The sequence below is a fragment of the Corvus cornix genome, chromosome 6 (genome assembly GCF_000738735.6).
Source record: "Corvus cornix cornix isolate S_Up_H32 chromosome 6, ASM73873v5, whole genome shotgun sequence".
Taxonomy (NCBI): Eukaryota; Metazoa; Chordata; class Aves; order Passeriformes; family Corvidae; genus Corvus; species Corvus cornix.
Genome location: NC_046336.1, coordinates 23,279,941 through 23,388,864, shown reverse-complemented (window position 1 = coordinate 23,388,864; position 108,924 = coordinate 23,279,941). Strand labels below are relative to the sequence as shown.

Genomic DNA, 108,924 nt, shown 5'->3' with positions numbered 1-108,924 from the left:
CAGAATTTTTCTGACAGCCAAGACATGCCATTTGCAAGAAAAATTAGTGTTGGAGACTCAGATATGATAAAAAGGTAGAAACTGCATTGCCAGAAAGAAAGAAACCTGGTACATCAGGGATTTACCTGCTACCTTGGCACTACCTGAGAAGGGCAACAAGCAATGTGGATCTGCAGGCAAAAGGTGGGGCAGGCAATGCACCATGAGAAGATGAATGTTTTAGTTTGAAGAGAAGGCAAAGGACTAAGACAAACTTCTGGGAAAGGCAGGAGTAAGAAGTATCCAGAGCAAACACCTGCCAAGGTACAGTTCCCTCTAGATTTTGAAATGAGACTCAAGATAGCCACATTATGCCCTGCTTGAGCGATGCCATTCCTGTGTTACTGCAACCCCTGGTGAAAGGTGCGCTTCAGTGCCCAATCAGGCAGAGAACAGAAACCAAGATTGTCTTTATTACTTCAAGTAGCAGAGAACTGCTGCATCGACCTGAAGTATGGCTCTTAAGATAATGCCTCGTAATGAAATTTGATGGCATGTTTCCTTTCCTTTACAGGTAACTATTTAAGTAAATACACAATAAAATAATGTTGTTAAAGGAGATTAGTTGACATTAGAAAGTCTTAAAAAAAGGACGTATTTGAATAATTTGTGCAATCTTTGTTCAGTCTTCCTGTGCATGTGCCTTCCAAAAGCTTTCCATTGCACGATGTCCTGTGGCAGGCACAAAGGGACCTGTCTTGGCACTGGCTGGGGGAGGTCTGCGTGAGTGGGTGACACCAGGCAGCTTTCACTTCTTACCGGTGCTGTGAAGCCAACAATTAATGCACACTGGTGTTAACTAGTACTTAGGGAATGTACAATTACTTTACTGGGTAAACTGCCCAACTTACTAGAGAGATATAGACAGATTTTCTGGTAAATTCAAATAGACTAGAACTAACGTCGTTTGCAGGCATTTGTAACAGTAGTCATTAGACAACAAAGGTAATCTCTGTGTATTTTGTATAGCAAAGAAAGTTGTTAGAAAACCATGGATGCAAAATTAGAAGAAATTAGTCTACAAAGGCATTAAATAACAATGAATTGACCAAACATGAAAATACTTGTTTCAAAATTACCCCATAGTTTCAAGTATTGTTGTAAATAATGACTTAAGAAAAATCCCTAAGACCTCTTATTCTCTATCTGCCTTCACCAGAAGTAGAATCCACAGCACAATTATGCACGTAACCCAAGGCGTTTTCACATGAGAGAAATCATCATCTACTGAGCTACATAAAGTGGCTTGAGATCAGTTCAGCACCTGAATTCTCCCAATCGGTGTGTTAACAGGAAATTGTAGGGAACAAAGGCTTCCCCTTGTACCTCACTGAGTCCAGGTCTCTGGATACTAAATAAGACACGTGGTTGGTTGGACCGGAGACTGTCAGATAATTGCGGTTCTTTCTTGATGTCATGGGGTTAACACCACTACCAGTAAAGCCCTTTCAGAGTAATTGAAACGTATGAAATGTGGATTTTTGATGATAACTGCTTGTGGTCATTTTGCAGTCTGTTTGCCTCGCTGTTTGCAAATTACGGTAATATTTGGTGCAAGTGATGTTGGCAGCCCATTTAATTTCAGACAGAAAAGTTGTTACTCTCCTATTTCTTTGCTAAACAATTGCATCCTCCTGCTACGCCTGAGTACGGACACATCTGTTCTCTATTTGTAAATTACCTGGTCTCTGGTCATTCATGAAATGCTGATGAAATTTACAGGGAAGACGAGCCAGCAGCTATTACTAGTGTTTAGATCTCTTGTCTGGAAACTTTTGTTTTTACAAATTCTAATGGACAAAGCCCCTATCCAGTCTGCTATTATTTTGATGTTTAGCTTCTCCAGGCTTGGGAAGAAATAAACCTTGATGCCAGAAGCTGCCGCCCGGTGCAGACTCCGGCTCCGCCGCTGCACGGCCGGCAGCCTCAACAGGCGGCCGCTCCCGCCTCCGGGAGAGGGCACGGCCCGCCCGGCCCCGGCCCCAGCGCGGCAGCGCCGCCTTTGTCTCGCCGCCCAGACACCCGGGCTGGACACCCCGTCCTGTCCCGGCGGAGCCCCGGCGGGAGGAGCGGCTGAACCTCCCGCAGGCCGCGCCGCGGGTCCTTCCCCGGGCCCGCCCTGCTCCGCGCCACACGGGGGCCGACGGGCGCCCCTGACTGACGGCCGGGGGGCGGGCGGCGGCCGGGCCGGGCCAGACCGGGCCGGGGGAGCGACGGCCGCTGCGTCGGGCGGCGCGGCGCGGAGCGGAGCGGGGCGGGCGATGCGCTGCCGCAGCCCCGTCTCGGCGCAGGCGGCAGCTTTGTGTAGCCAATATGGCTGCGTGCGCCCGCCGATGAAAGCAGGCGCCTGGAGCTGAGCCCGTCTCCCCGCACCCCCTCCCGGCCGTGTGGCTGCGGCGAGCGGCGGAGAGAAGTTATCCTGACTGCCCCGCGGGGGTGCGGGGTGCCGGGAAGCGGCGGCGCTCCCCGCAGCTCCTGCTCCCGGCGGTCCCCTCCCGCGGGCAGGCGGGAGGAGGAGAAGTTGTTTCGCCGCCCGGGGGGGCGGAAAGGAGGCGAGCGGGGCGCCAGACGGAGAAGGAAGAGGAGCAGCAGCCCCTGACGGCGGCTCGCCCCCCGCCTGCTGGAGGAGGGGGAGGAAGAGGCGAAGGCAAAGCCGCCCTCGGCCCAGGTCCTGTCCCAGCTCCGCTCCTCCTCTCCGGACGAAGTTTCGCCGGGGGCCGTTGCGGGGGCGCCGGGTGCCGGAGGAGGGTGGCCGGCGGCACCCGCCCCGCCTCGGCCCGCGCCTCCCCGGGGGCGGCGGTGGCGGAGCGGCGGGGCCGGGGGCGGGCGAAGTTTGGCCGGCGGCGGCCCTGCAGCAGCCATGGAGCCGAAGCACAAGGAGCTGCTCGCTCAGTGCCGGCAGAGCCTGGCACAGGCCATGACCGAGGTGGACAAGGTGGTGGAGCTGCTGGAGGCCGCCGGCGCCCTCGGCCCCCGCGACCTGCGCGACCTGGAGGCGGCGGGCGGCGGGAAGGCCGAGCTGCTCATCGCTCTGCTGCTGGGCAAGGAACGGGACCACTTCCAGGACCTGCGGGTGGCCCTGGAGAAGACGCAGCCCCACCTGCTCTCCATCCTCTACCTGAACGGCGTGGCGGGGGCGCCGGCTGCGGCCGAGACGGCCGGTGAGTGGGGCCCGGGGCGCGGGGCGGCAGCAGGAGGAGGGCAGCGCGGGCCCCTCGGGGCCCCCCGCCCGAAGGTGGGAAGGGAGCGGGCGGGGGTCCTCCTTTTCCGGTGGAGAATAGAAGTCCCGTGTTTGCGCTTGGGGTCTCGATGCTTGTTTTATGTTTCCGACCCTTTCGCTTTCTTTCCTGGCGGGAGCGCTGGTACTGGTCCCCGAGAGGTGCCGCGGATGCTGCGCCCTCCCTTTGGAGAGGCCAGCCCAGCCTGGTTCTTGCGGCTGCTCCCGTCCCCCGTAGCCGGGTGTCGACTGAGGGCTCGGGAAAACCGAACGCGAAGGGGCTTTTCTCCCTTGAGCACCAACGCCGGTGGTGTTACACAGCCGCCTCTTGACCGGGCAAAACTGAAACTCCCCCCTGCAGCCACTCTGCCGGAGTTGGCTGGCTGGCAGGACTCCAGCAGATGTGCCTTTGAGTAAATACTGTAACTTTTTCTCCGGACAACCATCTGTTTGTTTGAGGTTATATTGTTGTAACTCTTCTTGGTGGTTAGAACAGGGAAACCATTAGTTTAACTGCAAATCCAGACGAGAAGAATTTGAGTGTAAAACACGTCCTTAAGTAAGTTGGGCTTTGATCCACAGGTCTTTCCCTAGTCTCCTCCTTCCAAAACAAGTCACAGCCTACTTTTAAGTGCACAAACCAAAACTTTAAAATAATGATAGGTGACAGTATATAAGGCTTTGCAAGTGCAGCTTTGTTTCTAAATGAAAAATTGGAGTAAATGGTAATTCTGTATTATAGTGATGTGTAGGTATTCTTATCTAGTGTGAGCAAGTTGGCTGATTCAGAAATGCAGAGTCTCTCTTTGGTGTTGTTATTGGATTTGAGATTTACAGTGTCACTACCTATTTACATAAGGAAATGCATTGGGAGGGCTTCTTGACTCTTATAAATGATACCATTTCTTTAAGAAAATAAAGCCATTTAAGAGCTACTTCTGTCAGGAAAATAGTCCTTGCATGTGTGGTTGCGCTGTGTACTCTGCCCTTATTTGAATTATGCTGTGGATGGTAGGAGTTCAGTAAACACAAATGCTTGGGGGTCATAGGTTTTGTTTTATTTCAGTGTAGTGTAGTGTATGGCCTTTTCTAATGAATATATGGCAGGACCTCACAAGATGGGGGAAAAATGGACTGAACAATAGACCTCAATACTTGAAACATTATGTGGTCTGACATCAATGGGAGATGAGGGCACTCACTGCCTTCCAGAATGGGACCCATGATGGCTTTGTATGGTTAGAGCAATGCCCATTCTTGCCTTGTTGTGAAGATGGATTAATGGTACTGGGCTACTAGCACTCCCCAGCCTTAAAATCAAAGGTGTAAAACACAAATGGTAGAAAAAAATGAAGTAGATGTTGGACTTAGTAATAGTCTTCGTTTTTAAAATGCAGGTTGGAATTGAAGAATGTCTCACAACACTGAGTTCTCAAGGGAAAAGTAGTTTGATTGGCAAAGTGACCTATATCCTCTTTGACTGACTGTGTTCAGGAGGCTAATCTGAGTTAAATTAACGTCTGTGTGGGGAAGGATGTTTCTCTTATGTGATGTGTTTTAAAGTGTTATTGCTTTCATTTATCAGTGGTAATAAAGAGCTAGCTTTGAGAGTTACGGGTTTGTTTTCCTTATGATAAACATGTTTAAAAATTAGTTCACAGGAGATTGCTGATAGCGAGCTTATTTAAGAATAAACCATAGAAAGGTAATGTACCTGAGCCTTCAAATACTGTTGTATATATTCCAGCATTACTCCCCTAAGGAGGTGTTATGGTAATTAGTCATGAGGCTGCTTGTGTGCCCACTGAAAGCCTCTGGTAATTCCTGGTCTTTGTGTGAGTTTGTCCTCTATGTGGTATACAAAGAGTTAATGTTTGAGGGTAACTGTGGAAGAAAGGTTCTTGTTTGAACATGTATTCAGCTATTTTATTTTAATCAGTTTTATTCTAATATCTCCCTGTAGGAAGTTTGACCACCCCTCTGCTCTTCTTGGGCCATTTGGGAGTTTTAGTCTTTTCACTGGAGATATTGTAGGTGGATGTGTCAAGTCACTTTTTGGTTTTTGGGTGTAGTAGTAAGTGGGACAGTGAGAAGTGTTGGATTCTGTATTTAAAATACCAAAGTGAAATAGTCCATGTTATGTAAAATGCCTTTATTCTTAAAAGCAAAAAATATATATCTTAAATACCCCTTTGACTGACCCTATAGAGTTGAATAAGTTTTTTATATTGCCCATTAGCATTTGTAAAAATGATAGTTTACAGTGGTAAAGTATCATTTTTAGTATTCTTTAGAAGAGGAGGCTAATAAAATGCACATCCCCTAAATGCTTATTGGAGATGAAAATTATTTATAATCAAAATGTCTTGTAGTGATGTTTGCTAATTTTTTTCCAGTGTGCTGCTGTTGTGAGGGAAGTGAGAAGGTAATTTAGCAGCATAGTTTTGTTCAAAGTTTCAGAAATCAGCATACAGACCACTCACTACAGTAGACTGCTTCTTCATCCATTTTAATGCGTGACACTATAATGTGCAACATGTACCATTGCTTTGTGTTTTCTTCCTTCTCAGTTTAAATATTGCCTCCTTTTGTACTTTAAAGGCGATGTGTGAACTCTGATGGAAGCTCAGGTTGTTATTTATACCAGCAGTTCTTGTGACTGGCTGGACAATGTAGAGCTGACACTTTTATAAGTATTTATCTGTGCCACACAGAGGGAAGTAAACAGCTGGTCAGACTGCTCAAGAGAAATAAGTGGGGTCCTGGAGGCTGCTGAAAGACTTTCTCACTCTGTCTCTACAAAGAGCTTTTTTATCTTTATAGAGTTTCCCCTTGTTCAGTCACCATTTAAATACGTTTGTCTTCTATAGGGGCTTCTAATTGCTGATTTTAAATCTAAAACTGTGTAGTTTGTCCACTAAAATGTATGTTTTTTAACAAATGTTAAAATGTTTTCTCAAATTAGAAACAAAGCGTAGTATGCCCAACAGTGTTGGTTAAAACTGAGTGCAAAATCAAACAGGAAATTACCTTCTGTAAAGCAGAAGCTAAACCAAGTGGGATTTTCTGTTTCATTTAATTGTGTTTGGAGACTTTAGTTCTTCCTTGAGTAAAACCTTTGATTATTGCATTGCACTTCTTTGTAAACCTTTGTGAGAAAATTGGCTCTGTCCATGTGAGAGTGGTTGCTTGGCTGGTTTAAAATCTCCTAGTATTTTGCACATGGATGAATTCTATAAGCAGTGTGCTAAGTATTTTTGTTTATTTACTTGGGAGTGAACTGATAGATTACCATTGAATATTTGATTTGTCAAATACCTCCATCATGCTTCTGAGAAATCCTTATCCTGATGGAATTACATATCCTTTCTAATGTGAAAATAAAGTATTTCTGAGCATTCAGTTGTCTGTTAGATATCTTGATAACCAGAAAATGTTTCATTCTTACTGTTGCTTTAATGTGAATTTTGTGTCATAAAAAGTGTCCATAACAATAATGCAATGGAAGATAGTTCATTGTGACAAATGCTATTAAGATGTATTTTCTTTAAATGTAATTAAAAGGTGAGAATGGAAATCTGAGGAAACTGTGTAGTCTTCTGATTGCTTCAGATAACGAGCTTTGTATTTACATTTTTGTGATACTGAAAAGGTGGGAAAAAGGCAGGTTTGGTTGTTGAGCTTGGAATTTGTTTTCGAGATAAACTTGTGGGGCTACAGAAGTGCGCTTTGTCTTGAAACTGAGTAGATTGCTGAACACAAGAGCTTCATTACAGCTTGCACAGTTAATAAAATTTTAGATTCACAGTTTCCTTTTGTATTAGCAATTGGTCTTCTGTACCTCTCCAGTTGCAGTCACTGAGCATGTGTTAGGCTTTAGAGGTGCTTTCTTTAACAGTTTCAAGATGGGAATTTAGGTTTTAGAACTCAAAATTGATTGCATATTTAAAAAGATCTTTAAAGGGGCAGGAAGGAAAGAGGATGGTTGTAGATTGACTTGGAAAAATTTTTCTTCTGTTATTTATTAAGACTATTTTTCTAACTGTGTTTGGTCAGACATCAAGTGTTAATTTTCGGTCAAAAAGTAAATGTGGGCATGTTTAAGAGTAGGAAAAGAGTTCCGGCTTTCTCCTCTTTTTAGAGGGATTATCTCAACTTCCTCTCTCTGCTTTCTATATAAAACAGACAATATGGGATTTGAAGTCACAAAGTATACTTTTAAATATTTCAAAATCTTTCAGCATATTTAAGATGAAACACAAAAGGCGAGCTCTGTAAGTATGAGTTTAGGAGTTGGACAGCTGGGACCCACTTCTCTGGCAGCATTACGGGAGACCCACAGGAAATGCAGTAATTCCAGGGTTGACCTTGAAGAGCTGGGAAGCATGACTGCTTGGACCTGGTGCTGGAACCTCCACATTTTGTCTCTTCTTTCCCATCCCTCAGAAATTCTTGCCTGATCCCCACAAAATGTTGGCTGATGACTGGTGAAAGGAGCAGGAATGAAAATTTGTGCTTGTGAGGAGCTCAGAGATTGTCTGGAGGAAGGTTGTGACGTGGGGAGGTGGGATGTGCTCTCCTGTAGGAGCAAGGCAGAAGAAAGGGCAGCTCAGGAGGCTCTGGGGTGAGGAAAAGGGAGAAGACAGTACAAATACTTGGAGATGATAATTAGTGCTGTAACTGTGCATTCCCTGGGAAAGGAGAGAGGGGAGAATAAGGAGAAATTGTAAAAGCATGATTTACTGACTCAAGGACTGAACTGACAATTTTGCAATTAAGTACAATTTACACTCCCTTCTGTCACTGGAAATTGAAGAGTGGGAGAAGTAGAGCAGTATGTCTGGGTTTTTCTAGACCTGTTGTTAGTTCCCAGGGTAGCTACGCAAGCCTTGTCGCAGGATTTCCTAAATCGTGCTGATGAAAAAGCAGGCCGTGTTCAGAAGTCACCTTTGGATAAATGCAGCTCTTCAGCAGTGCTGAGCAGTAATTAAAGTCAATAAAATACCCAGCAGTAGTTTAGCAGTACCTGTGTCTTCTGATGATCTCAGATTCTTGGTATCTCATGGAATTGCCAGGCAGAAAAAATGCAGCAAGATTCTGGCAAGTGTCCGGATGGGTATTCCCAATGAAATGTCTAATAGTGGTAAGTTCATGGAAGTAGGCTCTCAATTCCAAAGAAGGAAATGCATGTTTTAGTAGTTCATAAATCCCAAGGGTGGTAGTTCTCAATTACATTTTTGCTGTGCTCAGGGAGGGGGTGGAAGGAAAGCTGGCCACAGTAAACTCCCGGGGACATTGTTTTCATCAGAGTAAAGGGAATAATAACTATTTGTGTAGTATTGGTGCATCCAGCTATCAAGTTGCTTTGGACACATGCAGGACTTGGTGTCTTACAAAATTAGACATGATCACTAAGGAAAGCAAACAGCTTTCTGTAACTTGCTCCTTACTTACTTGTTAAAGCTTAAAGCTTGCCTGTCTCAGAGGTTTCAGATCTTTAACTTGTTTTAACTACCATTCTCAGTCTCACTGTTCTCTTGCAGCTGTAACCAGTCCTGGTTTGTCTGATTTTTTTTGGGCCCCTTGTCTAGCTAGTGAAAACCAAGCCACCGCATGGATAGTGACTTTGGGCTTTCCAGTTCTCTCAGCAAATCCAGTAATTTGAACTAAGTTTTTTGGGATTTGGGGTTTTTTTCCCCCCATTTTCTGCTTGCTTTTGCCACTTTCTGGGGTTTTTTAACCTTTATTTCTTTATTTTTGTTTTTTAGTTTTCCTTGCTCCTGTTAATTGTTACCTTAATTATTATTCTCTAGCATTGACATTCTTTTTCAAAACTCCAGTCATTAGAAAGATGTCAGTAAGTCTTGATAAATTGCTTGTAACAGTTCCTTATGCTGTAAAATCCTGAGGACAGAGGTTTCACCTTTCAGAGCTGTTCAGTGCTGTCCTTGTTTTGGCTGGGGTTAAAGCATGATAAGTCACCAGCACGTTTTGGGTATTAGTGTGGACCTGTTGTGGGTTCTTTTCATAAGAAGAATCTTAAAATGCTGTACATATAGGAATGTTAAAACATTTCTTTATGTAAACTGTTCATAGTATTGATGGAGACAGAAAAATATGTTAGTGCATATAACTTCTTGTGAAAAGAGCTGTAGTAATGAAGTTGAGACATCTAGGCTACTGAATTATATTGAGTGGTCCATGGTAAAACATTATTTGTGACCTTCAAGATGCAAGTCATTGGCTGCTTTTTTGTGAACGGTGGCAATTTAGAACTGAATCATTCTGGTGTAGGAGCGGGTAGGGTCGCAGTGGCTGAACTTTGGCTTGAGGCCAAAAATGCTTTATTAGAAAATAGAAGCTTTATAGAAGCATACAAGAAGGATGCTGTCCTTTCAAGAGACCAGTTTTGAATATTGGAGCCTGGCTCTTCCAAAAGGGCCATTTTTTGGAGTTCTCAGTGATACCCTGGTATATTCATTCTTGTCAGTGGAAGACAGAATTACTAAAATATTGAAGGAGAACCATAGTGCTATTACTTAGAAACCAATTCAAAACAGCCAGTGCACAATGTGTGATGTGTAGTAGGTATATTCATATGTTTGTCACAGGTTGTGGTGCACTAGCAGCTGTGTTGATGATGATGGGGTAATACCAGCATCCACTCCTGTTGCAGCTAACAAATAAGGTTAGCTCTGGGAACTCCTGTTGTCAGCTGTTGTGTAAGAGAGTCTGATGTTCACAGGGCACCCTTTCCAGGCTTCAGAAGCTGATGATAGTGAGAATTGATGGCCCTTGAAGCTGACAGAAGCACTTGGCCACTTGGGGTGAACATTGAAGGATATTTTTCTTGCGGAGCAGTCCAGAATAACGTACTACAACTGGAAGGCCCTTCTTACCCAAACTGGTGTCAGAAGAATTTAAGGGCAGCCTATTTTATATATATAACACCACCTTCTTCTTCGTCACAGCTTCCAAAACCTCTAATTTCACAGTTCAAGGGTTGAGGTGCTCAGCAGTTTGCTTGTTCACAGTGTTAATATGTTTGTTCTGGAGAGCTGCTCTTTGTATTTTAGAAAATAATAATTTTTTCTTTGAGTTCTCTGATGGAGGCATTGTATTTTAAGTAGGCTGTATCACTGTGATTAAGATTTCCAGACATGCAACTGACCTGCAGCTGGAGACAGAAAGTGAGAATGTAAAACCATTAAGTATTTCAGCTGGGGAGTTGAGGGGTTGGTTTTTGCAGACTTTTTATATAGTTGAAAATTTATTATGTATTGGATGATAAACCAAAAAACTCTTCTTCCCCACCTCTAAACCCTCAAAGCCAATGTTCTGTAAACTTACTTCTGAATTAGCTTTCCTAAAAATCCAGTTGGGAGCATTCACACTTAGTATTATTAATGCCTTGTGACAACTTTGTTGCCTCTTGTGCCTCATCTCCTTTTGCTTTGGCTTTTATTCTACCTGCACGTAATTGCTGATTCACGAACATGTTTATTATTCATGTACTTACCTTCCAGCATGTGAGTAATCCCCGTTTATATGTATCAGGTTGGGCATGTGCAAATGTTGGCAGAATCCAGGGGTTGCATACTAAGCTCTCTGGGTTGAACAGTGTCATCAGCAAAGTACCTCTTGTACCTCAGAAAGTGAGGCTGATGCTTGTTTGCTGCTCAGTAGTGCTCAAAATGGAGTTTGTGTGGGAAAAGATAGCAGTGGTGTAGAAAGAAAGGTATTTTCCTTGAGGATGCATGTAAAATGTAGTCGGAATTGTGAACACACCTGGCAGAAGTGAACTATCTTCTTTAGATATTGGTGCACCAAAATCCCTTTTCAAGTATATTCTCTTTTTCTGAGACAGGCCAGCTGACAAGTATAAATATGGTTTTCTGTAGAAGAATCAGAACTTTTGGGTTGGGGAAATAAAGTTGGTGTAGAAAATATCCTCATCAAAATTGCCAAGCACTGCTGCCTAAATTGTTACATAGACGTTCATGGGGTTTTTTAATAAGCATAAGACTATATTTATCTTCTTTATTGTTTCTGTTTCTTGTTTGTATTTGGTTTTCTTGTGGATAGCTTTCTTCTGTTGCATGCTTTTGTGGAAAAATCATTGTAGGGGGAATTTTGAGACTCGGGTAACTGTGTGATCTTGCTCTTTTTGGAGCACTTATATAATCTGAGTTTGCCATCCACAGTTACGATCCTCTTGCAGAAGGAGGGATTGATTGAGTTGTTGGGAGTTCTTCAACTAGAAGTTGACAGATGATTGACAGATGTTGTTTTAATGACTTCTTTCAGGAAGTCTTGTTATTCAATTTTAAAGTTCTCTTAAACGCTTCATGCATAATTTCATGAACACTTGCAGTAATTTTTAAGAAGGTTAATTCGCATTTAGGTCATGATGATGTGTTTTTCAGGTGGTGAGCAAGTGCGTGTTTAATGGTGGTGAAATCAGGTTATCTAAAGGTTTTATTTGAAGCTAAATGCATCAGCACAACAAAAAAACTCAGTTATTATTTTCACTTCTCAATATTTAAAGTAGTCATGAATTTGCAGTCTGGTTTTTCCTTTCTGAACACTTTTATGAGAGAGAGAGATGTTATTTGAGAGCTTGCTTAAGGTTTAATTGAATGTAGGGCATGTTTTTGCTCTTTCAGTTTGACTTAAGTAGGTGTGGTTAAAAATAATATAAAATGCTAAGGTCTTCAAGAAAAACAAAACAAACAAAAAACCCCAACAAACAAAAAGTATTAACAGGCTTTCCTCCGTAATTGATCAACTGATTTGTTATTGCCATCAGTTGCTCTATCATATGTACTTCTGGTGCAGGGTTAGACTCTGAACAAACTCTGTAGGCGTACCTGAATTTTAGAATAATAAAATCACAAAAAGTGGTACTAAACCCTCTCAAGATCAAAAAAGAGGTATTCTCAAGAGGGCATTCACTTTCAATTATATTATTTTCACCTTGAGGTAGTGGTATTTTTTCCCCTCATTTAATAGGAGGGTGTATTAAAAATCTAACCTACTTGTTCAGTCCCTTTTCTGCTTTCTGTGGCAATGAACCTTAGGATGCTCATGCTGCCTATTTTCACCTCTCTATTTAGATATGCTACCACAGCTTTCCTTTGCTGCTCTGACAGTGCACAAGCAGTCTTTCCTTTTTTCGCTGGAGAAGTTTAAGGTTTTGAGGCTTCTAGTTACCTTTAGGGCATAGTAGGAAAGGACACTTTCGATAAGATGCATTGACTACTTTTGGTTAAGGGTCTGATTAGTTTGCCTTAATGGGTTAACCCTGCCTCCCTCCCTATTGAGTAACCCCACAGCTGATTTAGATATAGACTGCAGATATTAACTTTGAGAGATATGTAGTGAGATACTTTTCTAAATTGCTGGTAGGCCAGCACTTTAAGGTATGCTATATTTCAGATATATTAATTTGTTATCCTGGTTCATGAACCTTTCCTATTTTCCTGGCACCTTTGAGGTAATCGGGAGTATTTTGAGGGCTGCATTGCTGCAAGTGTCAGAGCAGTGTTTTGGCTGAACAGAAAGTTCCTTGATAACACTGAGAAGTAGTTTCAGATATGAAGGTCAGAGATACTTTCTGTCTCGGGATTTTAGGACGTGGTAGGACGTCAGGAGTATTGGTATTAGTATGAAAATCAGTAAAAACATACAAGAAAAACTTGTCTGTCAAGGCTGGTGGCAGTCCTGTTCTGTACAACACTGCCTGAAACCTGTGTGTAGTGTGTGCTGGACTGGAAGAAAACACAATGTGTAAATGCTGAGCTGTTTTTCTATCTCTGGCTGAGTTGATCTTCAGTGATATGCTGTGCATACATGACTTGCATAAAATTTCATTTGTCAGGGAGTATCTCATTATATTGTCTAGAATGTCAAATCTCAATTTAAATTTAGAGCCAACTCTAGCAAGTTTCTTAACGTGCTGCAAAATGCCAGGTTGTTAGTATGGTATTGATACTGAGCTTGTCTTTTGGGGCCCATGATTTTCTCCATACCAGTGATAAGCAGAAGGCGAAGGCAGACTGGTGCAACTGGAAGGATTGCAGTGTAGCTATTGCCTGGTTACAGTGATGAGCACTTTGCTACACTGTGCTCTCTTGTAAGGAGTTTCAGGGTGCTACACTGCATGTTTCTCAGCATCTCTGGAAAGTTTTTATTCTTCTTCAAGTAGTCTGCATTGCAACAATACAGTGTGGAGTTTATTGGTTTTGCCCTGTATCTGTTTGGCTTTCTCATGGGCACATGAGCCAGATCCTATCTAAGGTTGTAGTAGCTTATGGAGGAAATCCACATAAAAAAGTTCTGTGAATTCATCTCGTCAAATGCATTGTATGTGTACATTTGTGCATGGAAATTTTTAATACTTGCTTCTTTTGTAATGAGAAATAATTAAAAAAATATATATATTGAAAGTAGATAAGACTTTTAAAGACCAGCTTTCTCTTATCAAAATATTTTGGCTTGTTCCTACAGTGCACCCCAAAATTAAAGCTTTGTCAAAGTTGCACAGATTTTTGTTACCGTGTGAGATGCAAATGCACAGTAATAGCTAAAACCATTTTATTTGACATTGTGGCTTTTGAGAGATAATAAATGTTTAGAATAATTCCCTGGTCTTACAACAGTTAGAGGAGGTGAATTTGGATCACTGAGGCTGTAGGATTTCTGATCTTACGGATTAGATCATGAAGCCTTGGCCTTTGATTTAATTCTCAGTAGTGTCTCATATAGATAGTATCTGCATGTTATGTGATCTGTTTCAGAAAATAACTAAAAGTGTACTTCATTTTCTTAATTTCAACAGAACACTGTTAGCTTATGGAGTGGAGTCTCATTTGGGTGGCTAATCTCTGTTCTCCATTTTCTGCTGTCCTCGTGCTTTTCAGTTCACATGTGTATTGTGAAGACAGGCTTCTCGGCTTTCTCACTGAGTACTCTGTGTCTATTCATGATGGTTGTGGTAGGGGACCTGTTATATCTATGTTATCTCTATGCTTTGTGGAAGATAAACATATAAGAAAGAGCTTAACAGGACAAATAACTGTATTACCTTAAGAGAGATCCTTACGCTAAGCACAGCTTTTTCAGTGAGATTCGAAAGTTATAATTTTCTGTAAATTACATAAGTTTTGATTTGAAGAAATTACAGAAAACATAAAATTCTGATGTTCATGTTGTAAGCTTATTTTGGTTAACGAAGTTGTTCTGAACATTTATAAATAAAGGTAGTAAATGCTGTGACATATTGGGAAGGGGAAATGAATCGTCTGTATCTCATGATTGGATTGCAGGGTACACCAGTGGCTAGGCATTTCCTGAAAGGTTTTTTGAAAGTCCTTGAAGAAATGAAATTTTTCTTGAGTTCTCTTGTTAGGCTGGACAGAAGTGAATTATGGAAGTTAGTCTTTCTGCTCCAACAGTTTTTTGATATTGTGTGGGTGTTTTAATAAGCACATCTTAAATATGTATATCTGCAGCATTCTGAATGTAAAATTTGGCTTTACCAAAATGTTTATTCCTGTAACAGATCTTGCTGAATTTTTTCCTTCTTTTTAAAATACTTCAAAGAAAATGCTTTGTGGCGCTTTTTTGTCTTAATTTTATATCAGCCTCGAGAAATTTACAGACTTCTTCCTAAACAGGAATTACCCGAAGACTAGTTTTCATTCAGCATAGACTAATTATCATAATGAAAACAATGAAATATATATAATTCTTCCTGTAATTTTTTTTCAGAACAAGATTAGGATTTAAATAAAGTAATGTGGAAGTCTTAGAAAATTTCATTCTGTACACACTACAAGGTATAGTGTTTATCTGCAGTTTTGTCTGGAAGTGGCATCATGGGGAAAAGGTGCCATTCTGAGTCTTCCAAACAGCTCTAGGTCATTAAGAGCTTCCTTAAGAGTGAACCTGCTAATGCTTAAGCTAAAAATGCTCATTTCATCTTTGTATAAAAACCAATTTTAGCTTCAAATAATGCTCTTTAGAAATGTCACTTCAGAGAGAAGCTTTCTTTGCCAGCTGCCTTCTGATGATTTTATTTCAGCCATTTTGTGGATGTCTAAGCTGAACATCCAGCATTACTGATGGTAATTGCTCTGTGCTAGTTTCCTAGTGCAAAAGTAAGGATTAAACATCATGGAGGTAAGTGTAGAATGTTGTTAGTGGAATGATCACCTCTAAAGGACTTGGGGACTTCTACCATGGAGAAGAGAGAAAGGATGTGTATTCAGAGCAGGATGTGAATAATGCATTGTTACTGAAGTATGAGGCAACTGATTGCAGGGACTGCTTTCGTGATGAAAATCAGGTGGAGTTCTCTAAGGGGGAAAAAATATATAATGGGCAATTATATGTGCTTGCTTAAGCCCTGAGTTTGTTGGCAGACCTAAGTGACTTTTCATGGGCTCCGGATGGGGTGGGATTTAAGTGTTTTCAACTTGCCTTGCAAATCAGGTGTTCTGTGAGCGCGGGGTCAGAGGAGACCACATCAGCCAGCCTGGGCTCGGGGTCTCTCATCTTTGTGGCATGGGTGGAGTGATGAGGAGCTTTCTAGAGATTTAGGGCTGAGATGTGGAGAGGGTGGCTGAGAGAAGTAAGAGCAAACTTGTTGAACTTCCTCTGCCAGGGTGACTGTGAGCTTTTCCTGGTTGCTTTTATACAAAGTCACTTAAGATGGCTGAGATTGTCCTCGCTAAAAGTTAGAGTTTGCACAAAGAATTCCCTGCCACACATAATAAATGTTTAAAAAAGCTTTTTACTTAGCAGTGCTGTTACAGCTCCCACTTCAGTAAAGTACATGTGGTTTTGGCATATCATTTTGAACATCAAGGCCAGGATGTTTGTTGTCCAGGTCTTCGGCGTGGTCAGATATGCAGTGATCCATAATTAAAAATGTGCATGAATACCCTTGTGTTCTTAAATTTGTCAGTTCATGACCCTAGAGTTAAGAGTCTGGGTCTGAACGTTTTACCATTACATCCATCTATTTTGTGATTCCTTTTTCAACTCCTGTGTAAAACTCGTGAAGAATGCCCTTTGCAGTGCATGGGAAGTATAGCTGATTTCCCCAGCTTGGGTGGGATAACTGTGGTAAAATGGTTAATGCAAATTTAATCTTTGCTGCTGCTTTCAGATAAGCAAATGGCTCATGTGTGATGGTGGGATGTGAATTGACTGCATTATATGAAGATAAAATATTCTTTTTTTGCTATGCTTAAGTGCTACTTGCAGATCTTAAATAGGAACATAAAAACATTTGAAATGTGCAATCTTAGTACTGTTTTCAGACACTAAGCAGAAACTGTTCATAGGTTTCTGGTTAGTAGAAAATGCCAAACTGCATGTGTTATGCCTTGCTATTGGATATTTCTCTTCAATATTCTTACTGTAAGAAATTATAGAAGTATAGTTGAGTTCTAGTTGCTATAGCATGTTTAGATGTAGGATTACCAAATTCACGTGAAAGGTTGATTCTTAGGTGGATCACAATAAGATCACAATATTATTGTCTCATCTCAAAATTGACAAAAGTTGTGAATTTCCATGAATGCATGATTTTTAGTGACATTGATGAGTTGAAGACTTGAGAGGATTTCCATCATTTGGAGGAAACTAAGATGTGCATGCAAACACCATGGCAGAGCAGAACATGTATTACAAAACCAGAAATGATGTGCCACGGCACAACTTTTTTTTTTTTTCTTTTTTTGAGAATTTAGGTTCAAAATGATGTTTTTTCAACAGTTAATCTCACTTTACATGTTCAGAACGGTGGTAGAATAAAGCTTTACAGTTGGAGAGGTGAGGTCTGAAGCAGAGAAGGGAGGAGTTGATCCTGAAGGACAGAAATGAAGCTGGGAATGCCATACCTACTCCAGCACTCTGTGAGACAGTGCAGCCTGCAGAAATAAGAATGCAGTTGTAATTTTTTTCAAAATTAGTGCTTTATAGTATACGATGCAAGCTCAAGCTAATATAAAAGTACTGTGACTATATCACAGTAGCTGTGTCTTCCTGGTATATTTTGACAAAAATAGCCTACCGCCCTGTACAAAGTAGAAATACAGGAAAGCCTGCAACCTCTCCCAGTGGCTTACTGCTGATGGACTTTGTAATTACATCTGTCTATCTCCATCTGCACCCCGCTCGGCTAGAGGCTGGATTTAAGGTTAATTGTATGATGGAGGATCCTGGCTTACAGCTATATCTTAATTAGAATTCACAATCCTCTTTACATAAAAATATCTGAAAACTCTTTTAGAAAAGACCACTGATTATAGGGCAAATGAAAAGATTTTGATATTTCTTTTTTCATAATTTGTGAATAACTTAAGTATATATAAATATATTCCCATCTGGTTTGTTTCTCTCTTCATGTTACTCTTGGCTTCTGTCATCTTGCTTATTGCTCTTTGGCTTTTTAATTAGAAGGAAAAAGCAGTAGAAATTACTTTTGTGATCACAGTAACATTTCAAAGGTTATTGAATGCTATGAAAAATAGTGCTGTTCTATGTTTTGAGATTTTCTGCTTTTGAACATAGCTCTGACATGAATGTACTAAATCCCTTTGAGTTGGGTCTGTAATATTCTAATTAGTGTAATTAATCAAATTTTATTCTGTAAAATAGAATGTTTTTCAGAAATATATAGTTCAGTTCTTGAACTACCATATGGAGTTTGAACTATCCATGGTAAGGTTGTTACATTTAACTCCTATGTTCTGGTGATGTCCTGACTGAAATAGATCTGTTCCTAAAAGTTGTGGTTTGGGAGTATTTAATTAAATGTTCAAGAGTTAAGAATTATGATGTTCTGGGAACTCTCAGGATGCATTTTGGTGAAAACTGGTAGAGAAATTTTGTCTGTTCCAATGAGTTGTGTAAGAAGAGAAGAAGCAGGAAAATGTTTCATTTTGATTAATTTCATGTCAAGTGCTACAGTGTAACTTTGGTGTTGGATTTGTTTGTTTGCTTGCTTTGTTTTTTTAAACCTGTAAAAACAGTAGTTTGATCCCAAGAGATTTTTCTTCAGATGAAGTGAGTTTCATTAAGATAACCTCTTAGGTCTTAGAAAAAAAGAGGGGGAAGAAAAAAAAAAGGAAATTCTAAAGAGCTTCCTCAAACAGCATCACTTGAAAGATTCAGTTCAATTTAACAAGGTGCATAAGCATATGCTCGTCTTTAGCAAGAGAACACTTTGTCTCTTGGGTTGTATTCAGATATTGCTGCTTCCATGAGTTGGGATGATTAAGTGTGACCCTAATGTTGTTAAACCAGTGCCTGAGTTCCTGATATGATAATTGGCAAACAAAATTTGCTTTCTCATAGTGTCAGTTGCATTCCAGTTCGGCAGCATTTGGAAGTTAAATGCCCTCTCTTGGCGCTTCCTTGCTGCTGTTGAATATCCTACAGGGGAATCATCTTAAATGTGAAATAAGGTGCTGGACTGAAGCAAAGGCATGAAGATATTTTTCAAACCTCAGGATTTCAGTGTTTTTATTTGAAACTTCTGTTAAGCACCTGAATCATGGGATAATAGTTTTTAAGATCCTTTAAAAATCAGGAAAATTAAGTTATTTTTTACTCCAGACATAATGTATTTTGAAAATTCAAAAATATACAGATTTGCGTACCAGTTGTAGTCACTGTGAATCCCCAAGTACAGGATTGCATGAAGGTCTGCCACAAGGATGTGTAACTGTTCAGAGTACCTGACTCGAGCTAATTTGATTAGCAAGTGTTCTTTAGCCTTACTGCTGGAGCCATACTAAGAGTGAAGAAGAAAGAAATCTGTTCTGATATTTTAATTACTGCATAATCTAAGAACTTCTTGTCTTTATGTGATTAAATGACTGGTATGGTATAGAGGTGTTGTGATCTTGGCCCAGTTTTTTCTGCTTCAGATCTGTCTTTATTAGTTTGGCATGCACATTTGGAACTGGTGGTTAAATGAGGAGAGTTGTGTCTTGGGGAGCAGCAGAAGTAAGAGAGGAAATAGTCCTGTGACAGCACCTTGGGATTGAGGTGGTGAGAAGGGCAGTGCTGTGTGGTGGGATAGATGGTGTTGATGCTGGTGGTGTCTTCAACGGAGGGCAAAGAACAACGGGGCTTCTTTGTAAGGAGGTATCTCTTGAATTTATGTTTACACCATATGTATAGAACTTACAAGCCTTACTTAGTGCTGGAGTGTTGTACCTTATTGCTGCAGCTTGAGTGTCTGGCAATAGGGTGTGATTGTTGTCCTTGCTAATTACTCTACAGCTGTTCCCTCCTTTCCTCATCAGTGTCTTGGTTAACTTGGTTACATGGTTCTGTAAGAGAAGATAACACAGTATCTATCCTTTGCAAACTAAATTTGTTGTATATATGTTTAAGCTACTTAGCTCATCTCAGGAATTGCGCTTTAATTTTGCAGTAAACTTTATACAGAAAAAAAGTAAAGTAGCGTTGCAGTCACTTCCCTAGATCTGGGATCAGCCCGAAGGCTGGTTGCGCAAAGCCAGTAATACTGCTTTATAAAGGGGTTGTACTGCAGTGCTAAAATTCATCCGTGAGTGACCTCTTGGAACTCTGTAACTCTACACCCACGCATCCTAATTGTCTGCTTAGGTCACAGCCAGCCTTTGATGTCCCACAGACACGGTAGGGTACTGGGCCAGCTGGTTCAGCTGCCGCCTGCTGCTGCCGCGGAACAACAGCCCTTTGTTGTGCCCGGGCTGTCGCGCTGCTTAAGGACCGCCAGAGCCGCCGGCTGCCCCGCGCGGCGCTAGAGCCGGCGCTCCGGGTTACCTCTCCACTGCTAGCACTGAGTCCAGGCCATATTTGCAGGGGGTTCTGTTTGGTTTTGGCTGGGAAGGTGTCTGCTCCGTGCTCTGTGCACAGTTTGTAGTGCCTGAAATATGGCAATAGTTTTTGGGTGAGTTAGCAGACTTAGGCTTTTCAGCCTGTGTTATTGCAGGAAATCTGCTTATGTTTTAGTTTGTACCAGTGATGTTTCTTGTAAAGCTTACTAGAAACTAGTTCGGGTTTGCTTGGTTAGTTAGTTGGGGTGGGGTTTTTGTAGTTTGTTTCTTTCTTCGGGGGTTTTGTGGGGATTTTGTTTGTTTGTTTTTGGGGGGTTTTTTGTGTTGTTTTGGGGGTTTATTTACTGCTTCTCTTCAGTCACCCTTGGACAAAAGCTTCTACTCATAGTTAAAACTAACACTGGAATGTGTTCTCCAGACCTCTGTTGATAAATGTTCTGTTATTGAGAATAAAATTTTAAACAGAAAAATGTTGATATATGCACACTGCCTTATGATTCCAACTATTTGGAAAACCGAAAATCTGTGTGGTTACAGAGATATTGCTTTAGAAGAATATTGCCATGCCAGGAAGCACATGAAATATTTTGAACCTGTATCTAAACTGATTGGCATGCAAGACATGAATTTGTGTTTCATTTATTCAGACACTGCTCTTAGGATTGTTAGTGCTGATTTTATAACTTCTTGCCACTTATTAGTGTAAGTTCCTTCTGCAGCTTGACTAGTAGCGTTCCAGTAATACTTGGTTGTTGAGCATACAGAACTATAATTTCTTTAGCCCCCCACACCACAGCATTATATTAGCTTATATTTTTAAATCACAGGGACTGAGCTCAATTGTCTGATCATAGTCATAGAATATATGTTGGTACATGCACAGTAATATGGGCAAAAGTAATAATATGGTTGCTTGTAATAACATTTCCTGTGTGCTTTCTCTGATAGTTTCTTATTCTTTTTGTTTTCAAGCTTGCATTAACTTAAGCTTAAAGGTTACTTCGTTTTATGAGTACTTGCTTGCTGATCTCATTCATCCCAAAAGCAATACTGAAGAGGGCAACAAATAGAATTACAGGTATAACGTAGAAATAAGGAAAATGAAGTGTTATGCAGGCAGCATCTGAAACCAGGTGATAATGACTATGGTTATGAAGCAAACGTGTCTGTCTTTAATCAGACACCTGTTTGTGGAACACGGACTTGATGAGGAAGACAATAACATCATGATAATGACAAAGCTTAGCTGGGTTGGGAGGATTTGGGAACAGCATATATGAGATACTGTCTGTACAATCAACCTGTAATCTTTGGAGTTGAGAAGGAAGATGAGTTGGAAGAGAGCAGAAGCAGAAATGCATTACTGTAAAGCTTCACTGAAAGGTATTGGAAAGTTGAATGGTTACATTGGTGTTGAGTATCTTTATGGGCTCTTTGTTGGTATTCCTTTGGCTTTCTGCTTGGTTTTGGAAAGGAAATGGTTAAAGGTTGTGAAAAATTTTGAGTAGTGCTTCTTTTTTCCTTTTGTAATTCCTTTATGTTACTTCTCACCTTTTCTGAGGGATTCAATTTTTGATAGCATTGATCTGTGGTTAGATGAACAGTGGATAGATTTATTTCAGCCATTCTTTGCAGTAAGTTGGCTGTAAAATACAGCAAATTGCTGTTTACAAGCAGAAACAAATTGAAATAAATTGCCAAAACTCCTTTAAAGAAGGAAAAACATTTTGACTAGCAAATCAAAGTCAAATGTTCAATCCAGCCATTATTTTATAAGGTTCATGCTAAGAGTTGTGCAGCATGAAGAAGTGAAACATTCTGAGGCCAAAATCATAGTTTTCTTGTGGTTTGATTGTGGTAGTGTCATAACCTACTTCCCTCTTTCAGTGTTCAGCAGCATGGGAAGCTCTTAACTGACGTCCCAACAACCTGGCTTCCAGTGTTTGTGTGGAGACTGATTAAAAGCAAAACATGGGGGAAGAGAATTCTTTTTTTCCTTCCAAAACAAGTATTTGTGTCTGTGTTCATCTCATCCCCAGCCCAGGATATATGTTCTACAGCCACATACGTGCTGTGAAGTAATTTCTCTTTGAACCACATTACCTTTTTAGTTGTGTATAGAACCTGTACCAGTTGGATAGCTTCTCAGGTCTTATGTTGGTTCCTAGGCAGTCAGCTTTTCTAGAGACAAACTGCTAAGTGATTTCTGGTAACAGGTTGCCAATAGCTAAAATGGCATGTCAAAAAAATTTCAAGCATGTCATTGGTCTGCATATGTGTCATATAGAATGTGATAGAAAGGAAAGGTCCTTCTAAGTGGGATGTTGAAGTCCTGCGTGTGCAAGTGTGATGTGTCAATTTATACCTTCCTCCATTTATAATCATGTATAGAAGATAGTCTTGTTAGTAGCAGAGGCTGAAAAATGAAAGCATTGCAAACCTGGCTCTGACATCAGGGCCTTCTGCAAGTGACTTGTATGTAAACAGAGGTCTGGCGAGTCACTGTCCTCAGACATGGTGTTTTTATTTCTGTATCATCATTCCCATACCCTCGATTATTTTATTCTTTGTTTTGAAATCTCGTGGAACTTTTCCTGGAAATCTCATGGGAGAGTTTTGGCAGTGCACGTAAGGAAGTCTTGAGTTTGCACCTGCAGAATCAGGTGGAAGTTGCTGTGTTTTGAACATGCTACAGCCTATCTTTTGGATGAAGTGAGTGGCATAGCTTTTGCTATGGAAGTTAATTTATTGGCACAATGTTGGTTCTGCACAGTGTGTGTCAAATGGGGCATGGCTGAAAGCCTCAATTCTGAAGCTTGCCAGGCTTTTCTAGAAGACCTGGTATATTGAAGGCAGAAGTGGGGCTGCAGTGCAGAGCTGTTTTTTTTTTATGAAGCTGTTATTCATAATCAAACTTACTTTAAAAAAATACTTTTAATGAGGAAAGTGAGATGTGTAGTTGATGTTGAAAACATTTTCCAGAGTTTTTTGTACCTATATATACACACACACAGGTTCCTAGACACATCTGTAATGTACACCACTGTGAGACATTCAGATGAAGGAGATCATGCTTTTACTGGATGTATGAAGCTGAAATAATACCAGTTTTCAGTTCTTTAACTGGTGCAATAATCAGTGTAGTATTTCAGTAGTGAGAACAGATTTCAAAATGAGCAAATTGCAATAAATTAACCGGGTTCAAAGTTTTGGAAACATGAATAGCATCCGGCATATTAGCTTCTTATTCCACACCAAAAAAAAAGTCACCAAGGATGAAAATAAACATTAGATGGTGCACAGCAGTTGTCTTCTGCTGGTGCTGTGCTGAGGCTCACCTTTTGAGGAGGCTATGCCTCCTGCAAGTTATAAAGAGCTCTTCTGTCTGTTTTGATGAAAAATAAACAGAATGGGGATCTCTGTCACCTTGGTGTGAAGACTAAGATTTGAACAGTCAGCAGCTTTTTCAGTCTGCAGGAAAACACAGGGACAGGGATAATATGCCTTTACTGTTTGCTTCACTGACATAGAAATTTATGTGAGACATATAACTTATGTGGGAAGTAAATACTACTTTTGCTATGTTTCACATTACAGCATTTGTTGTCTGAGTAGACACAGGAATATCGAGACAAATGAAATTGGCTCCAGTTGTAGATCAGCTTTCTTCAGGTTCTCAATTTCATCCCTTTGTCCAGCAATTTAAAAGCACTCTTAAATCTCCTTAGAAAATTTTTACAACATTCCTCTGTAGTACTTCTATTCAGACAATAAGAAGAATTTTATAGGCCTGCCTTTCTAACAACCACAATACTGCCGTACTGGAGCTTCTGTCTTGGTAAGAAGAGTGGGTTTTGTCATTCCAGTTTTCTTTGTGTGTAGAAGCCATGCTGACAGATTTTTCTGCCATTCTTGTAAACACAGAGGCAACAGGACTTTTTAAAACAAAAGTTGTGGTTTGTTCTTTAGGGCTTCTGGGTCATGAATCTTACTCCTCTTAAAACACGCTGTTAGAGCTTTAATGTTGCTTGACTAGACCCATGGAGAGCATATCCATGCTACATTGAAACTCTATCCAGGATATTTTTTTGCTTTGAGTTTGCTGAAAGTTTTGTAGTAGAAAAAAGTCAATGTGCTAACAATTTTTTGATTTCAAATTGGTGTTTTACTGTCTAGGTTTTAACATAATTTAGCTTAATACCAAACTACATGGAAAAGGTCTGAACCATTTAAAGGTTTATCATGCCTTCATGACTCTGATTTGGTTTCTGGATTTTTCTTATGCTATACCTGCTTCTTGTTATGGGTGTGTGAAGTTGGGAGCTGTGTTTCAGGCTGAGCTGTCACAGTGAGATCAGTGGTCACAGTGGCAGGAGAGCTCTTGTGCCCTGACACCGTTCAGAAAGCAGTCAAGAAAACTTCCCTACTTATCCCTTCTGCCCTTGTTCTTTGCATTATTTTCACTTCATGCGATCTGTGCTCTGACCTTCTAGTCACAGGGATGCAGGAGGTTCCTTCAAGTGCCCTGGAAGTTCGGCATAGGGAGCAAAACACTAAGGAATGTGTTAATGTTGCTGTTACTCCTCAACAGGTGAACATTTCCTTTCACACCACAGCGTTTTCTCCAGACCTATTCCTGCTGTTAATTAGCATGTAGTATTGCAAATAGCCTATTCCCCATTCTTTTTTATCCTCTTTGTATATGCCTGTGTCACTCTCTAAAATGCAGTTTTTTATGGATAGCCACTGGAAAACAGACTGAGCTACTATGAGTGATTCTGTTTCTCAGAAAGCTTTCTGCTTCCCATTAATTTAGCGAAAAAGACCCAGTAATTTAACAGTTGTTAAGGTTGATTTCTATTCTTTTCATGTTGAATATTGCTGGCTAAAACTTCTGGCTGTCAAAACCCATCTGTTACCTTTCTTCTTTATTGTCGTTGTTTGTGGGAGGAACAATGTATGTATAGTCTATGGACATGTGTGTTTTAACAAATTTTAATCTGAAATTTTAAAACCAATAATAATGCTTTCAGTCATCACTAGATCCATATTCATGCTCTTATAAATGTAGGCTACAGCACCTGGCGTAAGATAATGTTGATCTTGACCTCAAGTATAGAGGTTGGAATTTTTTTTAACACTTCATAGTTTTGAGAAGGTAAACATAATCTTGCTTCTGTGTATCAACAGTGACAATTATTTTTAAAATTTATTTTTAAAGAAATTAATCAAGCCACCTTACTGTTCTGTGCCAAGACTTGCAACAGAAAACCATTGTCATTTGTTCCAAGTGACATCTGTTTGTTTAACTCATAACACAGAAATACCACCTTGGTAAATTGAATTAAATATGCAATCAACCTTTGTGCTGCCTCTTGTTGCCAGTTAAGACTTAAATTTTTCCACTCAATGAACATGCATCCTTCAGATAACAGTATTCTATTAAAAAAAAAAAAAAACGAACCAAAACCAAAAGTGTGCAAGTGTTTTCCTTACCTCATTTCTTGAAAAGTAAAAGATATAGGCATGATTTCTAGTTTTGAAAATAGGGTACTAGATTTCTGGGAAGGAAACAGGAATACTGATGAGATGATGGGTATTTTTAAAGATTATTGTATGTGTATTTGGAGCCAAGGCCATGGCAGGGTGTTTTTGGTCCTATAAAAGTTGGTCTGTTTGCTTTCAGAATACAGCTTTTCTTTCTCTTCTCCAAAAATACTAATCATAAGAGCTCCCACACACACACAGAGTAATGAAAATTCTTGCCTTTTTCTTGCTAAGACAAACAAAAATTTAAAAGTAGGAAAATTATGGAGGTTGGTTTCAGTGTCTCAGAAAGCTGTGAAAGATAATGATGAAGAGCTAGTAGCAGATCTGTTTCTGCAGTGGGATGTAAGGAGGAGACAGGATACATCTTCAGACGGATGAGAATAGTACAGGGGTCAGCAGGTTCCTTAGGGCTCTGATTTCTACTAGTAGGGGGAACATGGAGTGTGGTTGTTGCTTTCCATTGTCTCAATGAACCAAGAATAACTTTGCTGGTGCCAGTGTGGATTTCCTTATCCTGTTTCTACTAGTTCTAGTAGTTGATTTTTTCCCCATTCAAGAGAAAGGGAATGTTTTGGAAGATCCACTTTTGAAAACGCAAAGCAAATTCCAGTGCCTCACTAGATGTGGCAGTAAAACATAATGGCCTGGTTGTTTTGTGTATAGTCTTCCAGTTTGAATGTTTATCTTTGCAATTTCTTTGAATCATTTTGAGTCTTATGTTCCCTTTAGCTGTCCATTATCACTGCTACTTATGTGCTGGTTATGCTGGATATTGCTTTTATTTGCATCCGCTCTTAATTCATGTAGGTGATAAATGTGCAGTTGTGTTTCTGTGTGTGACAAAGCATCCCAGTTGCCAATCTACCAACACTTTGTTTGTGATGAATTCTGGCCAGAGTGCACTACTTGCCGTGCAGGCATGAATCAGTGAGTGATCATTTAACCTGTGCAAATGCTTGTCCTTTTTGCTTGAGCTGAGGAACCAGGGAGGTGACATTTTAAGAACACTTTGTGACTAGAATCATCCTGCCTTGAAAACCAGATGATAATGCTGATCTACTGTGCCCAAATACCAAGTGAGTAATAGTGGTTAGTATTTGCACTTCTAGGAATAATTACAGGGGTTCAGCCTAAAAACAGCATGAGGGAGGTAAATTCTATAACCAGGTAGGGCTTGTTCTGACTTGTTTAAAACAACATATTTCCCTAATACAGGTTTTTAGTAAAGGGGTGTATCTCATCTCTTCAAAGGGTCATGGTAGCTCAGATGCTTGGTTTAATTTTTCAAAACTTTCCTGATGGCTTCTCTTTACATGTCATAATTGCTATCTGATGGCATCACCAAAAAGCACTCAAAGTTGTGCTTTTTGATGGGGAAACTTCTTGATGTAGAATGAACGGGTTCCAGATGTTCTTGTGTGCAAACTGAGCTTGGTTTTGAATTGTAAAGCTTTTCTTGTATGCCTGGGAGGGTGCTTCTGCTCAGTTTCTCTTGGATAGTTGCAAATACTGATCAGCTCCTGCGTTTTATGTATGTGGAGCTGGTGGCAAGTCACCAGCTTTAGTTTTTTTTCCTATTAGCCTGCCTGAAGGTAACAACTTTGTTGTATTGCTTATTGTATCATAGGACTCTGATGCTTGGACTTGCTAATAGTGCAGGGGACTGAGATAGGAGCTCTGGGTAGGCGAAGAGGGTTTGTGTGGGGTTTTGTTTGTTTGTTTTCGCAAGTGTTAATGTGCATTTGTCCATTGAGACCCTTCCCGCTGATTATCTGTCTAGAGAATGGAGAAAAGCATGCTTTATGAAGCTGAAAGATAAATAAATATGACCAACCTCAAACTCTCACCTGTCAGGATACATAACTGGATACATACAGAGAGCATGCCAAAAAATAAGAGTGCTCATGGGATTAAATCTTTCTGGTTCATCCTGTTGTCATACTGAAGATAGTAGCAGGTAGGTAATCTTTTGCTCTTGATCAAAAAAGTCTGGACCTCTGTGAAAGTCTATGAAGTCATAAATGTTTCCTCTGGCTGGAAACAAGTTGTTGGGTGTTTGGGGTTTTTTTTTTGGTTTTTTTTTGTTTTTTTTTTTACTTTAAGGATCTTTGCAGTAGCTTGGATTTCTTTTCCCTCATTTATTTCAATTATCTTAATTCTGTGCATTTAATTTTTTTCTAAAGTACTGATTTATTAAGTGTTTCTGGAAGGATCTCTGCATTTTAAATAAAACAGAATCAGCACAAGCATCTCTAATTAAAAAGCAAATTTAGACCTTTAAGTGCAAAGTTGCAAGATTTGTTTTCCCATCAGGAAAAAGGGTAGCACAGGAAGGGAAAGCAACGATTTAGAGAGCTACATGCTATCAATCCTCTTTACAGTTGAGGAATTTAAATTTTCTTTGAAGTTTTCCTGTGATGTTATTTGTGAAAGAAAAGAGACGGTTATATGCTTTTGTACAAATTAAAACGCTTTTGGGATTTGTTGCATTGTGGATTTTGAAATGTGAACTACTTTCTAATGGATCCAAACTAATATTCACGGTTGTTTTTAACATATCTTCTAATGTACTCAAAATGTCGATTTTTGGAAGATATTATCCAAGCAGAGAGAAGATGTAGTATTTCCCATGAGGGATTTGTGGTTTATAGCACTATTAGAAAAGATGGAACCGTTGATCTGAACTCCAGTCATCTGTTTGCTTTTACATACTTCTGTTTACACAATTACGTTTCCTTTTTATTTTTTCTACACTGTATTCTTAACATTAAAATCATGCAGCAACATAAGTGGATGTGGAAAAACTGTGATTGAATGTAACCTAGTTTTTTGTAATTTAAATATCTGGAATATTCTTGACTTATCTAATGGCAATGTAGAATAAGAATACCTGTAACAACAGCAGATGATGCAGTACTATGTGAGAATAAAGAAAAAAGTGGTGAAACTGTCCTGTAGAGAAGAGTTGCAGTATCAAAGATGGCTGTAATTCATGTCAGGGGAGATTTTAGTCCTGTGGTAAACAGTGATCCTTCTCAACCCGTGTCTTCATTATCATTTCCTAAACAGTTTTTCATGTTACAGAGTAGTAGAATTCGGTCTTCGTTGTAATGTCTTTCAAATATTTGGTGGTAATAGGTGCTGTAGCATTGTAATTCATCTCACTTCAGGTTTTTGGTGGGTTTTGTTTAGGGGGAAACCTTTTCTTAGTTTATATCAGTTGCATGGTTTTGATTGTTTAGTCATAACTGTATGTCAGTGTTTCATGCTGAAAACCGTGTGTATGTGAGGAAAACAATGGATGCAATGAATGTTTACCTTTTTTTTTTTAAACCCTTTCTCCTCATGTGTTTTGTGTCCTCTGCACACCCTTGACCTCGCTATTCTCATAGCTATTGTTGAAATGGAAATCAAAATGGAACACTTGATCCTGATGGCAGCTGGTTTTATTGACACCATCTCCTTCAGGGAAAATCCCCAATATCTACAGAACATGATCAAGGAAAAAGATGTAAAGAAGGCCAGTATTCTGAAGGCTTAAGGAAGAGGGGAGGAGTCAAAGCCTGCCATGAAGCCTGCACAGCAAAGCCTGTTCAAGGCTACCTTTGGAGGCACAATATTTACTGCCTCTTCTGTTGTTGATGTGGAATCATTGAAATGTGGATGTTTATATGGTTAAATGAAGAGGTTGCAAAGTCTTGCAGTGTGCTATGCCTGACCACCTGGCATGTTTATTTAGGGCACCTTTGTGCTGCCATCAGTAGGTGAATATGAATGTTAAAACTGTCCCCACTGAATCTTCGTGACTCACAAGTGGTGCTGGTGGGGAGGCAGCATCTTCATTTGCTCCTCTGCTCCAAAATATAGATGAGAGATGGTGTCAGAGACTGAAATATTATATTTTATGACTTAAACATTTTCTTAAAGGACTTTTAAAACTGTATTACAAAAGCTGAAGAGAAGACTACCACACCCTGAACAGGGCCCTGACTGAGGCCTTATGCTGCTCGCTGATGAAGATAAGATAAAGTAACAACTCAGGGCTGGGGACATTCACTGAGCACAGGCTTAACACCTCCAAGGTGGAGACCACAGCCCCAGGGCTATCAGCTGCCAGGCTCAAACAGACCCTCGAACCAAGGGGTGGAGGGAGGAGAGGTTTGGGTATCTGGGAAAAGCCTCTGGTCAGAGGCGCAGTGACTGCCCGTCCTCCACTGTGCAGGGGAGCCCAGCTGAGGGGTCCTCACCAGGGGGGAAGAAGCTTATCCACAGCAGAAGGGGGTGACATGGCCCATCACAGGGGCCCCCCAATGGGTCCCCAGACCCTGCACCAGAGCACCAGAGATGATGCAACAGAGCCTCAGTGCTGCAAGGGACAGTGTGTCAAGCCAGCCCCTGCAAGAGAGGCACGTGGGCGTTCCCACCTGGCCCACAGTGTATATTAATCCACGGGATTCTGCCCTCTTTGGCGTGTGGCGGCGTGTGGTGTGGCAGCATGTAGCGGCGTGGCCACGGCGGCGACGGGGGACCCTCACCACCAGCAGCAAGACCAGATGGAGGGGAGCAATGTGAGACATCGTTGGGACCCTCAGATGGGTGATCTGCTTCCACCTAACCCCTGTCACCTCTCCCTGTTCCCCCACCCCCCACGCACACTTATTTTTCTTTCTCTCTTTCTTTTCTCTTCCCTTCTCTTTGCCTCTTATACTATTAAATAAAATACATCAATTTTTTGGCAACAACATCTAACCTCGTTTGGTTTTAATCTCATTTCTGGGGATATTTTGAACCTTCTAAGTTCTTTTTGGTTTATGCTCAGAGACTTAGTTTGCTTTGCTTTTCTGGGTTTAAACCAGATTGTAACAGATGGTTAAGGAGAAACCAGACCTCTCTGACAGGCAGGTTACTTCCCAGTCAGAACAAGTCTTGACTTACTGTCTTAGTCACCTCTCTTGGGTGGGAGGCCACTCTTTCTCTGCTCAACAGCTCTCAGTTCTGCTGTCCAAGATGCCATGTTCTGCTTCTTCTGTGGTGTAGTCCTGTTTTCTTTCTTTATTTCTTCTTCTCTCCTGTCACTGCCTTAGTGGACTCGGGCATTATATTTGTGTTTGGAGTAGCATGCTGGACATCAAGTGCATTTGCTGAATTTTTGGCCTGTGTCTCTTCCACAGACTCTGAGGAAGTCAGCTGCATTCCATTAAGCTCAGTGTGTGCTGTCATGTAATGCTAATGCTACTGCTTCCTGTCAGAGTATGATTTCAGGCTTTTGTCAGTACACTGTCAGTGCAGTAAGCTTTAGAGCTTTTCCCAGAATTGATAGAGCCATCTGTCAATTTTCCATCAATTGATAGAGCATTTAGCTATCTGTCTTGCAGGCATTGCCCCCCTTTCCCCCCCTCTACCCTTACAGTTGCTCTTAGGGTGAAAATTTGGGTTCTAAAAGTCCTCTGCTTAGTAAAATCTGCCTGCCTGTCGCTAGGACCTCAAGTTCCCATCTATACCTTGTAAGCTTACTGCAACTGCTTGCTTGGTAACCCAGACCTGTTGGTTTAAAAGGCCCTAAGCAAGTCATTAGCCACTAGGTGACTTGTTAGACTCGCAGCAGTTACAGTTGCTTTCTCCCAAAATAATTGCAAAAAAGCTAAAAGTCCCGTCTAGCCTGTTGATACACTTGCTATGTAGGAAGAATCCTCTCTAGATACTCAAATGGATTTAGTCTCCACACAGGGCCTTGTCATTTAGAAGCCAGAAGAAGAAGCCACTAGGAATATCTATGTTTAAGCAAAGAAACTCCTTCAGCATTGCAAAGCACCGCGTGGTTGCCTCCCGCCTCTGTTGAGCCACAGCAGAGGCTGAGAACACTGTCTCCTCCTTGTCCTGCCGTGACTGAGAGAGAAGGAAAAGTAGCAGCACTCATGTCCTGCAGAGAAGAGGCAAAAAGCAGGAATTCGTGCCATAATGGCTTCCAGATGAGTTCCTTTTTTCCCAGCATTCTTAACTCCCAGGTAGAGAGAGCATTTGCATGAGCACTCTGGTACTTGGGGGAAGATGGTTTTTTGTTCGATTTAGTTACATGTGTTACTTTTACCTTTAGGAAGCTTAAGCAGTGTTTTTTTGTGTATTTCCCTGTGTGTGTAGGGGAGAGGTCTGCTCACACCCAACCTGTTGGTGCCTGTGCCAGTGAAGGAGGTTATCAGGTTGTTACTGCCTCGTCACAGCCAAAGGTTATCTCTGGTGAGGGATGAAAAGTTCTTGTGGGCGGCGCAGCTGTAACCAGAAGAGGCATGAAGTTCCCACCTGGGGATTTCTGCACCAAACTATTTTTGTAAATAGTTCATAGGTAATAGACTCCTGTAACAATCACTCAGTACAGCTGAGTACTTAAGGACATAGTTAATTGTGTTGTTTGAATGAGAGCGTAGGTGCAGTTTCTTTTTTATATCTGTGTGTTTGTCTTCTGGAAAAGTACAGTCTATGGATCAAATATATTCTTAACTGATATTGTTACTTTCTCTGCCCCATCTTCTGAGGTCATAGCAGTGCTTGGAGTTGTCTGGTTATGCTATTACCTTGAAACTGATACATTTCTGGAAAGATCCTGTAGAGATGCACACAGAATGATTGCTCCAGTCTGTCTGGGTTTAGAGAAGGGTCTCCGTCACTTTGCCACAGATTCGACATTTCCTTTGTCTGTGGTACTTGGTATGTGCAAGTAACACTCACACAGTTCTGATGGCCTTCCTGTAACTGCGGATGTCCTGAAAAGGACTTGGGCCTGAAGTCTATAGGTAGCAGGGACTTACGTCTCTTACTGAGCAGAGTCTTGTACTCTCTGCCTACAGAATAAATATATGTGTATTTAATATGGAATTACTGCTGGCAGTAGGATTTCCTGATCTACAGCACTAGGAGGGAAAAACCTGTATTTTTTGTTCTTCTTTACTTTTGCTATCTTGAATGAAGTAGAATGCTGGGGAAGAAAATTAACTGGCCACGGTGACAAGAAGATTTAAATTAAATTTTCTAGCTTAGCTTTATCTTTTCTCTTAGCATTTTAAGTAACAATTGCTCTAAACAGAAACAGAAAAAGCTTGGATGCTTTTCTGTATGAAAGTGTGTATAGTTTTTTCCATTGTAACAACACAACAAAGTTGAGTTTAAATCCCTTCTGTAACATAGCTTAATGAAACCATCTTGGGACATTTCTTTCCCAATGTTTTTTTCTGAGTGAGGGTTGAATATTGAAGCCTGCTATGAAGAGCAATATAAGGAGAGTTCATTTTTTTGGGGCTTAGTTGGGGGAGTATGTCTCTCCTTTCAAGGTTGCAAGGAAGTTTCTTGAGCATTATGCTCGGTTTCATACCAAGTAACATGAACCACTTTTTCAAGAGATTCATGATTTGGAAAAGTCATATCTCCCAACATGACTAATTTCAAAGGAGGCATGTTCAATAGTGACTCCTACATAGACCTTGTGTTGATACTTCTCTTGCAGTCCTGAGAGCAGTAGATGTGAGCTGATTTGCAAGTTGTAGCAAAATGGGGATTCCAGATTAGACCCGGCAGGCTCATATGAGGAGGTATTGTGTAAGTAACTTCTTCAATCAGTTGCTGGTTTGGTGCTTCAATAGTAATGGACTGCTTTCTGAGAAAAGTGTTCCAACTACTTTGTTCTGTTTCTTGTTAGAAAAAGAAGTTTGGCCCATGTCAGTTTCCTAGGGTTGTAGAAAAGAGGATATTCAGAGAAGATAGCTTTATAAGATTAAATTGTACTCAGGTGAGTTTAGAAAAAGTAGATAGTATTAGGAGAGAATAAAAAAGCCTTTGGACTTTGATACATTACTCCTCTGCTTGGAATCACAAAGGACTGGCCCTTCTCTTTCCACGATCCGTAAAAAGCACAAGGCTTTGGTGTGATTGTGGTTATGTTTGCGTTTAGGTGCCTTCCTCCTTGTGTGTCTAATTCTCACGCTGCACAGGAGTGAGCTAGAATTATGTTAAATCCCTTTGTCCTTCTTTCAGAGTCTCTGCAGAGCAGAAAAGCTTTGTGACTTTAACTGTACCATTATCATTGAAGTAGATCAGTTCTTAAATTTAGACTACTGTGCCGGTTTGAAGTCACCCCAGCACAACAACATTCATGGATAGGTGTAGGTACCTGTTTGTTCTGATGACTTGTCCTAAAAAATCCAGTTTGAACCACAATGCTTATTTATCATGGACAAATCTGAATTGTTAGCAAAATGCTCAGGTTAGGCATGTGATGGACGCTCTTGTCACCTGCAGTTCCAGGTGTGCCCCCAGCTGCTTTTGCAGAGGAAATACCCAGTTGCAAGATACAGTAAATTAATGAAAGGACTGGATGGGATAAGAGGCTAATCTTGAGGATTTAATGCTTGCTTCCCTTGTTATCTGGTAGGTTTTGAGTCTTTTGAATGACTGTCCCAGTCAGTTTTTCATTTTGGTTTTTTTGTTTTTTTTTTAATGGCATGACCTATTTACAAACATAATTATTCATAACATAATTGATTCATTTCCAAAAATTAAAGTTTAAATATAGCACTTACTCGTAGAGTTAATAATGCTACTTCTTAAATTTTATTTTGCCATTCATATTACCTGACTGTACAATTATTTGATGAAATACATATAATTTAATGAATAATCTAGATTAAGGAGATAACCTAAAGAGAAATAGGGTTTGAGACTGTAGGAAGCTTGTGCAAAAAGGGAACTATTATTATGTTTTATAATTTTTTTCTTATTTTTTGTCTTTGGCTTATCATATACAATCAAGGAAGCAACTGTAATATTCCTGATAGCTAGAAGGAAGAAAAAAAGGGGTATTTTGGCTTTTTACCAGTGAAGTGAAATGGGTTCCCTGCAATGCATTAATGGGAATTGTTAAAGCATCTGTGTTAAAAATAATTCATAAAAATATCTATAGTTGTTTGATAAGCTAGTCAGCTGTAATGCCACATGATGTTTTAGAAGAGAAGACAGCACTGCTGCGTTGATAATAACCTGTGTAACCTATGTAATCCACATGAGCTGAAATGTGGGACAATTTGTTTCACCTACCTGCACTGCATTTTTACTAAGATTTTATTTTAAATGCAAATTTTTCCCATCTGTACTAAATGCTGGGTTTGAAGAATCCATAATCAGTTATTCTTTTCTCTGCCTTTGTTCGTGTGAGCCTATAAAAATAAGTTTTTCTCTTGCTCAGATGTTGCTAAGAAAACAGGAATTTTCTGGGTATTTGTCTGGTGTTGTTTTTAAGATCAGCTGAAGATCAGATGCTGTACTGACTGACAACTAGGAACTGAATTCAGATCTTCTTTACTGATGTCTCTGGCCTCTGGCAGGTTACTTAATTTTTTTGAATCTAAATCTTAACAGAAATTGTCATATTAGATCATAATTAGAACTTAAGTCTGACTTTAGGTTCATTCCTACTAAATGTTTCAGAGAAAGGTGCCCCAGTCCTTTTTCATGTGTGAAGTGTTCTGTCCTTAATGAGAGTGTGTTTTTCATCACTTAGAATTCAAGATTGACTTAAGCAATAAAGCATCTATATTTTCCCAAACTGCATTTTTAATGTTAATATCCATATATTTCATTCATAGCTTGTTATGAAAAGCTTTTTCTATTGAAAAGGAAAATAAACTCTTTGACCCTCACCATTTCTGTGAAACTGTTATAGACTGAGCTATTTGGGAAATAAAAAAAATGTGATTTTTTTTGTCTGCTTGATTATTTAAAATGCCATTTCATGTTCATTTAGTTTTCATGGTGTCCCAAAAAGAGATATACAGAATCTTTATAATATCTTTATAATAATCTTTATAATAGCAAGTTACAAAGCCATGTTTAAAAGCAGACAGGGAAGAAAGAGCAAACTTTTGGCAAGATATTTGACCTTTACTGCTAAGTTTGTACCTTTGTTCTTGGAATTGCTCATATCCTTAAAGCTAAATGACTGTGAAACATCTGGAATAAGTTTGACATGGATGGAAGCAAATACCCAGTCAAAGGTTTTGTATGAGATCAGAATTTAGTGTCTGAATGTCAAACAACTTGCAAGCAATGACCATGTCTTGTGCTTTGTGACAAACCTGGCTGTACAGGCTGCCCAGGAAAGAATAGCTTTAGAGACAGAGCATGGCAGATCCATGTGGCCTTGAGCTCCTTGGGCAGCTTTGTTGTAAAGGCAAAGGGAACATTGAATTCAGGGCCATATCCAGTTGTAATCAAACAACTGCTCCCCTGTAGCAAGCAGGAGCCCTGCCAAAGTCAGTTTGGTTTGGTGCATGGAGATGTGGATAAAGCAATGTTTGTCGTGCGGCCCTCTCATCCAGTGCTTTGGATTTCCATCAGAAAAATCATTTGCTGACAGTCAGTTGAATCAGCTGGCAGTCACTGTGCTGCAAAGGGAGGTGGGAGGAAGAGGAGAGTTTAATTAACAATGGAAATTTGCAGCTGGGGGTTTTTTTAACATGATCCTTAAACACAGACAAGTGGCAAAAGAAATTTGCACAGGCAAAGGCTTCTTTCAGTCTGGGTTCTACAATAAGCTAAGTGTTCCTAGTTAGAAAACATACTTAATTTAGGAGTCTGCCATACTGCAGATCTAAATGCAGTCCTTAAAGATGGGTGACCTACCAAGAGCTGTGCAGCCAAGATCAGAGCAATCTCCAAGTTGTGGGATAAAACACCTCATGCTCCTTGAATAAACCCCTTGTTCTTCACACGCTGAAGCAGGTTCAGTATACCTGTCTCTTTGTGCCTGTGCTGAGGGTGTTTATCTGAGGAACTAACTACTCCTATACAGTTCAGATCATATAATGAAGTTTGGAAGATAAAATAGCCTTCTTTGAGTTGGATTATAGATAAGAGGGGGGGAAAAAAGAGTTAGGGGATTGAAAGCATATGTGCAGTGAATTTTGTAAAGGTGAATACCTATATCTCGTTTTGCCACTCCAGTCCCCTTGGATACACTGTGCTTTACAGCTATGAGCAGAGCCTGCATGTATTTGTATGGAGGAGGGTGAGAAGTTTCTATGTAGTACTGACAATTGACAGCTTATCTCTCTTAATGTGAACACTGTATTTTTACTCACAAGTTGTTCAATAATGTCCTAGAAGATATCATACTTGATCCTTTGTACTGCTTTCTTACAGAAGTGCAAGCTTGTTTTGGAGGCTTTATTTGGAGATTAGCTGACTTGGCTTTTTTTAGTTTCTCCTTGAAGAACAGGTGATGTCCAGTGTTACATGGTGTTTCACAATTCAAAAGTTAGAAAGACAGAAGGGAGAAATGTTCTGTTTTAATTTTGTGTGACTAGTTTAATTCCATTAATCTTGATTTGGTATTGCTGATGAGGATATTGCTGATTTAGACAGTTGCTGTCTTCTTAGGATGTGTAACTCTTCTCTGTATTTTTTCTTTCTGATTTTTTTTCCTCTTTCTTCCATCATTGTCTTTCTTAGCAAGGAAAAATACGTGTCACTCTTTCTGTGTGGCTGTGGCTGTTGCTGTTGCGTGAAAGATGAAGGCAAACTGGAACACAGTTCTCTGTTGTCCCTGGAGGTGGCTTCCACACTTAAGCAACAAGTTCTTTTCCTGAATTTGCGAGTTCTTAAGTGGCCTTCCTGTAATGTGATTAATAAAGACAGTAATAACTTAAAGAAATCTTACTTGATCTAGTTGTTGAAAATAGAAGGAAATGAGATTCTTAAGGTTCTCAAGCATATACTGTAGCAGTTTCTAAATCCTTGTGCTCTGTCAAAGCTGTTTAATACAGCCAGGAACTGATCCAAAGCTTATGTCTGGATGAGTAAAAAAGAAAGCAAGTCTGCCATGTAAAGACAGGACGGTTATATATTTTCCCTCTCTGTATGAATGTGTATCTGTAAAAGACATGCTTGGTTTTTTGTTTACTTGTGATTTTGGGATTTTTTGTGGTTAATTTGGGTTTTTTGTTGATGTAGTTGTTGGTTTGGGTTTTTTTTATTATTATTTTTAAGTGTGTATAGGTTCTACTGTGTTTCTCAGAATCCTGTCATTGCAAGTTTTAATTCTGAACTTTAGGAATATGTCAACAATTGTTATAAATTGGTGAATTGAAATAAAATGTAGTAAGCTTTACCACTGGGAGATTTCAGTATGTAAGGTGAATAGTAGCAGAAAAATATTAAAGTCAACTATTTGTAAAAGCGTGATGAAGGGCATGCGAACTCCTAGATGTGAAGCACTTTCAACATTTATCTAAGAAAGTATTTATGGCTTCTCGTTCTGTTTAGTGTTCTGATCTGATTATTTTGTGCAATTTGACAAGATGGACAGTTAGAAAATGTTAAGAGTAGGAAATCAAGTGGAAAATTCTTTTGGGGGAGGGTGATTTTGCAACAAATTTATTGGAATACCATGGCTATGTAGCTCAGAAATAAACAGGGTGTTCTAGTGCCTTTGGCTGTAGAAACTACCCTGTGCCTTTTTCTTCTTTTTATTTTTTTAACTGTATATGGATTGCCGTTGGGATGATTTTGAGTTTTCTCATTTATGTGAAGAGGCACCCTATAGAGTGGGGAAACATTTCTTGGAGCATTTGCAGGTACCAATGATGTATTGCTAGTTTGGTCAAGCAGAATATGCCAAGCACAATGCCACTTTAGCCTGGATTTAATTCAAGGCTGTGTGTCAGCACAGTACCTAAAGATGAATTCTAATATTGTGACAGCTGTGTAGAGACCTCTGGTTGTTGTTTCTGATGTGTACTAATACTGCTTCTGATGACAAAGCTGGCACTTGTTACAGATAATGAACTTGTACCCTGTGTAGTTTAAAAACAAACCAAAACCAGGCAAGTGTTACTATGTTGTTCTAAGTGAGGAATTATGAATGGGTTAAATGATTCTTCCCTCTTCACAATTGTAGGTTTTCTTGATAACATGCCATGCATACCAGATCTTGCATTCACAAATATGAGCTAATGTTTTAGGAACATTGCTTTGGAGAGTCATATTTCTCCATTGATTAAGTCAGTTTCATAAAACCTTTCTGTCCGTTCCAGAGAGCAGAATTTAACTCATTTTAAGATCTGTCTCTGGCTTGTAATTCAGGACAAGAAGACAGAGAGGATCAGTGTGTCTTGAAGATAAATAAAATGAAGATCAGTTAAGATTATGAGATTTTGAGTCTTTTCTTTCTTCACTCTTAAAAGCAAAAGCAGCTAATAATCACTACAAGTTCCTTCAGGTGTGGAAATCCTATGAAATCTTTTAGAGGAACTGGGCAATTTTGCCTTAAATTGCTGAGCATAATTAAGTGTCATTTCATGGCACAAGATTTTGTTGTGCATGAGTCCCACGCAGTTTTGATACAATCTCAGTACACACTGTCTGTCATAAAGATGTCTTACTCTGTTTAATATATTGATTTGTTTTTTTCAACTTAGGCTGATTAGAATCATAAGGAAAGTCCAGACTGTGAGAAACACTGCAAGTCATATGAGTTTAGAATATGCAAGGAGGTTGACTATAACTAATGCAGAAATTATTTTGCTTTCAACAAGCTTTAATTAAATAGGAATACAGATTAAATTATTATTTGAAAATATTTGAAATGGAAACAAAAATGTGCAGCAGATTTTTTTCTGAAGCGAGGCAGTGTGTCAGTGACATGCTCGTTGTATGTTTTGTTTGAAAATCTGAACAAAATAATTGACAAATCTCTATGAAAAATGATTTTAAATATACTGGTTACAAATAATTCTATTTGTTGGGGATGTAAGTTGTTTAAACAGTCTGCTTCAAGATGCAATTCTTTTTGTTTCTTTTCAAGTCTTTCTTTTTCTTTTTTTTTGATTGATTTTTCTGTTATTGCCTGTGTTACTAGAATTACTTTATCCCATCTTGCCTTTCATTCATCTAGCACCATAGTAGTTACAGATGTTATGCTTTTCTCTAGTAAGAAGCAAAGGAGATGAACAAAAACCAATTTCTTTATTTTCTAGCCTATCCTTCCTTCAGTCTATTCCATGCAGTTACTCATGCTGCTTCTCAGCTTTTATTTCTTGGTTTCAAAGAAACTGGAAGAAGGAAATATTGAAATATAAGAAAGAGGGACTATGGGAAATTGAGCTCCTGAAAGTATTGAAACTGTCTTAGAGCTTGGCTGTTGTGAGCACAGGTCTTGCATCCTGGTGAGTGCTGAAAATAGACCAGATTTCTAATGGCTTTTGTACATAGTCATTCCCTGTCTTTACTATGGTGTGTTTATCCTGACTCTGAGGGATGGTGGAGCTGTTTAGTTAATGTTTTGAAATAGGACCTGTTCTTCCAGTTCTTCTGGTAAATAAAATCTGGCATACTTCTAAAATAGCTAAAATGAAAGGCTTCACTCTCTATTGATCTATTAATAGATGAGAAAACTTGTTGCTTTGTAGGTCCTTGCTTTTAAGACCAGATACTAGAAGTTGCAAATGGATGTAAGCTAATTTTATTTACAAATTAAATGAAATTTTTAAGTCTGAATGAAGTTTGAGGATAAGAATACAAATCAGTTACACAATGAATTATGAGTTGGTACATGTAAAGACATAAGAAACTGAGATTGTCACTATTGCCACAAGTATCACTCTTCCTCTTCTTATTATAGACATGAAACTCTGTATTTTCAGTCTGTCTGAAAAAACCAATGTATGTAATATTTTGCTGAACTCATTTTTACCATGTCATCCAGAATGATTTTCTACCCACTGCACCGTGCAATGCTCATTTGCAAATTATACTTTGCCTGTTAGATTTTTATGTTTCAGTGATGTGTGTTCTCTCTAATTTAGTAATTGGAATAATTTTAGTAATTTTAGTAAATTTATTTGGCATCTCCAGTATCAAGGAAATGAATCATAACTTTGTTTGGAGAGAGGAAAGGGGGGAGGAAAAATAATACTGTCTTTATTTTCCCGATTCTAGGGTCTACTTACAGTGTGCTGTCCATAATGCCTTCTGACTCTGAAAGCAGCAGTTCCCTGAGCAGCATTGGTGAGTGAAGTATTAATATAAGAACTTGATGAGTGTGTTTTTTGGGAACTGGGAGAACAAGTTTTTATGATTGCCTCTGCGAAGGGTAAAGGGATCCTGGTCATAAAACCAAGGAAGTTGAACTGTAAGATGTAACCATCCATCTTCAAGAGAAACAAGTGTACTTTTGTGCAGTGCAAGCTAAGCCTTTTTCGTGGCTGGCTGCAGTTGTAGCCAGTAAAATCTGTTACATTTGGGTATGTGAAATGATGTAACTATGCTTTGAGTTACTTAGTAAAATGATACAAGAATGGCAACGTTGTGTTTACACAAGTCTGTGCACATGAAAATAAGATATAAGCAGGTGTATACGTGTATGTATATATTTATGTAGATGTGAAAATTGTGGTCAGAGTCAAAAGCGTCATGGAAGTTGTAAAGAATGTTAGCCAAGGCCATTGCCTTCTAAACTTTTGACAGTTGCTGCAAGCTTTAGCATTTTTTTCCCTGTGTTCAATTAATTGCTTCATTTTCTCTGTTTTGAAAGTCATAGGGAAAGACAAAATACTCAGAAAAAAACCCTGGAGGTATAAGAAATGTTATTAGAGGTATTTTGTCTGCAAGATGATCTTGCAGCAGCTCTATTAGCTGCCAGTTTTCCTTGTCTTAACTTATACCAATACCTTCTACTGTGAAATCCATGTAAAAGTCATTTGCCCTGGATAGGGAATGCAGGCTCTTGCATATTTAAAGTTCCAGTATTTTGTCAGGCACCTGCAGACTTCCCTGACAGCACCAGGCAAGTCAGTTGTCTTTTTAAGGATGTGGGTAGACATCTGTTGCAGTCATTGAGTTGAACTTTTAACTCCAGCAAGCAGGAACAAGATTTTAGGCCTGAATGAACTATTTACTGAAAATACTGGAAGCTGTGACATGTTAGTTTGATTTTGATCAAGACCACACTTGTATGCTACTACCTGAAGGAAGGATAGATTTAATTTGCTACAAATAAACTGGGACTGGAAGTAGAAAGAAAAAAGATCCTAAATTTTTAGGACAACCAGACTCAGAAAGGTGCATTCTAAAGAAGGTAGTTATTCTAAAATGAAATCCAGTAAGTTTGTGGGATAATTGGAGGAAGTGATGACTGAGGTCGGAGAAATGTAGGCGGTCCGGTCTAGTTCCATGTTCCTCATTTTAAAAAGGAGTGGCACGCTTAAATCTTAATTTTGCTTAACTTTTTTTTATGTTTCTTCCCACAAACTATGTTTTGTTTGTATTTTAAGATCATGAAGTTCATTTTTAATTTGGATCTGTGCACTTGACATAAAAGGCTGTCCTCAGAACTGATTTATATCTTTGGAGCATGCAGTGATCAAAGTTATTTTATAACCTGAAAATTAAGTGCTCTGCCATTAAAACATAAATTGTGATCTACTATTCTCTGTAATTTTGTTTTATTCAAATGGTTCATATGAGCTTGGTATTTAATATTTAATAGATTAACAGCCAGGGGAATTCTTTGTTTGAAGCTGGCATGTTTATTTTATGGCGTGATTATAGACTTGTTATTGAGTATGATTTTTGCTCCAACCGTTTTCTTACCCTAACATCTTGTTCTGCAAGAAACAATATCTTTTGTGATCCAAAATCAGTAGAAAAATTGCTTAATAACTGACATATACTAATAGACATCTTTGCAAGTCACTTTAAAGATTATTTTAATACTGACTGATTTACTGAATGACAAACCATCATAGCTAAAACTGCCTGCATGCCAGCTCCCCTAAAGCTTCATATGACTTGTGTGAATGGAATCCCAGTAAATACTGAGGTGCTGTAGCATTTGAGGAACTTCACATGCATCTTCCCCCCACTCTGTCTCATCTCAATGAAATAATTTTTGCAAGGGTAATTCTGTGTGGTGAAATGGTAAGTTTAACCTATGAAATGAATGCTTCAGTAAAAAAGGGCAAGTAGGTCATGGTTTGGAGACAATGTAAGCTTTTGAATATGTTCATTTCTACATTGATAGTTATATGTGCACACACGTATATAAAGGAGTATTTTCAGTTCCCCACTCACATAAACCTTCCTCACAGGAAAGATAAGGGATCTATTTTATTATACCTGTGTTCAAAATGCTGGTTTACAATTAATACCTTGATTCTGTTTGTTGAGCAGCTCAGAAACAGATTGGCACATTTGATTTTTCAGGGGAAATGCAAAAGGTATTGGGGCCACGAATTACGCCCAGATAAATCTTGAGATCGTTAATCTTAGCATCATCTAATTTGGAGAGACAATACAATCTTTCATATGTAGTCTTTAGACTCCATAGTTCCTAAATGCAACTAGTGACTCCTATGTCCATGTGCTTCATATTTTCTTCCCAACCCTTAATTACCCTAGCTATTGTTAGAGATGGTTTCTGCTGCCAGCATTTTTAATTAAATGATCTTTTTCTGAAACACTTCCAAGTAAGTCAGGAAGTTCTGAAATGGAGATGCTGCTATACATTTTACAGCTGTCCTGGGTTTGAATTAATTTATGAAGTTAAGGTATATAACAATGGGCTTATTTTCTAGAAAAAGACTCTGATCTAAGAATTAATCTTAAATAGAACTAAGATAAAAGATAGTTCTGAGAAAACATGGGCTCAGTCTCAGTCCAATGAATAAAGCATGGTGTTAGGATTTTGAAAGGAAGAGAGAAAGATGAGACAACATCATTTAATCACTGTATAAATCCATGGTGTACCCAAGTCTTGGGTGTATTTGCAGTTCTGATTCTCTCATTGAAAGCCAAGAGTGCAACAAGCATGGAGAGCAGCAGCACAGATGAATGAACACTTATCCAGCAGCTTCTGTATGGGTAACAAATGGTTATTCTGGGATTGTCCCAGTCTTCGATAATGTCAATATAAGGGCAGAGCAAGGAGTGATGCAATTTGCATAATGTGACTCAGAGATGAGCTTAGGGCGAGTCTATTCCAAGTACTGTGCTGTCATCCAAGCTTTTTTCTCTTTCCCTGTCTAAATGGGGCTTGCAGGGCATGAGGGATGCAAGAAGAATGAACTTCCATCCTCATGTGCATATGATAGCATACACAGTTGAGTGGAACCCAGTTTTCCCCCCTGTGTAACGGCAGGTTAGCAGCCTTGGAGAAGAAACTCTGCCCTTTTTTCCATTTGTATCTGTACGTAAATAAAAATGCAGAGTGACAGCAGGTTTTTCTTGTGTATTTTCCTCATTATCCAAAATTAATTTAGATGGCAATATTTTCTTTTTTTCTCTTTTGCTTGCCTCCTTTTCTTTCTGTTGTCTTAATAAAGTTCATGCCGTGCATGTTAAACAGGTAGTTTTGATGGTATAGAGAGCAAATATTCACAACTTATTTCCAAAAGAGGTACAATATAAACAGCTGTAATGATGTAATACCACCACTGTCTGTCAGCCCCAGCTTTGTCACCTCAAAGGAACAAGTCCTCATTAAATTGTCATGGTCTCCCTCTGTATTTCTTTTCTTTCTGATCTTGGCCAATGACAAAGATTTTTGTGTGTAAATAAAAGCACCCTTCATCTGCCCACTCCCTGCACCCAGCAAACTCTCTGAACGAACTACAGTCCTGTGTCTCTGATATCAGAATAATTATTTATGGAGATTCAGTGCCTGTTGTGCCAAGCACAGAACAACAGTGTCACTTAGGAATTGGATAGAAACCAATAACGCAGCTATATGTGACAGTCCTGGCTAGTCTCCCACTTGACCAGTCATGATAATGGAGAGCAATAGAACACAGAATCAAGACCCCTTTTTTAAAAATTATTTAAAAAAATGTGTCAGTTTGTATAGCACACTTAATAATATGACATTTAATGCCATGACAGGACTATGGTTGCCAGAATCAAGCCATTTTTTTACTTATCCTAGTACCATAATGAAGCTTGAGAGTTTTCCTGTAGTGCTTTAAAAATGTTTTTTCCTCCCCTCCTCAATGCACAGATGTTTGGGGTTTGGTTTGGTTTGGTTGTTTTTAGGAAATGTTTTTTAATGGAACGCAGCAGCTTGCATGCAGGCAACAGGCTGTGGCTCTGAGAAGATTCTCCATAATAGTTTTTATGAGTTTTTAACAGAAAGGCATTGCATACTCTTCCATTCTATTTGAAGTCCACTGAGTTCCTAATTAGATGAATTTTGTAATGGAAAAGACCTTCCATCTTTTCACATGTATAAATTTCTTCTTTCCACAGCCAGACCTCTTTGCACTGTTTTGATTACAGCTGCTAATCTTGTAGCCTCTTCCTTCCACATTGCATATTATCACCTTTCTCTTTTAACAGACTATTATTTTTCCAGCTGTTCAGTTCTTTGCAAATAGTGTCACTTTTTCATCAAAAGTGTTTTTTCTTACTCTTCTCTGTTTGTATCACTGTGCTACATTTTGCTGTGGGAGCTTACATAGAATCACAGAATGGTTTGGGTTGGAAGGGACATTAAAGATCATCTAGTTTGGACCCCCATGCCATGGACATAGCAGTCTGTAATGAACACCACCGCTGGCTCTACAGTTTTATGCCTTTCCTTGCAGCTGTCAGTTGATCATATATCTGTCTCCACCAAGTTGTCCAACTTTGACTTCAACTGCCAGTATTTCCTTACTTAACACTTTTTTAGCTTATCAGCCTGACAGGCTATTTACAGATAGTTTTTTGCTAATTGCATTTTAAGTTTGTTAATCTGAGAGCCTTAGTTACTCCAAAGCAAACATTCCCCCTTTCCCATCCGATTCCTTCCCAACAATGTTAGTCTTTCACTCCTCATTTTCATATTGGCCATTTTGACAAGTGTCCTTCCATGTTGTTGTGATTTCAGTTTATTGCTTCATACTTTCTGCAGCTGTATGTAACAAAGTAATTGTTTTCACTATTCACAGGAACTGTTCAGTTGCAGGTGTGGCTTTTGACAAACACTGTCCTTGTCTGAAACAGTTATTTATTTCCCCCCACAGCCTATAGTAATCTCTCATTGTATTTCTTGCCTGGTTTACACAAAGTTTATATTTGCTAAAGACACCTCAACAGTTAACACCAAGGAACAAGTGACAATATTACACTTGCTGAAAAGCCATGAATGAATAAGAGAAGGTACTAGGAACACTACCAGTACATCACATTGGAATCCTTATCTGCACTGCAGGAATTGCCTTTGATGTTCCACCTCTTCACCAATCAGTCTTTCTATTCAGAAATCGTTTTCCCTTAAAATTTGGTCTCAATAATTGAATTAAAACTCTTCATATAGTTTTATTTCGTATGTAGTAAGCTACCTATTTAGTTTGCTGGAAACTTTTGGAAATAAGCACTCTTCCACACACTTAAAGTAAACTTCACACTCTGATTTTACTCTTTGAATCATGTAACTATCTCTAGGATTGATCCTTAATCTCTAAGTGATTTTCAGTGTACTTGTTAATAAACATCTCCTCTTAAGTAATAAGCATTCTGAATTGCTTCAGTGTGTTATTGCTGTCTTCTTTGATGTCCATTTTCAGGCAGCTATGGTTCGACATTAGTGATGCACAGGGTTCTCACAACTTCTTTCTCTTCAAAGGTACTTGAGTTTACTCCATGGACGTCATGCCCTGTTTCAGAAAATAGGAACATAACAATAAAGAAGTCACCTTTGCTCATTTATCCTGATGCAGTCTTGGAGAAGGGACAGTGGGGTTTCTGTGGTGAGAGAACCACTAATGAAGAGCTGACCACTCCATGGTATTTTGCTTGTTATAGTATCTTCTTAACATTTGGCAGCTCCATGTAGGAATTTCTGAAGATTTGGTTGGTCTGCAATGATTTGAATGGAAATAGTGTATGTGAATACCCATCTCCTGCACTCCAGACAGCACCTCTGGATCCCAGTGTCTTTCACTGCTCCCTGAGACCCTTTATCAGTCTGTGCACTTAGGAAATCCTTTTGGTGAAGGTGGTTTTCTTTTGGAGCTGTGAAGTTGATGTGGTGAGTCAGTGCTCACAACTCTTACAGGAGAAGATGTGAAGGGTGGAATGCTGGAGGAGTCTCATCCCCTCGGTTGGTGTGCAGCTGGTGACCATAGTCACTGTCTCCCTTGGGTTCAGGGTGGACACTTAAATGTGGGTTATGCTTTCAGTACACTGTTGTAAGCCTGACAAAGGTAGGGTTTGAGCCAGGGAGCTACTGTAAATTCAAACCCAGAAGCTTCAGCTGCATAGACCTTGGTCATGGTAACAGATTTTACTCTCACTTGTATTTCAGCTCAGCAAAATTCTGCAAGGAGATGCCGCCCCCATCTCCTCTGCTATTTTTCAGTATTAGGTTGTAGATTTTCTTTCATGTTGACCTTTCCAGAACCACTGTTCAGTTCTTTCTGTAGTCTTAAACTTACTGAAGTTGAAAGTTTATTTTAGATGCTGTTGGCTTTTATGTTTTTATATTCTGAATTAAAACAATATACTGAAATGCTACCCATTCTTTTGTCCTTGCATGTTACATGATTGCCACTGCTTTCATAATCTATTAGGTTTTCTGTCAGATGAAACTGTTTCTACAGTTCATTATTCTACCTTTCATTTTTCTTTCCTCAGTGTACTGCTGCTTGTTTTTTCTAATGTTTCATTTCGCCTCCATGCAGTTCTGTTCTGTGCTCTCTGCTGTTTCAAAATCACTTCAAAAGATACATCTGAAGAAACGAATCTAAATAATAACTAGAATGTAATTTAGAATGTAACCCTCTTCTAGTCCTCATAAATTTTTGAAAGAAAGTAAATATTTTAGAATGCATTTTCCTACAGCAGGCATAAGTCTTTACTCTCGACACCTTCCGTAGCTTGGGGAGAAACCCTGTTGATCATGCTTTGCAATACCTCTTGGAAGTATTTTTTAACATTTTCTGTCATGATTTACAAGGCCATGAAGAAATAATATCCTGAATATCTCTGTTGATTTTCTTTTTTATGAAAGAAAACAATGGAAAAGGCTTGACTGTACCATGAGAAGTCTGAGTTTGTTTTCAAGCAGGAAGGAGCTTGAAATTTATGAGTTTGAGAAAAATCTTTGTAAAATTTAGACATTCTGTTAGCTTGTGACAGATTGCCTTCTGAATTAGTTGAATCTGTCATACAAGTGTATTTCTCAAAGACCAAGGAGTTTATTATAACTCAAAATATGTTAATGATATTTCTTAAAATTAGCTGTCTATGCATTGGTACCCATTTTCTTATCTCAACATTATGTTCCTTTGGCATAATGGTATATTTTGGACAGGTTAATAAGTTTTTCAGCCCTGTTTCTGTTAAAATGTTCTGTTATTCTTTAAAAAATATGCTACCCCTTCTCCACATACGAAGTTAACTTCTTCAGTTTCTGTGTGGACATATTATCTCTTTAGTCATTGTTGAATAGAGTAATCATCAAGAACTATAATCAGGATGTGCTACAGTCATGGGTCTTTGTGGTTTCTTTGAAGTCCAGCGTTTGGGATATAATAGGGAAGATATGATTACTCCAGCTTCTGTTTTTAAGGCTTTTCTTTTATACAACCTGTGATGGAAATCCTGCAGAATCTCACTTTGGATAAGTCAGTGCATGCTCAGGACTTAATGACTGTACTGCATTACGGGCAAAGTGCGTTCTCTCCACACAACACATCCCTGCTGTTGGCTGCTCCTGGACTCGGTGCCGTGCTGCTCACCTGGAGACCGGCCTGGGAGTGACTTCCAGGCGCTTGAGTTCTCTAGTGCAACTTGCATCAGAAATGAGTTGTGGGGCTTATCAAAGCAGGTGAATGAGTTACACTTGGCAGGACATGCAGTAAATGCCTTTTCAGAAATCTAGGTTGTCTGAGAAAGAAGGTGAGTTACTGATAGGTGGCATAATTTGGATAATGGAGATTTAGCCTTCAGGCTTGTGCATTTTAAGATCAGATTGACTGGTTGAAGTACAAAAAGGAAGTACTGTGTAAAATATGCAGTGAGATGGAAAAAGAATACAAAGCTGGAAGCACAGGTCACTTTCCTTCTGCTGCATCAAGATGTCAGGTGCAATAAAAGGATTTTAGCATTCAGCAATAAAAGCTCCTTTAAAAGAAACCAAGACTATGGAATTTTTCTGATGAAATAGGATTTTACTGAATGTGTGTGCTTGTTTTTTAAACATTCAGAAATCTGATTTAAGCTTTAGAAGACCTTTTGTACAACTATTGAGAATGGAAGCTTGTTAGTAATCAAGCAGAGGTAAATTTTGAGTCTTCTTTTAAGGATAGGAGCAGGAAGAACTGGATTACACTGATCTGTGTTTTTACAGCACTTAACAGGTGTACATCTTGTGGCTGATATTATGTGTCAAAAATATCATTGCGTTAGAGAGGAAAGTATCTGTTGATGTACTTGTAAAAATTGACAAGTTAATGAAAAATAACCCGTTTTGGTACTAAGACAAATGGCTTCACAATTGTGAAAAAAGCTTCTTTCCTAAGGCTGATTAGCCTGTCTTTATTTAAAGCAGACTTTTCTTTTCTTGGCACAGTTTTGGGTCTGTGCACAAATGTTCTTGCCTGAAGAAGATTGTCACTCGGATGCTGTCAAAGCTGTTGGGGGAGGAAGGAGGTTGAGGAGCAGAGGTAGATCTCTGGCATGCTTTTACTGTGTTTAAAGATTCCCAGGGCAGCCGTTGGATGCTTGTCTAGGTCTTGCGTAGCAGACATTGTCCATGGGACTGCTGCTGGGGTTAGCACTGGTAGTAGCGATGGACATTGTTCATCCAGTGCCCTTTCCTCCCTGTAGAGCACAGCAGCCCTCCTGATTCATCTTCTCCTTCCTCTTGACCTCTTGCATCCTGTTCGTCTGTCTTGCTTGTAAGCAGCCCCAGGATGACATCAGCTTTTGAACCTCTCTGTAAGGATGAGAAGGGGATTTTTTCCATGTTACACGTCCTCTGATGTGTCAGCTCAAGTGAGATGATGTGCAGGTTGCCATTGAAGTTACCAAAGCCCATCCAGCTTGTCAGTACCAGACTGATTTGTCTGCCTTTACCTTTTAGCTTGTTTATGGAATTCCTTTTTCATTGATGTGTCCAAACTCTTTCAAATGAATACATATTCTGACTTTTTGTGTCTATTTATTTTCTTCATTTATTCTCTATATCCCTGTATCATGTGTATTATTACTGGTTTCTGTATAAACGTGCCATAAAAATATGTAGTATAGTTCTCATCTAAAAGAAAGGATAACTCCATTCTGGAAGTGTGAAATCCTTAGTCCTTATGGATGAACGTGCTTTGTCTGGATGCAGGAGTGAAACAAAGCAGTAGGAAAAGCATCCCCCCATTGAGAATTCTTCAGAGTGATGTGAGTTTGTCTTTCTACAGAATGTAGGTCCTTCCTGCAATTTTTTATTTCTTCAGTTTGCTATTAGAGCATTTGCATACATTATTAGGGAATAGTTAGATTAAAAGAAGAGTCTGTGCTCATAAATTTTCATTGAAGAATTACAGTAGCAGCTGGAAGGTATAAGAGCAGGGATCCTATTGTTGTAGATGCTGTACCTATGATAGCCCTGACACTGCAGTTATTTTGGTGTGGGAACTTCAAAGCAGGGGTACTTTTGCTGAAAAGCTGGAGGGAGTTTTTACATTCTGCAATACCTTTGTGAACTGGGTTTAGAGATAAAAAGCCAGTCCTTGCAATTCATTAGCATTTGATCCAGTGAAATAATTTTTAATTTCTTTCTTTGAAAAGACAATGAGCAGAGAGCATTGTTTCTCTATTCTTTGTTGTTTCATTAAGTAAAGAAAGGCCTAATAAAGGTACATCCTAACAAGTTAACACATATGTCAGCAACTTGTTTCAGTTGTATAATTTTGCAAACTATTTCTAAAATTTTTCTTTTGGGTAGAAAATAATGAGCTGTATATTTTTAAGCCTTTACCTTTCACATCTGTGACTTGTGTCTTTGAGTCTGCTCTCATGTGTCTGAGAGACACATGAGAAAAACTACATTTACAACTTAATTTTAAATGAGCAGAACTAAAATTAGAGCTGAATTAGTTGTCAGCAGTTGTTAGGAAGTGATACACCAGACTCTCTTCTCTTGCGAAGGAGACATTGTTGTGCTCTTACAATTGTCTGAGGACAGTAGTCATCATAGTTCAGCTCTAACATTAGGAAAGCTGAGAATTAAGAAGTCCCACAAAACCCTTTAATGTATGACTGCCCCTTAGAGGAAATTTGATGTGTAGTCCAGTTGCAGTGATTGTAATGTGCTTTGTGTTAGCCAGTGTTGTTAAAAATGAAGCCCAGTTTTCATCATTTGTTACTAAGTGAAGTCTTTAATTTCACGTACTAGGCTGAAAAATTGTAACATGTGAAAGCATAGAATTGTATTAAAAGTAAATGTTGTCTGTAGCCCTGTAGCAGAATGGTATTTCTGTGCTGCTAGATAAAGGAAAAGAGCCCCTGTGCTGTAGCAGTTTCTTGCTATCACTGGAATAAGTTGATGTGGGTGAATTTTACTCTTTTTTTTTTTGGGGGGGGGGGTTTAAGCATGGACATTGTTCTTTATTTTAAGTAACTTTTTAACCTATGACTTCTGTCAGTATGGTAGTTTCTGAGGTCTTTGCAATCGTTACTGCAAACTTGCCTTTTAAACTACTTGTAAGTTCCTGAGTAAGCAAGGAACCCATGCAAACTGAATTTGCAACAGAGGGCCTTTCTGCTAGCATGAGATCTGACTGGAGTTACTCTTCTTTCAACTCACTAATGAAAACTTACATGAATTGCTTCATTTTTGAACAGGATTTTGCAAACAGAAATATAGGGTTTTTTAAAATTAGTGCTAACTTCTTTAGTGAAGTTGTATTGTTCTTTTGAGGCATTAGCTCACTGCCAAGTATTTATCTCTTCATCAGGTACGACTGGTAAAGCATCATCTCCACCACCTGTGATAGACACGAGACAAATGAGTGAGAAGCTGGAGACTATTTTATATCAGCTCCGTCAGGTGACTCGCGAGAGGGATGAGCTGCGCAAGCAACTTGCACTTTCATCTCCTGGGTCAACCTTCGATGACTGCAGGTAAACAGAAAGGAAATACAGCATTTTCATTTAGTCTTTAGTAGTGTTTTCAAGTGTCTTGACACCTGCTTGCCTGGAAAGCATTAAGGAGCTTACAGCGTCTATATGTTGCTCATAACCTACTTGCGTCCTGGTGATGTGGCCACATCCATGTTTCAGAGCTTCCTGTTGAAAGCCTATTCCTACTTTGTCCAGCAGTTTTTCTGTGGGACTGAGGGGAGAAGGTTTCATCTCTATGCTGAGAAAATAAAGCAAAGAAGTTGTTTAGGCTTCATGGGCTTTGTTGTAGGAAAAGAAAGAAGACAGTGGATGAAGCATTTGGTGTTTTGAAAACAAGAGAGAAGAAAGGGAAATAGCTCTGAATACTTGGCCGGAGAACAGAAATGAGGAGAGAAAAAAAATCTCAGCTATTCCTGTGCTTCTGCAAGGAGGGAGAGGTTTGGATTTCGGCTGAGTGGAGTGTTTTTTAGAAGATCAGCTTCCTGGTATACGTGCATTGGGGAACTTGTAGCAGAAATATGTTGAGAATAAGGAATTCTCCTCCACTGAGCATGCTTTTTAAGTCATTCAACGGCCAGCAGACTTACCTAGCTCATTCTAATTTGGGGGCTGACATGTTACGAGGAAGAGAGTACTCAGAGTATGAGTTAATTGTAAATAAGGGTTTTATTGGGTAGGCAATAGAATTAGTTTATTTTGAAGGGTTAAAGATGTGCTAATGTTTAAATGTGTCTGAGTACACTGAGCACTTTTTGCCTGCACAAACCTTGGAAAAAAATGTGTCACTGAATCTGAAACAAGAGCAAAGAACAGATTTTCTGGGAGGTGTTGCCTTCATGTGTACCTTTTCTGAACTTTAATGTGTTGTTGTTTCTGTTTGTTTTAATTAAACTTTTTGTCTGTATGAGAAAGTTAAGATTTGAACCAGTGAACTAGCATTGAGAGAATCTGGACGTTTTATTACCTCAGTAGCTTCTCATCTTAATGCTCCCTTCCTCCTTCCATGAGTAGTGAGGGCTGCTTTAAGAGAATCATGTTCTAAATAACAGTCTTAAAGAGTTGTGGGGATGGGAAAGGAAGAGATTGTCAAATGTCAACGTCTTTTGCATAGCTTCCAGTTACTTAGTTGTATAGAAGGATTTCTTCTTTGAAGTAACTGGAGCTTAGGCATAGAGGATTTTATAGCTCACAATAATCTTCTGCATAATCCAGGATGCTATTAATAAAGTTCTGATGAGCTGTCCTCTAGACTGCCCCAGTTTTCTCTTTGTCAAATCAATCCTTTGCTTTCAGTGTAGGATTTGTATGTTGTATAAAACGTTAATGTTTACAGCTTCAAGAACAACCCATCAAAATAAAGCTTGTATTTGTGCAGTCCCTGGACAGTACATGTTAGATGGAGAATGCTGGTTTCCAAACAATCAGATATTTGAAGAGTGGGAAATGAATGAAGATTATTAATTGATATTCTTTTCCTTCTGTGTAAAAGCAACTACTCCTCCCACCTGTATACACATTTATGGTTTTTGAAATCTTACTGGTACTTGTTTTACTTTTTGAATTCTTTCCTTTTAATAAACTCATCTTCATCCTACCCAGAGTCGAAGTCCAGACATAGTAAACTGTTAATGCTGAAGTGTGAAAGCTGAGAGATGGTTATGTGGATGGTGACTTTTACTACCCTGGCTTTATTTTCCTGGCTGTGTATGCTGCTGTAACTATGGCTGTACCAAACACAGGTGGTGCAGAGGCAGACCTTGACACGTCACCTTGGATGCTTCACAACAGCTCACAGCACATTTGTAGTCTGGGCTGTGCTGGCTGAGTAGGTTGAAAAACTGAGCGCCGTTTTCCAAAGCAAATGTTGGCTGAGTCTAGAGCAGTGGAAGAGGAGCCACAGCAGTGGATTGTGATGTGCTGAATCAGATCAACATGTGCCATCCTGCTGGACAGGAGTAGGATTGCTCATGCTATGCTTGTGGATTGACAGTGACTGTATCAATGCATGTGTGCTGGTGATTATGCAAAGATTTGACCAAATAATTTAGCATGCTCAAGTTGCACTTTATAGACTTAAGCCTGCTATTATTACTTACATAATTGTCATAGTAGAATAGAACCACAACACAAATAAAACCCCTGAAAAGTGTCTTTGAGAAGAGACTGTTTTATGTGTTATCTATAATTGTTGCTGGAATTACAATAATAAATGATAACACTTGGAAGTTGTTAGGTAGGCATTGCCCACAAAATTGGGCCTGTGGTTGGCATTAGCTTTTACATGAGCATCAGATACATATAAATGTCAGTCTCACTGCGGCCTTGATTTATGGCCTGGGTAATTCCACTATAGCACAAAGGATTTTTGAAGTTCTTACATAAATATCAAAAAAACAGTTGGGCCTTTGATACTAGCATTTTAAATTTTGTTAATGTTTGAACAAGAGCTTCCAAAGTAGTAACTGATACTTCTCCTTTATTGAAACTGTAATTTTCAGTATTTTCTGGGGCATTTTAGCATAAAACTGTGGTGGTCTGCTTAAATAAGAGTCAGCCACTACATGTGGTTGAATGGACTGTTGTGTTGCAACAGTTTTGACTTTTGGCTTCTGACCAATATTCCTTCTTCTCTTACTCCTATTTTTCTTGCTGAGACATAAAGCCTTGGAACAGCAATGTGGAACATATGGCCTTGGATATCCATGTGGTTTTTATTTCATGAAGATGAGGTAGAATGCATAATGTTATTGGTGGCATTGTTGGTCCTTCCTCATTGTGTAGGTTGGCTAACTTGTGTGGTTACCTACATGGTTTCCACATGTTTATAGGTGGTTTCTTGGGTTTTTTAATTGGTTGGTTTGGGTTTTGGTTTGTTTGTTTTTTGGATTTTTTTTAGAATGTCAGTGTTATTTCAGCACTATATGAAATACATGTGATGGATGTTAGACTTGTAGAACAAGTTTCACCATAGCTTTCAGACTGGCCTAATAGCTTAATAGGAACATCTGTTAATAGGTCTCAGTAAGCTTAATGTTACAGCTGAGAGTTAAACTGTGCTCCAGTTAATGCTGTCATTTGAAGACTGTGGTGGACAGATGGTATCTACTTTCAATAATTTTACCCTAAGGTCTAATTTAAATCAATAACTTGAGGTTTTAGTGATTCTGTCAAGGGTGTGAACATTACAAATCGAGTTTAACTTACGCTAACTATGTCTGTATTTTAAAAGAATAACCCTTCACTAGTTGCAGTGATATCCATAATACTGTGTGAGTAACATTCTACTTTTGGTATCCCTCAAGAATGAATTTAAAAATACCCTAAAAGGCACCCCTGTAGTCATGACTTGAACATTTGGTTACTTTACATGATTTTGGCTTTTAGTTGTTGGCGAAGTTTATTGAACAAGGAAGGGGCTTTTGTTTTGTTTTTCCCCAGAAGCACTTCTCTAGAGAAAGGAGAAAAGGAGGAATTATGATTGAAGGCCTCACTACTCAGCAAAACATATGCAACTGAGTTGCCAAAAAGTACCTTATATCATACACACACCCCCTGAAAATCTGTGAACCAGATGTTTCTGGCATTTCTTTTTTTTTTTTTTTTTAAACAACTCTAACCACTGCAGTAGTGCAAAACCATTTTCATTTTGATTCAATTTCCAGCTGCTTTTCAGTTCCAGAATCCATATTGCTTTTTTTTGTATGAAGCAAAGAAAATTCTGATTGCTTTTCAGGCTGTGCTTACAGAGAAGCCATTTGGGGGAGTTTGAGGTTTGAGGGAGGAAGAGTGATCTGTGCAGCAATGGAGCAAATCTGATATGAGAAGAAGCAGAGTTAAATTAGAAAGCAGTTGTTTTCTTTTGGAGGCATTCGTTTTCTGTTTTGGTGGTTTGCATGTTATTTTTTTCATTGCCTGTGGGGTTATAAGAGGCCCTGGAGATGATACACAGGACAGCTGTCAGATGCTTCATTTTGAAACTGGAAAATTCAATGGTGCAAAAATCCTGTAACTGTACAGAGGAGGAACAGGTCAATTTAGAGTCTCTTTTAGATGCTTGGTGCTACAAAGTAAGAAGACAGAATCCTGCTAATTTAGTTTCTAGCATGATATACAAGTGTAATTAATTCTAATCTACAGCTAAAGGTATCGTGTACAAGTACCATACATTCTAGACATAATTTATGCCAGTCAATTTCTTGACAACGTAGATTATTTTAGAAAATTTCTCTCCCAAACATCCAAAAGAAATTTGAGTCAAAATTTTTCTTTTGACTGACTGGCTTTTATTTCGTTCAGTTTACTGAAAAATGCTTGATGGAGATTATATTGTGTTGGAGATTTTTAATAACCCAAATTCTGTTCAACTAATTATCTTATGGAAATGTGAGGTAGATTCTGGCATGTTTTCTCATTCATTTATGGTAGCTTTAAAGAATATGGTAGCACAGAATCAGGTGTGTAATTCAGCAGAATGACTTGGTTGAACAGGTCAAGTTCTGCCAGCACAGTGTGTGTGTTTGATATCCCAATGGAAGTCTTTCTCTCAAGCCTAACTGCTTTTCCTAGGGAGTTATAGACAGGGTCCTTCAGCTGCTGCCTATAGAAGCTTTGTTAAACCCAGGTCTCCATGCATGCCCAGCTGACTTTGGCAGCCTCTTCCAGCCCTACCCTCACTGCAGGTCTGTGCTTTGTCACTGAGAGTTTGATGTGGTGGCACAGGAAAGTCGAGTGTCCTGTGATCGACTTGTTCTTGTATCAACTGAGGTTCTGTTCTGTGGTAGTACTGCTGCTCAGAATAGAGGGATATGCAGGCTCAGTACCATATTGGGCCATGTTAGTTACAGTTAGACAAAATCATCCCATTATGAGGTATTACATCTCAATATAAAACTAACACAAGTTCAGGTCAGTGGCTTTTTATTAGCAGTTGCATCTTAATGGGAACTGGTCAGTATTTAGAATAAAGCATATTATAACCTAAATATCATCAGTTGTGTGATAGCGTTTTTTTGTTGGATAGTAATTTCCCAGGCTTTTCATTCACTTTAGTAGCCATTGTTTTACCCCATATTATTTTTCCATGCTAGGCCTAGTCCGAAACCAAATCATGATTATGAAAGGCTGAAGATTCAGTGTATGAAGGCCATGTCAGACCTACAGTCTCTGCAGAACCAACACACCAAGACACTGAAAAGATGTGAAGAAGCAGCAAAAGAGGCAGATTTTTATCAGTAAGTATTAGTAAAGCTGTACAAGGTAAGTGTTTACCACTCTGTGCTAGATCAAAAAGTATTAGAACATGGTAATCAGGTAGTTTTTAATGCTGTTTTTCTACTTAAATTGCAAGATCGATGCTTACATCAGATAAAACATTTCTGGCCCATTTGAAATGATCAAGTATGGACTGCTTGTTTTACCTTTAGGAATTTGAGCTAGAAATCCCCAATGTCTTCATGGGATCAAAAAACAGAGCCTGATTACTGATTTGAAGTTGCTATCTAATAGTTCTACTTTCAGGCTAGAGAGCAGAATATAATCCAAGAGAATGAAATTTCTTACTCTGTTTTAATAGATTGTGATAGCTCTCGTGACGATTTGTGGAAGTTTTAACACAGGTTAAATTCAAAAGTTATTTTCTTCTGCAGTAGTTGTTAAAACCCCGTGCTCTTTAAAAAAAAAAAAAAAAGTGGACATTTTAAATAGTTTATCATTGTCACTGAAATCTGAATGACAGCAGATTAATAACCTACATGTAAAGATTACGTGTGCTTAATTATGGGAATATAATTTTTGAAAAGGCTTTTTTTTTAACAGGTGTTCTAATTTTAAGGTAACTTTTTTTAATGCTTTGGTCATTCTGTGGAGGAAATGTTGGTATTTCACTTCATATGGAAGAAATAAAGTGTATCTTAGAATGCAATTTTTTTATATATAAATACCTGTTTAAACATTTACCAGCAAGTGTGAGAGTTCAGTTAGAATAATTCTGTTTCAACCACAGAAATACTTGACAGTATCCAAAAGCCACTTTTTTGATCTGCAGTGGTAAAATACATTCAGTTGACTTACCTGCTCTTTTTCAGCATTTTAGTCTAATTTTAGACTTGTATCTTGAATTTTAATCTGAATGATAGCCTCCTCATGCAGCTTTCAGTTGTTCAAGTGAGAGTGTATTTCTTTCAATAATTATGGCTGGCATAATGAAGTGAGGAGGAACTTTTTATCTTGAGTGTAGTTGAAACATACATAGTGTGTTTTTGTTGGCTGTGCAGTTTTTCTGATAGTTTGGGGCTTTCGTTTGTTTTTAAAACAGTAGCACACAAGGAGATTTTTGTTGTTTTCATCTGTGTTTTGTTTAGCTGATGCTCAGCTGAGAAGCTTGAGAGAAAGTGGAAATGATTGGTGGGACAATTCCTGTTATCTCAAGAATCATCATGTTATGCTCTTTGTGTTTGTCTGCCTGCTTTTAATGGCTATGAAGTGGCATTGACAGGTGGCATAAATCCATCATCCCTTCTGATGAGGTTTAAGACTGCTGTGTACTTTCATCTGATTTCATACTTATGTCCCTGTTTGTTTCTGGTTTTGTTTTTTTCCTGGTGCTCGGAGTACACAAGTATGCAGAATTGAGTCAGTTTGACCTGCTTCCTTGGTAGGAAACTCATGTTTGAAATTAGTTACTCCAGGACTTTGTCCTTGCAAGTTGGCCTCTAAGAGTATTTTTTTGTGTGCCGTGACAGCACGTTGCACAGTCGGCTGCTGAGCGACCAGTCCCAGCTGAAGGAGGACATGGATACCCTGAAGAGGAAAAACACGCAGTTGGTGCGGGAACACAATCACCTGCAGCAGTCGTGTGAGGAGATGAAGAGACTTCATGATGAGGACCAGAAGGAGATAACAGACCTGCGCAGCCAGCAGCAGCAGGTGAGCTACAGCCTGGAGTGTCTGTGCTGCAAGAGATCGTGAATTCTTCCTCTCATAAAGAAATCTGAGTGTGCAGCGCTGCTGCTGCCTTTAGTGTCTTACTGGTTCTGAAACAGCCTCCTGGTCTTGTACAGTATTAGGGGAGACAATGACATCTTGATTACTAATTGATTTTCTTTGTCTAGCTGGAAAAAAAGAATAAGGAGTGTTTAAGTGCAGAGATGAAAAGGTGTTCATGAAGATTGTGTATGCATGATATTTTTTAAAGTGGGTAGAGAGGCGTCAAAAATTAAAGTTACAAAGTGATTAAAAAGATGACTGTTTTCTTAGGGTACTTTATGGGACAGGGCTTACTTTAAACTTGCATGCTATGTTTATTTGTTTTTTGGAAAGAATCACAAAAGGTTGATTAATGTTTTTGAACTTGAAACAAAAAGAGACAACATTTTCAGGACTGAAACAGTTGGACATTTCAGAACTTTATATCACAGGCTGTTTCCAGGCCAGTGTTGTTGAAATATTCTGAAAATTTAAAAAGAGTAATACTAAGGAGAAACTGGTTGTATCAGGTCCACTGTTCACCTACCAGAAAGTCTGTTCATTTAGTTAGAATTGTTACGGTAACATGTGCAATGGTTAAGCAGACTATCGCGGTTCACTGTGTGTAGGCTGATTCACAGGGCAAACTTGCAAGTCAAACATTAGGCTTCAGAAGCAAAATCTATGCAAGCCAAAATAATTATTTGCTAGGGTAGGAGGGGCAAAGGTCAAAGCAAGCTGGATGTGCTGAATGGTACTTTAGGAGGTACTTGAAGGTAGTGCAAAGATGAGTCAAGATTTTTTCTTCCTTTTTTATCCATTTCTCTAAAGCTATCTTGCAAATTCTGCTGTGAAACTGTTTAGTGTCTTTGTTCAGAAGATAGCAGAAATGGTTTGCTGTGTCAACCTGGGCAAATAGCTTAATTCATCTGTGCCTCAGTTTCCCAGTCTGCAAAGCAGGGATGCAGAACCTCTGAGAGAAGTCTGTTCTATTTTGCTGAAGTTTGAAATTATTTGGAAGCACAGAAGGAGGCTGATGTATCCTTGTCGGGATTGATTTTAAGAAATCCAATCTCATGTCAACATCGTGATTAAACCTTTAAAGAAAACTATGTATGAAACCTAGTGGGAAAATTGTGTAACTCCATTTCTCAGCCTGTCAGAGTGAATCATGGTATCTTGAAGGGGTGCCAGAAGTCTTATCTTGTCCCTGTAATTTCTCATATGAATTAGTCTAACTCTGTGTTGATCCCTCTGACGTGTTCTGTTGTCAGGCCATAACAAAATACATCTTGGTGGCCTCAGAGAGCAAAAGCTTTTGATCAAATTACGCTTTGTGTGGGATTGTCATGGATTTGCTGTGTAGCAGCTGACCAGCTTAAGTTTCTGCAGCTCACGTATGGAGTTTCATGTTGCCACGACTGTGTTTCTTGGGCCAGCTGGGACTATTTACTTTCTTTCAGACTAGGATTTTAAACAGGAGACATTTATTGCACTGGTAGGTCCATCTTCCTCTGTCAAATCTCTTAGGAAGTTTATGCTGAATTCATCCAATTTCTTCTATATTAGTCCCTCTTTTTGATAATTATTTAGTGTGTTTTCAACATCAGTACATTACATATATGCTTTAGACGGTGAGAAGTGGTTTGTTTCTGTTTGGATTCTTAAATAATTTGTTCTCAAACCTGTTCTTAAACTCCTTTGGGAAGTAGTCTTCAGGAATATGGCTTTCTGGAGTGGGTTTAAATCTATTTAAATTTTGTGTATGCCTGCATTTTACCACGTGTTTAGCTTATCTGAAATGGTTCACTGAAGCATGCTGGCTAATTATGTGTCCAGCTCTGTGTGGGTTATGCTGCTGAATCCGTTGAGGATTGGGATGTAAGTGGAAATAGCCCAAGTGCAGTCTCATTCCAGGGCCACTTTTATATATCTTGGTTAGTTAAAGGAGACCAATGTCAGACTGAAGAACTTTAGTCTCTGTTATCTTGCCTGTGTAGTAAAGTGGTTTGTTAACAATGACAGTTGTTGGCCTCTACCTCTGGGCAATGAAGAGTGGGCAGCCTCTTGCTCTCCCCTTCCCTTCTGGTCTGCAGGCATCCAGGTTTCTCCATGTTCAGGAACTGGTCCTTGCTCTGAATATAAAACACAAAAGAAGATGAGGAGCCAATTTGTGCAGGATAGCTGCTGTGTGTTGGGTTTCAAATTTTTATAGAGCTCGTGTTTTCTGTCTTTTTTCCTTCTATTTCTTTATACTTTTTATTTTCAGATAGTTAGGAGCATACCTTTGTCGGCTAATGTTAGTATTATATAATTCCTGGCATCTCTCTATGTAGAGCATTCCTGTTTCTTCCCACTGCTCCATCAGGGCCAGATTTCAATTTAAAAGACAAAACCAGAAAAAAGGAGCATAGAATGAAAAAAAGAAAGGGGGGGGGAAGGCTTTAGGCTTTATTTCAGGCATATTTTTTGCCTTTTGAGAATGAACAAGGACTAGGTTTGCTGACACTCATTAGGGCTTTCTTAGGTTGTTGCTGGTCATGTATCGTCAGTGTTACGATTTACAGCAAGGTTCCTACATTGATGTAAATTAATTTAAAACTAAGATTCAGGTCAGGCTTTATTCATGTTTAAATGGATATTTCTTTTCCTGTTAATATTTTATGTATGGTTTTTGAAACACAAACCTCTGTGGGAAGGTCTCAGATGAAATACTGTATGAATATTAAAATAATATGCCTGAGTGTACAACATATTTTGGCTAGATTTTGTTCTCATTAAGTTTTTAATTATTTAATTCATTCTTAGAGGATACAGGCAACCTATCAGGAATGCCACCTCGTGGACATCTCCTAAATTACCACTATCATCTTGGTCATCAAATAGTGATTACCTCTTTTTAAAACTACAAGTACTTCAAAAACAGCATGGTTTTAATAGGTGTTCATAACAATTGCCATTAGAGAGAGATTTCATACGCTGGTGCACTTGTGATAAAGCAGACAGAAAGTAGATGTAATAATGCTTAGAGTAACAATGGCACTTAGTCTTTTAGACTGAATCTTAGATTCAGTCTTTCCTTAGTAATTAAAAAGAATGATTGCTAAAATTGGTTAATATATTTTTGTTCTAATTTTGTTTCTTATGTATATATTTTAGATCAAATTTCTTGAACTGATTCACGGTAAAGGTTATTGATAGAGTTTCTGGCATTTTTTTAAGGTTATGAAGCAAAATGGATCATCAGAGATATTAAACAAACTTTACGATACAGCAATGGACAAGCTGGAGGGTGTGAAGAAGGACTATGATGCTCTGAGGAAACGGTACAATGAGAAGATTGCGAGTCACAACACGGATCTGAGCCGCCTGGAGCAGGCTGAGGAGGAGAACAGACGTCTTCAGAAACAGATTGACATGCTAATGAAGCAAAGGGACACAGCAATTCATTTCCAGCAACAATATTCATCCTCTCTTAGGAGGTATAACCAAGTTTTGATGCCTTTGAGGTATCAATTCCAATGTAGCATCTTATTGTCATTGTGGTAGAATCACAAATAGCTTTCTAATCTTTTTTCTAAAATTTTCCTCTAGTATATGCAATTTTGGTGTGATGAGTAAGCATGTGTATTTATATAAAAATTTCTGAAAGGTTCTAGAATGCATGATGGGGATGTTAATTTGGAGAAATGGTTCATTTTCTTGAGAAAAGGATTTCCCAGTTATGGTTTTGGAATTGTGTGAGGAATTTTAACCATTGTTTAGCTCGTGTGAGAAATGGATACTCTGCTTTTCAGCCTATGTTTATTTTTAGTTGTAGATAGAGGAGTCAAATATAACCAGAATTTTGTTTAAGCTCTGACTTTCTTCCAAACAAACTCTTTAATGCATGGTGAGCCTATATATATATATATATATATCCTTATTTAAATATAAAAGCAAATCAGTAAGGGGATATAATTTCCAAAGGTGTTTTGCAGATGAAGATAATCTCAAGCCTAAGTTAACTTTTCATGGTATTAGATTTGCAGACTGGGGGGGGGGGAGGACTGTGAGGGTTTAGGGCTGGCAGCAGAGTTCTCTGGCTGCAGGGGTTTGGGAGTCTTGCTTCACTGAGAAGGTGCTGCTACGAGCAGTGCACGTGTTAAAAAAGGAGGACACAGATGCTGTTATACCACACTTATCCCCCCTCTCTGCTCCTTGATACCAAGCCTACACAGTCAACCATATGGGGTAGGAAGGGCATCAGCATACACAAGGACTGCTGCAAAGAGCATCCATGGGTATGTTAAGAATGTTTTCGTTGACTATTAGGGGTGATACACAACTCCTACAGACCAAAGCCAACGTTTGTAAATGGTTCCTCATAATTGTTATGGTTCAGTCCTTAAAGAGGTTCTCTAATATTCCTTAGGTTCACTAATGTTCCTAAAGCAGTGGTTATTTTTTGCAGCACAGAGAATACACTTTGTAAGAAATCTCTGGTTGTTTTACCAGTGGATACATTTGGTTACCCAGCCAAATCCTTAATGTATGAAAGTGAGTAACAACTGTCTTACTGGTGTTTCCACTTGTTTTTAGGTTTGAATCAGTACAGCAGGAACTAAGCAACACCACAGCACAAAACAAAGAATTGCAGAGAGAGATGGAGCGATTACAGTCAGAGGTGACAAGGTTCAAAACAATGCAGCTGAAAGCAGCCAAGGATGCAGAAAAATACAAGGAAGAAAGGGATTCTGTTTTCAATGAGTACCGCCTAATAATGAGTGAGAGAGATCAAGTAATCAAAGAGGTAGATAAGCTTCAGACAGAACTGGAGCTTGCAGAGTCCAAGCTGAAGAACACCTCTTCTGAGAAACGAGTGGCCAGTGAAGAGATGGAAGCTTTAAGACAGGTACTAACCTATTGTTTTAATGGGGAAGGGAAATGAGTATATGCTGTTGATGCTGGAATCAGGAATGTATGACTGATGAATGGAAAATAGGAATCCACTGCAAAGAGGAAGTTGTTTCCTGATGTTTTCCTATAGCAGTCCTTTTTACTATCAATTTATCAAGCTTCCATATTTGAACAGGGTACCTGCCAGCTGAAATTTGCTATTCACTTGACTTAATTCTGTTCTGCATATTATAAATCCTTTCCTTTGCTGCATTAGTTGTTTTTACCTTCTTAAGTAATGCTCTCTATAATAATATAGCTCTAAATACTCATTATTTTAAACTTTTAACCTCTACAGGAACCACTGGATACTATCTGCTGTGGCTTAAGACGGTACATGATCAAGTCATCTCAAATACTTATGCAAAGCCTGTGCTGACATGCATGTTCTTACTCATTTGCCCTTCTACTGCTTATAAGTTAAAGAGGATATTTTAAAGATTTTTTTCTTTAGAATTCAGGCATGCCTTAAAGCGTATGAAACCAGAACTTCCTATTTTTCAGCAATATGTTCTTGAAATGCTTATATCACAGCCATGTCAGAATGAAGCTGTTATGATTTCCAGAACACAATTTGCTGCTCAGTTTCATTTCCGCTGACATGCATTCACTTGACTATTTGGTTTACAAATACTTAATTTAGCATGAAATAGATACAAGCAAATGTATTCCATTGCCTATAAATCTCATTTTACTCTTTTCACAGCATTACATCTCAACAACATATTCTTACAAAAAATTAAGGTGTGGAGCTTTCTTTTAAACAAATAACACCATTTTTTGAGGAATAATGTGGATTGTGACATGTGACATCAGAGCTTCTAAACATGACTAAATTCTGATTTTAAGAAGCCATATTTTTCAGCTCTGCATATTTGTCAGCTCAGTAATTCAGCTCTACAGTGACTGAAGTTTTAATACGTTTTATACCTCTTCTACTTTCATCGAAACATTTAAGCCAATCAAAATGTCTGTTGATTTCAGTGGTAGGGTAGGGATCAGGGTAGGTTACTCATGGAAATAGCCACAATTAGTCATTCTGCTTCAATTTGTTCTATCTGTCATTGTAGCACTATGAGTAATTTGCCAAAGTGCCTTAAGGGGCAGGGAATTAAAATTTTAAATACATGGGTATTTACTTAAAGGGGGTGTTTGAACAAGAATCAGCAGGAGCCTAGGACTGGTGAGTGTGGTGCTGGCAAGGCGGATCCATTGCATTTTTCTTCACCTCCAGAGCTGGCCCTTCAGTGAGCTTCTGTAATGTTCTGAAAGTTGTAAAATAACTGTACTGTGAGTTGTCTTTTTGTTCCCATTTTTCTTTCCTGTAGCTAACACTCTTCTTCTTGTAAAGAGGTATGTTCTTGCATCACTAGTACTGGCTTGCTGCAGCTGTGTTCAATGCATAAGGATTTTCTAGTTCTGTCAAGGAAAATGTTTGAAACATTGAAAAAATGTATCAATGAATGTATCAATTCACTTGAAATAGTATCCTGAAATATGTCCCCTGTAAGTGGGATTGTCCTCTCCGTGCATAGTTGTTCTGGTGCTCTCTGAAAAGGCAACTTAATGCTTTTCACTTTTCTTGTGATATATGGTACCTTTAAGTGCCCTGTTTTGTAGTGCTAATTGATTGTTTGAAACAGCACTGAACCCATTTAGGTAATTCTAAATGTAGTTTCTTCCCTGAAGCTTGTGTTTGCTAGTGTGCCTTTGGTGCCTCTGAAAAATTGTAGAACAACTGAAATGGAGAAGAGGTTGATTTTTTAAGGCATTGTGTCTGAGCAGCTACTGATGAGGTCAGACAGTTAATTTCCAAGTTAGACATGTAAGCTTTTATTAGTCACACATGCCCAAACTTATTGGTTCAATAGACATCTGAAATGTACTAATTTTCTGGTATTAATAAATGATGGAAGAAATCTCATGATTTTTGCACTAATGGACAGTTTTGGATTAAGTTCTCATGAACTCAGCCACTCAAAGCCAGGGATTGAATGTTATAGATTTCCCCCTCTCCTTTCTCCAATGGTGGTTTTTTGTTTGGCATAATCTTTTGCTATGGCAAGTACTTAGAATGTTATGTTTCATCTCAGTGATAGTAGGTTTTCCCCTCTGTTTAACAGATCTGTTATATTTTGTCCTTATGTTATATTCAGATGTGAGAACTTCCTTAAAACATAAAAATAATTCACAAATTCAGAATCATTCAACTCAAACTGCTCTACTGTTTTCAAACAGAAGCTGTTCTAGTCAGTGCCAAATGGCACGTTTCCCTATGCTGTCATGTTGTAATTCTGTGCAAATGTCACAGGAAAAAGACAGAGGTGAAATTTTACCACTGACCACTGGAGGCAATGGCTGCTCTTATTCGGATGGTTTATATTGAGCATGCTGAATTAAACTGTGATAGTGTGTATTTTTTCCAATCACTTAAAAAACCTGTAAATTCTTGTTTAGTGAAGGTCTTACTGAGAACTTCCCCCTATGCCTTCCTTGTGACTTTTCATCTCAGCTGCTTGTGGGAAAAGGCTTAATATTTTTGTGTAAGTTTTATACACACATTTGAATGCAAGTTTTATACAAACTATAGTTAAACTGTGCAAAAGGCTGTTTCCGGTACTAAAACTTGTCTGCACCAACAGACAGTTCAGAGATTTTTCTCTCTTCAGAGATACTGAGCAAGGAAGGTCTTACTGGTGTTGAAAGCACTTGGGTGTTCTGGTAATTGAGATTCACTGACAGAGTCATTAAATTCTAGTGCTTGTCTGCTATTGTACAGCAAAAATGGCTCTCTTAATGTCATTGTTAATAGTCTGACTAGTCTTAATTAGATGCATATCTCAAAAACGATTCTATTAGTATAGCAAAATGCAATTATCATCTGTGTTTTAAATATTCAATTTTATTCTTTGCAAACTGTAGAGGTAGAATCAGTTTATGACATGGTGTCTTTCTATCCCTAAGCACTTGAACCCTTTCTTCATTTTGCTTTTGAGATGTCAGCTGTCTCTGAGTTTTTTGCGATCAAAACATCGGTAGTTTCCAGCTAGGAGTGCCTGTGTGTAGGAGGACTTCTTTGTAGCCATTGACTGAATGCTGCTAGAGAGCTGAGCCATCTGAAAATTTAGTGGCATGAAACTGGATCATTTCAATGACCCATTCTTTTAATGGGAAGCCTAATTTAAATAATTTTAGAAGGGCAGATTCTGTTTTAGAACACAACTACATTTGCCTTATCTTTTTTATTACAATGCAGTTGAATTCCACACTTAAGATGTACTGTCATTCTGCTTTATAGAATATTGTAGTTTTATCTTCAAACATTCCGTAGCATATTGGTATCTTAATGGCATATAACTTATGTTCCTTTAAAACTTATGGAAAAGCTGTAAGGTGCTTATGTAGCTGGGTTGTCTAAATTATTTCAGTCCTGTGAAATTGAGGCAGTTGTTTAAAAATATTTGTAATATATTCTTACCCTTTTCCATATTTAACAACTTTTTTTTTTTAAAACACCAAGTCTGTCTGGTTAATAACCCTTTCTCGTTTAGGTTCCTCAAAGCTATGAGCGCTTCCAGAATCTTACTTACTTTTGACAAAGCACTGTGCTCATGTGATGGTGTGATATTTTTAATACCACATTTAATATTCTTTGCTAGTACTTACTTGTATGTAATGTGATCTGCTCCCATTTTTCAGAACATTAGTGGTAAACTCTTTAGGCTTTTAAGGTGTCATGACATGTAACCAATTGGAAAGATGAACTATTTCCTTCTGAACCTAACCTGCTGCAAACAACGGATCTTGTTTTAGGAACTAAACTCTGCTCTAGTGGAAAGAGATCGAGCGATTTGTGAGAGGAATGAGTTACTGGAAAAATACTGTCATGAAGTGAAGGACAAAGCTGAGGCCCAGAAGGAGCTCGATCAAGCTTGCAAGGATATAGAGACAGTGAAAGAAGAAAGAGATGTTGCCAGGAAAGAGAGAACTGAAGCTATCATCCAGAGAGACCATCTCCTAAGGGAATATTATCAAGCCCGTCAGGTATTGCAAGTCTTCACTGATGCCTTTTTTTCTTTTTTACCTTAGTTAGGTCAGTAACTTGCAAGAGATTAAAGGTCTGGGCACATTGGGAGTCTTCCCTCTTTTCCTCAAGTCACTCTAAAATACACACACGTGCACGTATGTTCTTCCAGACACACCGACAGAAATCCTTGTTTGGAAGACATACAGTTGTGCTTCATATTAAGTTTCTGTTTGTAAATATAAATAGAAAAAGTTTACATTTTAACCAAATTGTAAGTCAGTAAGTCTAGATTCATTAGTTTCATTTATGTTCTTGAGATTAACCACATGCAGTTGTTTGCAAGCCCACAGCTTGTGGTGGGCTGTACTGTTGTAGTTGGCTTGTGTTATTGTGCTGCAAGCTTAGAGTTTTCTCTGTATTTGTCTTACTGTTGTCACCATCTTTCTTGTTAAAAATAGAGAATTTGAGGGACAAGTTAACTTAAGAATAAAGTAATTCTTATCTAAAAGAAGAAGAGTTAAATAAAAACTTTTTTTCAATTCCATTGCTCTTCAATTTCATTGCTTTGATTCCAAGGGGACCTGAATCCCAAGTCTTGGGATTTGTTGTCCCAGGGTAAATAACTGGTGTTAATGCAGGAAATGTGTTGTAACTGCATACAGTAGTGTGTCTGATTTCGAAGTACACTTGTAATTTTTTTCTGTCTGCTGAGCAGAACAAGATTGAAATATAGAATGTCATCTCTGAAAAACAAAACATTCACTGATGTTATTTTGAAGTGAGGATTCTTATTTATGTAGTTGTACAAATCTGTGTTCTACTGGATGAAATGCATTACAACAGGTTTTATCTTTCCTCCCACTCCCCCCAGAGTTGCTGTTAAAATAAATGAATATTTTTCATGAAAATGTAGGAATTTACATTTCAATTTCAATTTTCAATTTCAATTTTCATGAAAATGTAAGAATCAGGCAACATACATATAGTAAAAGCTGTTTGTGCATAAGTATCTAAAAATTGTGCCTAAAATACTTCTCTGTGTTTCTTAATTCCTAGATACAGGATTCTGCTACCCTAGACATAGAAAGAGCAAACAAAGAAATCGAAATGCTTCGGAAACAATATGAGGCAATGTCACAAGAACTAAAAGAAGCTGTCCAGGAAGCAGAAGTAGCCAAGTGTAGGAGGGATTGGGCCTTTCAAGAGCGGGATAAGATTGTTGCAGAACGGGAAAGTATACGGTAAAGAACTGCTGGGTGATACATGAGTGATCTCTGTAACACCTGGTGTGCAGTTGATGCAGTTCTAGGATTTGCTAGCGCTTCCTGTGCATTAGCTGTCACATGGTGATTTTTTTTAAATATTGAGGGCACCTTACAGGATCTTTGTCATTTTCTGTGCTTTCATAACCTAAATGTCTCTAGTAAATACCCTTGAGTCTAACAGTGCTGCTGCATAGGAGCAGCCAATCGTGCATTCTTTTAGGCGTGCTATACTAATCCTGCTGTAGCTCTAGTCCTGCAGATAATTCTTTACCTGTGGGGGCATGCTCAAAAAGTATCCAACATATTTGCTACTAAATATATCTAAGGAACTAAGGGAAAATACTTAAATAAGGGCTTTTTCTGCTAGTTTAAAGAAGATAAGTAGAAACAAGGTTCTGAAAGGGATGAAGAATTAAGTCCCAGCATATGTAATTTTTTTCTTCCTTATCCTTTTTTATTTTGCAGATAGATACGTTTTGAAACTGCTCTTTGAAATTTTACATTAACTATACAATGTGGTAAAACCAGTTTACTTTAATAGGATTATAAGTAACTAGATTGAAACTTTTTTCTTTTGAAGAACTTTGTGTGATAACTTAAGGAGGGAGAGAGACCGGGCTGTGAGTGACTTGGCTGAAGCTCTTCGCAATCTGGATGACATGAGAAAGCAGAAGAATGATGCCATTCGTGAACTGAAGGAACTGAAGTATGTTAGAGAAATGATCAAACTGCATGAAAGTTTGTGATAAAAACTTTGTTTTGTTAGCTGTGTTCTTAAGTGAACCATATGTTGTTACAGCTGTAGGCAGCAGGCATTCATGTTATCGTGCGTGGAAGCCTTGCCTTTATTTATAGTTATCATGGAAATTATTATGCTGGACAGTATTAATTTTATCTTATTAATGAGACTCATAGTATAAGCTCTGTGCTGTGGAGATACACTTAATGCTGGGATCCTTTCACTGAAGTCATATTAACTGCAGTTTAGTTCCTCTCAACTGTTTACTTACTGGTTTACGGGAGAGGTTTTGCCATTGGTGTTTATCATGCCTTGCATACTGATGGAGCTCATCTGAGGGTAAATTAAATGCATTTTTGAAGATGTGAGAAACCTAATAGTGCACTTAGTCATGTAAAAATATTGCAAAAAATGTAAGACTATGTTAAGACAATATATAGAAATGGAAAGTCGATTTGATAGCAGACCAAGAATACTGGAAAGACAGAAGCTGAAGGAAATTTTTGACACAGCTTGGATTTTTGATTTAGAAAACCAAATACAAAATGTATCACAATCATAACATTATTTTTCACTTTATTTAAAAGGGGGTTGTCTCTGTGTGCAAGTAATAATTTTCTTTGCCTAGGGAAAAGATGGAAAATCAATTGGAAAAGGAGGCCAGATTTCGTCAATTGATGGCCCATAGTTCTCATGACTCAGCCATAGATACAGATTCTCTGGAATGGGAAACAGAAGTGGTAGAATTTGAAAAAGATAGAGTAAGTAAAATCGTACACTGCATTTTCCTGTGTATTGGATAGCTCTGAAGCCAATTATAATCTTTTAATACTAGATAAGATTAAAAATATGATTTTGGTCTTTTCAGTTTTTTATTGTTTGGCAAAGAACCACGTAGGTGTGCATGGAGGTGCACATGGAGGCAGCAAGTGCAGTTACAGCTACATGGAAGTAGTTGATAAAACCAAGCTGTTACATACAAGCTTTATAATTTTCTTCATATGCATTATAAATAAAAATAGTTCCTACATCTAATGTTGCAGGGTACCCAGGTCCATCTAGTATAGGGTTCTTTAAGTTTGCAATTCACTGCAGACATGGAAGTGCTAAGGCAGCCAAAACTTAAAATGTGAAGGAAACCATGATATTAGAGGCCAATCTTTTACTCTTACAGGCAACGACACTTAAAATCTATGCATAAAATAGTTTTACACTAAGCTATTTCTCCTACTTTTGCTCAGATATGCTGGTTAGAAAATTTAAAGTATTAAAAGTATTAATGGTGAACATGTATTTTAGTGCAACATTTCTTTTCATTTTGAAGATCTGGGATGAAAGGAGATGCTAATCTCTTGCTTGTCTGTAGAGGAAATTAAATCCCTTTTGTATTTTGGCATATTAAGTAAAGTTCTTATGTTTAGCAGTCCAGATAACCTCTACTTCCTCTCATTAACTTCGCAGTATTTTTCTCCCTATAATTTCACTTTTTTTCATTGTAGTCCAGAATTTTTATTTTGCTGCTATGTAATTCTTGTATGTTCTTCTATTTGAAATGTTTGGCTGGTACATCACATTTGTTAGTGTTAATGCCAGAGGACACCTATAACTAATGGAATTGGGAGCTTATATATTTACGTACAAAAAATAAAAACTTGCCTGATGCAGGAGCCCTGTAAATGTAAGTACATAGTGCAAACATGCCATAATGCCTCTTGCTAACAGACACTGTTTGCCAGTGCAGTTGAATCACTTGTTATTAATATTTGCTAGGATGATATGGACTTGAAAGCACTTGGTTTTGATGTGGCAGAAGGTGTGAACGAGCCGTACCTCCCTGGAGACTGTGGGATCTTCGTTACCAAAGTAGACAAAGGAAGTATTGCAGATGGTCGGTTAAGGTAAGGTTTGACTTTGGAAGATACCTGTCTTTTGTTGGTCATAATAGACTAAATATGAATATATTGGAAATTGTCTTCATTGTTTTCATTTTTTGAAGTTCTTTTTTCTTTATCATTTGTCATGTGTATATTATTAATGTTGGTTGGGAAATCACACTGAGAAGACCAATGCCTAAAAGCATTACAGAAATTAAACACTGGTTGACTCAGCACTTAAAACTCAACAGGATTTGAAATGTTCTCTTGTTGTACTGTGCCCCATTTACTCCATTATTATCTCCTCAAATCTGTTTTTAAAAAGATCTATTTATTTAAATTTTGGGAAAGATGTGAGGGTAAGTTTTTGAGGGAGGGCAAGAGAAAGGGAGAGTAGAGCAAGGATCATTTGGAGCCATCTATTCTTAGTGTTGATAGCAGCTTTTTAGTGACTCTTCTCCGTACAAAGAGTTGCTTTTAAATAAGAAGTAGTCAGTAGTGATTTAAGGATATACTTTTCCTAGTGAAGTGCAGGCTAGCAGTCCTGGTTTTCATTTAGCTGCTATTTAATGCTTTTTCAGGAATGGATAACTCCAGGTAATGGAGGATGAGTTTATTGAGATCAGCTCTGTTGCATGTCTCCTCATGGAACGTTATTCATGTGCAGTGTCCAGCAAAGTGTGCTTATAACTGACCTGCCTAATTCTGTATATCTACCAGAGTGAATGATTGGCTGCTGAAGATAAATGATGTGGATCTTACCAATAAGGACAAAAAGCAAGTTATAAAAGCTGTTCTAAATGGAGGAGGTGTTATTAATATGGTGGTTCGAAGAAGGAAGTCTTTAGGTGGGCGAGTGATAACACCTCTTCACATCAATGTTTCTGGACATAAAGGTAATGACTGTAAAGGATGGATATAAATGGCACATGTTTGTTCAGCCAGATAAGGCTTGCCATAAAGGTACATGTTCTCTGAGCCTTTGCTTAAATCACACTTACACTGTTATGACCTCCTAGATAGGGGTTTTCTTTTTTTTTTTTTTTTTTTAAACCGAGAATGCTGTTATTAATAATAGCTTCATTCTGTAAGTACAGGTTTTCTTTTTGTCCTTGGGTGGGTTTGAGTTGATTTTTTTTTTTTTTAAATACTTGTCTCTAGTTAGCTGCCGGTTTGGAATGTTCCTGGGAGTGTAAACAAGTCTGTTAAACCCAGTTACCCCATCTTTGTGTGATTATATTAATTTTTTGGGATACTCAAAATCCTTGTTTTCCCTGTCTTGTTATTTCTTTGAAAAGGTTTTCAGAAATTGAAATTCATTTGGATTGGTAGTCATACTTCTTTCTTGTGCAGGCAGGTCAGACATGCCATTTGAACAATACATTTGAATTGCAGAATCAAATTCTTTTTTGTGTATTTCAGATAGTGGGGTCAGTCTAGAAAATGGAGTATTTGTTGCTGCTGTTGTGCCTGGAAGCCCAGCTGCCAAAGAGGGTTCCCTTACTGTGGGAGACAGAATAATTGCTGTAAGTCTTAAGAAAGCGTTTGCCTTTTTAAATTTTTATTTATTTTGAAGTGTTATCGTTGATGCTACTCTTTAAGATGCCAAACATTCCAATTAGTTTTTTACTTTTGCAATACTAAGTCCTTTTTGTAAATTTAGAATAGATACTCTATATTAATTTTTTTGTATGCTGAGTGATGAATAGAATGTGCAGCTTATTTCCTGAGTTCATATGAGAATTTTTGTCAGAAGCATTAACTTATTCTTCACACTTGGCTTATATATACGTATATAATGATACCTGTGATTCTTTTATTGACTAGGAAAGGTCAGTTCCAAAAAGGCATCACTTTATCGGATGAGACGTTTCTTGTCTTGTAAATGTTGGTACCACAGCTGTCCTCTGTTCTGGGGAGGAAGTGTGTCCCTGGGTGCATTTGCAGCCTTAGGGAATGGGTGTGGTTTGTGCACTGTGAAAGGGGAGGTGGTTGCTGTCGGTACAGCTGCACAGAGGGCAGGGGTTTTTACACTGTGTCCCTGCAGGAATAGCAGATTGTACTTAGGAGTTTTCTATTCTCCACTCGTGAGGAATGTACAAACATCAACCAGACTTCAGTCATGTATACGTTGTAGAGTAGTGTTTTCCCTGTCTCAGAGATACTCTACCTTAAATCCTCCCCACCTATTACCTTTGATTTACAGACGTCTGTTGTGGTTTCTTTTGTGTATAGATCAATGGCATTGCACTAGATAATAAATCGCTTACTGAATGTGAAGCTCTGCTACGAAACTGTAGGGATTCCCTTACTCTGTCACTCATGAAGGTGAGTAGCAGAAGCTAAATTTGCAGAATTCTCTTGAACTTATACAGAATTATTCTAGTTGTTCAGGGAAGAGTGTATAAAAAAAAAAGAGTATATCAAAATGGGAAAAAGACAACCATCTGGATACATTTCACTGGTGGTACACTCCCTCAACAGTTATTTCCAAGGTAAGGCTCCTGTGCCATCTAGTAGGAAATGGGACTAACTTACTGTCTTCTTTCCCATTTGTTTGCTGGTCACATGAAATGAGTGCCACAATTGCTTGCTGCTTCTTGTGTTTTGCTTCAGAGCTGCAGCACTTTTGTACGTGAAAGATAAACTGCCCGCTGTCTAAAGAAAGGTAGCTTTTAGTCAGGAGGGTGTTGTGCAGAAAACTGAACTTTTGCTATCATGAAGATTAAGTACAAAGCTTTGTTTTTCAGGCTTATTTCTATAAAGTACTATTCTGATTTGCTCTCGAGTTTAGAATCCCATTATTCTGGGCCTGTCACATGGATTTTGAGAGTCGTAATTTCAGATCTAGATACCTTGAAGTTTTAAGAAAGTAAGATGATGAAATGTTTGAGGGGAAGTAGGCAATGAAAGTTATCTTATTGGCATCACTTATCAGAGGCAGAAGTAGAATGCAGGTCCCTTCACTTTCAGTTGAGTACTTTTGCCATCATGTGGAGTTGCCCTTGGGGAATTATTCTGAAAATGTTACAAAAATTTTTTTAGCTTCATTTTATCTGATGTTCTGTGCTTTGAATTGTATGATATTTCTAAGTGTATATTGAGGTATACATAAATCAAGGAGGCTAGGATATGATTCATACTAAACAGAAATCAGCCACAATAAGGTGATCACATGTGGTTTTCGTTTTAGGTTTTTCCTCAGAGTTCATCTTGGAGTGGTCAAAATATATTTGAAAATTTGAAGGATTCAGAAAAAATATCAAACTGTAGAGTTCATGCATCAGAGATACAAGCACAAAATAAAAGAAATCTGAAACTCAACAGCTCAACCCAGACCGACATTTTCAATCCAGACATCATGGATGGCAAGAAGGACCAGAGTGATCAGGGCAGCGCTTCATTTTGCGATCACAAACCTTTCCCTAGTAACACATTACGAGTAGACTCTCGTAGGAACACAGTGCACAGTTGCCATAGTAATTCAGAACACAGTCTCAGCTCCTTCAGCCCAGAGACATATGGGGACCAAGGCTATGGAGCTGTTGACTTGGACAACAGGAGGCTGCCCTATGAACCTACAGGAACTGACTGTATGATGGTTGAGACAGCATTTGACAAAGGACATGGAACTAAGCACAGTGGTGGTACCTGGCCAAAAGTCATGGTTAATATCTCAGCAACAGAAACAGAAAAGTTCTCTGTGTACAAAAAGCCAAAACAAAGGAAATCTATTTTTGACCCTGATACTTTCAAAAGGCCACCAACTCCTCCCAAACTGGAGTACCTTTCCCCTAATCAGGTGACAGGCCATTCACCTCAGCCATCAAAAGCTGAAGTGGCTTCAACTCCTCCAACTCCTCCTAAGAGAAGTGACTCTATCAAATTTAAACATAAACAGCAGGCAAGCTCTGCATCAGAGTCTACAGTAACAACAGGATCACCACCCACCAGCCCAGCCACTGCCCAAGCTCCAGTTTCCTTGGCACTTAAACAGGACTCTGCTGCTTTCAAAGGGCTCAGCAGGAATGCTGGGCATTATTATCGGGAGGAGGGAATTGACTGCACTCATCTATCTTCAAGGAAATCTTGTGAAGATGACATTGGCTTTCAAAGAGTTGAAGAGCCAGAGATTAAAAGACCAAGGCCAAAATCGGCTCCTGCTCTGAGGCATAAAATGACCCCTGTGCCCATTCCTAATCCTGCACTTCAGGTAGAAGATTGGTATATTGAAACACAAAGCTAGAAACTTTGAAGTGTATTAGCAGTGTGGTTTTGGGTGCCCAGTTACATACCGAAGCAGGAGAAGCATAGCCTGTCCTCAGAATCCAGGTCCTCTGAACTCAGGCTCAGTTGGCACTTGGCAGTATCATGAAGTACAAAACCAATTTGTGGAGTTTCAGTATTTAACAGGCAGTGGTGACCACCAAACAGAAAAATAGAGTTCTGCTTAGCTGCCATATCTTGGGTTTTAGTGCTGCTTGTTGGAACATCTGGGCTCTTGTATGTTTTTGACAACCTGAAAAGACATAAATAAAAATGCAAAGTATCAGCTTTGGAAAAACTGAAAATAGGGTCTCTGAAGTTTTGCGTAAGTCAGATTGGTTGTCCAGATCACTGTACAATTTAATGGAAGAAGGTGTACCATCCATAATATTGGGTTTTTTGTAAGTCTTTGTATGTGCCTAAATAGTTTTGTGCATCTTATCTGAAATTCATTGGGTGTTAGGCCCATTACACTGTAAAGTGAACTGCTTATTAGAATATGATGAAAATTCAAAATGAGCATATAGTTTGTTAGAATAAACAACCCTGCTGAGAAGATGGTGGGTCATATCTTGACACAGAGTAGATGGAAGAAAAAATTTTTGTGCTCTGGGAAGGACATATTTAGATGAGTGCATTATATAAAGTGACATAATCAATAATGTCATTTCAGGTTCACTGCCTCAGATTTGCTCAGCTGACCCGTAGAGATTTTTTTTTTCTTTCCCAACTGAAGTTTACAGAAGCATTATTTTTTTTTTAATGTAATTACATCATAATGACTTAGAAGTTCATATTCTTTTCCCTTACTTGTTTATACTTGGATAATCTCACCTTGTTCACAGAATTTTAGAAGCAATACAGATGGCAGAGCTGAATGGGAAGTAGTGCAGGGTTAGAGCCATATCCTGCAACAGTACTGGTATAAGAGAACAGTTGGAAGGTTTTTATGCATTTTTTTTTTTTAGTCTGCTTCCATTGTGTTTTGTCTGCTTCCATTCCTTATGCCTTCCCAAACATTTTTAAGAAAAGTAGTTATGGGGAGCTTTAGGCCTCTGTGTAAGCACTGCTCAGCAAAAACAAAAACATGCCTGTATTACCAGCACTGCATCCAGCACATTCAAAAAAAAACCATAGTCCATACAAGCTACTGTTAAAAAAAGGAATTCTGTCCGAGCCAAAACCAGCACAACAAATGACAGAAAAGCATAAGGGTTTAATTTTGTAGCTGTAATCAGCAGATTTGGTCTGAAGAGTACTATGGCTAAGAGAAAGGTCACCTGTTCTCATCAAGAACTGCACTGCAAGAAGTGAAGGAGGGCATATGCTAATGTCTGTTTTTAGCACATATGTAACAACAAAACATCAAGATATTGAGCACATTTGAATAGGGGGTGTTTGCTTTATGTAGAATATCAAGTTGATCCATTAGCACTGATAGTCCCATTCTTCGTTGTAGTGCATTGTCATGAGCATACACACTGCCCTGGTTATAATTATAGTATTATTTGTATAGTGAGAAATGAGTGAGGGAAGAGTTGCCAGTTGTGGCAAGAACAAATGTAGCTGAGGACTTGCGCCCAGGAGCTTTGTTAGCTGGAACAGAGTGGGTGGTTTTGGCACTCACTGTTGAGGATACCAAAAGGGTATGTGGGGACATACTGCAGTTGCTTCGATGTACTGCCCAAGCTGTGTTACAGGTGTCAAGTAGGCGTTGGTTCAAGGTAGAGAGGAAAATTATATAATAGAATTACAGTGACTTTTTTTCTGTTTTGTTTCTTTAAGGTTACTTTATGTATTAGTTAATTTTTGTTTCTAGGATTAAATTAAAACTAGGTTCTATGATTCTTTTTTATTTTTCTTCTCTTTCCCCTGTCCGCCTGAAAATAGGCAGAGCTTTGTAACTCTAAAGGTGTTGGCTGGAGAGCACAAGTGATACTGTGCCTCAAAATGTGGACATCATTCACTCTGAAATTTTTTTTCTGATGGAATTGCCCTTGTCCATTGCAACTACATCAGGCTGTTGTGACAGTAGTGCCCGGTCTGCACACATTCACTCCTGAAGTAGTATTTGTAATATCAAAATACAGTGTAGTTTAATTTGTAGCCATATTGGGTGTTGTCAGTTTACTTAGATGTGTATATACACAGTTAATTTTGTGTACTTTGATAAGCTGATAAAGTTAAGTGTGCTTTAATTCCTGAGTAGTAGGTGGAACAATTACTAGTGTAGACATGAAAATGATCAAGTACTGGTTCTAAGAAGGCACCTCTGCCTTTTAGAGACTTTGAGCTCTGAGTAACTCTTCATTTAATTAAAATACTGCTATCATAAAAACTGTGAGAACATTTTCAATAATTATTTTTCACTTTTTACATGCATCAGTCTCATATTTTGTGTTGTACATTTCAGATGTATGAACACCATGTGCTGAGCCCTACACTTTGCAGCTCTCCTGGATCACTGTCAATATCTGAGCTGTTCTCATGTGTTCTTAACTCACCAGTGTCTACTTGTTATATACAGAACAGAAGTTGTGAGGTTCTAAAATCTGAATTGCTTGTTGAAGAGAGGTTACTCCACATGTATCTGGAAATGCAGGCTTGGAGGAAAATGCTTTCTGGCTTTTTAGCGAGATCTTCTGTAGCAAGTACTTGCAGCAATAGCGGCTGAAATATCCTGTGGAGGTGTTATTTTAACGGAGAAATGTAACTAAATCCTGGATGGTTCATTGAAGCAAAAAATATCAGTTAAATTGCAAAAATTGGCCTAAGAAGATTGCAAAAGAAAAAAAATAATAACAAAGTAGGATGGGGGAAAAATGGCTAGAAGGACATCATTGAAAGACAAAGGTGTAAGAAGCACTGTGGTGCTTCCACATTCTGGAATGGATACTTGAAAGTTTGACATTGCTTATTGTTCCACAGTTTGGCTATTTTACTCTTTTAAATCTCCAACTTCCTGTAATCAAATTTCTGTGTTCTTGTAGGTGCAGAAATATGCTCCAGCTAGTGAGGAGCATCTGTCTCCAGAGCTACAGGAATGGGCACCATATTCCCCAAAACGTTCTGCTAGGCACAGTGATGGCTTTGTGCCTGCTGCCTTGTACCCTGGCAGCATGTCAGGAGGTGAGTGACAGAACCTAACTGCTTTCTAGGAATGCCCCAAGGCGTTTGTTCGCATTGGACAGTATTGGGGATTAGTCAGTACTTCTGCACTTAGTTAAGTACAGAAGAAATACGACTCAGAAAACATATTTCCATGGTCTATTGTGGTCTGAACATGGTGTGCTCAGCTTTTGGACTGTAAAGAAGTGAAACCTGCTTAAGAATCGCTAACAAAGCTGGGCAACTTCTGCCTGAAGGATTTGTTTTCATCAGTTTCTGTGCAGAGAATTTCTCAATACATTAGTGCAGAACAAGGTGTAGCCTGTCCATTAGGGGGACAAGTAAGATTTCCAGTATTTTTGAAAGTAAATGGAGTATCCCCGACTTTACCTACTTTATTTCTGAAATACTTACAAGGAAGAAGATCTGTTATTCAGGAAGTGAAACACATTAAGTTCTACCTGTTGTAAATATTTGGGATATCGGATACTGAGTGCCCAAACTGACTGTGATCTTAATCTAAATAAAAGGTTAAAAGTGAGTGTGTTTGAGATATTAAGATACTGAAGAGGGGACTCACAAGAAGCTCAGTATATATCAATATAATCAGGTGGAACAGAAACCATCATTTTGTCTCAGTTGATTGAACAGTTGTTGGTATTGAAGTTCATGTTAGCAGGTTTTCCACTGACTAAATGGAGTGCTTAACGAGGTAATTAGGATGTTGTATGCTAGTTAATTTGAAATAGTCAAGAAGCATTTGGTAAATGTGTTGTCAGATAGTTTGCTCATTCTTTAGTGTCTAGTCTTAGATTTCAGTTTTCAGCAGTTGTATATTAATCTTAAATTTCAAATCAAGATAATATTGATTTTTATGAGTTTATCCTCTCTTCTTGTAAAGCCCCAAACTCCTGTAAGTTCTAGAAATTATGGAAGATTTTATTCTTATTGGAGAACATGAAGGTAATAATCTGTGTATCTGGAAAAATGCAGAGCTTCTAACAATGGTGTCCCAGTCAGTTTTCAGAATGTAAAGACATGCTCAAGAGTAGCTCACACCAAGAAGCTTTTCCTCTTCTTTGATTTCTTTTACTCTTCTCTCACTTTCTCTCTTTCTCAATGATAGTAGAAAAAGTAATAAAAGGTATTATTTCTAGCCTTGTAGTTAACTTTTATCTTAGCATGATACTTTTGCACAATAACTGAGTCAAGTCAAACCTACTAGACAATATTAGACAATATGAGTCTATGTCTTGAAATGAGAACAAGTCTTTGCTGTTGTGTTCTATGATACCAACTCATTTAAGAGAAAATTAGACTAGTTTAGTACTGAAGGATGAGTGTACTTAAAAGAACAGCTTGAGTAGTAAGTTTCAGAAATAAATGTTGAAATTCTAGAATTTAAAGTCATGTTAGAAGTGGGCCTCTTTGAGGCAACAAAAGAGAGGAACCAGAATAATTTTAGCTACAGTCAGTTCAAGTGCCAAATAGAAACATGCATGCTGGTTGGATGACTAAATGCAGAATTTTCATTCCTGAATAAAAATCTTCTGTACTTGAAAACAGAGCATCTTTTGATTTACTAGCACATACTAAAATCATATGCTGTGAATGGCTTCATTTTGGGTAATATAATCCACTTTATTACTGACTCATTACAGAATTATAGACAAGATTTTAAACATGCATGTATTATCAAAAAGGTGTCGTATGGTGCTTAATAATGTATTTGTATGCCAATATTTTTATTTATCTTATATGTAAATATTGCAATATATAATTATAAAATATTAAGGTGTATTTTAAAATCTGTACTTTATATGGTAATAATGTTGATAAGAATATGCTTTTATCATCTGAAGCAGGGACGGTACCAAGAAGCTTAGCACCATGTCCTGCAGTGACTGCTGTTATGAGAAATCCAATCTATACTGCTTGGAGCCATAGAGTTCACACCAGCAATTGCCCATCAGTTGCCAGCCAAATATGTCATCAGCATCTGCATCCCAGGTGTTTTGAATTTTTTATCTCCCTAAAATTTTGTTTTCATTAGGATAAAATTGCTTCTGGTGGTTTGGTAGAGTGCAGAGTAAAACATACTGCTGTTGAGTGTTATTTTGATCCAGGGTTCTTAAAGCCATTACTGCATTATTAAATGCATTCTTATTGCATATAAATGATATGCCAGTTGCTTTTGTGTCTTTCAGTAACTGATGGATTAGGTTTCTCTCTGCCCCACTGACTGATACTGACAAAGAAATTAACTTTTTAATTAACTAATTTCTAATATTTTTTCTTGTCATTGCCCAAACAAGCAAAGCTTTCTCCTCTTTTATAGTACTTCAAGGCTATTTTTCTTTTGGCTTCTAATAATTCATAAAACTATGGGACAGTGTAAAAGTGGGAAGAAGAGAAGCATTCATTTTATTCAGTAGCACAGGGGCTAACCAAAATTTTTTGTTGGCCAGTTTCTGTTTGCTGAGGTTCTTTGCCCAATTCTAACTGTTGCTCTATACTGCTTTTCTTTTGATGTAGCTCCCAGCATCAAGGTCGCCTGAGTTTGGACCTAAGTCATAAACACTCCAATGACTACTCTGAAAATTCTCGTACAAGAGCATCTCATGGCTCAAATTCATTGCCATCTAGTGCCAGACTTGGTAACTAGCTTTTCTGATTTATTTCCTGTGGGATTTGTGTATATTGGAGAAAATTATAAATGGGAAACTCCTTGAGTACCCCTGTTATGGCATTGTCATCGTTGGCAAAGCCTAAAAGCTTCTGGTGTTCCTTTGCTTCATTTCTTTTGGGTTTATGACTAAAGGTGTTCCCTGGAAGTTGCTGTGTTTAGTTTGTTCTTCACAGTCTCTTTGAAATGGTCTATGTGTGTGAGGGATTCTCCTTTCCATGTCCGTTACACTTTGAAAGTATCCTAGAGAGATGGGAGGTAGGGCCAAAGGTTGACATTCCATGAACTGGCGAGAAGAAAGAAAAGGAGAGAGCGCCCTGAACAAAAAGTCAAGGATGACTAATGGTCAAATGTAAACAGTATTCTTGGAAAATAAATTATGCTTATGTTAGTTGATTGACATGTAAACTTTATTTATGCCGAGCCTAATGATACCAAAGCAAATGCATGCTTTGTAGAAGTGACATTTTAACATTTTAGGTTTATTGAAATTATAATTTATGTAGTAACTGGGGGTTTTGTAAGTGTTTGTGCTCCTGTGTTCTGTCAAAGACTGAGTAGAGCATGGTAGCTTTATAAGCACAGCAAAAAGGAGCATAACTATTTGCAACCACTATATCAGTGATGTTGTATTCATCCAAGCAGAATGTAATAAGAATATTTTAAATGCCCTTTGCAAAGTCCTATGGATTCTTAGTGAACAGAGATGTTAGATTCTTGCTTGGACTTAGAGTAAAGTTTAACTTCATAGGAAAATACTCAAAATATTTTTTCATACAAGGATAAACAGTGCATATATACTGTGTAGCTGCGTTGTGCTCTGTTTATACTGACTGTGTAATCAAGATCATTTGCTACAATTATGATATTCACAATTATGAGGGTAATCATCAAAGCTCTTGTCTTGATCATTTAGAGGCCATTTTAATCCTCATTGAAGAAGTACAATCTAAATGTACTTTTCGTTTAATGTAGCTGCTTTTACTTTTGTCATTTTAATGTTTCCTTGTTTTAAAAATAGGTTCTTCGAGTAACTTGCAATACAGAACAGAACGAATTAAGATCCCTTTAACACCAAGATATCCAAGGTCCATGATGGGCTCTGACAGAGGTGAATTATTTCATAAGTAATTTTAATTGTACTGTTTTCAGTATAACTGATACAAAGCCCTTGCAGTTGTTAAATCAGGTTGCTCCACAATCTAAGTAGGACAATTTTATTAAGATTACAAAATCTGTATTTTGCCGGGGAAATGTTAAAAAAGAAAAGAAACTTCCACTAGAAAGTTGTTTTTTTCTGATAGTTGACTTGAGTACATGGCACACTGAGTAAAAGTGCAGACAAAAGTAAGAATAAGCATTGCTGTATGATAGTTGTCATTTCTTCTAGAATGATGCCTTGAAAATTTTAACAGTGAGATAACTTGCATTTCTTTTTTCAGTCTGTAAGTATATCATTTACTTACATTGTATCACTGATTGTAAATTATACTATTTGAAATGCAGTGAAAATATTCCAGTACTTCGCTCAAAATTGCTTGGTGGAAGATGTTTAAAGACAAGCAGTAGTTGGAGTGCTGTGGAATCAGGAGTTTGCTGTCAGCAATCAGCAACTCTTCACTGCCATCATCGCTCAAATGTTCTGCAGCCTTAATGTATTGTATGCAGTGCTTTTCCTAACTGGGCAAATATAATTCTTAAAAATAGCTTTCATTTGTGATTAATAATTTGAGTTTATTTTCTCTAGCTTTTCAAAGGGAGCAAACTGTCAGGGCACTTGTTTGGTAGATTACTTACGGAGCGGACAACCAGGGTAAAGATGCAAACTAAGTCATGTCAAGCTTGTCTGAAATTTCAGAGCTTTCCTGTCCCTGTGTAGGATTCATGCTTGGGTTCTGTTATCTTTTTCAGGTGTTGCATAATATATCTCCTATGTAAAGGGAAGGGCTGCACATAAATATTTTATTTGGAAACAAACCTACATATTAGATTTTTATTTTACTTCCTTCCTGTCTTTTATTATTTTTCTTTAACGTGCTTTTCAGACATGCTCATGGTGTAGCTTGTCTGTAATGTTGTCTCCTGTTGAAAACGACAGTAGTTGTTTGCACACTTGGAGAGGATGGATTTAACACAGAGTCATTAAGGACAGTAAATTTGCACTGTCTGAAATGAGTTACCTGGTCTGCCTAAGCCCATTACATGACTAACAGATAGTGAACAGACAGTCCTCTTTCTTGTCTCACATGTGTGTGGTGTCTTTCACCGTGTCTGGGTAGATCTGCCAACTTATAACAGATGCAGGATACTAAAACTCAACTGTTGACTTTTCCTAGGCTCCTTGTCACACTCTGAATGTAGCAGTCCCAGCTTGATTACTCCTCCCCAGTCACCTCTTAACTTGGAAACATCTTCCTTCACCAGCAGCCAGTCTCAGAACTCCCTTTCTACATTACCGAGGATTTCCATTAGCCCTGTATCTGTTGGAGAACGTAGAAAAGATAGGTAAGGTCCCCAGGTTTTTTGTTTTTACTACAAAGGTGTCTGAGGAAATTTTGTGTGTTGATTAGGCTGAAGGAATGTGAACATTTAATTTAAATGATGAATACGTAGGTGCAGAGGTGCATCTCAGGTCCTGTTAATTGCATGGTTTTATTTTCTTTAGAAAGTATGTAAGTGATCCTTTTGTGGATTTTAAGAATAAGTGATTTCATAAAGGTTTTGTTTCTTCCATGTTAGATTAATGGCCACACCAAGTAAGAGCAGTCTAAATTGGAATACACCCTTTCAGTTCAACATGCTTATTTATGGTAGCCTTGTTCTGTAGTCTGGAAATCTAAACAATATTAAGACTTAGTAACGTCTGATAGCTAAATATCAGGTGCCTTAGCATTGCAGAATATGTGCTCTAACCACTGTGCCTTGATTCCATATAACCAGATAACGTGAAAAATTGAGTGCATAACTGTGGAAGAACATATCCCTATGTACAGATGCAATTTTACTGCTCTGACTGATCCCTTTGCCTGTACCTGGACCACAGCTATAATAGCGTTCAGTTTATGTGTAGCTGCTTGCAGAATTTGAATCTAATGTGATAGCTTTCTTAAAAACATGTGCTTTGTGTTTAATGACTATATTTCACAATGAATATTTCAAAGATACGTTGCTTATAGTATCAGTCTTGGACATCTGTTTTCATTTTATCATGATCTGGCTAGAGCGCATATATGAAAAAGTTTACACAAATTCAAAGCAGAGAACAGTGAGACACAAATTTGAATCAGACTTTTATTTCCAATAAGGCAGCTAAATGCCATTCTGGCAGTGTAAAGGAGCTCCCATGTGTTGAAATAGGTTACATTTATGTGGAGTTCAACACCTCTTTGTATGCGTGATTTCTGTAAAAACACTGACCACAAGAAATGTGAATGGTAAAGTCATAACGATATTCTGTATTCTAACCTTTCTGGTAGTAATAAAAATGTATTCATAGAATGTTACATGAAACTTTTGTTTTCTTTGAAGATTTTGTGACTAAGTTATCGTAGCAATTCTAGAATGTTTTGTGTACAAAGAACAGTGTTATTTTGAAAGGAAATGTAAAGAGGTTTTTGTGAATTTTCATTCTTACTTCAGTGTGACTTCTGTACTACATGTACTCAACTTGTGTTCTTGTATAAATGTTCCTCTGATTGTCACTTGCAAATTCCAAGTCAGAATGTCTTTTCTCTTTCACATGACTAATGATGTGAGTGTTCAGCTGAACAAGCTGGGGTTTTGACACTCCTATATTTTTGTGTCTTTGAGCACAAGATACACGTTCTGATCTCTGGGAAATAACAATTTTTGTTAACGTTGATCAGATTATTGAAGTACATCCAGGTTCTAGCCCCATTACTCTTGCTGTGCTACTGTATAGTCTGAATTCACTTTCTAAAAAGAGTATAATTCTAAGGTTTGGTGTTGGATTTTTAAAACAAAACAAACTATTAAACAGTTCTCAGTTTAGGAAAGTAGCTACTTATATCTGTCCTAAGAAATGTTTAAATTTTGGGGGTTTTATAAGCTTTCTGTTTCCCACAAAATACAAAACTGGCTTTTCCCCAGATAAAATTAATAATAATATAGAAGGGGAAAAAAAATCAATGTTTCTGTTTGTTCTGTTGATTTTAATTTAAATGAAAATTAAAAGATCTTAGCAGTTAAGACTTTTTCTCTATTCCATGTCTAGGGATCCTGGCAGGCAGTCTGAATATTATAGAAAAATGCTTAGCTTGATTTTGATAGCACTGCTTATCAAGTAAAACATCTTTTTAATGTTATCATTCTTTTTTACTTTATTACTGATTTGCTATACAGGCATAGTTATCTGTCATTCTGTACTTACTAGAATTCTCAGATAGGATCCTGTGTAATTTGTATAGGTTTGATTCCTTCTTATTCCAATACAAAGCAAACTAACTAAAAATGGGTGTGGTAGATGAAAAAGCAGAAAAGTACAATAAACAAAGCTCAGAAAGATGCAGTTTTAGTTTTTAATGAGATAATATACCTTGGTAAATTTTGTGACATATGAAGAACCTTCATATAACGTTGCTTACATGCTCATAAGTGAGTGAAAAAAAAATCAGTTTTCTGCAAGTTACCAGAATTTAATTAATTTAGGTTACATGCAAAAAATGTGAACATCAGTATTAAATTCAGTACATTGGTAAGCAATTGCTGAGGGCATTACCTCTAACAGTGGTGTAAGATAACTGTGTTCCAGACTTGCATTCATGCCAGCAGCCAACAGTTTTTATCTCATATGCATTAATAAGCTGGCAAACTATTACACCTCTGCTGCAGAAGGCTACCACAAGGATCCCTTCAAAGTCTGGCAATATGCATAGTTATGAAACAATGTCCCCTTCCCTCTGCCCCCAGCTCCAAATCCTACTTTTCCAAAAAATATCCTTCCTCAGCCTCACTCACTGCAGTGGTAGTGAGTGAAGTCCAGTTAACTCTTCTTGTCTCTGAACAGCACAATAAAGTAGTTTAAGCAGTTGGCACAATTTAGAGAACATCTCTATGGCATAATGAAATGCTAGGAAAGAAAACATTCAAATTAATGCGTGTCAAATGCAGTATAGTGGTATTAAAATAAAAAATACACCACACCTGGTGCCCAAGCTGTTTCATTCACAGTGAGCTCAACTGTTAACACCTGGTGATGCCTCTTGCTGTGTAGACATTATTAAGTTTATAATAGTAGAAACCAGGACTTTTTAGAAGACTACTGTTTGTTTATACACATCATGAATGGGCCAGCCCTATTTGTATAGGTGGATACATCCCAAATACGGGGGGAGGAAAGGGGAATGTATCAGGGTTTTCTTTTGTATAAGCCATTTTCTTGTTATGCTTACTGGTGTCTTACTATTGTTTGTCTTGTTCTAAGTGTTCTTGTCTTCTCAAATCTTCTACATCTTTCAGATATCTGTTCCGTAATAGGTCTTTTCTGAGAATCCCTGTGGCTCCTAGGCCTAGGTTCTCATCACTAAGGAGTTTGAGGTTGGCCTGATCTAAGGTTGTCCTTCTCGAGCAGTATTGCGCACTTTGTGCTTTTTTTACGTTTGGATAATTGCCCTGAGGAGAATTTGCATGGTAATTGTAATGCTACCATGCAAACTGCTGTCTTAATGGCTTGAGTTTGCAACTGCTTAATTTTCATTACTAATTTATGTCTCCCAGCATACAAATATGAAATATGATATTTGTGCTTTGTTGTCCTTTGGTTTACCACCTTATTATTCATTAAGTTTATTTTCACTGGCAATGAAGACTCCCAACATTTGTATTTGTAATATACCCTTCTGGAATATGGTTTGACAATGACATATTATATACAATGGTTCAATTCCTTTCATATAATATGCATCTGGAAGCTTCTTTCCTATCAACTTCATGACCATACTATTTATAATTCGTATTTACCATCATTTTTAGAGCAGTCGTGTACCTGCTATACATTTACTTCTGCCCCTGTACATTGCATGATGTTAGGGGAATGCATTTAAGACAGTTGACAGTTAGTGGGTTTTTTAAGTAACTGTTTAAAACTATTTTATTATTACAGTTCAGACAGGCATAAATATTGCATGTAACTTTGATATTGTGGTGGTTCAAGTGCAATTTTTTTCTAAATCAGTTTTACCTATCTCCTCTAAAAGGCCCTACATGGAAGAGCCACGCCATGTTAAAGTGCAGAAGGGTTCTGAGCCACTTGGGATTTCCATTGTGAGCGGAGAAAATGGTGGAATATTTGTCTCTAAAGTAACAGGTGGGAGCATTGCCCATCAAGCTGGCCTTGAATATGGTGATCAGTTACTGGAGGTAATTGTTTGCTTACTATTTCTAAGGTTTAATAAATCAGTTTGTATGACTGCAGCCATAACTGCCTTCCCCAAAAAGACTGTGTTGGGAAACCTTGTGCACTGTGAGATGTAGCAAAGAGTACTCTCTATTGTAATATTCCATGATTGTGACTGTGACTTTTTTCAGCCTTTATCATAAAAATAATGTCTTTTGATGATATACCTACCTCCCATCTTATATAGATATAATTCAATTTTAAGTTAGTTAGTTTCAGTACTTAAAACAAAAAAGTCCCAACACCGTACTCTGCCTGATGAGGTGAGTACATTTTCAAGCAGCTGGCTTTTACTGAGCTTCATGCTGTTGTTGCTGTGCCATAGCCTTAGCTAAGATACCTGGTTAAAAAATTACTCATGCAGGCTCAATGATGTTTCTGCCTACTGTGTTAGATAAACACACAGAATAGCATTTTGTAAAGCACAGACCTGCTTTGTAAATGTAGCATCATGTTAAAGCACCTTCTGTTGCACAGTGTTTCTCATACTAAAATAGACCTGAATAGATCTGAATTTATCTTTAAATTCTGAATTTACTCAGATTGGTGATCTGAATCAACTTGTATTTAATCAGTGATATCAAATCATAGCACAGCTCAGAATACATATGTCTTTTAACAGTGAAAATACTGTTAAACTCCTTGTCAGGTTACCAAATACTTGAAAATTCTGATGATTCCTTCCAAGGAATAAACCCTAGGAATCACTGTCTAGCAACATTTTCATTCTCCTATTTGCTCCAGTGGGATTAAGTGAGCATTTAGACATTTAACTAATTAGGACACTGAAAGAATGAGTTTGCTAGTTTTGCTAGTTTGAAAACTTGACATTCTGGTTTGTGCAATTTTTCCATAGTTTAATGGAATAAATTTGAGAAATGCTACAGAGCAACAGGCTCGGCTAATCATTGGGCAGCAGTGTGACACCATCACCATTCTGGCTCAGTATAACCCACACATGTATCAGCTTGGCAATCACTCACGGTCAAGGTAAGGCTGGCTAGACTTGGGAAAAACTAGCTCTTCTGTCCACACAATTATTTAGCTAGTACTAACTTCTGTACACTTAATATATTTGCAAACATGAGCACGTGTGTGCTGATAAGTGTAACTGCTTGCAAAAGTAATGTATGAATGCATGTTTGTCAAAAGAAAAATGATGCATCTAAATATATTCTCTTTTATTTAGGCATAATCCTTAAATATACTAAACTAAAATCCAAGATTACTTCTTCCTAGGATTATGACATTTTAATACTTCAAATATTTTTTACTTTTTTTTCCATGATTGGAATTTCCAGTATTAATTAGAGAAGGCATATGACCTGGTGAAATTACCCATCCTACTTTGATGCATGATCACACCTCAAAAGAGAGCTTTGTCTTTCTCTTAGATTTATGGTGAACGTATGTTTTTTGGCATGCTCATTTGAGTTATTTGGTTTGTGTTTTATCTCCCTTACTTTAAAATTGACTTACAGCCAAATTAAAAATTTTGAGTGGAAGATATTTGGCATTAACCCACCAGTCTTTTATTCTGGTTTTTTCCCCTGTCATAGTTCTCGCTTAGAACCTGTGAGTAATCATTCCACCCCTCAAGGCAGCGGAGCTGCAACGCCTGACAATCATTCCGTAATCGACACTGTGAGCGAACAGGATGAAGGAACAATGACACCACCATCCAAACAAACCACTCCAACTACAAGTCCCCGGAATTCCTTAAGGTAGAGAGTAAAACTTTTGTCTTAAAGGAAAGTAAATGGTCAGGGTGGATATGAAGAGTATTAAAAAATGAAGTGTACTTCTGTGAATGCTGTGTCTGGTTGAAATAAGTCAGCATACAAGTTAAGTGGACCCCAGAATATAAATGTGCATGTTTCCAGACTGTTTCTGAAACATGAGGTCTGCAAGGAGTGAAGAAAGTTTTCTGCAAGATTGGTTTAGTTGGAAAGGTGACCTATTATAAATAATATTTATATAAATATATATTCTTCAGATGGCAGGTTGATTTTCTGCAATGCAAGTTTTTAACAGTATGCGTGTTACTTCTTTCTGTCAAAAGGGGCCCTGTGGACACAAACAAAAGGACCCCTGAACCTAGAATTGTTGTTGTTAAAAAATCCCAAGTCGATCTTGGAATCCAAATATGTGGTGGAAACCTGTATGGAATATTTGTCTCAGATGTGGATGATGATAGCCCAGCAAAAGGACCTGATGGGCTAGTCTTGGGTGACATGATACTTGAGGTAAGCACTTCAGAAATGTCTGCAGTGTGCTGATGAATGGCTGGGATGGTATAAAGAGGGAGGAACCAAGTGCTGTGCTGTGCTGTCCCACAGTGTGGAATATTCCATGAATTTTGAGTTCCTGCCACAAAACCCAGGTAGGACTGGTCAGAAAGAAAACTTGCATTTTGGCTGCAGCACGTGAAGAGCTGGATGACGTGAACCTGGAGAACTATCACTGTTGATAGCACAAGATTCCCCAAAGTTTGAAAGGATTCACATATGTCTACCTGTAATTATTAACACCTGCTCCCTTCATCTAAATGGGAAGCTTGGAATTCTGTATGTAGGAGAAAAGCAAGGATATGAAAGATAGTGTAAAACAAAGAACAGTATTGATCTTACCTCTATGAAATTTTAAAGAGAGTTTAGGGAAAACCATTTTGTCAGTGATAGAATCACGGACACAGACCAGCAGGAAATCTGAATCGTTTATTCAAAGGAATGAGCTGGTTTTATACACTTTCTAAGACACAGTATTTCCTTATATGGTGTGACCTATCCCATGTTGCCACATCAGCAGCACACTTCTTTCTATGTGGTGATCACGCACTGCTCACCCGTCCGCCAGCTCCCGGCAGGCTGCTCTCAGTAGGGCTCTGCCATGTGACACCTCCTCCCCCCAGGGTCCGGTGGAGACAAACCTCTGTGTGCCACCATGTGCTCCTTTGTGCTGCCATGTGCCTCTGCAGGCAGGTTTTATAGCTCACAACCCAATTCTCTCTTATAATTCCCCATACCATATATTGTGTCTTTGACTCTGCTTTCTGTATCTGAAATGAGAATATTTATTTGCTTGTGAAGACTGTTAAGGTGATAAACACATCTGTATGAGCTTTTCAGATACAAGTGAGCATTGACACTTTCCCATTGAACTTCTAGTATCTAGATTTTGCTTTGTAATCATGTTTGACCTCCTTCAGACTACGTGCTATCCCTAAATATATTAATTTTTTTTCAGTGTGAATTTTATGATTCTCAGATTACACTTGGAAAACTTTTTCAAGAAGTGCTCTCTCACAGTACCTCTCTGCTGTTTGCACTCGAGTTTTTTGTTTTCCACTGTAATGTCTCAGTCTCCTGCTAGACATCTTAAGGTACTAGAGTTAAGTGACAAGACTTATGTATATAGAACCTGCAACTGAGAAAAACAAAATCATTCTGCATGTTTTACAAGCTCACCTAATTCTATTTCTTGTTAAAATACAATTTCACATCTAAAGGTTTCTTTTTATGTTTTGCAGTATGGGTCCATTGACATGCGAAATAAAACGGCTGAGGAAGCCTATCTTGAAATGTTGAAGCCTGGAGAAAACATCAAAATAAAGACTCAATACAGAATAGAAGAGTTTAATAAGATAAAAGAGCTTCCTGGAGATGGATTCTACATCAGGTATTTGAGCATGACTGGTAATGACAGCATAAGGCTGTTAGGATAATGTGCTGACCATCATGAAAGAGAGAGAGAGGACATTAGTTTCGCCAGGTTTTTTAAAATTTAGTTTACTAATTTATCCAGCTATTCTCTGACAGCAAGTACACAGTCTAGTATAGCAAGTCTTCACTTTTCACTCCTTGTGTGTTCTTGAAATTCAGTGTGTGCCACTAATCTGTTAAGTTTTTTCAAAAAAGGAGTGTTCTTCCCTTGAGTTGATAATAGACCACTTGCAGAGCCTGTTTGTCTTCCTTTCCAGAGCACTTTATGACCGTCTGGCAGAGATGGAACAGGATTTAAGCTTTAAAAAAGATGACATTTTATATGTGGATGACACTCTACCACAGGGAAATTTTGGTTGTTGGATGGCTTGGCAGCTAGACGAGAATGCTCAGAAGCTGGAAAGAGGACAGATTCCAAGTAAATACATGTAAGTGACCTCAGGTGCAGTATTCTTCTTTAAAAAGTATTTGTCTTTAAAAGTCTGACTAGTGAGACAGAAGACTTGTTTGTTTCTGTTCTTTCTGGGAGTTAGTAATTCTTAGATATGTCATTTTAGGGATGGCATATTTTAATATACATTGAATTAAGTATATTGCTCTATCAAGTTTGTTTTAATGCTGCTAAATAATAAACTAGAAATGAAAATGTCCTGGGGAGCATCAGGCACAGCATCACCAGCCATGATACTGTCAAAAAATTCTAAAAAGATAACTTTAAATACCAGCCACTTTGTCTGTTTTATTCTAGGATGGATCAGGAATTCTACAGGAGACACAGCATGTCTGAGGCTAAAGATGAAAACAGTTCATCTAAGACATTGTCAGCAGCAGCAAGGAGGTCATTCTTCAGAAGAAAGCATAAACATAAGCGAAGTGGTTCCAAAGATGGAAAAGATTTACTGGCTCTAGATACAATCAGTACAGACTCAATTCCTTTCTTGGATGGCAAGTACCTTTGTTATACTTGGGAGGGGTTTGCCTTTATTTCTCTTTCATTTTTAATCAGGTGCAGCACAGCACAACAAATAATGTTCCTTTCTAATTGCTCTGAATACAAATGGTGATCATTACTTTGAATAACAATTTTTTTTTTTTTTTTTGTATTAAATTACAAGCCAGTGTGTTTCAAAATAATACTTTGGTAATTTCTTCCTAGACCTATTAGCATTGCTATTTCACACACAGAATCACACAGAATAACGAGGTTGGAAGAGACCTCCAAGATCGTCGAGTCCAACCCATGCCCTAACACCTCAACAAGACTATGGCACCAAGTGCCATGTCCAGTCTTTTTTTATTTCATTTGGAGAGGGAGATTCTTTTTGATATATAGTTTTGATCTTCAACTATTTAATTTCTGTCTTGGTTGCTTAGTCTAGACAGAAATCCTGTGCACCACTCAAAAACTTCACTTTTATTTCTTCACTCCTTTAGAAAAGTCATGTTGGTTACAATACTTACTTCCTTGTAAAAGCTCAACAAACCAAGCCAGAGATATCAAATACTGTGTATTTTTTTACACTTTTAGGGATGATTGGTGAAGGTGAGGAGTTCAATTTTTCTAAATGAACACTAGGTTCAATAAGAAAAATGTCTGTTTTCATCTGTCAAGTGGAAAAATCGCAGTAATGACTGACTGTATTTTGTATTTGTCAAGGTCCTTTGACCTTGCAGAGGAGGTCTTCTCATAATTCCTAGAAGGATGCTTCTGCTTGTTTGAGGAATGCCAGGAAATGTATACTTTTACAAATAAATGTCTTCTCTGTGTGTAGATTCTGCAAGTTTGGCTTATCAGCGTGTCCAGAAAGTGGACTGTACCTCCCCTAGGCCTGTCCTTATTCTAGGACCTTTACTTGATGCTGTGAAAGACATGCTGGTCAAAGAATCCCCTGGAAAATTTTGCAGATGTCCTCTTGGTAAGTATGCAAATATAACTAATTTATTCATGCTTAGAATACATGATAGTAATGTGTATAAATGAACAAAATGATAACACAAGCATGGATAAGCCCCCAAGGATCTGAACTTGCAGACATTGTCTTCTTAGCCTTGTTCTGTGCCTAAGGAATAGTAATGAAAGGGAATCTCTTCTATGAAACAGAGGTTATGAAAGCTTCCCAGCAAGCCATTGAACGAGGTGTGAAGGATTGTCTGTTTATTGATTACAAACGGAGGAGTGGACATTTTGATGTGACAACTGTAGCTTCAATAAAAGAGATAACAGAAAAGGTGAGTCAATTTTAATGCTGTAATTCCTTGTACAATTTACATACTTATGTTGGGGGGGTGGGAATTTATGTTAGCAGTGTCATCCTTTAAGACGTTCTGAGAACTGTTCCCCAGGCAGCTAAATAAAATAAAACTTACCTTACTTTGTCATGTGACTATTTAAAGGAAGCTCAACTTCATAGAAACTAGAAATTCTTCTACAGTGTTATTAAATAACGTTAGAAATAATTTTCTTAAATTCCATCCTCTACCCCCTCCAAAAAAGGATTTAATTTTTTTACCTATTCCATTTAATGCAGTCATATAGAATATAAACATCATCCGTAATCCTGGAGACAGATGTTACTTAAAGTCTGTTCATTGCTTACAGTTTTCAATCAAATCACATGGAAAGTCCTATTAATGCTTGTGTTTGCTTATGATTTCTGAAAGAGAAAATTAATAGGAATATTTAAATTTTGAAAAAATGTACTGCATATATTTCAATCTGAGTTTTCATTTCATTAGTTCTTCAAGTACTTTTATTTCTGTCAGTGCATGCTTTTGATACTATGAATGCAATTTCTTGCAATTTTTCATCTTTTGTCTTTTGTTATAAATCCTTTGGGTACAAATTGCTCAGTATTCCCAAAATGCTAAATGTATGGCAAAATTCTTTTGGGTTGCTATGATTTAAGTAAGGGAAGAAATGGGGGATTTGCATGTGTGCTTGTGCTCTTTAACTGAATGAGTGTTTTGCATTTACATTTGATCTTAGGATTGTCATTGTCTGCTTGACATCGCTCCTCATGCCATCGAACGGCTCCACAGTGTTCATATCTACCCTATTGTAATTTTTATTCGCTACAAAAATGCTAAACAAATCAAGTAAGTCTGTGAGGGGTATAGTTCAGGGATGCTTATTCTAGCTTAAAATAAGTCTGGTTTACTGTTACTGTTTATTTCATCCAAGTCATCTTAAATCTCTTAAAGCAGCCACTGAGACTGGCCCAGTGCCTGGTGCTAATGACACCAAGGTTTAATCCTTGTGTGGGCCATTCACTGAAGAGCTGGACTTGATGATCCTTCTGGGTCCCTTCCAACTCAGAACATTCTGAGATTCTGTAAAATGGGGAAATTATTCCTCATAAAACCCACTATGAGGTATATGGTCTTAACTTCATTTCAGTTGCATGACAGTTAAGTGAATCTTTCAAAGAAACCCATGGAGACCAAACTGAATGTCCTCCAGAAGGATCTTTCCTCCTAACCTTTCTAGCAAATTTTAAGACAGATATGGGTAAGATCCATTGAGGATTAAGTGTTGACCATGACAAAGAGCTGTTCTTCATCTTCTTAGAAGGGGAAGGGTGTGGATGCAGTGCCAATTGATTCATAACATCAGCTTTCCCACCTTCATTCTCTAGTAAACAGAGCAAGGGAAGCCCCCTTTTGCCACATAGTGCATATACTGTGGTCTTCTCAGGCTGTGTTATTTCAGTAATTGTGAAATTCCTGCTTGAATATAGCCAGGAACAGAATGCATGAGTTGCAAACCCCAGTCCATCCCTTGGTGTTTGAGAAAGCCTTTACACATTTTGATAGATTGATTTGGCAAGAAGGAGCATAATCTTCCAACATGAATATTAAGAAACACTTTTGCTAAGAGATCTTACACTTGTGCTCTCTTCATATTTAAAGTTGAAGATTTCTTATATTCTTGATCTGTAGGTAAATTTGATTACTACCTATTTAATAAAGAAGATAAGTATCACTACTTCAAAGTAGAAACAGGACATAGAGCAATGAGGTGTATTTCATTACCACTATAGGATTGTGCACTTAAATGTTAAATAGAAATGTCATGTCTTGACCTGCATTGGAAATGAAATGGTGACCATTACAGCTTTTTCTTTTTTTTGGAAAGTGACAGAGATGAAATGAATCGAGCAAGGATTTCTGGCAGTATAGGTTGCAGTGGCACATTGTCTCTGCTTGTTGTGAGCACCAAAAGTTTCTCCAAACATCCTTTGTAATACAGTACAGGTTCTATTGGCATTCTCTGAAATGCTCCACAGCAATGATAGGTTAGTTTAGTAATTATGTTTTTAAATAATTATTTTAGCATTTGTATTTTTCTGGTTTTTTCATATATTTTCAAGAGCTTGTATAATAGAAAAAGAGGCATCTCAAAAATGTGTCATATATATGATAACATGGAACTACTGTGTTTGCTTGATGCTTGATCCTTCACAAGCCCTTAGAGGAGCGGTACTTGAGCCCAGCTTTGTGTAGGGGGTACTGACATGTATATGAATTGATGACCCAATTCATATGAACAGGAAAAAATTATATTCTTTCCTCCTCAACTGTGTCCCAGTCTCTGAAACTTTAAAGAAATACTGTCTTGGTCTGACAGCAGATAAATTTGTTGGCACTGAAGTGATCCTGATGACTCTGCTGATACTGCTGAAACACAGTAGATGGCACTCTGGGCCTAGGAGTCTGCTTGCATGTGAATTAGCCTTTATTATGCACTCAACTAGAGGGACTCTTTTCAAGTCCATTAAAAAAATTACTCTTATACAAGGTGTTTCCTTTTTTTTTCTCTTTTGTTTTTTTTTTTCAGAGAGCAAAAAGACCCAATCTTCCTGAGGGACAAAGTTACACAAAAACATTCCAAAGAACAATTTGAGACAGCTCAAAAAATAGAACAGGAGTATAGCAAGTACTTTACAGGTTAGTATTTAATCAAACTTTCAGCAGGAACACAGTGGTAATTTAATCCATTTGCACTTTAATTCAAAAGATCAATGTCCTTTCAATGAGCACCTTGGGTTTTTTCCTTCTGCCTTCCCTTTTGACAAACTCATGTTCTGTTATTTTATTTTACCAGGAGAGGAAATATCAAGATAGAAATCTTCCACATGTTTTTGTTCTGAATGTTATGAATCTTATGATCTAAAGAGGTTCTGAAAAGGTTTTATTACTAGCCAGTAGTATAGAAACTATGGTCAAGATTTGACCATTTGACAGTGTTGTCAGTGTTATACCCTGTAAAGAGTACAAGGGTTTTTTTTTTTAATTGTAAAAATCAAACAAAACAACAGAAACCCCTTGTAGTTTAAATTAACAAATGATGATTTCCAAAGGTCCATTCCAACCCCAACCTTTCTGTAATTCTGTGTGATTTTGTGATTTGTGAGACATACTTTAAATGTTTCAACAATGGAAAAAAGATGGTCCAAGGTTTCTTGAGCATGCATTGTAATTTGGAATAATTAAATTCACCTTTAGAAGCCTTTTTAACTTCATAAAATTATGAAATCGGTCTTGGATTGTGTTTTTATCAGAGAAAGAAAACAGTGTCTGGAGACTGTTCATTTCAGAGTATATTTCCATGTGATTCCACATCCCTAGAATTTTATTCCCAGTCTTTTGCATGTATCTTGATGTGCATGGCAACAAAACTTAAAAAAAAGAACAAACAGCCTAAACTCGCCAAAATCTAACTTTTCATCCCCTGAAAAATGGGATTCTTACAGAAATATTTTACTGAGTGCAGAGAGACAAAGGGGTGTGTTTAATTTAGAGCTCGCTCAGTGCATCCTGAGAGAAGCCACATGTTCTCAACAAAATCACTTACCTATTATGTAATAGCCATACAAATGTTTTTACATAGTACATACTAAACTTTCGCAGAACTTGACATGCATGTGGCCAGATTGCATCACCACATGCTTCTTGTTTCGTCATTTGTGACATTTTAGTTTCACCCTGATAGTGGAAGTGGCACTCCAAGAGCAGTCCAAGAGCATCTTATGTGTATCTTCTCATATGCCCCGTGGGAAGGGCCTCCTTCTGTTGGTGCCAGGTGCAGTGGACTCCAGCTGTCATCAACACTTCCAGATGCTGGTAGTCAGAGAGGGTTGGTGTTCAAATTGCACTGACATTCAGGCTTGTTGAAGTTATAGTGTTGTACATAAAATAAGCCTGTAGATAGGCATGCTGTACATGGTAGGTTAGTCATGGAGCTATAGGTCACACTCTCTCAGACCAGAGCTCTTTAACTACCTCATGAAGTTCACTTTTTGACCAATGGCTTTCAAGTTGACATTGTTTCCTCTATGAAGTTGTGAACAGTGTGTAATCTGAATCACTTCTTCCCTGCCATTTGTCACCTTTCATGGACCTTTTCAGTTACCGTGTTCTGTATCCAAAGTCACCTGACATCATTAACTGTAGTATATATAGCAGAGCCAAATATTTTATGTTTATGTGACGTTGTATTTTCTCTTTTGAAAAAGAAGAATTATGCCTTAAGCTGTATAAGACTTCCCATACCTTTTCAGCATTAGTAGTAACTGTGGCCAGAGGCTTTGCTGACGTATTTCTCAAGTCATGAAGTTCCTCTTTTTTTAAGTATTAAAGACAATCCTCCCATGTGTCAGTGTTGGCATTTTACTTTTTATGTTTAGCAAGGGTAGAATAAAAGGTGTTCATTTATCTTTTGAATTGATTTTCAGGGAGCTGTGTGCTGTTGTTCCTTGAATGTAGTTGGCGATAAGAATTGCAGTAGCAACCACTGCTGTTTAATTTAGCTCAGCGATCTGTGAGCTGCTCATAATTTACTTCTAATATTTGTAAATAGTGTCTAGTTGCTACAGCTATAGTCTCTATGTATATTACCCTGTAAATATAAAACTCTTAACAGCACATGTTGAACAGAGAAGGTTTATTATAGCAGGTTCTGACCATCTTTAGTCTTAAACTTTGCCACCTGATGCCTCTGAAAATAGTACATGGAGGCCTCTTACAAAACAGTTGTCTTAGTTGATTATAGCCATCAGTTCCTTGACTTCTCTGGATTGTTTTAGGAGCTAGCAGAAGAAACTGTGTATTGAATGCTTGACCTCTTTGCTCTGTTTATTTTTTTTTTTTTTAAATAGAGCCATGCATCTGTCAGATACTGAGTTGAGTTGCTTAATTCTGATCTGTTGATAAACACTTTGCAGATAGATGCAGAAGACTGTTCTTGGTAATTAATTATAACTGTTCCAGTCTCATTTGTGTGTGTGGTTTCTTCTTCTCCAGGCACTGTCCAGGGAGGAGCCCTTTCAAGCATTTGCACTCAGATTATGACAACTGTCGACCAAGAACAAAACAAGGTCCTGTGGATCCCAGCTGGCCCACTGTAGATTTATTTTGCTGTGAAACTACTTTCCAGATGTAAATAACCAACTAACATTCTATCCAATGGACTCAGTTCATTTCTGTCTTTATAAAGATATCCATAAGTGATTTCTGTTTCATGAAGGGGAATGATAACACTGAACACCTGAGGACCTGATGAGGCATGTGGGAAGGGGTAGATCACTTCAGCAAGCTTGTCTCTTATGTCGTGCGTGTACACATGACAGGTTGTCACGAGGGTTGTGACCTGTATGTACTTGTCCATGAGTAATGAATTTAACAATGCTGCAAAACCCTGTAGAATGACAAGTTTACAAAAACCTTTTCAAAGTATTTGGTTCTTGCTGTTTACTTGAACGTCTTTTTGTTTTGTTTTGTTCTTTTTTTAACTCTGTGTCCTTTCACTTAATGAGGTAACTCTCCAAAATGGAGTGAAATTTCTGAGTATGAGTGGACAGTTTATGTACAATGTGACTCTTAGTTACAGTTTTGACCATTTCTAAGCACATTGTTGACTTGACAACCAGGTAATAATGTGAGATTGAATTGGTACACATTGGGAGTAAGCTCAAAAGGAAGTACACTCCTACACAGGGCAGACCACTGTTTGTATCCTGTCAATGCTTGTCTGTCAAAGATATCGTTTCTTGTTTTATGCATGAAGCTAATATTTAAACGTCATGATGTATCTGAGCAATCCAAGTTCAACATGTGTTGACAAATAATAATTTTTGGTTGTTGGGCCTGGATTAAGTACTGGTGGGGGAGAGTCATAAACTAGGCCTAGCATGCTGTGTTCTGTCACTTTTAGATACTGTAAATATGGAAAGCTTATGTTGGTGCAATTTTGCAGGGTAATTCTTAAGCTTTGTACTTCAGTGTGTAGCATTCACATAGACTGTTTTTATTTAAGAGCAGACACAGTTTTAGGGCTTTGATTAAAAGCCTTTAGAAAGGTACTTAATTGTTAGTGTTTTCACTGTCAGAAAATAAGTGATTGTTTAGTTTTGGTTGCAATACTTATTTACCTGTTGTACCAAACTCTATTATATCGGTTCCCTTTTTGGTTTTTTGCACTTCTGACTCTGTGTTCCTAACACAGGTTTTGTACCTGTTTCTTCTGTCTCTTGTGCCATGTTTCCTGGGTACTGTATTTTAATTGTTTTTAAAATATTATTTGAGTAGACCTGCTTCTCAGTCACTGTTTCTAACATTTCATTATGTAGGGTTTCTAGTTTTACACTACAGGCTGTAATTTTGCTTCTGTTTGCAGCTTTTATAATTAAAAAAAGGGATTCTTCTTGCACAGTTCTTCAAGAAAGATCTAAATTTAAATTCTGTTCTACAGTTGCTATTTTATGGTTCAAAATACTTTTTATAGCATTTATATAGTTATACACTATATAGAGTATTCTGAACTATAAAAACATCCAAAATATATATAGTATTTTATATAGTATTATACCATACTATTATAATACTGTATATATAAATTAATAAATATGAAATGGTATGGATGAATTAGTAGTCCAAGTACTTCTCATGGTGAGGGACAGAAGTTTTTTGTTTATCTTAATTTTTTGTTTGTTTTGTTTGTTTTTTAAAGTTTGAGATCAGAGTAGGCTCCAGTGGTACAACTGAAACAGACAGGTACTGTTCTGACATGGATTTTTCTGTACTAAATGAAAATGTCACTTTGTATCAAAAAAAAAAGTTAAAGAAACTGATTACTAAATAAAGGTCAATTTCTGTAACTTCACTTGTGTGTAATGGGTGCATAGAGCTCATGCTCTTTTTGACTCTGTTTAATTGAGTCCTCATATAAGGTTTTAATTTCTGACTAAAATTGGCATATCCACCTGATAGTTTCAGATATCCACCTTGAGAAGAGCAAGTTTGTTTTGTGCTCTTGCCTATCCTTGAATGCATAAATACCAGAGATGTTCAAAAATTGCAGGACACAAGAAGTTAGGTGTTGTTTTGTGTTAACATTTTTAATGTTCTGGCCCATTGGTGTTAAGGAGTTCAAATGGAAATGCAGTTGATTGGATGGAGGCCTTAACTGAAGAATGAGTATATCACTGGTATTTTCAAGGGAGAGTCACTGGGGAAGAATGTGAATATTAGCTTAAAAGCACATTGTAGAATACTCTCAGCTTTTACACTTCAGACAGTCCAGCCTCTTTTGTTCACTGAGTTATCTGAAAGCTTAGGGAAGGTAATTATTATGTACTAACTTTTCTGTTTTATCAGTTTCTTTATTCTCAGATGCCAAATAGTCAGCTTCAGCATGAGCCCAGTTGATGAATGGACAAGTCTTGTAATCTGCATAACTAGTAATAGCCTTTAGTCGTAAGACAGGACTTGCACCTTATCTGCTCTTGAAAAACCACACCGTGGTAGTGTCATCTAACAGAGGATGAAGAAAATGAGAATAGGCAGGTTCTGGCAGGTCAGTAACAGCCATGCATTGCATATCTTCTGATCACAATAAAGTAGAACTGAAGTCATGATGGAACACTAGAAAGAGATGCCTTTAGCTCTGATCAGGAGTTTCCTGATAGACCATTTTGCTTTATATATTACATGCTGGAGATAGATTTAGCCCCTGTTCTGGAAAGAGTAATTTTGTCCAGATGTTTAAATAAAGAAAGTAGTTATGTGGGTATTTTAAAAATAGTTTTGAAATAGTAAAGTTAGAAACAAAAAGTCTTGAAAATTTCACCCTTACGCTTTTAAGCCATCACTGAGCATGTGTGGCTGCAGATAGAGTTAACTAGAAATCAAAATCTTTGAACTTTATTTTTCCACAGCTAAACTGACATAAAATGGCTGAAGATACTGCAGCCCATATATATGATTTGTTGTTAATATGTTGACAAATGTCTACTTGCTTTCAAACCTTTGCATTCTGTTCACATTGACCTGAATTGCAGGGCAAGGGTTTGCCTCATCCAAAATTACACTGTGACAGCTGCCAACCTCTTCACCTCAGACAAGGGTTCTTTTTCAGTGCCCAGTAAATTTGGAGGCCATATCATAGTCCTTTGTAGTGAATGCAAACATTGTCTTAAGCAGTCTTGAACAGCTCTCCTATGTCTGCCTCTGATGGATGTATTTGTGGTTAAAATACAGTCTTGTAATCTTTTCTAGACTTATGTTTAAGGCTCCATGTAATTTCTACAATTCTGTGCCTACATTTCGCAATGGACAGTTTCTGTTAAAATAGACTGACATTGGAAAAATATGCACTGGCTTGGAAACTAAAGAGATTACTGTGAAAAATACAGGTACCCAACAGAGCAGACTTTGGTCTTGTGCAACAACTAGTGAAGGTTCCAGAACTGCAATAGAAGCTGAACAGCAGAAAAAAGGTGCTTGGCCTCTTCCTGTAAATTTTCATAGGCTGCTGTGCCCATGAGTGTAAGAGTTTCTTACTCATTTGATTGGGTTTTTTCCAACATGAACTCTGTGTCATTTTGTTTAGAAAATGTCTTGCTGTTCTTAGCTGAAAAAGTACATTTTTGATAACATTTGGTAGTAAACTTTTTAGCTATTCAGTTTGTCTTCCTTCACTGTTTGAATACTGAGAGATGTTCTTGCTAACATGACACAAATGATGTGAGCATGAATCCAAAAACCAGGGGAATAGGGGATCCTATTACTTAAGTGTAAAAGTACCAGCTTAATCTGGGATTGTTCAACTTTGTTTTAACAAACAATTCCTTACAGGCTTTTGTAAGAATAGTTCTTTTTTGTGTTTTCTATAATTTTAGATGAGGACTGTAACTTTATATTTAAGCAACTTCATAAGTTGTCTGTCTACATGGATCCTTTTCTTGAAGTAAACTGTGGGTAAACTGTGGAAGCATACTGTGACTAAAGAAATTTTAAATATTTTCAGTTCTGGAATTATCTTGTAGACCTCCAGTGTGGAAAATATTTTGGGTTTTTTAATTTTTTTAATATTATTTAATCATATTACTTAACTCACTTGGAAAACAGTGAGAAGAGGTGTACTAAAATTTTTCAGATTTCCTTAGTTCTATTCAATTAAGCAATTTTAATTAATTTTCCTCTGCAAAATGCACCTGTTAAAGATGAAGAGGTTTTATCCTCCTGTGTGAAGTGTGAATTTCTAGGTGATTTTTTTTAACATAGATGTACACACAGGTTTTTAAAATATGAGTCTTTGTTCTAAAAATGTAGGAGGGGAAATGGCAGAGATATAATAACTGTTTCAAGAATCAAATCATAAAAATCTCTGTACTATATAGCCTAGTCACATCATATTATGGTGAATTATCTGTCATTGATACATTTTATTAACAGTATATTGTATGCTGAGTGTGTGTGTTCACTGTGATATTTTCTGTGTCTACCATATTGAAGAAAATTGCACCAATGGCTGAGGAAGCTTTCAAAGATAGAGTCTCTTCATTTATGACCCTTTTCCTTCAGTGGCTCACGCTATAAAGTGTCCAAGAGCTAAAGTGCTTCTGCTGCTAGTTAAGAAAAACAAACAACCCAAGCCTGAAACAACAACACCCCCCACCCCCGCCAAGCCCAGTGCACAAAAGAAAACAACTTCCTTCCCACCAAACCCCACTTCCAGAGTATCCAGTTTGGCTTGCTTATGACTTCATGTCCTTCCTGTCTTCCTGAAGATACATTAGAATTTCTTAAAAAGACATACAGCAGTTTACTCTTAACTTAATTCACAAACATACTTCATATTTCTCTAGAATTAGAAACAAGTCTGTCAAAACGTTTAAATTTTTTCAACAGCTTGAAAAAAAAGTCTGTTTCTTGATAAAATCACACATTTGCAATGGCATTTTTTCTTTTAAAGTTTTTCTCGGTGCAAATGTTAATGACATTCCTTATGTAATATTCCTTATGCCCTTTCTCTGAAGGCAGACAATGATCAGCTTTCTGAAGATGGTGACTTCGATCTTCAGAGCAAGTGACCCTTTTTTTTTACAACTTTTGCACCGCATTTTGGTGCAGATTAATCTTACCCTGTTAGCAATAACAGCAATCAATTAAAATTATCTTTATTCCTTCTCTTGACAAATCTGTTTGGTCCACAAATGCTTACCATTTGAGTTTAGCAGTTGGCTCAATCATCAGATTTTTTCAACCAGGTTGAGATGAAATTTGTGGCCTACTGTGATAAACTTAAGGTATTAGGTTTCAAGCTTGTCTTTTTGGCTAGTGTAAGAAATCGAAGGCTGAAAATGCATTTTTTTTTCATCTAAATACATGCAAGGAATTTAAATGTGATTGTAAGTTTTATAGTTCTGTGGTGGAAATAACTGTTAGTTATAACATTTTGAGGGGATAATTCCAGCGAAGTCAGCCAGAAGAACCTAAGGTAAGAGAGAGAAAATGGCTCTCTGCTGTGAAAATAGGATTTGAGAGTGCCAGCAATTGCTCGTATCATTATAGTAACAAGTAGGTTTGTGATGCAAAGATGAGTAAGTGCAATTGCTGAAGAAACCCAACACATGGAGCTGAATTCCAGGAAGGTGATAAAAACTGCACGTCCTCAGCAATTGCCACAGTTGGTCCCGTGGTGGCAAATGCGTATCTCTTCTATCTGGGGTTGGCTGAACTGTGTGGCCTTGCAGAGCTTCTGGCTGCAAATGTATTTCTAGCGTTCAGATGAATTCTCATACTTTCATACCCTGACTTGTGCTGTAGTAAAAAATGTGTGGATAATAGCTGCAATTATAATGTGATCTGTTGAGACCTGCTCTGACTGATTTTCAGTTCAATTATTTAGAACTCATTTGTCAGGGTGGTACCACATATTTTGTGCCAGAGTGACTATTTTACAGCTGCAAAATAATTCAAGTCAAGTTGTAAAAATCAATTGGATATCCTCCCCCTCCTGGTCTTTACACGGCAGAGTTTCCTCAGAGCTGCAAGACTTGAACTCTCCTGAGTTCACTTGAATTCCTGTCTGATGCTGACACGGCTCTGCTGTCCTGGCAGGATGTGATCAGAGCTGATTCCTGACTGTGGAGCAAGGAAGTGTTGAGCCTGCCCTGGCCTCAGTCCTCAGCTGTGCTCCTGCATGGAATACTTCATAATGCTTCAGTCTTTGCCTGGGTTAACTCTAGTGAGATGCTTCCAGTCCTGGCTCCATAGGGCAGTCCTGTGCCTTCCAGAGCTGAAATGGGATTTCTGATCAGCTATTGCTGCTGTGTTTTTCCTTTCAGTTGTCCGTTTTCTGCTATGTTACCATACACAGACATAGAGTTTTGTCAAGTGCTCCATGAAATTTTTCTCAGATGAGAAGTGAGGTTCTTGTTTGTGAGAGCTGTATTATGGATACACATCACAATCTTTCCCCCCTTTCACTGTTACATGTGGCTTTAATTTCCCTTTGCTTTGTAGTCTTGCTATCACTAGTAGATAAATCTTCTTTCAAGGTGTGTCCCTCATCCAGTGCAGCCTTTCCAGTTTGCCCCATTCCTTGCTTCATGCTTCACTTACTCTCAAAGATATTTTTTCTATTGCTGATGCAACCTAATCTCTCCCTTCCTTGCCCTGTTATCTAATGCTAAAGTATTTTGGGACATTATGTAAAGTCTGTTTGTTTCACAAAGCATACTATGTGGTTGTGTATTAATCACTGATTTGATTTTAAACACTTGTTATCCTCACTGTTGATGATCTCATGAACAGCAGTGGCTGATCCACTCCAGAATTCAGCAGCCAGCAGCTTCAGGTAATGTTTTAGCAAGGTCTGCACGTCTGCAATTTCTGAAAGTGATGCCTTGCTATGTTTCCAGCAGTGTCAGCAGTATATTTGTGGCAGGACATACTTGATAAGCAACAGAAGACAACTTGGGAAAGTCCACAAACCTGTCTTAAGATTTTATTACCTCTGCTGGCTCACAGAGGCTTCAGTCTTTGGATTATTTTGGATTTTCCTCTGCACTGTTCAGATTCTGTGATAACCCAGCACTGGTAAGGTATGCAGAGGTATAGCTGAACTGATTTGCTGCAGATTGCTGAGATCCACAAATGGTGCCTGACCTTCACTAGAAATGAACTATTGTTACTCTAATTTTAACCTGTTTTGCTATCACTTAGGATATTACTGGAGTTACAAGATGTCAGTTTATAAAGAGTTTTGAAACGCTGGAATTCACCAGAAGTAGCTATTTTTTTCTTGTTTCTTTTCCACCCTACTCTTGCCCTAAAGCCAAGTTTTTATTTTACACCCATTTATGCCAGCCATTGCAAGTTGCAGGTAGTCTATAATACACAATATAATGAAAAGAACAAGAACTGCAACAAACCACTGTTGAATGTTGCAGGGCCCTTAAAATCTTTTTTCAGTTCTTTTGGTTGTAGAAGGAGCTACTCAGAACAGAAATCCTTTCTTGAAACAATTAAGACAGTGAAAGTTTGGTTTTTTTTTTGTTCTCAGTGCTCTGATAATGAGACTTTCAATATCTGACTCGCTTATTTTTAAAAATCTGGTGTCCAGTCCAAAAGCATCTGTGGCACCTTAATAATTGTTCCTGTGAAAATACTATTTTAACTTCTCTGCCTCAGGGTATGTACCTCATTATGTAGAGCACTTTCAGCTTTCGTTTTATTAGATGTAAGCCTCATGTATTTCAATGATTTGGGGTTTATCACTTTGTTACCCCCCGCTACTTACAGGATGTGGCTTTTTGTTTAAATAAAGGGTTTTTTCCATCATAACCCATCATCCAGATTGATGGTGTGAGTTCATGGTTCTATAATCACTCCAAACTGAAGTGTCCTGTTTCTCAATGGGGAAAAAGTTAGGCCGGCTAACCTATCCAATGTGGATGATCCCCTTTTATTGTATATATATCCCTGGGTTTGGTGAGTGGAGCATTTTGATCTCTGTTTTGTATCTGATTCTGCAGATATCACACACACCAAGAATGTATCTTGAAAATCAGTGGTGCTACAGATAAGTAATTGACCAATTATGGTTTGTTAGTCAATGTGAAACAGAAAATGGCAAAATGGTTTAGAGTGAAGCTGATGGGTCACATAAAAACCACAAACCCCTGATGCTCCGTTTTTCAATTATTTAGCCTTGTGTTTCATTTTTAATATACCTGCCTTAAAAGGGTGTTACTAGCCTGAAAGTTATATTTGGAAAATAAAAGCATTGGAATGGGATAGTTTGTTTAATAAATATTGAAATGAGACATTCCTCAAAAGGAAAGCTATTGTTCTATTTCATCTTGGTATTTACTGTTTTCATGAAAAATGATCAGTAATTTCTGAAAATGAAAGTAGCCTTTAAAAGATGTCTCAAGCCAGGTACTGGAAACAGGACTTATACTATACAGTTACTCATCATTCAAAGTTGTGTTTGGGGATTTTTTCTTTGTGTAGTACAGAATGTAATGATTAGAGAAAAAAATTATTTCTGGTATGTGAAAGAGAATAAATGTTTCTTTTCACAGTGTGCTAATACAGTGGTACAGAAACTACAATAGATTTAAAAAAGCACAAAAAAATATTTCTTCAGCAATACATGGAAGATGACTTGCATTTATCAAATCCTTCTTCTAAAATCTGAGAACCTGTCCCTTGATGCAAACTCACACATCAAACATCTCTGGCACTATTTATTTCTATAGTTACAACATCTCATTTACAGTCAGTTTATGCTGTATATAGCACTGATTGTTTTTCTTGCAAGATTAAGAGCAGTGTTTTAAACTGTCTTCATCAAAGTCAGAAGCCTGGCAGTAAATTCTTCTCTTGGTTTTTTTTTTTGTAAATCATGAAGTCCTTTAGTAACAAACAAACATAAAAACCCCCTCAAACCAAAACAAAAAACACCAGACAAACACGCTTAGGTTAATGAAAATCAAAGTATATGTATTCAAGACAATTTCTTCCACAAGACAGAAAGTATCAGCAATGGCGAGAACTCGCAGCCCTAGTGATGACTCTAAATCAACAGCTGCCATGCAAGGCATGGAAAAACAAAGTAACTGAATCTTAATGTGTGTGGTAGTCTATAATGCAAAATTAGTGGGATTTCAAATATTGGTGGTTCTGAAGGGATTGAAAAGTATTGCATATTGCTTATCTGTAGATCCAACATTTCTAGTGTGTTAAATTCTGACATCCATTATGGGCTGTTTTATAACGATCACTCTAAATTGATGAAGGCATACTAAGCCTTGTATGGCCACGGACCTTTAGTTGAGACCAGACAATAATAATCTAGTCTCTGAAGTATGCAAAAAGCATGAGAGAGCATCAGGCTCACTGGCTTAGTGTCAAGTCCTTCTTATAAAAGGTATGACTTAAAATGGAAAGCCTTTGTGACAGTTTATGCAGACTAACTTAATGTGTATAGCCTGTGCAGACAGTTATTTTCCACCTATTCGTGAATACACAAGCAAGGATATTTGGCTTTAAACATAGAGGGGTGCAGAGAGTTCTTTTGTTTAGTCAGATAAATACTTTCCAATATTTAACCAGTTTTAACTTACAGGGAACAGATGGTTTTTCTTCATTAGTAATTGTTTTTCCAGAAGATAAGCCTGTATTAAAATTTGTGAGGATTCATGAGCTCTTTTATTCTAAGTAAAGCTCTTTGTTGAAACCTCTCAATTTTTAAAAAAATAGAAGAACCAAGAGATTTTCTCAAACCTCCAAATCCTGCTAGTTTATTTTATTCTGGTTCTTTGTTAGAGGCAAAGGCTGTCAAA

The 108,924-nt window shown here is 38.1% G+C and overlaps 1 protein-coding gene across 6 annotated transcripts; it reads left to right on the top strand.

The window, feature by feature from the left end:
* The first annotated feature begins 2,850 nt into the window (after nt 1–2,850).
* Nucleotides 2,851–100,949, top strand: DLG5 (discs large MAGUK scaffold protein 5). 6 transcript variants are annotated; one of them, XM_039553681.1, is made up of 34 exons: nt 2,851–3,200; nt 40,630–40,698; nt 51,621–51,786; nt 56,874–57,017; nt 58,527–58,710; nt 61,972–62,231; nt 63,331–63,643; nt 67,501–67,731; nt 68,771–68,955; nt 69,560–69,685; nt 70,347–70,479; nt 71,489–71,616; nt 72,313–72,488; nt 73,015–73,118; nt 73,828–73,920; nt 74,786–75,805; nt 78,849–78,987; nt 80,832–80,976; nt 81,502–81,623; nt 82,674–82,763; nt 83,989–84,157; nt 87,131–87,208; nt 87,868–88,030; nt 88,924–89,057; nt 89,627–89,791; nt 90,130–90,313; nt 91,597–91,745; nt 92,047–92,217; nt 92,538–92,734; nt 93,562–93,705; nt 93,891–94,018; nt 94,776–94,885; nt 96,627–96,736; nt 99,092–100,949. In XM_039553681.1, the coding sequence occupies exons 1-34, from the start codon at nt 2,900–2,902 to the stop codon at nt 99,193–99,195; spliced, it is 6,135 nt and encodes a 2,044-aa protein (XP_039409615.1). In that variant the 5' UTR covers nt 2,851–2,899; the 3' UTR covers nt 99,196–100,949. The 6 variants fall into 6 exon arrangements, with proteins under 6 accessions (XP_039409615.1, XP_039409614.1, XP_039409617.1 ...); XM_039553680.1 differs by having other exon boundaries at nt 80,829–80,976; XM_019293644.3 differs by lacking the exon at nt 2,851–3,200 and adding an exon at nt 21,412–21,483 and having other exon boundaries at nt 80,829–80,976.
* Nucleotides 100,950–108,924: the final 7,975 nt, after the last annotated feature.

Excerpts from the sequence above, each read along its gene's own strand:
- DLG5 (XM_039553680.1), top strand. The coding sequence starts at position 2,900 with ATGGAGCCGAAGCACAAGGAGCTGCTCGCTCAGTGCCGGCAGAGCCTG. Across the intron at positions 40,699-51,620 it reads CAGTTCCCTGAGCAGCATTG|GTACGACTGGTAAAGCATCA; the intron begins GTGAGTGAAGTA and ends TCTCTTCATCAG. Across the intron at positions 70,480-71,488 it reads TAGAATTTGAAAAAGATAGA|GATGATATGGACTTGAAAGC; the intron begins GTAAGTAAAATC and ends AATATTTGCTAG.